Below are 144,179 nucleotides of genomic sequence, written 5' to 3'. Positions count from 1 at the left end.
CGGAACTTAAGTTCAAATTGGAGAACGGGAGAGGTGGAGAGTGAGAAAAAAAAAGACAAAAATTATAGTAAAATGTGCTATGTCAAAAGGTGAACAAATACAACTGTGGACAATCACCAGGAAAATGGGGGTAGGAGAAAACTGAGGACGTGGCAATTTCATAGAGAGAAGGCCTAACGTGAAGATGACATTTGATCAAAAGTTCTAGAAGGTGAGGAGGTAGGTCCTAGAGTATTCCAAGACTATTCCGAGGATAAGGAGCAGCAAGTCCAAGAGTAGGGATGTGCTTAGGGTGGGCAAGGACTGCAAGAAGGTCAGTGTGGTGAGGGGCGTGGACTGAGGAGGCGGGGGAGAAAGGGCAGGCAGAGAGGCCCCGGGGTGCAGTGCTTCAAGCCGGGTTGTATCAGTTGGGTGACCAGATAATTTGCTGTCCACACTCAGCCACTTTTGAGAGTGAAAAAAAAAAAAACCACTAAAAAAAATTACATATTTTAAAATATTTATTTATAAACTAAAAAAATAGGTAGACTTACAAAATAGTTTTACTCAAAAACTATTTTCAAAGGTAAAATTATTCCCCCCAAATAAAAGCAACATATTAATGTTTATGTGTGTGTATATATAACCATGTACACTAAAGCAAAATTTTCTTTAACGTTATATTAATTCTCTGTACATTAATATATAATCCAAATAGTTATTCTTTATGTATGCACATATATATACTTTAAACAGGTTCGTAGCTTCATCTGTCTCTACTATAGTGTCACTGTTACTTTTCTGAAGAATACATTTTTTTCAACAATATTTTAGTATTCTTTTTTTTGTAAAATTGCCTGTAATCATCTTGAAGGTTGAATAATGGTTATTTAATTTGAAGTTGTTGAAACTTCTCTGGGCAATATATTTTTAAAATCAACTTCACTGAGGTATAGTTTACATATGATGAAGGGCACTCATTTTAAGTGTACATTTCGGGAAACGGACTTGGCCCAGTGGTTAGGGCGACCGTCTACCACATGGGAGGTCCGCAGTTCAAACCCCGGGCCTCCTTGACCCGTGTGCAGCTGGCCCACGCGCAGTGCTGATGCGCGCAAGGAGTGCCCTGCCACACAGGGGTGTCCCCCGCATAGGGGAGCCCCACGTGCAAGGAGCGTGCCCCGTAAGGAGAGCCGCCCAGCACGAAAGAAGTGCAGCCTGCCCAAGAATGGCGCCGCACGCACGGAGAGCTGACAGAACAAGATGATGCAACAAAAAGAAACACAGATTCCTGTGCCGCTGATAACAACAGAAGCGGACAAAGAAGACACAGCAAATAGACACAGAGAACAGACAACCCGGCGGGGGGAGGGGAGAAGGGGAGAGAAATAAATAAATCTTTAAAAAAAAAATTAAGTGTACATTTCAATGAGTTTGGACAAATGAATCACCCCATGTAACCACCTCCACAATGAAGATATGGAATGATTCCTCACCTCGGAAAATTTCCTCATGCCTCTTCCCAGTCAATCCCCTCCCATCCTTAGTCTGGGAGACACTACCTGCTTTCTTCCACTATAGGTTAGATTTGTCTTTTCTTGGGCTTCACATAAATGAGATCATATAGTATACAGTCTTTTACTTCTGGTTCTGAGGCGCAGCATAATGTTTTTGTGATTCAGTACTTCCTTTTCATTGCTGTATAAAGTGCCTTTGTAGAAAGATGCTACACACAATTTACTTATCCAATCACCTACAACTTCTGTTTTTACTGGTAGAACATAGCAGCTTGTTTGCCCAGAATTATCAATTATTATGCATCTCAACCAATTTCAAGTGCATTTCTACTCCACAGGTTTCTTAATTTAGCAGTGGCATTATTTTCATCATGACACCATGCTTCACCAAAATTTGTATTTGGAATATACACACACATAAATGTACATACACATATATATTTTTAGTCAGTTTTATTGTGGTATAATTTAAATTCAGTAAAATTTATCCTTTCCCTATGATATTTGATAAATACCATGTAATGCCCACCACAATTCAGATATGGAATATTTTTATCTCTCTACAAGTTCTGGTACCCCATTGTAATAAATACCTTCCCTCCACACCACACTCTTGACACCAGTGATCCGAATTCTATTCCTAAAATTTAGCCTTTTCCAGGATGTCATATAAATAAAATCATCTATCATATAGCCTGTTTTTTTTAAAAACTGACTGAAGGTGTCTTCCCTTTTTTCCCCCAAGATTTATTTTATTTATTTCTCTCCCCTTCCTCCCCCATTGTCTGCTATCTATGTCCATCTGCTGTGTGTTCTTCTGCATCTGCTTGCATTATCTGGGGGCACTGGGAAACTGCATCTCTTTTTTGTTGCATCATCTTGCTGCTTCAGCTCTCCATGTGTGCGGCACCACTCCTGGGTGGGTTGTGCTTTCTTCACATGGGGCGACTCTCCTTGTAAGGCACACACCATGTGCATGGGGCACTCCTACATGGGGGCACCCCTGCGTGGCACAGCACTCCTTGCGCAGGGCAGCACTGCGCATGGGCCAGCTTACCACATGGGTTGGGAGGCCCTGGGGATTGAACCCTGGACCCTCCATATGGTAGGTGGACACTCTATCACTTGAGCCATGTCTGCTTCCCTCATCTAGCCTTTTGTGGCTGCCTCTTTTTATTTAGTATAATGTTTTTGAGAGTAATTCATGTTGTATCAGTAATTTGCTTCTTTATATTGCTGAGAAGTATTCCATTGTATTCATAGTGCTTTTTGTTCATTTGCTGGTTGATGAACATTTATTTGGGTTATTTCCACCTTTGGGAAAGTATAAATAAAACTGCTATAACCATTCATGCAGAGGTGTTTGTATGGACATAAGTTTTTATTTCTCTTGGGTAAACACCTAGAAATGGGGTTGCAAGATCGTACGTTAAAGGTATATTTAACATTACAAGAAACTGCCAAACTGTTTTCCAAAATGGTTGTACCATTTGTGTTCTCATCAGCAATGTGTGCGAGTCCTATTTGGTCTGTATCCTAGTTAGCATTCAACATTGTCAATTTGTTTTTTAAATTGTAGCCATCCTAATAGGTGTGTAATTGTGTTCCCTTGTGGTTTTAATTTGTTGCTCCCTAATGAATAATGGTATTGAGTATCTTTTCATGTACTTATTTGCCACGTTTAGTTCTTCTTGTGAGGTAAGTGTTTATATATACTTATGATATTAGTGCACCCAAACCAATTCTGATTTCATTTTTATTCTAAAGATTTCTTAATATATAGGATTATTGTTTTTACCATGAATCTACAAGTCACAAATATCTGTATTTTAATAATCATTGTGAAAATTATGTTTTCAATGTTGTGATTTTTTTAAACTGAATTTACAATAGCCATCACAGTAATGTTGGATGCTTCATCTTAGAATGACCTTCCAAAAACTTTATTTCTGTGAATTGGATGAAAAAAGGTTATTGAAACTGATTTTTTTTACTACTTTTTTTATTTTTTAGAAGATACTTTTATCTTTTACAGAGAATATATAGGGGACTCCCATATGCCCTGCTCCCCACACCTCCCACATTTCCCCACATCAGCAACATCTTTCATTAGGGTGGTACATTCACTGCAATTGACAAACACATTTTGGAGCATTGCCACTAAGCATGGCTTATAGTTTACATTGTAGTTTCCACTCTCTCCCATTCGACTCTAGGTTGTGGCCAGATACATAATGGCCTGTATCTGTCGTTGTAATGTCATTCTGGATAATTCCAAGTCCCAAAAAGTGCCCCCCATTACACCTGTTTTTCCCTCTCTCTAACCCCAGAACATCCATGGGTCACTGCCTCCACAACAGTGGTAGAAAATGATTTTCCACTTGAAGCATCTGATGACACTGACATAAATACAGGCAACATAAAACTGTCTGCAAAGCTTTCCTACTAATGGAGCCAGCACATGAACAGTTATGGCTCCACTTTCCATAAGCACACAAGAAAACTTTCCATTAAAAATGAGTGAAATTGACTGAAACTGTCATTTGGTCTGATGCGTAGTTATGCATCACAGAGTTATATGTAAATAAGCTTTCTACACCTGCACATGTTAAATTTTCGTCTTTGGGGACAGCCTTAATACTAATTGTCACCTTTGAAGTAGATGCCAATGCTTCTTTAACTGATTTGTGTCTTTTGATTTTTCGTTAGTCAATCATGTCCCTGCAGTTCCCATGATGGATGTAAATAGTGATAAACATGTGCAAGTTACACTTTCATCATCAACTTCCTTAAGAAATGGAAAACACTTATTTTTCCATTAATCATGCACTTTTACTTTTTGGTTAATTGCTGCCTAAAGGGTTTATTATCAAATAAAAATGCATTGCCAAACAAAAAGTATATATATATACATATTTGCATCATATAATAAATGATGAAACTATGATAGTAAATGCGTTCAGACTTCTCAGTATACTCTATGGAGGGAGGATCCTGAGAAGAGGAAGCTGATGGCATCCAGAGCCCTGGTTGACTGGTTGAAGAATCTGCTTTAAATGAATGAAGTTTCCACTTCTACTGAAACAAGAGGCAATAAGCAAAGGACGAGTGCAACTGCAGGCGAATTTGTAGGTGCAGTAGCAGGAAACTGTGAGTGCCAATCTGATGGCTTCCACTTTCACTTTGAAGTGAAAGATGAGTCATCTGTTGAGATGAGAGGGTAAAGCGATTGGAGGCTTGGAAGAGGGCGAGAAAAGCAACAAGATGTAGAAAAGAGGAATGAGTTAACTTGGGCTATTAGAAGGCTTTCCAGATAGTGTTGAGTTTCCATTTGGGGTTAGGTGTCATGAATGTATTGTGGCACTGAGCTATGTGATTGATGGATTATTCTCTGGCAAATATTTGGCAACTCTGGCACTGGTAGAGAAGGCACACAACAGACATGCTAAAATAAGGGTAGAAAACGTCTTCTGTCCAGAGCAAGAGAGTGAAACTCTTTACCAACCTTTGTTCAGGTCAGGAGTGAAGTTGATGGCGGGAACCTGAATTTGGATCCAGTCATCTGTTCTTGTTCACACCCACAATGAAACGAGCCGCTTGCGTCCTTCATTGTTGATGTTAAACAGAGGCTTTGCACCCTTTCCAGGGAACCGTTGAAACGGGTGCGGTCGAGGCTGCAGGGTCATGGGAACAGGAGACCAGGATTTGAATCTTGCTTGTGACACATATTGGTTTATGATCTTTGGCGAGTTATTTGATCTTTGTGTATCCAGAGTTTCTCTGATAGAATGAGGGAGGTGAACTGGAACTTACTGATCTAAACAGTCGGCTCTTTCAGGCCCAGGTAAACCTCGATGACTGCGCATCCTGTTAGCTTGTTCGTTTCCACAGGGCAGACAATGCTCCACCGTAGAGGAATAATGAATCTATTGTTTAAGAACAGGAGCTCTGGAGTTCAGACTCACGCCCCTGGGCTTTGAATCTGATCCAATCCCTTTCTTGCTTTGCAGACTTAAGCAAGTCAATGAATTTTTCTGAGCCTCAGATTTCTCACCAGTAAAACGGAGCTAAAAATAACTATTTTATATATTGTTATGAGCATGAAATGTCTGATGGTACTTGTACAGAGAAGAACCTTAATAATTTTTAGCTTAAAAAAGTTAAATGGGGGAGAGGATGTGGCTCAGGTGCTTAAGTGTCTGCTTCCCACACGGGTGGTCCCGGTTTGGTCCCTGGTAACCCCTAAAAATAAAGCAAAACAAAACAAAAAACGATAACAAGCAATCGAACGAGAAAAAAAAACAACACAAAACGATTTAGGGCAGTCCATACGGCTCAGTGGTTGAGTGCCGGCTTCTCACATATGAGGTCCTGGGTTCAATTCCCAGCCAGTACCTTAAAAAAAAAAAAAGTTAATAGGCCCCGCCTAGCGGCACCGGCCTGGGCGCCCAGCCTCATGGGCCCGGGGCGTCGTCTGCCGGCAGCGCCCTCTCCAGCCCCCCTCCTCCAGGCCCCTCCTCCAGGCCCCTCCTCCAGGCCCCTCCTCCAGGCCTCCTCTTCCAAAACCCCTCCTCCAGGCCCCCTCCTCCAGCCCCCCTCCTCCAGGCCCCTCCTTCTGACCCCCTCCTCCAGGCCCCTCCTCCAGGCCCCCTCCTCCAGGCCCCTCCTCCAGGCCCCCTCCTCCAGGCCCCTCCTCCATGCCCCTCCTCCAGGCCCCTCCTCCAGGCCCCCTCCTCCAGGCCCCTCCTCCAGGCCCCCTCCTCCAGCCCCCCTCCTCCAGGCCCCTCCTTCTGACCCCCTCCTCCTGGCTCCCTCCTCCAGGCCCCCTCCTCCAGGTCCCCTCCTGACCCCCTCCTCCTGGCTCCCTCCGCCAGGCCCCTCCTCCAGCCCCCCTCCTCCTGGCTCCCTCCTCCAGCCCCCCTCCTCCAGGCCCCCTCCTCCAGGTCCCCTCCTCCAGCCCCCCTCCTCCAGGCCCCTCCTCCAGGCCCCACCGCCAGGCCCCACCACCAGGCCCCTCCTCCAGGCCCCCTCCTCCAGGTCCTGGTACACTTTGGGGACCTGGCGGCCTTGGTCCTTCCCCGGAACCGTGGGGGGCGCCTCGGCAGGAGGCGTCAGCGCCACCACCATGGACAGCGCCGCAGCCCCGGCAAAAGAGTTCTGCGCTTCTGCGAAAGCCTGTTGCCATTAACAGGGAATGTCCTACAAGTAAGTGCCTTCCAGCCACACCAGTGAGCGTCTAACAACACTTCGAGACAGCTGACAACCCCAGTTCCCTCAGTCTCAAGCACTGTGGCAGAATCCGCAGCAGCGTCTAAAATTGACACGGGGGATCTCAAAATACGACTTCCCTCACCTTAAAGCCTGCACCCAAAACAAGTGTTTCAGGAAGCGCGCCCCAGAGGTCAGCGTTCACCAAGACCACAACCCGCGATAGTGCGATGACATCCGCTTCTTCATGGATAACAATCACACAAGTGTTGGTTCTAAGGAGAAGGAGGGCTCATCTTTTGGTGCTGGCAGCTTTGTCAGTGGTCTGGTATTAACACTGGGCCTTCTATCTTTTCCTTACATTGTATATAAAGTGTTTACTTCAAGAAGAGGCACGCAATATAGATCCATCCATGAACACAACGTCATCATGTAAGGAAATTCAAGGACCAAGGAAAGATTGATTGCAGCCCTATCTATTAATTTTGGTTTGTTATTAGTTTTTAAAAATTCTTTTCTTGAAAATGGAATAAACAAGCCATGTATATAATGCACGTGTATATAATGCATGCATCTAATGTACAATGTATTGTGCAAATAGGTAAAGATTCCTCATGATTACTAAAGATAACAAGGTTTGGTTTGTGTTTTTTAAAAAATGAATATTTGGAGTTTACAAACAGTTAATGCAGTGGTTATGTTCACTCTTAGCAAATACACAGAAGACAAGCAAGTCGTCTCCCATTTTTGTGTGGCCTTGGTCACATAGGGCCGTAACGGGAAGACATCATCACTGAAGGGCAGGGGCCATCTGGGTGTGCAAGTAAGGAGCTCATCACAGCACTCAGGATTTTGAGTATCTGTTGATCATGCAAAGAATTTCAGTCCTTTTCAGAGCTGGATTTTTCTTAATTACTAATGCCACACAGCAGAAATTATACAATTGAGTAAACCCAGGTTCTAAGTATAATTTTAGTTTAGGTGTCTCTTCAAAAAGCATCAACATGGGAAGCAGCTGTGGCTCAATCAGCTGGGCTCCCACCTACCATATGGGAGGCCCTGGGTTTGCGTCCCAGGGCCTCCTTGTGAAGGCAGGCTCGCCCGCATGCTGCGGAGAGCTGCCCAGGCCGCAAGTGCCACAGAGAGCCAACTCAGCAAGGTGATGCAACCAAAAGGGAGACAAGCAAAACAAAAAACAAAAAACAAAAAACAAAAAAACACAGAAGAGCGCAGCGATGGATGCAGAGAGCAGACAGCAAGCAAGCTGCAAGGGGGGGGAGGGGAAATAAATAAAATAACTACAGACCCAGAGAGCAGACAGCACGCAAAAAGCCACAAAGGGGGAGGGGGCTGGGAAATAAAAAAACAACAACAAATATCAACACTTGAAGTAGTTGGTTTAGAAGCATAACACACACCCCATCTCCCCTCTAAAAAAATCTTCTAATAAAACCAGAAACATTAACTGGGCTTTGGCCTGTTAGAGATTCATTAGAGCACTGGAGTTCCTATATTTTTCTTAACAACTTCTTTTGCACTTCCAGTGGTAGTTCATATAAAATTCTCCTTGACTTTTCTGAGTACAATTTCACTAAGTTGTGATGTTTGATGTGATCATGTTTTAAAAACTTAATTGTTGGTATTAAATAATCCTGGCGTTATAGGAGAAAGAACTCCTAGAAGTAGATTATTTGCTACTGTGAGAATGTTGTCACCATTGAAAATTGCTATTATGTCATATCCACTTCATTTTAATTTTATATTTAGGGAATATTTTTAAGAGTTGTAGACCAGCTTTCAAAATTTAGAAATGTCTTATGGAGTATAACCACACCTACCTTTAAAAAAAGGTCTTTATATGATTTCCAAAACAATGTTTAGAATTCCACATAGTTGAAACAATAGATGAAAGCTGCGTTTATCAAGCCAGGCATTATGGGGCTACTAAAGCCTCAGGATGAAAATGCTGCATTTTCATGCCATACCAATTTTCCTGGAAAGTTTTAGGAAAAGGGCATCTTTATCCTAAAATAAACAAAAATATATTTTATAATGAATTATTTTGAAGCGTTAAAACAAAATTTTAAGACAAGAAATTTCCCATTTCCTTATTTGGGTATTCTCCCAGACCACCCCTATTTCTCCTTTGCTAAAAAGGACGTACTTTCAGATCAACTGTTAATGGGGAGAAAAAGCACAATATTGTAGGAACACCAGTATTAACTAATGCATTTTGGAGTATTTTCAGTTTTACAGTTTATAAACCAGTACTCAAAACTCAGGGTCAAGGCTTGACAAAAGAGGTATTTGGTTGTACTATAAATACTAAGATAGTATTCTTATCTTAGATGGCCAAAATAAATCACTCTGATATCTAATCGTCCAAAATGAGTTAAGAAGTCCTAATGAACAGGCATCTACATTTAACTGAAATAAAATATAACTTGTGATCAGCTTTTGGTTTTCAGAGAATACCAGATGAAGAATTTTGATATCAAGAATCATTCTGGAAGCAGACTTTGCCCAATGGATAGGGCATCCGTCTACCACATGGGAGGTCCACGGTTCAAACCCCCGGCCCCCTTGACCCGTGTGGAGCTGGCCCATGCACAGTGCTGATGCGCGCAAGGAGTGCCATGCCACGCAGGAGTGTCCCCCGCATAGGGGAGCCCCACATGCAAGGAGTGCACCCCGTAAGGAGAGCCATTCAGTGCGAAAGAAAGTGCAGCCTACCCAAGAATGGCGCCACACACACGGAGAACTGACAAAACAAGATGACGCAACAAAAAGAAACACAGATTCCCGGTGCCACTGATAAGGATAGAAGCAGTCACAGAAGAACACACAGTGAATGAACACAGAGGGCAGACAACTGGGGGGGGGGGGGGGAGGGGAGAGAAATAAAGAAAAAATAAAAAACCTTAAAAAAAAAGAATCATTCTACTTGCACATTCTGACCATGGCAATGCATATGCATGATAAAAATTATGCAAAATATGGATGTGACAAGATATAAGTAACACATGCAGTGTGGAGGAAATTCAATGAAATACATATATTTAGAGTAGTTTGAAAAGAGATGTGGACTGATAGGTGAGTTGTATATGACTAACTTGGCCCTAAATTGGTTATTCAACCACTGCTTTCATTTCTTTGCAAAATACAGTTAAGGTATATATATATATTTTAAATTTTTATTGAATTATTCATACATGAGCACACATAAACAATAAGTGTATAGTAAAGATTGTGAACTTATTAAATAAACATACATAACATCACACAGGGGTCTCATACATTACCCCTCCACCAACTCTTTGCATTGGTGTGAAATATTTGTTACAAACTATGCTAGAACATCGTCAAAATATTACTACCAACTAGGTTCCTTATCTTACATTTGGTGTATTTTTCCCCAACCCATATTATTTTTTTTAATGTATTTTTGTTACAGATATTGTGAACTTGCAAAACAATTATATGGATGTGTAAATTTCCCATACAACTCCACACCCTGGTGGAACATTTGTTATAGATTATGAGACATATTTTACAGTGATGGGGGCCTTTTCAATTTAACTTGTTTTGTCTCCTGCATTTTTGATATTTCAATACTTCAAATCAGTCAGAACTTTGCAGATAGGCTTGAGATTTTTCTTGAATTCTTGTTTCTTTAGTGTTTTGAAGATGTAAAATCACTTTTTTAAAGAAGTAAATATCATTATTTGCCCTGAAATATTAATAGTTTACTCTGCTTTGGGTTCAAAATAATTTTAGTTACATCTTTGCTCTGTACATACGCAGTAGAATTTGTTCATTTTAAAAATCGGTACTTTATCAATGCAGTCAGTTTTTTGTTTTTGTTGTTTTTTTGAAAAAGGGAAATGATGATACAAAGCAATATTTCACTTTAGGACATGTTCCCTAAGTGTAGATTTATCTTCCTAATTATGTTTACCTAATTAGATGTTCAGATGTATTTACATTCTTTGAGAATGTTAACTACTTGAAGATAAAAGCAACCCAGAGGTATGTTTAAATATTAGGCAAAAGCCAATGCAGGATTTAAAAATTTCCTTGGATGACCTATAAGATGAAAATTCAAACACCAATAGATGAGAGTTGGCATTAAAAAAAAAAAAAGAACTAGATAGTAAATATTTTAGGATCTGTGGGCCATAGGGTCTCTGTCACAGCTGTTTGACTGCATGAAATCAGCCATAACTATGTAAATGAATGAGTGTGGCTATATTCCAGGAAAACTTGATCTAAGGACACTGAAATTTGAATTTAACATAATTTTCCTGTGTCACAAAATATTATTCTTCTTTTGATTTTTTCCCACAATTAAAAAATGGGGCCCATAGCTTGAAACTTTGGCACTAGATTATGGGAGGTTAGAAAAAGTGGCACCTCAGGGCTGAACTATCGCAGGACTGAATAGACTTGGGTTGGATTCCATTCTTCCTCTTTTCAGGGTGACCTTGTGAGGTGCACAGTCTGCACCTATACATGCGATGGTCCAGGAAAAATTGGAGGTTTTGTCAAATGATATGACAATGGGAAAAAAGCATGGGATTGAGGGTATTGGCAAAGAATGACTGAAGGGATGGCCACCGCAGTAAAGGGGGAAGGAGATGACAGACACCCAATCGAGGGGTTCAAGTGACATTAAGATTTTTTTTTAAATTTATTATTTATATCAATGTTATAAGTTACTCAATAAACACAAGATAATAGCTACAAAAATGATAAATCTGCTTTAGTCAGTGGTTACTCCTCATTCTTGAGGGGTTTGGGACAAGGATCTGCTCTGATTGCTTCAGGCTGAGAAGGGACATAGATATGGGGCAGAGGAAAGGAATTGCTTTGCCTGCAGCTGGAGATACTCCTTCCTTTTGGGCTGGGGCTGGTCCATCCTCATCGTTTTATCGTTGTCCAGGGCAGGCTGGAAGAACTGGAGAGTAGGAGTTGACCACTTATCTGCTGGGTTTCATGGCTCAACTGGCATATGAACCATCGGAAGATTTAAGTCTCTGAAATATACTTAACACTTTCATTGAAAATTATAGCATCAGATAAAAGGAGTAGAGAATCATAATTAGGGGTTTTATAAATGAGTATAACTATAGTATATTAGGGAAATGGATTTTCATATATTCCCAAATAGGGTCCACAGAGGAGATGTTGATTTCATGAGGCTGTGTGACTTGCCTAGGAGGTCTGGACATCCCTAGGGCCCTCAGGAGCACTTTTGTTTGAGGCTTTGTTTACTGTGGCAGTTTGTGAATTCTGGCTGAGATCTGCAAAAACGTAACCTCCAGAATAACCTCCCAAGTCACTTTAAGATCTCTTTACCATAAAAACTCCATTTTATTTAGTATTTCCCCCTTTGGGTCAAGGTCTTTCTTCAAATGCACTGTGAATAACATTTGGTAATAATCCCTTGGTGCCAGGAAGGCTCATCCTTGGGAGTCATGTCCTACATTGGGGGAAGGAACATTAAGTTTTGATGAGGTCAAGAAAATGACTTAGTAAGCGTGACTGAGGGAAGAGTTGGAAGGAAGATCGAAGTCCTAAGGTGGTATGTTTAAATTTAAGTTGTCAGAGTGAAGGAGTTCCAAGTGATACAAGTTGTAGTGTGTGGCTCATGCAGGGGTCAGAGTCTGTAATGAGAAGGGAGAATGACCAGGTGGTCAATAAGTAACAGTAATGATGAAACTTAGAGGCTGATACAGCTGACGACATGAACCATAAATGCACAGTGAGACTTAAAGTGTAATGAACTGAATACAGTTCAGGGAGAAAGGGAAGATCCATGGGGTGTTCTCACACCAGCCATGCTTGGCACTTCCCAGTCATCTCCCTTCCAAAATTTAGCCCCCAAATTTTGTTCCTATTCTCCACAGAACTTAGGCCTTTAAGATTCTTTTTCTTTCCTCCCAAAGAACTGCTCTGTTAAGGAAATAATAGTGAAGAAACTTAAAGCCTAAAACATGAGAGAGCAGAAAAGCTGGGGCTAAGTTAACAAATCTTACTTCATTTTACTCATACATATATATATTTTTTTGAGGTACCAGAGATTGAACCCAGGACCTCGTATATGGGAAGCTATATCCACTCCCCAATGAGAACTGGTTTTTTCATTTGTTTGTTTTTAGGAGGCACCAGGTATCAAACCTGGGACCTTGTATATGGGAAGCAGGTGCTCAACCACTTGAGTTACTTTCAGCTGCCTAATGGAAATGCCAGTTGAATATCTCAGAGGATTCTCAAGTTCAGCATGTCCAAAACAGAACTTAATTTCTTCTTGGCACACTCCTCCAGCAACTCCTAGGTTCCCTGTCTAAGCCTTTGCCTCCTCTTTTGAGTACTCTTGGTAGAAACTATTGCCAGCCCCTCCTGGAATCCTTTCATACTTTTTCTCCTGTGGTTCAGGCTTTCACCGTGTCTCACCTGGATTTTTTTTTCTTCTAATCCCCCCCCCTCCCGCCCCCGTTGTCTGCTCTCTGTATCCATTCACTGTGTGTTCTTCTGTATCTGTTGTATTCTCATTAGGCAGCTCCAAGAACCCATCCTGGGACCTTCTGGAGTACGAGAGAGGCAATCATTCTCTTGCTCCACCTCAGCTCCCTAGTTTGCTGTGTCTCATATTGTCTCTTCTCTGTGTCTCTTTTTTTCATTGCATCATCTTGCTGTGTTAGCTCTCAGTGTGGGCGGCACCATTCCTGGGTGGGCTGCACTCCTGTGCATGCAGCATTCCTTGCATGGGGGCCACTCCTTGCGCAGGGGAACCCCTGTGCAGGGCAACACTCCTTGCACACAGCAGCACTCCACGTGGGCCAGCTCACCACACGGGCCAGGAGGCCCTGGTTATAGAACCCTGGACCTCCTATATGGTAGGCGAAAGCTCTATCAGTTGAGCCACATCTGCTTCCCTCACCTGGATTATTATAATGTCCTTTAGTGGCCTCACTAGTGATCCCATCTTTATTTTTAAAGTTCATAGGTTGTTCATTATGATTTTTTTTGCATATTAATTTTTATTTTAAAAATATTGCTTAACATATCATCTACCTTGAGTACTGAATTTTGTTAAAATTTCTACCTAAGGCAAGTGTCTTGCTCACCTCACTCTTGCTTCAGCCCTGCTCCCTCCTTCTGGTCTTTTCTCTCTCAATCTGTCTTCCACTCAGCAAGGTCAGTGAACTGAAATGCATAAGTCATCATGCCACATTGCTATTTAAAATTATTCAGTGGATCTCCTTAGGTTTATTCAATAAGACTTCAACCAAATCAGTTTTCTTCTGTTCTCTGCTTACTGAGCCAGCCTCATTTCTAGTTTTCCTCCTCTTCCTCTACTCATCATCACCATCACTAACCACAGAATGAATAATACCTGCTCTTAGAACTTTACATGTATTCCCTTACCCTATCTGATAAGGCAACTTGATACTATTATTATCCCCATTTTTCAGCTGAAGACACTGAATTATAAAGTTCCTCAGTACCTCTCCTCTAGGTTTCTTTTAGGCTGTTCCACATTTTTCCATTGCCTGAAAGACTCTCGCATATCCTAATGTAGGTTACTTCCTGTGGTAGACCAAATAATGGCCCCCAAAGATGTCCACCTCTTAATCCCCCAAAATTGTTACTTTACATGGCCAAAGGGACTTTGCAGATGCAGTTAGGTTAAGGATCTTGAGATAGAGAGATTATCCTGGACTTTCTGGGTAGGCCTGATATAATCACCGAGGTCTATAAGAAGGAGGCGGGAGGGTCAGCACGAGACAGAAGTTGTGACAATGACAGGTACCAGTTCTGTAATGAATTCTCCCTTTGTTAATCAGCACACTAAAATTACATTGTGAAACTGGATATTACAAACAACCACAAAAAGAGGGAAAAAGAATAAGGTGCCTTGTGTCCCTGACTCATGTGATGACATTGCTAGAAGGGCGCCAGAAGCCAAGGAGGGTAGGTGGCTTCTCAAAGTTGGAAAAGGCAAAGAATGGACTTGCTCTTAGAACTTTCAGAAGGAATGTAGCAGGTAGCCGTGCCAATGCCTTGATTTTAGGTCATTGAGGCTGATTTTGGATTTCCAATCTCTAGAATTATAAGATCATAAATCTGTGTGGTTTTACATTACAGCAGCAATACAAAACTAATACACTTGGAAAACCTTCCCTGATACTTCCAAACTGGATTAATGCTACCCCTAAATGTTCCCACAACTCACCAGCCTTGCCCTTCTCACAGCGCTTACCTTGCTTCACAGCACGTCCTGATTATGAGCTTAATTCTACCACTAGGTCCTAGGTTCTTCAGAGAGGGATCATGCCGCTCTTTTGTATCCCCAGAGCATAACTTAAAAATTATACAACTGGAGCTGAATAAGTGTTTGTTGGGTGTATGAATAAATGAATGAATGTGACTTCTCAATCAAAGTGTGCTGAGATTACGTTTACACTAAATTCACGTGCAAAATAGTGACAATTACGTTTAAAATGCAACGAAGTTTGTTGTCCTATCAAGAAAAAAGAAAAAAGGCATAGAGTAGGACTTTTTCCTAAATGCCCCATGAACCTAGGTGGGATGCTGGGGTGGGGGAAATTTACTTCAGCAATAATGAGAAACCGCTTTTCCTCAGAGAAAAAAATGAAACAATAGAGCAAGCGAGGATGAAAGAACAAAAAAATGTTGAGGTTTAATAGTGGTTTCTACTTTTTTACATAGAAGGACACGTACTTAGAAATCACATGTGTGCCAGCCACAGAAGTTTGTAGTCACTGCAATGGTGAATTGAACGTGGCTCTGCTGGTCTTATTACTCTTGAATATAACTCACAGGTGAGTCAGGGACACATGACACTTTGTTTATTCCTCTTTTCCGTTTGTTGCAATCCTTTAAAATGTCCTGGTTCCACCATGTAATTTTAGTACACTGATTTTCAAAGGGAGAGGTCCTTACAGAATCCTAAGGAGCCATGGCAGAATCACCCGAGTTTCTCTCCCACCCTCTACATCAACCAACCCCATCTATGATTTTCCTAGTGTTTTATAACAAACTACCACAAGCTTGGCATCTTAAAACAATAGAATTGATTAAATTATGAGTTATTAGAACAGAAGAGTAAGTTAACAGAATTATGAGCTGACAATTCCGTAGGTCAGAAATCCTGTTTGAAGTGACTGGCCTCTCTGTTCAGGGTATCACAAGGCCAAAAGGTCTAAGTAAAGGTGGGTACTTGTCTGGGGGCTCTTGGGAAAAATCCACTTTCAAGCTCAGTCTTGTTAGAAAATTCAGTTCTTGTGATGGTAGGACTGGGCCCCATTTCGCTGCGGGCTGTCAGTTCTTGGGCCCTTTTCTCGTGGCCCCCTCAGGCAGTTCACAGCAAGAACATCTGCTTTCTTCAGGCCAGCTGGAGCACATACTCAGACTTCCTCTTCTGCAACCAGTCAGAGAAAACACTACTTCTAGATCAGGCCCACCTGGATAACCTTCCTGTTTTATGGTCAACTCTGCACTAAAATATAATTACAAGAGTAAACTCATCATTGTCACAGTCCCAGGAATTATCAGTGGTTGTACAACATGAGGGCAGAAAATCTTGGGAGCCGTCTTAGAATTCTGTCCACCATTCCACTAACTATGAAATTTCATCTGAATGGGGAAGGGGGGTATTTTGAAAACAAGCAATAAACCAAAACAAGCATTAGTTCTTACAACTGCGTGTGAATCTACAATTACCTGAAAACAGAACATTTAAAGAAAAATATACTCTTTTTGTGGGACATTAGATAGAGTTGTCACATGTCAGATATGTCACGTAGGAATTGGCTGTGATCTTTCCAGGAAAGAAGAGTGAACAGAGGCAGGAAAGAAGAGGAAGCTTGAGGAGTGAGGAGGATGTCTGGAATACCCTGAGTGGGGTATCTGAAAAGAGCTCAACAGAAGGTGAGCAAAAGCCTAGACAGGCTCTTCCTACACTGACTTGGCAGTTTTTAGATTTCACAGGATGTGTAAATTGGCTATTCATATTTCAGGACTTTTGCATTGTTTAGAAGATTAGAAATATCTGAAGTTTTTTCAAGGTTTTTAAAAAAATTTTCTGCAGAGAACCAAGTATTTTAAGCATGAATATTGTGACTTTTATAACCACTTAATAAAGAATGATAAAATACCAAAAAACCCCAGGGACCAGGGACCTATTTTCTTCTAGGCACTGTTTCTGTGATGCCGGTAACCACAATCAGGCAACCAGTAATCAATGCTTTCTTCTCTGTGGATAGGCTATACCCTGGGCAAGGTGAAAAGAAGTGAAATGACCCTTTGATTTGGTCAATTATGATTTCTGCTATAAAATTATTAAAAACAATCATTACATTTTAGCTTCTTACATAATGAAACATCTAAATGAAAGTACCATATTTCATGGTTAGCTTCAATTCCCCAAGGAAAAACTTTCCAGGTAAGCTCCAGGTGACATCCATCAGCTAGTCTTTTTTCTTACATCTTACTTGTTAAAACTTCTATGTTGTTACTCAAAGTCTGTAGTAATTAAGGTCTTTGACTAAGGTGTCCCAGCTTATTTTCCTCAAAATTAAAAATCTTCAGTAAACATCTTAAATTCTTGTTTCTAAATCTGAGTCAGAAAAACAAAAGATGGAGAAAGTTGTGAGTGGCAGGGACCCTTGGAACATTGGACTTCAGCATTTGCCATGTGATAGTCCCTCCTTCATCTGGAAAGAGATGAATTCAGTACACTGTTATGAGAAGTGCAAGGTGTCCCAAAACTAGGATAATTTCATTTATGAAAGACAGTTTTTAGAAAATATAACCAGATCTAGGGGGAAAAGTGTGAGCAGTGCTTTTGTCTTTGTATCTTACTCTGTCATGAGAATTTTTGCATGTATGTAACACTTCATCAGGGATGAAAAGAAGCCTACCTCTCGAGGCCCTATGGAAAAAAGAAAAAAGTTTTAATTGGTTATCATCTTACGTACCAAGAGTCAGGGAAGCCACTTTACAGAGAAGGTCATACCAATGGAGCCTGACCACGGATGAACTTCTTAAATGTTGAAATGATTAAGGCAAGAGACTTCACCTAGTGAGGGCTGATGACATGGAGAACTGAGACAACACTTCCCTCCCCAAGCGTTGAAAGCTATACCAGCAAGGCCGTCTTCCAGCCCACTCGACCCTCCACTTACAGAGAGCGATGCAAGTGGGCCCTAAAATTGACAGAGGAACCCCTCAGCCAACCCACACTGTTAGAATCAATAAACTGTCACTAAGTTTGAGGGTTGTTTGTTATTCAGAAATGGGCAACTAAAACACTGACTTTTTAAAAAAGATATGTATATATTTTTAAAGATTTATTTTTTTTAATTTCTCTTCCCTTCCCTCCCATTGTCTGCTCTCTGTGTCCATTTGCTGTGAGTTTTTCTGCATCAATTTGCATTATCAGGCGGCATTGGGAAACTGCGTCTCTTTTTTGTTGTGTCACCTTGCTGCGTCAGCTCTCTGTGTGTGCGGTGCCACTCCTGGGCGGGCTGTGTTTTTTTCACATGGGGCGGCTCTCCTTGCAGGGTGCACTCCTTGTGCGTGTGGCTCTCCTACGTGGGGGCGCCCCTGCATGGCACGGCATTCCTTGTGTGCAGCAGCACTGCGCATGGGCCAGCTCACCACATGGGTCAGGAGGCCCTGGGGATCGAACCCTGGACCCTCCATTTGGTAGGCGGACACTCTATCAGTTGAGCCACATCCATTTCCCTTAAAAAAGATATTAACAGCTTTATCGTTATTATTAATTTTTTAGGAGGTATTGGGGAATGACCTAGGACCTCATACTTGGGAAAGCAGATACTCAATGACTTGAGCTACATCCACTCCCTAAAACATTGATCTTTTGCTTCCACTCTTGACCCCCGCAAACTATTTTTAACACAATTCAGAGTAATCTTTTTGAAAGACAGTTCAATTCGTATCATTCCTCTGTTCAGACTTCTCCAGTTGGGCTTCAAGCCTGCTCAATGTGAAATAAAAATTCTTTATCAAGTAGCTATCCTCAATGGGGTGCTATGCAGTTGTAAAAAAATATAGGAACTGAGATGGAATGATTTCCAAGAATTATTGTGAAGTGAAAAAAGCAACTATAGTAGGCTACATTGGTGTAAGAAGTAAGAGGATATTATAAAATATATTTGCTGATCTATACAAGAAGAGACACAGGAAGGATCTATCAGAAAATAATGAAGTTGGTTACTTAAGAAGTAGAGGGGGAAGGACAAGGTGGAAGGGATATATGGGAGGGAGTGACACTTCTCTGACTATATGTTTTTGTGCAGTTTTACTTTTGAAATCATATTCTACATGTTTTAAAAAATATATCACTTTAATACCTTGGGAAGGGAGAAATAAAGACCTAAAACTGAAAAAAAATGGAAACAACTGAATCTAAAACTATCTCAAATGATAACATAACTACACTGAAAGAGAAAAAAAAGAACTACTACAATTAAGTAATATATACAGTATTTGACTATAAATTCTCAGTCTTAGGTGCAAGTTGGCAGAGGGAACTGCAGACAAATCTTGAACTCTTTTTCAGCAGGTTTATTTTTTGTGAAGTGATACAGGCTAAACACACCTGAATCCTGTGGAGCTGGAATGGAATTGGGGATATTGTGATGAAGTTAGGATTTCTAATATACATATATGCATGCATGTAAGTGTGTGTTCATCTATGTGTATTTTGTATATTTGTATGTATTTGTGTACATGCATGAATACGTTCATAAATGTTATCTCCTAGCTCTGTCCACCAAATGCTGACATCCCAGTAGCAGTGAATGCCCAGAGCATTCATGGTCACTAAACTATTTTCCACTGAAATGGCTACATGGAGAAATAACTGATCCTAAGGTTAGAACAGGGAAGGTATAAGATGGAACATCCTGTTACCCTAGAAAATAAGAAAATGCTCAAAAAATTGATGAGAGCATTCCTCACGGACACAGGAGCCAGACTGAAGGAGTTCACACTGGCCAAATTTTTAACAATTTGAACACCAAAATAATTAAGGACATAATGAATTGTAGACTAGTGAAGAGCATCAGAATCCTCAAGTCCATAAGATAATAAATAACTGAAAACAGTGGAAATGGGAGGAAAAGGAAGGTTCTTGTTAAAAGTAGAATGCTGAGTGCTGACTGGTAAATGTGGAGAGAGTCCTAGAATTGGGGAATCGTTTTGCAACCGCCATTGTTAAAATGATCCAGGCAAATCTAGGCTAATTTCTGATGGGGAGCAGGTTATATACATGGTCATATGACATCTCACTACAGATTGCTAGACAGAGAGAGAGACACCAAATTCATTCCTAAAATGTTCACAATGGGTAAGCTAGGTAAAGAGCATTTGAGTTCTAGGTGTTAGTTTTATCTGTGCAATATTTCTGGGAGTTTGACACTATTTCCAAATAAAAAGACATTCCTTTCCATGCCTACAAGGGTTAACATAATCTGGATCTTGCTAAATCTCTGACCTCACATCCTCCACTCTTTCCTGTCTTCAAGTCAACATGCACAAACTGGTCTCAATGGTCCTTGAAGACTCCAAGTACGTCCCTGCCTTGAGCCAATTGTTGGTCCCTCTGTCATGGACTTTGTTCTTGAAGATATCCACATGGCTTACTTCCCTGTATAAAATATCAAAGACACTCTGCTACCCTTCCTCTCCCACTCTCTATTCCTCTAATCCAGGATAAACTTGTTCCTTGATACTTATCATCATCTGACATACTACAGTTTCTTTATTTTCAGACTTACCCCATTAGACTCTAAGCTCCATGAGGGCAGGGACTTTGTTTTATTTAATGTTGTACTACCAGCACTTAGAACATAACCAAGAACTTCGTAGAAGCTCGGTATATACTTGCAGATTGACTGAGGAAACAGGTCTAGAAAAGTAGACTAAATTGAATATCTACTTTGGTCAGGTCCAAATACAGGATCCACTCTGCTGAGAAATGTACAATACTGCTGTGAAGAGTTTATAGTCTAACTGTGCTGAGAAGACAAAGACACTTGTGAAACAATTAGAGAACAGTATAGGTGAGTATGTTAACTATTTGTCTTAGTTTGCCTTTACCTGCTACCCAAAATATCACACAATGGGTTTGCTTAAACAACAGGAATTTATTGGCTCGCAGTTCTGGGGCTAGAAGTAGTCCAAAGTCAAGACATAGGCAAGGCTTGCTTTCTCCTGGAGTCTAGCATCCTGATGCCGGCAGCAGGTTCTCCTTGGGGCTCCTTTGTTTATATTTGAAGTCTGGTCTCATGGCAATATCCTCTCCTTGCTAGTTTCAGCTCTCTTTATAAGGCCTCCAGTAATCCAGGTTAAGACCCACCCTCATTCAATTGGACCCCACCTTAACTACAAGCATCTTCAGGAGGTCCCATTTATGATGGGTTTACACCTATAGGAGTGCAGGCGAAAATTAAGAACAAGTCTTTGGTGTGGTACATACTTCAATCTACCACACTATTACTATTAGTATAGTGATTTAGGAAGGAAAATATCAGAACAGGTTGGAATAGTTGGAGAAGGCTTCATGGAACTCAACATGTACAAAATTGCATGTGTTTTTCTTGACTTTCAGACTTCTCTTTTCCTAGTAACAGTGCCATCATTTCTCCTTTACTCTGTTTTGAAGTACAGGTATGTTTGCTTCCTCATCTTTATTTTTCTCCCCTATATTCAGTGTCTATATCCCAACAATTCTTCTTTCATAATTTCCTTTTCAACCCTCTGTTCTATTAACACTGTTACCACTGTCATGTTAATTGACCTGATAACTGAAGGATGGCAGTGATCCTTTGTTTTCTGTCCTTAGCAGGTCAATTTATCCTGAATCTTCATGTACCTGTCATTATAGTAAAATGTTGCTCTAATCGTGCTTCTTTCTACTGTAAAACCCTTAAATGACTTTCTTGGCCAACCCAATAATGTTCTTGTCCCGTAGCCTTATCTATTGAATCTCCTCCCTTTCATATTCTGGCTGCCATGTAATATTTCCAGGCATAACCTAACTTTCTCCCAAATCATTACTTTTCTCCAAAGAACCAACCCCAGTCAAATTAGCCTAGTCATTGTTTCTAGACTATGTTATGAGCAGTCTTCCTTTAACACGTTTGCTCAATCCTTTTCTTAGATGAATCCCCATTATCTTACCTTGGTAATCCAAAATGTCCAACTCAAATTCTACCTTCTAGGTGAGGCTTCTTCCTTGATTATTCCTAGGTTCTTCTTTGAACTCCTTTAGTATTTATTGTCCAAATCATTTTGTTAACACCCACTATATGGTCATTTATTACAGTTAATTTTTCATGTTAATTTTTTATCCATCCACCTAAATTGCAACCTTCTGGGGGTTAAGACCCTTATCTTTCCTTGTGTAATGTAAATTGTGTTCTCAGTGCTGCGCTAAGTCAGCAATAGGTTGCCTTGCCTCAAAGGGAAAGATGCAGAACTTTACAAAATAAAGGGACAGAGAGAGACACTCAAGAGAGGAGATAAAGATGAGACCAGGGGACTCCCAGCTTTTGGAACTGAGAGCCCCTACTCTAGTTTCCACCTCTTATTTATTGGAAACTACCAAGCAGCTGTTTGCTATCAGAACTGCAACATCATCTATAATAGGAACAACTGCAACATCTAACAACTGCAACATCTACAATAGAACAGGTGTAACATTTACAATAAGGAACAGGTAAGCCGGTCTCCCACAACACTCAGTATTTAACTGATGATAAAGGAGGGAGTAAGATTTGGGTAGACTTTGGGTATGTGGGGAGGGAAATGGCACTCTGAACTAGGGGAACAACCAGAGCAACAAGTGAGCAAGGACATGATTTGTTCCAGGGATAGCAAAGATAATGTTGGATAAAGCATGGATTTAATTCCCTAACAACAACAAGGTCAAAAACAGCACTTTGCAATTACATTTCCCCTTTCTTACTTAAGACCCAGCTGAGCTCATTTTTGACTCACGACCTTTGCACTTGTTGTGGAAAATATGAACACCGAAACAGAATTTTAAAATAAGACTTTGTTGTTCACAAGAACTTTGTAACAGGAAGGAAGGAGGGGGAGTATTCACCAACCATAGGCAAATTACTGCCACACTCGAGTTCCTTGACATGCACAAACATAGGCTCTATTTTATACCTAAGACCCCTTGTTAGAGTTGCTTTATGGTTAGCAGAGGAGGAAATGCCAGGAGGTTGGAGGAAGGTGGAGCCTAGAGTCAAAAATTAGCAAGAGTTCTTCGAAAGAGGAGCTGATTGCATACATTTGAAAAGGTTGCAAAGTTGGTTGAGTTAACCATAACGAACTACTATTTCGGTAAGAATTTCACTTTCTCTAACAACTGTCATACAGTGCGATTTTCATTTAACAAATTCATTTGTTGGACAAATATTTTGATTGTCCACTATGAGAGAGGCACTTTTTAGAGGAAATGTCAAGTGACCAAAATAGGCAAAACTCCCTGTCTTCATAGAACATACATTGGTGAGTGGGAACAGAGGAAGACAATAAGCAATAAGCAAATTATATATACTAAATTTGATTTAAAAAGGCAGAAATATATACCATGGGAATACTGACCAAAAGAAAGCAGATCTAGCTATCTTAATATAAATGAAATATACTTCCAGGCAGAAAATATTACCAGCAGGCCACATCATAAGGCTAAAATGTTCAACTCATCAGGCAAATATCATACTTTATATTTCTGTATGCTCTTAATAACAAAAATATAAAGCAAAAACACGGAAAGAACTATAATGAAAAATAGACAAACCCGAAGTCATCTTTATTAGACCACTTCTCCCTACATGTTTGCATTGCCCACTCCCTTCCTTTTTCCAGAAATCACCTCCTCAGCAAGTTATTTTCAGGATGTCCTATTTCAAATAGCATCCCCTGACATTCTTTCCACTATATATTTGCCTGAAGTTATAATAATCATTTACTTGTGTTGTAAATATCTTCTTCGCCAAAATACATTCCACCAGGACAGGAATATCATCCATCTTGTTCACCAGGAAATCCCTGGATCTCGGAACAGTTTCTGCCACATTAAAAAAAAAAGATGTTTGCTGAAGAAATGAATAAACAATAGTTTACAATTGTTGAATACTTCTGAGTGCTAGAAACTCTAAATGCATTATCTCAGTTCTCCCAGCAATTGTTTATTTTACAGTTGAGGAGGAAACTGAGGCTAGGCACTTAACCTCACACACTTAGTCGATGACAGAGGCAAGATTTGAATTCAGGAACCCAGTCTCCTTGCTAGCCCTTGGCATTCTGCAGGGCACGGAATCCACCACAGACTCTTAGACAGGGATCTAGCGTTTTATAATTTCAACATAAATGCTTTGAAAACGCTGCCGTGTGTAATGTGCTGTGTTAGGTGCCAAGGATGCAATGGTGAGCCAGAAGGACAGGGCCTGATGCCACCCGGCTTACAGCCTGCCAGTGCAGCTAGACATTAGATAGCTAACTCCATCACTAGTGTAGTTATAACTATTTTAGTATTCGAAGGGACAACGAGGCTACTTAGGAGGGTGTATAATAGGAGAGGCTGACTTGGTCTGTGGGTTAAGGGAAAGTTCGCTTGAGGAAGTGACATTTGAGCTGAAATCTGAAAGACAAGAAAGATGGAATTAGGTGAAGGCAGAAAGTGGGATGGGGTCCTGAGCACCCCAGACACGGGGCGGGGGGGAGGGGGGGGGGAGTAAAATATCTCGTGGCCGAGGAAGCTTTAAAATAATTGTTTATTACACGCATCTCTGAAAGACAAGGTGTTAAACCATCTATAATACAATTATGCCTAAGAAACTTAATAAATATGATCAAATATCCTGTCGATATTGATTAAGATTTTCCTGATGTTGCAGGAAAACAATTATAGTTGGTTTGCTAACATCAGGAGGCAATCTGGATTTATACGTGGCATTTGGTTGTACCGTCTCTTCACTCTTTAGAAATCTGTAATATTTTCCATCCTCATTTTTTCTGGTACTTTGTTTGTGGAAGAAACTGGATTATTTGTCCCGTAGAATTGCCCTTCCTTTGGATTCTCCCTTGCCTCCCTGCGGTGCTGAGGGCTTTCCGTCAAGCAGGCGACTGGGTCGGGAGGCTGGCCCAGGCTCAGGCTGGTCTGGCGGCAGGAGCCCCTCAGGGAGGCGGCAGGAGCCCCTCAGGGAGGCGCCGGAACCCCGAGGCGCACAGGCCCGGGCGCCTCTTCCCGTGGCGTCGCGGCCACCGGGGACGCTGCCCGGATCCAGGACTCGACTAGTGGTTTAGGATTGGTGCTGCTCTCACTTTATCTTCTTTTATTAGCTGGGAGGTATCTTTGGAGTAAAAGTTTCTCTCTTCACCTATTCCCTCAGGTCACCCTCAGATGCCATTCTCCCAGCAAAGGCAGGATAAACGCTCCATTCCTTCCCTTTACTTATTTCCGTTTCCTGGCATTCAAGGGATCACTGAGGTTTCTTATCTTTATTTCTGGTTGCCGGTATCACTATGAACTGTGGATTTTTACAATTTGAGAGGTTCCAGTTCACCGCCGTTCTTGACGTTCGGGACGCTCACACCGCGCCATCTCCCGCACCCGGGAGCCTCTTCCGCGGACTCGAGCCCCGGAAGTCTTTGGTAGCTTCCCGGTGCGCGGGTGTGACCCACTCCTCTCGCTCCAAACCGAGAGTCCGTCACTTCTCCAAGCACACATCTACCTTCCTTCCAGTGGGAAATGGTATTTAGAGTGGAGACCACAATTTAGGCAGAGGGGAGCTCCTTGCTTCTGATGGGTCACTATTTCTTGGCCGTGTCAGTAGACGGGGAAATTTTTTTAAAAAGAGAAAATAGATTTTAAATTCATACTGATATTTCTAATTCTAAATTAGCATTATGACATTTCTTTGATTTTTTTTTTTGTATTGTGCCCTTATCATGTATTTTTCCTTGTCATGAGTATCTTGGCCCTTGATGAAAGGAACCAATTATATATATATAAATTCAGATCTACAACACTGATATTATTACTAACAATATAATTGCTCTATAACAAGTTTAGGGTTTTGGATTTCTTTCCAGTTATTTTTGTTCTGAGGGTATCACCCACTAGGGATGTATAAATAATTTCCTGTTATAAAGGCGCTCTCTTTAATTCTTTTCTGTGGGGTTAATCTGCCATCTCTCAACATAAGTAGGTCTATTTATTTTTCTTATGAATAAACTTTTTTGTTTTATTTTGCTTTATAAGCATGTAGAACATTTACATAGTTCCAAAGTCAATCCTACAAAACAAATTACACCAAAAAAATCTAGCCTTATTCTCATCTCACACACTCAGTCTCTCTCTCCTTCTAGTTAACCATTTTATTTGTTTTTGTTTATTATTGAAAAATAATATAAGCAAATATAGTTCTCTATACTATTATTCCTCACCTTTATTAGATAAAAGGTAGTATGTTACATTTGCTTAGTAACACTTAAGCAGTATATATAGCCTAGCAAATAATTCATAGTGGTGTATAGATTTTCCTTTATTCCTTTTATAGCTGTGTATTATTCAAACATGCAACATAGTTTATTCAATTATTCTTTTGGTGGGAATATGTGTTGTTTCTAGTCTATGCTATTACAAAGGGTACTACCATGAATAGCTCTGTACATACAACTTTTGTACTTTTTGTTTGTTTCTTTGGGATAGGTTCTCAGATGAAGGATTACTGGGCCAAGGACAAATGCATATGTAATTGTACTAGATATTGCCAAATTTTGCTCCAGAAAGACTGCTTCATTTTGCATTCTCATCAGCAATGTGTGAGTATTGTATCAAACTTCTAGATTTCTGCGTATGTGATATATGAGGAAGGGCAATTCATTATGATTTTTTCCTTTATTTTTAAAGGAGTTTTAGATTACATAAATATTACATCAAAAATATAGGGGGATTCCTATGTACCCCACCACCTACCTCTCCTGCACTTGCCCCCATTAACAATACTTTCATTATTGTGTTGCATTTGCTACAATTGATGAAAACATCCTGAATAATTGGTACCAAGCATGGTCTATAGTTTATGTTTTACATTTTGCACCACACAATTTTACAGGAAAAATATATAGCGGCTTGCAACCATCATTGAAATTTCATGCAGAATGATTCCAAGGTCCCCCAAATGTCCCATGTTACACCTATTTTCACTCTCCCTCCTCTCAGAACCTCTAGTGACTACTGATTTTATATCAGTGTTACAAGTTCTTCCATTACTAGAATAATAATAGGTCTACTTTGGTTCATATTTGCATTCCCCCCTTATGGTTGTTTGTTCATCAATCTTGATGATTTGGGGATGGTGATGCCCACTCTGCTTCCAATTGAGAGGGGGCCATTATGATTTTAATTTGCATCTTTCTTACTATGGGAATCTTTTTATAGGGTGAAGAGCCATTTGGCTTTCTTTTTTGGTTAACTATGTGTTCCTATTTCTTGCCCTTTTTTCAAAAGGATTCCAGCTCTTTTAGAAGCTCTTTATTTATATATCAGGGAAATTAATTCTTTGTCTGTGGTTCTGTGGTATAAGTTCCAAGTATTATGAGTGAGAAACACATTCAATTTTCCCTTTTTCCAAATGACTATTCAGTTATTCCAACATCAGTTATTAAGAAATGGAATATGGTTTTCCTCCCTCCCTCCCTCCTTCCCTTCCTTCTTTCTTTTGCAGTTGAAAGAACAAGGTATTTGGAATAGACCTGGGGGAGAGGCATAAGAAATAAAACTGATAAATTAAGTAGGGGCCGTAACATAAAGGGTCCTATAGACTACATTAGAAATTTTGGTTTTTATCTTAATAGCAGCAGACAGACACTGAAGTGTCTTAAGCTGGGTAGTATGTGTCAGGGGATATTCGACAAAACCTCCCTTGGCAGGTAAGTGGTGAGGGGGCTGATTTCTTTGGTCAAATGGTGAGCAAGACATAGATTAGGTACTTGGGACCCCAGCCACAAAAGAGAGAAGTAGTGGCTCAGGTCCCAGGGTACTTAGCTGAATTTAGGCCTGGGATATTCATCAAGCCCCAACATATTTAGTATTAAGAGATGGGTAATTGACTTTTCTTGTTTCAATATGACTCCTGTAAGTATTGCTAATTAGGACTAAACTTTCAACTTTACCTCTTCTGAATTGCAGTAGCCTGTGGCATGTGTGGTACCTGGAATGTGTGAAACTACTCCCTCCCATAGGAAGCAACACAACCTATAGAAAATTTAGAAATCTTTCGTGTGGCTCCCCGGGAGAGAGTAGATGTGTCTCCTGTCAGGGTGGGCTGTATAGGGACACTAGCCATGGACTCAGGGCACTTTTGTTCTTCCCATCACCTGCAGTAATTTGCAACGACCTCAACTGTCAGCACTCCTTTGAAAAATACTAGTCTTCAGTGAGTTCAGCTGGGGAGCCCTGGAATCTTGTTCATTATGAATTTGCTAATATATCTAGCTCTGCTTTCCAAAGGATATTGGATACATTATTAGGCCATTCTTCTAAGCACAGGAAGGGATTGGAAGTTAACAAATGGGTTGGGAAATTATATGTCATTTTAATGAATTCAACTAATGTTACTGTTAGTGCCTCTGTGAAGATAATGGTCTATAAGCCTATAAAAACTCTAATTATTAGTGCCACCTAATTGGCAAAGGAAAAATGGTGTGCATAAGAAGAATTAGTGTTGGGTTAAAACTTTTAACCCCTGAACTGATATAATCAGACCTACTTCAGTGTATAGAACATCTTAAACTGAAATGGAACAGTCTGGGATTACATGATAAGGTAACACAAGGTGCAGAAGCCAGCATTTTATTTATTTTTATTTTTTTATTTATTTCTCTCCCTTTTTCCGCTCCCCCCTCCCCAGTTGTCTGCTCTCTGTGTCCATTCGCTATGTGTTCTTCTGTGACTGCTTCTAACCTTATCAGCGGCACAGGGAATCTGTGTTTCTTTTTGTTGCGTCATCTTGTTGCGTCAGCTCTCCGTGTGTGCGGCGCCACTCCTGGGCAGGCTGCACTTTCTTTCACACTGGGCAACTCTCCTTACGGAGCACACTCCTTGCGTGTGGGGCTCCCCTATGCGGGGGACACCCCTGAGTGGCTCGGCATTCCTGCTCACATCAGCACTGCGCATGGACCAGCTCCACACGGGTCAAGGAGGCCCGGGGTTTGAACCCTGGACCTCTCATGTGGTCGGCGGACACCCTATCTGTTGGGCCAAATCCTCTTCCCCAGTGTTTGATTTTAAACAAATCCAATAAGGCAAGATATGATAAAATTTAAAAACCACTTTTGACTTAATTCCTAGCTTCTGAAGATATGAACATTTTTATACTTCCTTATAAAAAGAGCATGTCTAATAAGAAAGGAAGCAGTCTCCCCCAATCTTTCACTAAAGATAACCCTAGAACATAGTGATGTAAAAAAATTTGCTATGGCCCAGTGGTTAGGGCTTCCGTCTACCATATGGGAGGTCCGCGGTTCAAACCCCGGGCCTCCTTGACCCGTGTGGAGCTGGCCATGCGCAGCGCTGATGCGTGCAAGGAGTGCCGTGCCACGCAAGGGTGTCCCCCGCGTGGGGAGCCCCACGCGCAAGGAGTGCGCCCTAAGGAGAGCCGCCCAGCGTGAAAAGAAAGAGCAGCCTGCCCAGGAATGGCGCCGCCCACACTTCCCGTGCCGCTGACAACAACAGAAGCGGACAAAGAAACAAGACACAGCGGATAGACACCAAGAACAGACAACTGCGGGGGGGGGGAGGGGGGGGATTAAATAAATAAATGAATCTTTAAAAAAAAAAAAAAAAAGATCATTCTGGCTGCTTCATGTTGAAAGGATCAGAGGGCAGCAAGAGCAGAAATGACATCAGCCGTTTTCCCGGTGGTAACTAATGGTGGCTTATGCCAGTGGAGATAGAAAGTAGCTGGATTTGAGAGATCTTTTAGAAGTTATAAACAATAGGACTTGGTGATTCATTGGGTATCGGAGATGAGAAAGCGGGAAGAATCCAGGAGAATTGCCACCTGTGCCTAGTGTCCCACAAAGGCCCTAAGCAGGCATAAATGGAAAACCTCTAGGCTTTGCAGTACAGGTACTTATAGCAGGAACTTGGTCCGGTGCTTGCAGACCTGGAACATGACACCAGACTAATGTGACTCACTGATGGCATTAATGGGTGCTGATAAAAAGCCATGCTCCCCCTCAGTAATCCTCTAGTCTGGAGAAATGTTTACTCAGCTCATCGTGGCCATTATATCCATTACCCTTCAGGCATGCCTTCATGAGAAGTAAGGGTACCAGTGGGCAGATGAGTCTACCTAGCTTCCTACTTTTCTAATTTTTACCCGTTACACAGCTGATTGGCTGTTTTAGAAGTAGTTCAAAGTGAAGTCTGTCATTGACATTGACCCTCCAGCTTAACCTGACTGTGGTCTACTCTCATGCACTGGGTTTCTGGTGTGAGTACCTATGTAAATAACTAGCATTGCTACTCTTTGAGATGGGAGTACAGTGGAGAGGACCATGTTTTGTTGTTGTTGTTATTGCTGCTGTAGTAGTTGTAGGGGAGGTAAAGAAAATAAGGCCAGATTTGGACACGTTGACTTCGAGGTCACTTTGATACTCTAAATGGAAATAAAAGTAGGCAGTTTTCTATATGGGTCAAGATCCCAGAAGAAAGTTCTGGGCTAAAGACACAGATTTGAGAGACATAAAGTCAACAGATGGAAACTGAAATTGGGGGCATGAATGAGATCACATAGGAGAGAGTATAGTTATATGGGAAGAGGGCCAAGAACTGAACCCTGAGGAAAACACACGTAATGGTTAAGGACAGTGAGAAGGCTGAGAAGACAAATGTGTATAGGAGAATAGGTACAAGAAGCCTGGTGTCTGAAAACCAAGAGGAAGAGTATTTCAAGAAGAATGTGGTTAACAATGTCAAATGCTAAGAACTGTGTAAAATGAAAACTGGTAACTGTCCACGGATTTAGCAACCAGAAGTTATCCACAGCCTTAGTGAAAGCTATTTTGGTAGATTGGTGGTGGTTAATGCTGGAAAGAAATAGTTTTAGGAGTGCCTGGGGGTGAGGAGATGGCAAGAAATGTAGACAAACCCTTGTGAAATTTAACCTTGAAGGGTTGGAGAAAGAGAAAAAGAAACATTTTAGGAAGCCAGGAAAGAAGAGAGAGCAAAGTATGAAGAGTATGTTACTTGTTGCTCAATTTAATTCCACAGGCATTTGATCAGTCACATGAAGGGTACAGAACAAGGAACTGAGAATTGAGAGTTAAGGAACGGTTTCTTTCCTCAAGGTGCCCAAAGTTTAATAGGGGACAGACAGGCAGAGAAATAATTATGAGTATGGAAAGGGCAATATTAGATGTATTCCATTTCATGGTACATGGAGGTGGGAGTGGAGAGTATGTTTATTAGGAAGGAGATCAGAGAAGACCTGGAAGTGACATTTGAACTGAGATATTAAGACTTCATAAGTGTTTGCTAGGATGACTATGATGTTTTAGCTTGCCACAACCTGTCAATGCAAAAATACAAAAAATAAGTTGGCTTTTATAATGGGAATTTATTAGGGTAAAATCTTACAGTTTCAAGGCTGTGGAAATGTCTGAATCAAGGCATCAAGAGATGCTGTCTCACTGAAGGTCAACTGCTGGCAGTTCTGGACTCCTGCCATGTAGCAATGCAAAATGGCAGCAGGCCCTTGCCTTCTGCTCCAGGCTCACTTTCTTCCTGAGCTCAGCTGTGGGAGATCAGGCGTATGGCTCGTCTCTCTGCTGCCTTCAGGATTCTCTCTCTTTCAGCCTTTTGCTTGTAGGTGATCCTGGAGTCCTCTCTCACATGGCAGGGTAAAATAATGGCTCTCTGTCTCTGTGTGTCTCTGCCATTTATACAGGACTTCAGCAAGAGGGCTGAGACCTACCCTAGGCCATGCCTCCCTGAAGTATTCCAATCAAAGGCTCCCAACTGAATCCAATCCAAAGGGTCCCGCACCCACAGGAATGGATTAACTCCAATAATATATCTTTCATGGGATTCGCAAAAAGCTTTAAACTTTCACATATGAGAAAAGCATTCCAGAATGGCAGAGGAAAAACTACATGTAGCCTTTAAAGAGCATGGAATCACATTGCCTGGACTTATATCTGCCTCCACTATCACCAGCTCCTTGACATTTGGTAAATAGCATGGCTTTGAAAAGCTTCAATTTCCTCATCCATAAAAATGAAGGCTGAAAATTCCTATTTCAAGGTGAGGCAGTTTAGCCAGAGAAATGAGAAGAGCCACAACATGGCTGACAGAAAACATGGCTGCAAGCCCTCCTGAGACCTTGCATTTAACTTTGAGATCCCAGATTCTCTTTCTGGGATGTCCCCTTGGCTCCAGATATTCCAAACAGCCCTCACTATTGGCTCCCACCATTGTTGGGGTAGCCAATAGCCACTGAGGCCTCTTCCCTTAGCATTAGCAAGGGGGAGGAATAATTACTAGTTTAAAAGGTAACCACACAAGGCAGAGCTCGTGCTCTCTGTCTAGAGGAGCCCGCACCAAATCTCAGTCTGTATTTCATCTTTCTCTCCCATTTCTCAGTGAGCTCTGTTCTTTTCCCCATTTCCCAATAAATTCTTTTTACTGGTCTAACTAAACTGATATGTTCTTAAATTCTTTTATGCAACACAGTCAAGAACCTAGAGGAATGCAACATCTCCCCATGTTCATTTGGCGATCCAGCCAGGTGAAAGGCAAGTGATACTCTCTGACCCCTGCCAGAGACTGATGAATTTTTAGGCCTGTCTGTGCACTCTCTTGGTTCCACCATTTTAAAGGGGTTCCTAGATAAGCTCCCACAGGACATAAATTCAGTCTGCCCAGACTTCTGGCTCCTTCTCCAGAGGTCATAGGGGCGAGTCCCCATGCCATGTAGATCCAAGGAAGTTCTGGGTGGCAGGGGAAATGGCCCTTGAGACCTGACTGGGCATGTGGCCTAAGCAGGAGTCCTCTGGGAGTTTACCAGGCCCTCTCTGTGAGATCAGAATGGCTATCACCCATTATATCATTTCCTTAGACAGCTAGTGAACGCCATCTAATTAAAAGTACCTTTGATCTTCCAAAAACTGCTGTCCTCATTGAGGGGTCTGTGAGATGCTTTAAGATGCCTTAGAAACTGAAAATGCATTTGTTAGTAAGGCATGAGCTCCACACTCAGCAGTGCGCTGAGGCTTTACTCCTTTTCCACCCTGGAGAGACCTGGAGATTGTGTGTGTGTGGGGGGGTCCCTGAGGGTGTTTGCTGACAAGGTAAAGGACAATTAGTCTCTAGTTTTTTTTTTTAGTGGGCTTACTGAAGCCCCTGGGAGCAGCTATGAGTAAGCTCACTCATAGCCAGCTCCTAAGAGCACTGCAAAGTAGGCAAAAGGAAGGTCCCTAGCCAGCCTTTTTCCTAGAGTCAGCCCAGCTTGGGTGTTCTGTCTGGGAACTGGACCCACGCACCGCCAAGACCTAAGGCTCTGGGGAAGCCCAGCGACAAAGCTCCTGGTCCCTGAAATGTGGGGAGAGGGAGCAGGGCTCCCCAATTTTGAGGATGCTGGCTCAGCGAGCAATCTGTTCAGGTCTACTGGTGGGATACCCCCAGACTAATGAACATGTTTTATCCTTGGCTAGGATAATGGGTGACTCTTAAATTGGGACAAGCTGCCTACTGATAAAGAGGCTAATCTTTTCCTGCTAATCTTTTCTTTGTCACATGGCAGTAGTATGGCCGTTAGCAGGCTCTATATGGGACCTTGAATTCCAGTTGAACCTGTGTGGAAGGGAAGGAGAGGACAGATAGATCTGAGGGCCAGAGACCATCTGGTCAGTCTCCTTAAAGCAGGAGTTCTTAACAAGGGTGTGTGGAACAAAAAAGGTTAAACCCTGCCTTAAAGGGATGTGGAAATGCATTTTATTTACTAAACCTCTCTGATGTAAGGAAACACCTCATGTGCCATCAATTACAATTAAAATATTCTTGGCTTTCCTAGCTCCCTGCCTATTTCCTTGTAACACTTCAGTCCTTCCAGTGAAAAAGGCTTGCAGGGTTTTTACCTGTTATGGGAAGAAACTAATGGGATGCAGCCCAATTCCTGTCTCGTCAGTGGCAAGGCTTCCCTGGACCCCTTGGCTCAGTACTTAGCAGCTGCCAAGGGAAATTCCTGGAAGAGCTAAACTGGGCGGTCCTGCATGAAGTTTCTGCAGTGGACAGACACTGGGAGCTTTGCATCCAGGTGATTCTAAAATCAAGCCTTTCCCTAAACTAAGCTAAATGTGTAAAATTCTCTCTTCTGTTTTAATCTGTGCTTGCTTTAACTTTGTTAATCTGCTCATGCCTAGGAATTTGTAAATCAGATTTGGGGTTTGCCTATTACAAATTGGATAACAGTGAAAGGTAACCTAAAAATGAGTCTTTAAATGTCAGTACCATGTTGCAATTGAATTTGATGTATAATTCACAAGTGGAATTCATTCAAATACAGGAAAAGCAGAACTACTTAGCAAAGTTGTTACTAATAAAATTGTTTTAGTTGCTTAGTTTATAAATGGAAGTACCCAAATTGTTTTAAAGTGGAAACTTACTGGAAATTGTAACTAAGAATTAAGATATTATAAAGCCCCAGGATAATTTAAAAATTACTATAACTGGGTGGATTTAGCCTAGACTTCAGCCTTTGTAATGGTAATCCTCAACTAATTTTACCTTTGTTTAAGGCTACTTCAGTTCTAGCTTGTGCTTGCTATAGTAAAGGTGATTATAAACTAAACTTACCTTTGATTATGGTTATTTTGTGACTAGCTTCACCTCAACCTTAGACTTCAGCTATTGTGATAATTATAAACTGCGTTTGCCTTTGTTTATGGTAACTTCAGGTCTAGCCTCACCCCTTGCCTTTGCTTATGGTTATTTCATGACAATTTCTGCCCCTATGGCTCAGGGGAAAGCAAACCTGAGACCCCCTGTCTCCTGTCCTTCCATTGTATTAGTGACCCTGCTTCCTTTCTTCACTCCAGGTGTTTGCTGCCTGGTAGAATTCTGAAACCTCAGGGTTAAACGTTGGATGTCCACTCTTGCAGTCCATCAGCCGAGGACTGGAGAGTGGGGGCTTCCCTCTAGAGTGCCGATGTTCCTAAAAGCAGCAATTCACCAGAGAAACCAGTTTTCTTGAGGCTTCAATGACCTCAGAGAGGATACACTGAAATTAGAGTTTCTCATCCAAAGTCTGTCAAAGTCAAAATGCAAAATAAGTCAAGTTCTGAACTAAAGAAAAATTGTATTTTAAAGCACCGGGGACCATTTGGTTATAAGCTAATAATGAAGTGGAACAAAATTCTTGTGCAAACTGCATGGTCACTGTGAAAATTAGAATAATTACAAATAGCCCTTAAAGAAATCTTTTGTATGTTATTTTATAGTTCAATTTATTTTGTAAAAGAATGAAAGTTAAGAAACATCAGTGAGTTGTGTGTTTTGTCTAACTCTCTTTGTGTCTGCCTATTTGCTCAGAGTATATCTTCATACATCAGGATGGTAATACCAAATTAACAAACAAAAATTCTTAAGAGTGCTATTCAAATTGTTAAAAATTAAATATGCTTATATATGTGAATGAATATTCCTAGAGCCCAAATTAAGCTAAACAGGATGGAAAGATCATATAAAAATCTGAATATAGAAACCATTGGGAAAAAGAAAAAGATATTCCTGAGCTCTTTAACATTCCTAGCCTTCTCTTTGCTAGAGCTCTGAGGGAGGGGCAAGGTGTGGCAGATTGAAATTTTATCTTCTAGACTGGAGAATTAAGAATCATTTTACCCTGTATTTCCCCAATTTAAACCTTTTACCTGCCTTAAAATAAGTGGTTAATTATCTTATTACTAAATTTCAGTAAGTAAAGGAAAAGTCCTTGAAAGCTATGGAAAGATCTTTTCTAAATTATAATTAAAACAAATTTAAAAATTGTAATATATTCAGAACCTAGCAGTCAGTATGTTTTTGTGTTCAGCTTTAAAATTTTATTAAAGAAAAGAGATTTTAGCCCCCTGTAAAGGAAGGAAAAAGAATATTCACTGCATAAACTGTAATAGTTCCTATTTTATTTAGCTTGGGTGTAATCTCCCTAGGTTTATAGGATACCAATTAAATAAATTAACATTATATGTATTAAATCTTTAAGATGATAAAAGTTGTAAGTTCATGTTTAATGAAATTAAGTTAAAGAATGTAGATCTGGGAAGCAGATTTGGCTCAACTGATAGTGTCCGCCTACCACATGGGAGGTCCAGGGTTCAAACCCAGGGCCTCCTGACCCGTGTGGTGAGCTGACCCATGAGCAGTGTTGCTGCGCGCAAGGAGTGCCGTGCCATGCAGGGGTGTCGTAGAGGTGCCCCATGCGCAAGGAGTGTGCCCTGCAAGGAGAGTGGACCCACGCAACAAAAGTGCAGCCTGCCCAGGAGTATCACTGCACACATGGAGAGCTGACACACCAAGATGACATAACAAAAAGAGACACAGATTCCCAGTGCCACTGACAAGAATGCAAGTGGACACAGAAGAACACACAGCGAATGGACACAGAGAGCAGACATTGGGGAGGGGGTGTGTGATAAAAAATAAATTAAAATCTTAAAAAAGAAAAAGAATGTAGATCTACCCTCTGTTAAATGGATTAAGTTAATGTCATTGGTTGGTAATCATAAATTAATAACCTTATTTGAATGTGAGGTAATTAGTCCATGTGGTTATGGTTAACTATAAGAAGTTAACTATAAGAAATATCTTCTAAATTGAAGTATTTAAATGGCTAATTCTGGAAAGCCATTTATTAGAAACCTAAATTGGTATTAATAACAAAAAGAAATTTCATAAGGTATCTTGTCAGAGGCCACCTCAGTCTGCATATTAAAGTGGAGGTAAGGAAAGATAATCTTGATTCCATTGAGAATCTTCAGTTTTCTGAATGATTGAGAAAGTAGTTTCTCCTGTACTGCTAAAGTAAAGTACCTGTTAATTAACGTTACTATGGTGAAGGTATAGAAGTAAAAAATGAAGTACTAAAATAGTTAAGTTCATTCAATATGTTATAAACTGCATTGGAAGTGTTTAGAAAGTGTATAAAAATCAAAAGAGATAAATTTCAGCATCATCAAACTCTTTTGTACATTCAAACCAGGCATTCAATACACTGCATTTTGCCTCTCCATTTGAGTTACTGGCTAGGTTGGTCACTGTATTAGTCAGCCAAAAGGAGTGCTAAGGTGCTGATGCAAGATACCAGAAATTGGTTGTTTTTTATAAAGGGTATTTATTTGGGGTAGGAGTTTACAGATACCAGGCCATAAAGCATAAGTTACTTTCCTCACCAAAGTCTATTTGGAGCAAGATGGCTGCTGACTACTGCGATGGTTCAGGTTTCCTGGGTTCCTTCGTTCCTGGTGCTTGCTTTTCTCTGGGTTCAATGTTCCTTTTTTCCTGGGGATGGCTTCTCTTTCCTCTGTGAGCTTACTTCTCGGGGCTCCAGTTTAACTCTTTAGCATCAAACTCCAACATCAAAACTCCAACATCAGAAACTCTCAACTCGGTTCTTTGCCATGCCTTTTATCTGTGAGTCCCCACTGTTTAGTGGGTGGGGACACAACGCCCTAATCATAACTCAATCATGCCCAGGTACAGATCAGATTACAAGCGTAATTCAGTATTTCTTTTTGGAATTCATCAATAATATCAAACTGCTACAGTCACTGACTCTTAAGACAATAAAAGTATCTACTACATCTCTGAATATGCTCCTGAAATGGATGGAGAGTGGGTTGCAGTTTCTGACTCTTGCTGCAGCCAGTGATGGCTTGATATGACCAGATGTACAATGGACACTGCCTCCAGACTGGCTCTGTTCCATAGTGCCAAAGGGCGCTATGCACCAGGCTGGTGAAATACTGGAGCCTACCATCCTAGCTTCTCTCTAGGGTCAATGGTGCTGCAGCATGCTAGCTGTCCGAGGGGCATATCAAGAGCAAGGATTACCAGAGCCATGTAAGTAGAACACAATTGGCATTATGGTCTGCTCCCACGGAGAGATGACATGTATGGTATTACAAACCTGAAGCTTAGATCTATTAATTGCAGCTCAAAGAGGAACTTGTGCATTGATTAGTATTAAATACTATACCTTTATGCCTGATGAATATGATATCTTTTCTATTCTAGATTATATGCAGAGGGATATTAAACTTGTTAAAAGTCCTGGTAAACTTAATTCATTTTGAGTTGTTAATGAACATGTCTATAAGATAAAGGAATGGCTGTCTTAAGTACTGTCTTTATTTTGCTTGCCTATGCTTGTCTTGTTGTTGCCTGACTGTCTTTGTGAGTTTATACCTAGGGCAGTACCTTTCTTCGTACTTCTTCTAGCTGTTCTAAGCATAACCACTGCTGTGGAAAATGGGGTTAGCAATTTATACCCAAACCCAGCAGGTTTACCACAATCTCTCCCTAGAGTTAACCAACAGCATAAAATAACTCAAGGAAGAATGCTGTTTCCCATCAACTTTGGGAGGATGCAGCCTCTGAAGTCACCCGGCTTTTCTCACTCTGATGATCCAGTATGTCATGGCTGGCCCCCTTTTTGGGCCCACTTACCACCACCTTCTTTATCCTTTTAGTGGGGCCACGTATCTTCATAATTCTAAGTTTATTTCTTCCAGAATCAACACCTTCCAGAACAAGATATTAGTCATGCAAGGATTTCTGCCAGTTCCAACCAGTGTCAGACCCATCTTTCCTTGACCTCAATAGAACAGCCAGAGAGGTTTATGCGCTGTCAGGCAGGGACTACTGCCCTAACCAGTTGGAAGTTACTACAGAAGAATGACCATTGCCCCTTAGTACCCCCTTAAGAATAAGGGCATGAACTCTCTGAGGGGGGAGATGAGGCAGGTTAGCCAGGGAAAGGAGAAGATGAGCCACAATATGGCGGATAGACAACATGGCCGACAGACAACATGGCTGCAAACCCTGCTGAGACCTTGAGTTTAACCTTGAGGTCCCAGTTTCTCTTTCCAGGACCTCCCCTTGGCCCTGGATATTCCAAACGGTCCTCACCACCATTGGTGGGGTACCAGTAACAGTTGGGGCCTCTCCCTTAGCATTAGCAAGGGGGAGGAATAACTTCACGGTGACCACACAAGGCAGAGCCTGCTCTCTCTGCCTAGAGGAGCCCACACCAAATCTTGGTGTGTATTTCTATCTTTCACTCCCATTTCTCAGCAAGCTCTGTTCTTTCCCCCATTTCCCAATAAAGTCTGTTTACTGGCCTAACTAAACTGGCATGTTTTAAAATTATTTTATGTAACACAGCCAAGAACCTAGAGGAATCCAACACTTTCCTGTCTTCAATAGGATTTTATGGAGGCCCAAGGGATAATTAATGTAAAACAGTGAATGCAGTAGCTAGCACACAGCAAATGCTCAATACATGCTAACCATTATTATTTATTGTAGGATCTAAAATGCAGAGTGGCAGGGTATGAAGCTAAAGAAGTAATTAGGAGTCAGATCATAATGGTAGATTTTGTCAGGAAAGTCAGCAGTGTTCCCGGCTCTAATTAAAATAAACTAGTACAATTACAGGGAAACAGTTAAACTGAAATCAGGCTTAATTGTACTAAAAAAAAAAGTCTTCAGGAAGCATCTTAATTATAATCTCCTGTTGATGGAAGCCTTGAAGCCTAAGGCCACAGGAATATATAAAAGCCTTACTGTTTCCTAATTAGGAGGCTAAGATTATTGACCTCTAATTGTACAATTTGCAAATATTTCATATATTATAATATCTTGTAAATAAGATGCATTATTTTCCATTAAAGTTGTTGCTAAACTTGTTTTCTAATATTTTTCATTAGTTTCTGTATTTTTAAATAAATGAACATTTCAGTGAAATGAAGTAACATGGTAATTCTATGATTTCATAGAGAGGAAAAAAAGCTATTTTTAACCTTATTACCAAAACAAAACAAAGTACACCAGAATTAACTGATCACATAGTGTAGAAGACCTACACATAGTGTAGCCAGATCTCACAAAAAGCTGCAGATGATCTAAGGAAATTACCATCCGAACTGTGACCACTCTCCTTTGTCATAGTTTGAATGTGTAAAGGTCTCTTTATTCCCAAAGGTCAGCGATTTAACTTTTAGATTTTTATTTTGAGAAAGCTGTTTCTCTATGGGAGTATTTCTGAAGTTGAAAAGATGATCCTGATATCATCATTTAGGAATTTTCCATTCCGGATGAATCCAGTGGTACACATTCTCTACATGAGTTGTTAATGCTTTTGTATTTAATATGGAGTGTTTTTGATGTTTGGCATGGAATGACTTCTGATACGTCCTACGTGTGCGCCTTAAATTTCCTGCGGACCCATTTTCAGCACGTTCATGTTCATATAACTCAGTCCATTCTCCAGGATGGTGAATTGTCATCGGGTCCCTTTCTCGTAGCTGACTTAGGGCTGCAGGCCTTGAAGTCCTGCCAGGAGCGCAGGTCTTATTTCAAAGCTTCCAGAATGCTTCCTAGGCGCGCCAAACGACCAGGAGCGCAGGGGACACTGAGGCAGCGGCTCTGAGTTTCAAAGATGTTGGATTTGTTCGTTTCTTTGTTTGCTTGTATTGCGCAGAACCCAGAGTTACACCATCTGTGACCCAGTACACGTGTCTGAATGAATGGAAACGTTCACGAAACCACACACGATCCACCCCCGAGACGCTCCTGAGATTTCTCACTGGATTTCACCTAAAACAAAAACCATGCGCACCCGCAACTGCACTCTTGACAGAAAGCTGGTAATTTGTTTCCACGAACCACTGACGAGTCGTGAAAGTCCGACTGAAACACAAGTCTGTCAGCTCCCGCCTGTCAGTCCTTCCGACGCGTAGCGGTTTCCCGAGGCCTGGGGCTGCGGGCCTCCCGGGATGCGGCGGACGACTCGGCACTCGACCCTCCGCCCTGCCCTCCCGGGTCTCCCCGCCCCGCCCCGCCCCGCCCCCTTTTCTTTCCTCGGCGAATTCCATTCCACCCCAGCGAAGTGGGCAGAGCGCCGAGCGATCGATGGCCTTTCCACGCCCCGAGCGCCGCCATTTTTGGGGGAGGAGAAACACACGCGGGAGCCGTGGTGGTTCCGCGGGATGTTGCCCGGGTTCGGCTGCTCTTTCCAGGACCGTGGGACAGGGGTGGAGGGACCCACCCTGGCTGTCCCTCCGGCTGCCCCTCGGGAATGAGACCTCCGCGCCTGCGCGAGACGGCCCCCCTTCGCCGAGAGTGAGTGGCGCGGCCCGGCGCCCGCGCGCGCACCCTCCGCGCGCCGCCCGCTGTCAGTTAGCCCGCGCGCCCTCGGCGGCGCGCGCCGCGGCCGCGCGCTCCCGCCCCGCCCCCGCCCGGCCGGGCGCTGGGCGCAGACTCGCTTGTTTTGTTGCCGCAGGAGCCCTCGGAGAGGCCGAGACGATGCCCGGGAAGCTGAAGGTGAAGATCGTGGCCGGGCGCCATTTGCCAGTGATGGACCGAGCTAGCGACCTGACGGATGCCTTCGTGGAGGTTGGTGCCGGCTCCTGCCCCTGCAGCCCCGGGCAGCGCCAGCCCCCGGCCCGTGCCCCCTGGGTGCGTTCAGCGCCCCCCGAGGGCCGGCCCCCAAGTCGGCGGCCCCCGCGGCGGGTGCGCGGTTGCAGGCGCCCGCGGCACGCCCAGCGGCGCGGGAGGCTGTCACCCAGCCCTGCACGCCGGGCTGACCTGGGTCAGGACTCGGAACACGCCACCTGCCAGGCGGGAGATCCCGGGGCGCCACTGCGCGGCGACGCCCCCGCGCACACGGGTGATGGAGAGCTGGTGCGAGTGTGGACCCGGCGGTTCACGCGCGCCGGGGGAGCCGCTCTTGCGAGTAGCGTTTTCTGAATCATCGGTGTTAAGTTTTACAACACAGCGGTAACACTCTGGGCTCTGGCGTGGACTGGTAGGTCTAGTGAGCTGTTGCAGACTCATTTATTACCTTGAGGTCGGAAGTCAATTAAGTGCCTTGGTTGAATTGTAAAATTGCTTTTTCAGTCTAATGACTGGTTTAAAATCATGATAATTAGTCCAGGCCTAGGGCTGGGAAAGTAATAAGCCAGAGTTTCAAAGAAGCCAAGTGAAAATCGGAATAAAAATTGACAGGCTGAGCCAGAGCAGTAGAGCAGTATTCATTTGGACTATTACTGTTTAGAGTTGCTAGATGAATGAAACTATACAGCTTGACTTCCTCTCAACAGAAAATATTCCCTCAAGGTTCTCTAACTGAAGCACTGTGGTTCCACACCAGACACTGTCCTGGTAATTCTTAATCCCAGCTTCATTTTCATTTGATAAACAGTTGCTGATGTGCACTTGGGCCAGATGTTAGGCAATGAGGATACACAGATAACCAAAGCATAGCCCTTGTGTTCAGGTATTTCGGAGACTGCCACACACAGAGCTTGCTTTAATAACTAATAAGAAACATGTATTGAGTCTCTTTACTGCCAGGAACGTGCTAAGTACTTTTTAATCCTTAGCCCTTAGAACAGGCCTGTGACAGAAGTATTGTTATTGCCAATATTACAAAGAGGAAACTTGAGGCCTAGGGAGCTTAAATGATTTGTCCAAGGTTACTTAGCTTGTTAGACTCCATAGCCTATCGGTCAGTTCTCTGAACCACTGTGCTAATACTGCCTCTCTGGACAAGGTGACAGGTGTTGCCATAGAATATGGAAACTTGACTCTGTCTCTGGAGGTCCAGGAAAGCTTCCTGTGAAAGAGACATTTGAGCTGGGCCTGGAAGGACATTCAGGATTTTATCAGGCAGAGCGAGCATCAGAGGCAAAGGCACACAGGGTATATACGGTATATTCGTGGAATTTTCTCGGTTTGTTATGTGTCAGCAGTAAAGAGGCATATTTGGGGAGTGGAGGTTGTAGGAGATGAGGCTAGAAGGGAAGGTTGGAATCAAACTTCAATTTGTGTACTAAAGAATATTACCTTTATTTTATAAGCAGATGTAGGCCCACAGAGCTTCTTAAAAGAAAGAAAAGACCATGTCAGCAGTATTTTGTTTCTCTGTGGGATGACCCTGCTGGTGATGTGGTTGATGGATTGGACACATGAGAAATGAGGCAGGCAGGTCAGTTAACAAGACTGTAAAATTGTCGCGGCGGTATGTGCATGTTGAGCCTTGGCAATGGGAAAGGACTGGAGGAGAAAGATTTGAATGGCATTAAATTGTCAGGCCTTGGTAACTAAGTGAAATTTGCTGGTGAAAGTGGGCAGATTCCAGGGTGACTCATTAACTGCCTCTTTCAACAAATACTCAGTGTCTGCTAGGCCAGGGCCTGTGCTGGGCACTTGTCTGGCTGTTGATTGTACAATGGTGAGCAAAACAAACTTGATTCCTGCCTTTATGGAATGTATGTTTTGGTGGAGAGAGAAATATTTAAAGAGTCAATAAATGGTTAAATATATATATAGTTACAAATTGTGATGGGTGTCATGAAAGAAAAAAATAGCGAGAGAATAACAGGGAGCATTTACTTTGGGGTGAGTGGTCAGGGGCGGCCTCTGAGGAAGTGCGGGTCAAGCAAACATCTGCAGGACGGGAAGGAGCAGCTGTGATTGTGTGGTTGTGAGGCGGGTAGCAGTGGGGCAGGAGAGAGGCTGGAGGAGACTAGGGTCTCAGGGAGAGGGGAGGTCCTGAGGAGATTTATTCCGTTTTGGGAAGTGAAGAAAGCCGTGTTTGCATTGTAGTGAGTGAGTGAGTGGCCTGAGAGAAGGTTGGGAAGATGTGGGGGACCAGATCCTGCGGGGCCCTAGAGGCCATCATTACTAGTTGGCATTTTATTCCAAATACAGTGGGACGCAATTGTGAAGAAGAACACTTCCATTTCTATGTGGAGAAAGGACTGAAGAGGGGAAAGAGCAGACGCAGGCAGCCAATTGGGAGGTTCTGTATTATTAGTTCAAGTAAGAGATGGCCTGGGCCAGGTCATGGTTTTGGTAGTAGAGAGAAAAGGATGGATTCCAGCTGTGCTTTGAAGATAGACTTTAGAGGATTAGTTGATAGATTGCAGTAGGGGAGGAGGGAAAGGGAGATGAAAAGATAGTTGCTGAGGGCAGGGAGAGGGAAGAAGAGATGTGATGTGGGGGTATTTTCGGGACTTGGAGTTGTCCTGAATGATATTGCAGGGACAGATGCAGGACATCGTATGTCCTGCCATGGCCCACTCAGTGTAATGGGGGAGAGTGTAAACTAGGTGTAAACTACCATACATGTGGTACAGCAGTGCTCCAAAATGTATTCACCAAATGCAGTGAATGTGCCATGGTGATCAAAGAGGTTGTTGATGTGGGAGGAGTGGGGTGAAGGGGTGGGAGGTATATGGGAACCTCTTATATTTTTTGAATATAGCATTTTTAAAAAAAAGTAAAAGAGATCGTAAAATCAAAAAGAAAAAAAAAAAAGATGACCCCTATTTTTCTGGAGTCATTGGGGTCATTTCTGAAACTCCCCTGATGTGAGGGTGAGAGGGGTAGAGGGATGATAGAGTTAGATTGGGGAGGGTGTGTGTGGAGAATCAAGATCCACTGGGCACCTTAGGTTTGAGATGTCTTTAGGACCTATAATTGGAGTTGTCCAGGAGGCAGCTGGATTTGTGACTCTGATGTTCTTTTCACCCCTGTGAGGCCCAGTGCCCTCTTCTGTGTAATAGTATTTTGTAATTCACCTTTTACTATTCTGGTATGATATTCAGAGATAATATAATCTGTATACTCACAATTTAGAAAAATCAATATAATGTAACTATAATACGACAGAGAAATCAAAGTACTTATAGCAATAAGTATTTCAATATGGATGTACTTGGTCTCAGTTATAATGGGAGATATTATGAAATAATCAGATAAGTCAATATTTATTGAGTCTTTGTGTATATTTGGGACTTTACTGAACCCTGGGAATATGGCAATAAATGAACCAAAAATTCCTTCAGTCATGGACCTTATATTTTAGGGGGATGGAGTTCATAAAGAAGATAATTAAGCAAAAGATACAGAATGTAGATAGTGAGAAGTACCCCAAGTGGAGAAAAGTAAAGCGGAGAAGGGCAATGGGGAGTACCTCGCTGTGCATATAAAATAGTATCTCAGATACCATAGCCGTCTTTCGGATTGGCTCTCTTATGTTTCCAAAATGGTTAATTCATGATAACATTGTAAACTAAACAAGCAGAAGTGACCCTAGATTTACATGATGACTGTATTTCTTGACAGTTATGCATATTAAAACCCCATAAAATTATTTTAACTGAGTTAACGTCTAAGTAACATTTTCCTTTATTTTTTCTTTTTTTCTTACCTGCTTGATTCTCTGTTGGGGCATCTGAAAGTAATGACACGGAACAGGTCCTCATTGTTGCAGTTGTCTCTTGGATGGCTGGACATCTAGTATCTCTAGCCCTTCCTCACTAAATGCCGTTAGTATTCCCCTCATAAACACCCCTAGACATTTCTAAAGCTCCCTTAGGAGTTGCTTCTGTCCCTTTTGCAAACCTCTGACTTACGGGGAGAGAGAGGAGGGATGGATCTTTGAGGAAACTTGAGATTAAGAGGTCTGTTAGAGGAGGAGTACACAGGGAAGGGAACAGAGATTGTCAGCCATTGGGTGAGAGAAAAATTGGGAAGGTAATAATATCTCAGAAGGCAAGAAAGGAGTGTTTCTAGATAGAGGAAACCTTCAACTGTCAAATGGCACTGAGAGGCCAGGTAAGCAGGCAGAGAAGCCATTGGATTGGCTAACAGGGAGGTTGTTCCTGCCCCTGACTGGAGGAGTGGCGAGGACGGAAGCCCATACTGTAGGGAGTTAAAGAAGTTTAAAGTATGTGAATCGCGAGAAGTAGAAACAGGAACAGGCAGCTGTTTCCAGAAATAACAGCTATGAAGGGAAGAGGAGAAATAGTCTGGTATTTGGGAAGTATTTAGCTCTTAGTACTTAAAAAAAAGAAGATACTAGAACATACTTATGTACTAATAGGAATAATCTGTCAGAAAGGGACAAATTAATGCAGGAAAAAGGGGTTAATGAGGGATTACAGTATGACAGAGGGCGAAATTGTAGGGTATAGAGTGCAGGTTCTACATAAGCTCCTGGGAGAGGGAGATGATGAAGCTTAGCAAGTCAGGAGACACCTTTGTGTTGGGCTAAAGGATGGTAAAATTTAGATAGATAGAGCGGAAAAAGGGGTATTTTTAGGTGAATAGGACAAACTTGGTTAAAGCAAAAGGAGAGAACATGAGTTTAAAGGTTGGGCTCTTATTGAATGGAAGTAGGAAATAGGTTTAAGCTAGGTAAGAGGTTACATATTAACCCAAGAGCAGAAAAGAACAAAGAGAAATTTGAACAGTAGAGCCCCTCTTTTTTAAAAAAATTTTTTAAATTTTTTATTTTTTTCTTCTTTATTTTCTTTTAAAATTTACATTAAAAAAATGTGAGGTCCCCGTATACCTCCCACTCCCCCTACTGCACTCCTTGCACATCAACAACCTCTTCCATCATCGTGACACATTCACTGCACCTGGTGAATACATTTTGGAGCACTGCTGCACCACATGGACAGTGATCTACATTGAAGTCCACAGTCTCCCCCATTCCACCCAGTGGGCCATGGCAGGACACACAATGTTCAGCATCTGTCCCTGCAGTACCACCCAGGACAACTCCAAATCCTGAAAATGTGCCCACATCATCTCTCTTCTTCCTTCTCCCTACCATCAGCAGCTACTGTGACCACTTTCTCCACATCAGTGCTACAATTTCTTCCCTTACTAATCACCATAGTTCCCCAGCAGAACACCAGTAAGTCTACTCTAATCCATACTCTGTTCCTCCATCCTGTGGACCCTGGGATGGTCATGTCCCCTCCACCTCTATATCGAGAGGGGGGCTTAGATTCCACATGGATGATGGATGCAATTCTCCTGCTGGCAGCTGTAGACACTCTTGCAGAGCCCCTCTTAACCACCTGCCCTGCGGCTCGCTGCAGTCACTAGTGCTCTGCACTGTCCTTCAGGCTTTTCCTCTGATGCCGCCTCTGCCGTCACACTGCCCCCACGGGCCTGCGGCTGCTCTTCCCAGGCTTTAACAAGGGCAGTTATCTCTGTCCCCAAACCTTGTAAGCCAACTGTCTTTGTTGTAATTTATTTCAACATTGTACACATGGGTGAAGTGAGTGTGAAAATTAATAGTGCCATGTGAAGACTTAATGCTGTTACTGACAGTTGCTCTCAAATTAGTTGAAGAAAATATTGTAAAAAATCTAGCATTCTATGCTCATATTTCTTCATACTTTTTTTTTCAAAGATTTTATTTATTTCTCCCCAGCGCCCCTGGCCCCGGTTGTCTGTTCTCTGTCTATTTGCTGCGTCATCTTCTTTGTCTGCTTCTGTTGTTGTCAGTGGCACGGGAATCTGTGTTTCTTTTTGTTGCATCATCTTGCTGTGTCAGCTCTCCGTGTGTGTGGCGCCATTCCTGGGCAGGCTGCACTTTCTTTCGTGCTGGGTGGCTCTCCTTATGGGGCGCACTCCTCGCACGTGGGGCTCCCCTGTGTAGGGGACACCCCTGCGTGGCACGGCACTCCTTGCGCGCATCAGCACTGTGCACGGGCCATCTCCACACGGGTCAAGGAGGCCTTGGGTTTGAACCGCGGACCTCCCATGTGGTAGACAGATGCCCTAACCACTGGGCCAAGTCCGCTTCCCTTCATACATGTTTTTAAGTTCTCCTGCCACATTAAAGAAAGCCAACCCAGAAATCACAGATGGTACATTCTGCTTGTAGTATATGCCCCCCCAATATGATGGGGAACTCTAAACATTGGACCCTAACTCAAAGAAGAGGTCTTCACTTTACATTAAAAGACCAAGGAATGAACGTTTTTATGTTTTATCTGAAGTGTTTATGGTTTTGATAATTTCTCCTGATTGTCTTCTTTATCTGAGTTACTTGATTAGCTGATCGGTACTGGTTCCAGTTGCTTTGATTAAGAGTATTGCTACTGCATAGACGTGAGGCATTCAGGGACCCAGAGAAGGCCGAGTAGCATTTATAGATTATTGCTGCAGGAATCTCTGGGACGAATGATGGAGGCCTTTACAAGGAACGCGTCGGTTGAAGTATATCCATATTAACGTGCGTTTTTATGCTGTTTGGCTGAATAGCGTTGCCGGTTTATCCAGAAGTCTTTGAAAGGCTAGGGAGAGGAGAGGAAATTAATAGCTGATGAATACTGTCTCTACATGCATTTTCTCATGTAATGTTCACAGCAAACCCCCTTTTCAGAGGAGAAAACAGCCTTAATTAAGTAGCAGGTTAAATAACTTTCTTAACGACAATTTAGCTAATATGTAGGAAAAAAATTATAGACATAAATGATAACATTTTGTCCTCAACCCCACACTGAAAGAATGCCATAGACATTGTTCTTTACCAGGAAAGTATATCTTGGAAGTCCTATATTGGTGTTTGGAGAGCTGTTTCATTCTTCTATTTAGCACTGCATCATTTAGCTTTACCATACTTCATTTACACAGATCCAAATTGATGAATATTTAGGTTGTTTCCAACCTAAATAGGTTATTTTGCTGCTGTAAGACCACTTATATATGTCATTGTGTGCCCCGTATGATAAATTCTAAGAAATGGAATTGCTGACTTCAAGGGGATAGGCAATTAAATTTTTCATATATATTGTCAGACTCTTCTCTGAAGAGATTGTTTTAATTTACACTACCACCAGTAGTGTGAGGATGATCAACAATTCTGTTTTCAAACTTTTTGATTTGTACTAACCTGATAAGTAAAAATGTAGCATTATCTTAGTATCAATGAAAGTGATCATCTTTTTATATATTTAAAAGCTATCTGTATTTCCATTAAAAAAATTGTGTGGTCATGCCCTTTGCCCATTTTTCTACTAGGTTTTTTATCTTTATTGCTTAGTAGATACTCTTTAGAAATTGGGGAAATTAGCTCTTTGTGACATATTTGGCAAATACTCTTTCTCAGTTTGTTATATATCTTTTGACTTTATCATAGCCTGTACCAGTCAGTAAGTTATTTTTACACAATTTTTAACAATTTCTGTCCTCTAATCAAACTGCTTAGCCACCAATGATTGTTACCATGCTTGATAATGCAAATTGAATGATAAAATAACTACAAAAATACATAGAAGAGAAAAAGGAATTATAGTTTTGGATACTCTGCTTTTAGAAAATACTCTGGATTGACTGAACTATAATGTGAGTAAGTTTTATAATATCAAATGCAGGATTGTAGATAAAAAAGGAAGTGAGATATTATACATTTCTCACCCAACCAGCATTACTATATATCTGCAGTAGCGCCCTGCTAGGTATTGGTGATAAAAAGGATAACCTTTAGTGAATTTTGAAGTTAGGAGAGAGATTTGATGGTGTGAACTGATGGAGTTAGTGGAAGAGCTTGAAGAGATCAAATTTAGGACAGGTGATGGAAGCAGTTGCCTAGCTGTTTTGTGCTTAAGCCTCCTGACCGTTTGTCCAGTCCAATTAGGTTTCGCACTCTCCATTCTCTGTCTAAAGTAAGTACCAGGGATTTAGTCTGCTTCTTTGTTTCTTATTTCCTTATTTTTGGATCTCCATGATTTAGTGCCTGACAAAATTGGCAAAGAAGTAGGATAGCCTTCCCATCTAACCCCTTTCATTGTCCCTGAAGATGGGCATATAAAACCCTTAAAGAATAATGGCTTATTACGGATCACTGTGTGTACCTAGAAAAGGGATTTAAAGATGTAACAAATACAGGCGAGTTAGAAAATACAAAGAAATACGACTGAGTTCTTATAATAATGGGCTGTAGTTCTGGGTACCCTTGCTGATGTCTGAAGAGAAAGGCCAGCTGGCCTTTTCACCTTCTGATTTTTTACTGTACTTCATTCATTTATTTACCGTCCCCCCCATGGCTCCTTTGTCTGTCTGCTAGTTGTTTGCTCATCTTCAAAATATATCAGGAGCCGAATCCAGGACCTTCCATGTGGGAGACAAGTGCCCAAGCACTTGAGCCACTTCCATTTCCTGCTGGTTGTGTTGTCTGCTCATTGTGTCATCTGCTTGTTGCAGTGGTTGTGGCATCTGCTCTTTGCGGTGTCTGCTCCTTATGGCATCTGATGGTTGCAGTGTCTTGCTGATATTTGCCTGCTGATTTTATTTTTTCCTGGTGCCACACCCCCCAGACTTCCTTCTTCTGAGCCCATGTTTAGTAAAGACCATACTGATTCCTCCATGCTGACATAAAGATCTATTTTTAAGTTCCTTGTAGAGCTAGTCAAAGCAAAACAGTGGATAATACCGGGACCCATCTGTACCTCCTTTTCTCTTTTCTCAGGGGATAGTGTGTTTTTCCCCCTCCATGGTTAATCCTATTTCTTGGCTGACATTAAAGTTTAGTTTTAGGGGAGCAGATGTAGCTCAGTGGTTGAGTGCCTGCTTTCCATGTACAAGGTCCTGGGTTCAATTCTTAGTTTTATTTATGTTTTTGATATTTATGTTTGAATTATCTCATTTGTTTTTTAGGTAAAATTTGGTAACACCACCTTTAAAACTGATGTGTATCACAAGTCACTCAATCCTCAGTGGAACTCTGAATGGTTTAAATTTGAGGTAAGTTTTTAAATGGGTCAGCATTTTCTGAGTGTATATGGGCTGATGACCCTTTTTCCTGGGAGTGATATGAGTACCTATTGTTTAAGGTATAGTAGTTTTCTTACCTCATAAAGACGTTTTCTTTTCTGCTTAATTTAGAATATTGAGTTTTAAAAAATGACGTTGTAGTTAAAATATAGTATGTGAATATGATAAAAATAGACTCTCCTGTGTGTCTTCTTATTCTTATTCATATAATTTTCTCTGGCTTTTACCTTATACCAAAAATCACTTAGGAACAAGATACAGATTTTTAAAAAACTGTTTCCAAAATGCTATAATGTATTTTTGAAAAAGGCTCATTACTGTCCACGTGTCTATTGTCATTTCAAAACTACATTAGTAAGGTAAAAATGTGGAATAAAAAGTCAGAGAAAGCAAGAGAGTTATTGTTTACATGATTTCACCTCAAATTAGAATTACAAAGTGCATTTTAAGTGCTCTAGGAAAATATTTGAATGCTTATGCCTTTTTCTTTTCTCTGTAACCTAGAAATGGTTGATAAAAAAATTGTTTTGGTCGATTACATTGCTCCTGAAATGGAGGGAGGAGGCAAGCTTTATGTGTTAGAGTAGTTTTCATAATTTTAGGAAATTTATGTCTAAGTAAATGGAAATTTCATTTTGTTGACACTGGTAATTTTTAATGGTCCAATGAAGTCAAACAGCTTTAAAAATGAACATATCTGTACTTTTTGAAATAAAGCCTTTTTATAATATTAATATTAATAAGCTTTAGGAACTAAAGTTACCAGCCATTTCCCTTAAAATTTAGTAAGTTACTAAATAATAATAGTATGTATTTTGGTGTGAAAAAATGTGCTTGAACTTTGTGTTTATAGTTAACATGGTTAGATACTTTCCTTCAACCCTGTTTATCGGTTTTAAATTGCAGTCAGATATGTATGCCATGAACACTCACATAGATGGCCTAAGCAAAATGGATACTTAGTTTTTTTCTCATGTGAAAGAGGTGTTAAGCCTGGCAGTGTAAGAAAGCAGGAAATGATTTGCCACCCGGGACCATTCTGTCTTTCTTCTCCATCATTCACAGCCCAGGGCTTCTGTATTCAATGTCACTTTAGGCTGTAAGCTACCAGCTGGTGCTCTAGGCCAGAAAAAGGAGCTGGAGTGAATGGAAGTGGGGGGAGGTTGAAAATAGCATACCTTGAGCTTAGCAAGCCCTCTTTAAGAAGTTACCCCCACCTTGCCTAGCTTTATGTAATAATTTATGCTTATATCTCCATTAGTTGGAAGGGAGGCTAGGAAGTGCAGTCTTTTAGCTGGGCATGTTGCTGTCCAGTTAAAACTTTTAAATCTTTAAAAAATTTCTGAAGTCTTAATTTTTGGTATTTCATAATTTGAAATGGGCTCAATTTAATCTGTTAAATATCCTTAATTCATTACAATTTCTTCCTAAATGTAGGCAAATTATTTATATGGTTAACTGTCAATATATTTATCAAGAACTATTCCAGTCACTTTGTTGGCATAGAGCCCTATGATATCAGGGAAAGATTTGTTGGTGTCACATGAGCGAAATGATGGTACTTGTACTTAAATAAGCTGTTGAATAAATATACACCAATGGTATTATCAATGGATTTAGAAATTGGAGGAAGGTCTTTGGAGGAATGGCTAATGGCTTGGTTTATGACTCCTTTTTATTAAATTAGATGTGGTAGAGAGAATGATGTTGGATGACAATTCAAAATGGGTGGGGATTCAAAGGTTCCTTTAACCTTTAATTATGAAAAATTTCAAACATGCACAGATAGTGAGATTAGTATAATGAACTTCTGATTAGCACCCTCTTTTATTTTTTCAAAAATAACTCCTCTTTTTTTTTTTAACCTCAAAATCATCTTTATTTCAGTTCATAAATGTCTTAGTTTAATAGGCTAATCTACTTTGTTCTTATTCTCACAATACATAGGTTATTTAGTACATTAGATATTAAAACTGGCATATGGTTTTGGGGTGACCTGAAAATTTGCATTTCTAGCCAATTCCCATGATTTTGCCTTTGAGGCTGGAATTCTTTGATTTACTCAGTTTTTTAAAAAGCCAAACATGGAGATATGTGTGCCAATTTTCAAACCCTCCATGATCATCTTCAAGATAGTGTAGCATCCACTTTCCCACCTCGTATTTCAGTGTCAAGGCTTTGCTCCTCTTCTTTCCTCAAATCTGAGGTATTTTGGAATCCTTTTGAGAATTCTGTGAAACAAAGGTACAAAGTGTAAATGTAATTCACCAATAGCTTAAAAACAAGACAAAGTGCACTTCTCTTGGACACGTGGTAAACTGACCCTGGATCTAGACTGGGATGCTCAAGAAAACTGTTTCCTGCGTGCTTTGTCTCCTCAGTCATTGTCCATAAGACTCAGGGAAGCTGTAGGAATATGCAGGTGCAGGCTCAAGAGCCCGGCTTCATCTCCAATGCTGTGGAATGGGACTGTGCATCACTGGCTGAGCCCTGTGCTCCCCTGTGCCACTGGACAGAGCCCGGGGAGCGTGACCTCCTGGGGTATCCACGCTGGAAAATAACCCATCTTTTTATTTCACTTCTTGATACATGCACATCCTACCAAAACACGTAACCTTTGGATGAAGCTTTAGATTATGTACCTGTTAAATGGAAAATACAGGGGATTCCCATATATCCCCCCCCCTTTTCCCATTAACAACATCTTTCATTAGTGTGGTACATTGGACGAACACATATTGAAGCGTTACTAAGCCTGGTTTATAGTTTACATTATGTTTTACACTTTGTACTGCACAATTTTATGAGTTTTTAAAAAATGTAAATATAAAAATGACCTGTATCCATCATTGCAATGTCATGCAGGACAATTCCAATGTCCCCAAAATGCCTCGTTAAACCTATTATCATTACCCACCTTTAACAGTTGTCTAAAGTCTGCTGTTTTTGAGGTACCGGGACCAGGGATTGAACCCAGGACCTTGTATATGGGAAGCTGGCACTCAACTACTGAGCCACATTGGCCCCCCTGAGTTGGTTTTTTCATTTGCTTGTTTTCTGCTTTTTAGGAGGCACTGGGAACTGAACCCAGGACCTCCCATGTGGGAAGCAAGCAGCTACTTGAGCCATATCTGCTCCCTGTTAAATTCTGTTGTTTTTGTTTTACCTGTTACTCCACTCTCTCTTGATTTTTTTTCAGGAATATTTTACGGCAAATGCAAGATATTAGGTAATTTCAGTCATAGATTCTTAAACTCTTTTGTTTTGGGGAGTTGTTACAAACTTCAAATCACATTATCATACCAGTGATACCAACAATAATTCCTTAATGTAGAGTACTTAAGCACTCAAAATATATTCCCCAAATAATCTTCATAAAATGGATTGTTAGCCTAAAATCAACAAGAAATTAAATAATAGAGAGAAAGCATAATGCTTTATATTTAAGTTTAAAAAATTAAAGTATAGTGATTGCAGAGATATCACTTGACCAAAGTATATGTAAGAAAGATAGAGGGAAGTGGATGTGGCTCGAGCAATTGGGCTGCCATCTACTGTGTGGGAGGACTGGGTTTGTTCCCCGGGGCCTCCTGGGAAAGGCATGCTCCTGTGACAAGGAACCTCTCTCCCATGTTGGAGGTCCCCGGCATTGAATCCTGGTGAAACCTAGAGAGAAAACAAGAAGAGAAGATAGAAAGAAACAGACACAGAAAATCACACAGTGAATGGACATAGACAGCAAAACAGCAGGGTGGGGGAAGGGGAAGGAAAAAAAAGCACTTAGAAAAAGAAGAAAGATTTTAGTTTCCACAAACTCAGTTTAAAATTAACGATATGTTATATCATAGAGTTCATTTAAAAAATATAAATATTTTAATCCTAGGAAATAGTCATCCTTTTGTCTATTCTAGGTACTACATTTTTTTTATTTTTTGCTTCAGTGTTTGTTCATTTTTTTAACAAATCAATTTTATTGGTCCATATTAATGAAGCATAAATCCATCCAAAGTGTACAATCAGTGGTATTTGGTGTAATCACATATTTGTGTATTTATCACTTCCTTCATTCTTAGAGCAGTTTTATTATTCTACTACTAATAATAAACAACCAAACAAAACTCACCCCTCAGTCTCTCTCTGCTTCCCCTGCTTTACATAGCTGCTATTCTTTTTCCTTTTCTCTAGTACATTTGAATTTCTGTTTGGTCGAAACAGTCTTATATATGCAATATCACCCATATTCATGTTTTACATGAGGTTTTACTATCTTATACAGTCCCATATTGCAGCTTTTTAGCTGCTACATTTTAAGATGGGTCTGGCAAACCTGGGAATTATGTGATACCTAGAGGATGGCAGTCAAAATGTGAACATGTCCTCTCTGAGGGAGAGATACTTTTTTGCCTTGTTCTTGACTGTTTGACATAGTACCTGGTACATGGCAGGCACTGGTAATGAGCCAGTTAAAGAAGGCAAGAGTTAGACGTTCATTTCAGGACGAAGGATGTGCTGGAGGTTTTAATCCGCAAACATAAGTTGTTTTTTCCTTTTTAAAAAAAAATTTTTTTTAAATTAATAGATCATAAGGAATGTTACATTAAAAAACATAAGAAAACAAAAAACATAAGAGGTTCCCATATAACCCACTCCCCACACCCCACCACATCATTTTTGTAAATTGTATTTTTTTTAAGATATATACATCATAAAAAAAATGTTCCACTAAAAAATATAAGAGGTTCCTGTATACCCCTCACCCTTCACCCCACTTCTCCCACTCCAACAACCTCCCTCATCATTGTGGCACCCTCATCGCACTCAGTGAACACATTTTGGGGCACTATTGCACTACACAGATAATAGTTTACCCTGTAGTTTGCACTCTCCCCCAGTACATTCAGTGGGTTATGGCAGGATATATAAAGTCCAGGATCTGACCCTGCAGTATCATTAAGGTAACTTAAGATCCCAAAAATGTCCCCACATCACATCTCTTCTACCCTCTCCCTGCCCTCAGCAACTACTGTGGTCACTTTCTCTTCCTCGATGCTAAAATTTCTATTACTTGTCACAATAGTTTTATAGGAGAATATCAGTAAGTCCACTCTAGTCCATATTTTATTCCTCTGTTCTGTGGACTCTGGGATGGCAATGTCCCCTCCACCTCTAGATCAAGAGGGGCTTAGATTCCACATGGATGATGGATGCAATTCCTCTGCTTGCAGTTGTAGGCATTCTCGGTTCCCTGGTGTGGTGGTCAACCATCTTCACCTCCCTGTTAGCTGACCTGGGTAAGACCAACGAACCAGAGAATAGGAGTCGCCACTCTGCTGAGGCTCAGGGCCCAGCTGGCACACAGTCCAGAGATTCAAGTCTCCTGAGCATGGACCATCCCTAGTGCCAACCAAAGTTTCAGTAAAAGTGACAGAAGAGGCATGTGTAGAAAAGTCACATCTGAGTCCAGCTCTGTCACACTCAGGAGCACAAATTCCAAAGGAGGGCCCTCTGACATGGCACAGAACTCCAAATCCATCTGGCATGATTATATACCTGTGGACCTCCTTAGCCTTTAGGAGAACCAGTACCTAGGGTTGTATCTATTTTGGCTTTTTCGGGGGTCCTGCTGAGGTGTACATAAGCGCGACACCTCTGATGACCTCCCAACTCTTTTTGGAAGACTCTTAGCCATATCAACTCATTTGTCTTTGCCATTTACCCCTTTTATTCAAGGTCAAAGAGCAGTTTTTAACACTTGATCCAACATGTAGACTGAGATTGTTTTTTCTTACAGGTGATATGTTAGTTCTGCTTATGGTTTTATTGTCTGAAAATGCCCTTAGAAATGTTGGTGGCATTGTGGTTCCTGGCATCCTTACTGCCTTAGTTAACTAATAGGTGCTGTGACAACATTCCTTCGACACTTGCCAGCTATAATGTAGAAAGTAGGACAACATAGGCTCGTTGTAGAAAAAGGAGTTAAAACCCTACCTTTGTATTTTGAGGTATACCATACTTTCTTTTTTCCTTTAGAAATGTATTACCTGGTGTGAAAAAGTAGTTACAGCCTTCGTTGGTGTCAGTCACTCTACCTATTTGCTTAAAACAAATCTGTAAGATTTTTCCCCCTCCAGGAGTCATTTTTTTTTTCCATTTGATAATGTATATACAGTTGTGATAATTATTATTTTTAAGTGGTAAGATTTAACTTGAAAGTATACTTTTAGGTGGACGATGAAGATTTACAAGATGAACCTCTACAGATCACAGTTCTAGACCATGATACTTACAGTGCAAATGATGCCATTGGTAAAGTGTACATTGATATTGATCCTTTACTCTATAGTGAAGCCGCAACTGTCATCTCAGGATGGTTTCCAATTTATGACACTATACATGGTAAGGAAGAATAATTTAAGAAAATAAATCATAGTCTTTTAAATTTATCATTAAAGACTGTACTATATTTTGTTTTTTAAAAATACATGTCTTTGAAAGTTGCCTTTTTAAAATAGGCGTGTAATAGTAAAGTACTGTTAGTGGAACCATTACTTCTCTTGACCTAATTTCAACACAGTACTCAGATGTCATTTGCCATTTTTAGTCTCATTTTCTTACTAGTGTATAACGGAGTTTTTTCCAGAGGTTGTGTAATGTATGGTATCATCATACACTGCATGCAGAGGAGATGTGAAACTCTGTGTTCTTTTAAGTTAAACATGAAAGAGATTTCCAAAAATGTAATTAGAGCCACTCATCACTAAATTTTCTCTGTTTTGAAAATGTTATTTTTATGAAATATTTATGTTAACATGTAATGGGTTTTTTATTTCTGTAACTGAAGTAATATTTTTTTAAATGCTTAATTTTAATTTCCAGTATGGTAAATGTTGATACATATAACCCATAAAAATAAAAGCTCTTTGAAGTCTTTAACTTATTATATTCATTGAAATGGATAAAACTTTTGTTTTAAATCAGATTCTTACATTTTTTGGTAAGTACATAGACTCTGGAATCATAAAGATCTGACTTTAAGTCCTGCCTTTGGCACTTACTGTTTGATGCTATACAAATCATTTAACTTTTATGAAACTTTAATTTCTTCCTCTGTAAAAGGGGAATGATAGTTATCCAAAAATTACCAGGATGGGTTGATCTGAGCATCATGAAATACTACATGTAAAGAATTCAGGACATCATCTCTAAGTGCTCATCAAATGTTATTATCACCTTTGTCGGCGTTATCACCTCTAATTTAAGTGGGGCTCCTTCACAGTCTTTGTTCAAATAAATAGAGACTTGTGGTAAAAATGAAAATTATTCAGTTTTTCATACACATATGTTGTCCCTCAGATTGAAGATCTCAGGGTACAAATTTAGCATTACTATTATGATGGATACATTATTTTACAATCATTAATTGGACTTATTTACTTGGATATTTAATCATACATTATTTTCCTAAGATAGAAACTTGCTTTTCTGTTTTGAATTCATAGGTATCCGTGGGGAAATCAATGTAGTTGTCAAAGTAGACCTCTTCAATGATTTAAATCGATTTAGGCAGTCGTCATGTGGAGTCAAATTCTTTTGCAGTAAGTAAATATATTTTATTACTCATTTAACAGGAAACTTAATAATTGTTAAATATGGGAAATCAATATTTCAGAAGGCTAATGGAAAAGCACTTATACTTTGATTTTAATGCCAAAGAGAAAATTGTTAATTTTCCAGAAGCTTTTACTGTCCAAGGACCGTTTACCTGACGTGAGAGTAATTGGTATTTGATTTTTGGATATTTTACTATGGGACACTGAAAGGCTTTTATAAGGAGGGAATTCTGAAAACTCCATGAAATTGGGTCTGAATTGGTCAGATCTGAGCAACTCAGCTGGTCTGGGTTTTTTCAACGCCCCGAGGTAGTTGAGTATGTAGATTCAGAACTTTGAGGTCAATTTTAAAAACCTGGGGTTGAGGAGTAGCTGCTTAGACTAGGTGAACAGTCCCTTCATAGCCAGAGATATCCTAAATGCCTATTGTAATAGACTATGTTGGCATAGATGTTCTCAGGTTCTCCTCTTTTTGAATCTGATTAGATTTTATTTAAATCCAGCAACATTTGGTGTCCTGTATATTGAATGAGGCTATAATACAGTTACTATTGAACCACCTGGCCATGTAGCCATGGATTATTAAAAACTGCAGGACTTTTGTGACTTCTCAGGCCATGTCAAAAAGGAAATCATTTTGAATTTTGAGGCTGCATTATGTGATGTACAGAAGATCTTTTGCAAAAGGCTTTAAATAATCAAAGATGTTCGTTATTACTTTTTGCCTTCTACTTATTTATGTGATAATCATCCAGCTCACTTTGATTTAATTTTTAAACTTCGTATTGAATCCTATTTAAGATTGCCTGACTGTTTCCTAAATTATAAAAATCCAATTTATATTTACTATGCTTACATGATTATTTCTAAGAATAAAATGGATCTTAGAAGATTATTTGAGGGGAAGTATTATTGTTATAATTACTTTGAGATTATCACAGTAAAACATGTTCCTGTATTATATAGCTTATAGGTAAGAATTTAGGTGTACTTTTTTAAAAATTTGAATTTAACCTTATGATAAACAACAGCATAATAGATAATTTGTTTTAACAGCAACAAATATTCCAAAGTGTTATAGAGCTGTAATAATTCATGGATTTGTAGAAGAACTTGTGGTAAATGAAGACCCAGAATATCAATGGATTGATCGAATTCGCACACCAAGGGCATCAAATGAAGCCAGACAGAGGCTCATTTCTTTAATGTCAGGTATTTAAAAAACAAACTTCATTCTTAATTGACTTAATACCCTTAAACATTTTATTAATGTTTAATTGATTTCATTTTAATTTCAAGGGAAGCCTGATGTAGCTCAAGTGGTTAAACACCTGTTTTCCATGTATGACATCCTGGGTTCAATCCTGTATACCTCCAAAAAAAAAAAAAGTCTAATTTTAATTTCAGTTTCAATTTTTTTTTTTTGCGGCAACATTTCCCTGTGTTTTTTTGTGGAAGTGTTTCCTAATGTATGTTAATACATCTTGAATAGAGGACATTAGTTTAATATGTTTGCGAAATGAACCTTTTTTTTTCTTGGTAATGCAAAATACACACACACACACATATATACTATATTAAAGTTTCTTGAATGATCCTACAGCCAATCAACTTGTTTAAATTTGTTTAACCTAGTGTTTCTTGATCTTAATTTAGTATAGTATGCTTTTCAATTGTGCATATAGAAAGCACCTAATAAGTATTGTTAGATTAATGAAGCATCTAGCAGACCACCATTTTGTCAAATACCAGTTTGGGAAATATGTATTTTGAAATTACAATGGAGAGATATGTGTAGAGCATAATATTTATCATCTCAAGGAAGTGACTCAATTGATACTATAATTAATATAAGGGGCATCTGAGAACTAAGATTTTCATTTGTAATACTTTTTTCTTTATGGTATTTTAAGTAATATTTTTTGTGATAGTTTTATTTCTTGTGATACGTTTAATTTTTATTTAATATTAAAGTTCTGGGGATTCCTTTATTAATAAGGTTTGCTTCATTTTTAACTGTTTTTCTTCTCTCCATGTTTTTTTTTTTTTTTGGTGAAGATTTATTAATTTATTTAATCCCCCACCCCAGTTGTCTGTTCTCTGTGTCTCTTTGCTGAGTCTTGTTTCTTTGTCCGCTTCTGTTGTTGTTAGCTGCACGAGAAGTGTGGGCGGCACCATTCCTGGGCAGGCTGCACTTTCTTTCGCGCTGGGCGGCTCTCCTTACGGGGCGCACTCCTTGCGCGTGGGGCTCCCCTACGCGGGGACATCCCTGCATGGCAGGGCATTCCTTGCGCACATCAGCACTGCGCATGGGCCAGCTCCACACGGGTCAGGGAGGCCCAGGGTTGAACCGTGGACCTCCCATGTGGTACACGGACGCCCTGACCACTGGGCCAAGTCCGTTTCCCCTCTCCATGTTTTTAAAAAATACTTTTATATTTCATCATCTTTATTTATATCAATCTGTTTCATTTAATTAAGCAATGCAAGTTAGTGTGTAGCATAGTTTTTTTTTTTTTAGTTATGCCAGTAATTTATTCAGGTAGATAGTGAGAGAAATGGGAGAAAATAACAGAAAATAACAGAGCAGTGGTCCCAGGTAGTGAGGAAGGGGATGAAAAGGGATGAAGAGGGCTAATTTAAAAGCTACAATTCCCCATTATAGATTATAAGTTCCCAGGGTTACATGGCAGAGGAAAAATGGCGACAGTGGCATATAGAGGGCAGGACAGGTCCACAGGCAAAAGAGTAAGGCAAGAGATTCCATAGTTTTTATATAAAGTGTGTAAAAAGTTCCTAGAGAAATAGAGAAATATGAATGAATTTTTATATTCAAAAATTTATATTTTAAATTTTTATGTTTATGTTAGTGAAATTAGTAATTTAAAAACCTTCAGAATATCCATGTCAAATTAATTGTTAATTTTGTTAATTTTTAAAGTGAAATATTAAATGGACAAAAATTACAGCAAGATAAACATTGCCTTCTATAGTCTTCAATAGTGATAGTTTTTTGTTTTATATAAAAATAATTATGAAACATCTTATACTCTATCCTTTTTTTTTTTTAAAGATTTTATTTATTTATTTATTTCTCTCCCCTTTCCCTGCCCCCCATTGTCTGCTTTCTATGTCCATTCACTTTGTGTTCTTCTCTGTCTGCTTGTATTCTAATTGGGTGGTTCTGGGAAATGATCCTGGACCTTCCAGCGTGGGAAAGAGGACATCATTCTCTTATGCCACCTCACTTCCCTGGTCCGCTACGTCTCTTATTATCTCTCCTCTCTGTCTCTTTTTGTTGCGTCATCTTGCTGCGCCAGCTCTGCATGTGGGCCAGCACTCCGGCACTGGGCATACTCCTTACAGGCCAGCACTTTGTGCAGGCAGGCACTCTGCGTGGGCCAGCACTCCTGTGTGGGGCAGCACTCATGCATGGGCCAGCACTCTGTGTGGGCCAGCTCACCACACAGCCAGCTTACCTTCACCAGGAGACCCTGCGCATTGAACCCTGGACCCCCTAGTTGGTAGACAGGAGCCCAGTTGCTTGAGCCACATCTGCTTCCCTGGTCTACCCTTTTTTCTATCAGTTTGTGTGTATGTATTTGATAGTTCCTGCTAGGGTTTATGGAAGCTACTAAAGAACCATACAAGTCAGAGTTCCTTAAAAGTCCCTTTAAAAATCTAGAATAACAAGTTAGGATACATACTCTAGAAAGAAGATTTTTAAATGTTTCCAGTGTTTCTTATTTCACATATTTTCAGACTACTTCTTTGGCTCTTAATGGGGAAAAGTAAGCACTTGTCTAGGAGAGAAAAAGACAAGGAGTATTGTTTAATTTTTGGGTGAAACATGAAAAATGACATTTGGGCTAATTCAGTTTGTTTATTCTAGGCATCTGATTTGCACAGCTAAATGAAGTAATTTTTTTTGTGTGGTAATGTATGGTGGTTTGCCTTCTCTGATAACATGTCAGCTTTTTACATATCTAATAAGTGGGTATAGCATATAGGCAGACAGGTCACACAATTGGAAATTATAAAGAGTTTGGAAGATACTCTTTGTTTCCTCCAGGTATGTGATTAAGTCTTTGATTTTAGCTCTTTCTTTTTTGCTGTAAGCACTGAGAGCTATAAATTTCCCTCTCAATACTGTCTTTGCTGTATCCCATGGGTTTTGATATGTTGTGTTCTTGTTTTCATTTGTCTTGAGATATTTGCTTTCTCTTGCAGTTTCTTCTTTGACCAACTGATTACTTGAGTGTTTTTAATCTTTTGTCTTCACTGTCCCTACCTCTTTCCTTGCCACTCTTACCCCATTATTCATTATTTTTCTTTGAAGAACTTGTTTGCCACCTAAAATGTATATGCACATACTACACACATACACATCAGAAAACAAATAAGCAACCATATTATTTTATATTTTAAAAATATGTGTATTTGTATTATATCTACATATAGTATAGTTTCTAAGTAATAAAAATGCATTATATTGTATTTCTATTATGATGGTACAATTATGTAATATTTATATTAATCTGTTTATTGTTTTGTTTCTCCCACCAGTATGTAAACTCCACTAGGTTTGGGACTTTACCTTTCTTCTTCACCCCTGTATCTCTAGCACTTAGAAGAAAGGAAAAAGGCTGGGTACTTAGTCCATACCAAAATTTGTTTGGTAAAAGAATTATTCTTGAAGGACCCTTAATTGCCACATATGTAAAATACAACTACCCATATCTTACCTCCCTGAAAGGAGGCGGCTGGAGCAGATCATCTTTTAGGGCCTCTTCAAATTCTAAAAATCTGTATTTTTGAACTGTTTTCTATTACTACCATATCCTAGTTTATAGGTGTAATGCAGAGATATAAAGCTGAATGAGTATTCTTTCTTTTTTGTAGGTGAACTGCAGAGGAAGATTGGCTTGAAAGTACTAGAAATGAGAGGAAATGCAGTTGTTGGGTACTTACAGTGTTTTGATCTGGAGGGCGAGTCTGGGTTAGTGGTACGAGCCATAGGAACAGCGTGTACTCTGGATAAATTAAGTAGCCCAGCAGCATTCCTTCCTGCATGTAATTCCCCATCCAAAGAAATGAAGGAGTAAGTATGAATCAATGAATTATTCTTGTGGAGGGAGCTTTTTATCTTTTACCTACATATGTCCATTGAATTTGAAACATTTCAGTAGGGTTGCCCAATATAATTTTTTTTCTGTGGTAATTGTCTTATCACAGACGATTGCCAAAATGTGAAACTTAAAAATATTAGAAATCCCTGATATTTTATTTGCACAGTCTAATATGAAAATCAAACTTGGTAATTAAAATCAAATGTATTCTAGAACTAGAAACACATAAATAAATATTTATGCATTGTGTGTAATTTTACTTATTTTCTGGGGAATGCCTAAACTCCTATATCTCATAATCTAGTAATGCTTATTATTGGCAACATAGTTTAGAAAAAAGGAAATATTGACTTGTATAGAAATCTCAAACTGAGATGTCCATAGCACCCAGGCAGTTTAAATAAAGAAAAGATTTGGGTGTAATTCATTAGGGAATATTGGAGACTGTCTAAAGCAGATGTTGGCAGACTTTTTCTGCACAAGGGCCAGAAAGTGAATATTTTAGACATGCAAGCCATATGGTCTCTGATGCCATTTTGAACTCTGTCATTTTGTAGTATAAAATTAGCCATAGACAACTTGTAAATAAATAGGTGTAGCTGTGCTGCAATTAAACTTAATTTACAGAAAAAATAATAAGAAGTTAGTTGCTAACCCCTAGACTATAGATTTATGTATGGTTTTAAAACTATGTGTGACCCAACAAAACATATCTGTTGGCTTGCCAAGTATCTAGGGCATTGAATCTTATGAGGAGGGTAGTGGGATTGTCACCAGGGATTTTTGCTGTCAGAATGATTTGGTTGGGGGTGGGGATGGCTTTTAAAAGATGGAGACTGGAAATGCCAGTTATCCTACATAGCATGGGACAATCCTGCACAGTGAAGCCTCGTTCCATCCTGAATCCCAATAATTTGTTCTAGACGAAAATGTCTGGGACAACTGATCTAGAGATTCTTGTAGATTGGGGGTTGGTAAACTTTTTCTGTAAAGGGCCAGGCAGTATATTAGGTAGTTTAGGCTTTGCTGACACAACTACTCAACTCTGTTCTTGTAGTGCAAAAGCATCCATAGACTTATGCAAACAAGTGAGTGTGATTGTGTTGCAGTTAAAACTTTATTTACCAAAACAGGTCACAGGATGATTTGGCCTGTGGCGTGTAGTTTGTTGGGCCCTGTTCTAGATCATCAGGTAGTCAAAATTCTGTAGTCATCTCCCAGTTCTGCAGTAGTCAGGAGAGGTTGAAGAGAAAGGCTTCATAATCTTTTTTTTTTTTTAATGAAATTTTCTTCTTTATCTTAAGCTTATTATGTTTCCTTTCCTGTCTGCTGGCTTTTAATCATTTGGATTAAATTTTAGTCATGAGAGGGAACACGATTACATGTATTGCCTAATTTTATTTGGAGATAAAATGTTGAGAGAAAAAAAATAGTTTTAAATACATTGCAGCTGGGATTAGCTTTATATCCCATTTAAATTATATGCTAGAGATGAACTGCCTGCTGCTCCTGGGAAGGTTAGATTGCAGGCGTAACTTTTTGAGGGATTCAGATCTTTTATTTTCTCCTTCCATGACACATTTAAGTAAAGATCTGGGTCTTTCCTTTCCCTGTCACCCTCCAGCCAGCCTGAATTGTGTGAAGGAGCCTGGCTCTCCAGCTGTGATGTCTGACGAGCTCCTCTTCACACTACTTTATTCAGTGGAGAGAGAAAGCTCAATCACCTTCTGGTGTTTTAGAATGACCTATGGATAGCAGGAACATTTTGCATGCATTCATGAAGAGCTCCATTAATGTAAATCTTATTGTGCAGGTTTTCTCCTTTTCTAGTTTTGTTGGAATCATTTACTTTAAATGTCAGAACATTTACACCAGGAAGAATTTAAGTTGCCCTATCATGGTTTTCTAAAAGGCCTCTCTTCCTACTACCTGAGTCTTTTTATTAAAAAACAAAACAAAAAAACCTCAGTACTCAGGCTGCTGACTTCTTTATAATTTTGGTAATGAATCAATGTGGGTGCTATTCCAAAACTTACTTTACAGTTCAGTGATTATGACTGTTCTGGTACTTAATTCATAACATTGCTGATTCTAGACAGGAGTTTGATTAAATATTGTTTGTATCATATTCCTGCCTGAATGTATTTAGTATTAGAAGTACTATAGGGGGTGTACTATAAGGCCACCTTTCATGCAAGGAGGCTAGTAGAATTAGAATCCCAGGGGTACATTATCATGGTGCTCAGTGTATTTGAATTTTGATTGATGTCATAATTTGAACATTTTATGATGTTCGTTTTGTTTTACCTTTTTTAGCAGTATGTTCTATGTAATATATTTGGTAAGTTTATCCTTACCCTTTTTTTTTTTTTTTTTTTTGAGGTACTGGGACCGGGAATTGAACCTGGGACCTTGTATATGAGAAGCTGGTGCTCAACCACTGAGCTATATCAGCTCCCCTATTTAATAAGCTCAATTTTTACATTTAAATGTTTAGTGTAATGCACAATATAAATCCCTTTGGTGTTTCCAATCTTGATGGTAGAAAGTGCTTTTAAATGTGACTTATCCCTTTTCTACCTTAAAAAAAAGTACTCTCTAAGACACTTTAGCTGTGATTTCTCTGTATTTGCTCCTATTTACAGCTCCGATTCTTAGACTTTTTAGCCCATTGCTCACTTTAGCAGAGCAGTAAAAAACAAAAATAACACCTCACGACATTGGTGAGATATTTGGTTTTTATCAATTATACTAAATATGTTTTGTTTTTACTAGTAACAAATAAAAAACATTTGTCCTATTTTAAAATCAGAAACTAGCCTGGAGACCCCATGAAAGACCATTAAGGCCAAATAGTGATCATTCACGGTTGAACTATGGCAAATCATGGTTGTGGGCGTGTTCCCTGGGCAGGCAGTGGTACAGTAGTTGAAAAGAAAAGCAGGCCAAGAAAGTTGGGCTCTTGGCCTTATTTTAATTTGATTTCTGAAAAAATGGGGATATAATAGTTATTCAGTGTGTACTCACATATGGTTCTTTCTTCCCATTGTGTATAAGTGAAGGCACTACACAGTGAAATAATTGCTAATGTGAAGTCCAGGATTCTTATTTATGTAATAAAACTTTCTGCCCCATCCGACATAAGAAGCCCTTTTTAGCAAAATTTCTTTTTGAAAATTTTAAATGTTATGTATGAATATATATCCATTTATATCTGCTCTGTGTATACCTATATACATAGATGTGGTCTAGTGCAGGATATAATTTGTATTTTTAAAAAATTTCAATTCAGAATGTAGTTTAAATAATATATTCTGCAGGAGAGATTGACAAAATCTTTTACATTACTTTATATATTATATTCTGAGGAGCAGTATCCCCTTGCTTTGTTTTATTCCTAGCATAACCTGGTTTTAAACTATATGCTAGGTATGCTGAAATACTGGACTGTGTTTATCTACTTATTTCCATTCAGTTCACTGCATTTCTCTATGCTGTCATTTTTTCATATTCTTAAATACCCCAATCATGAGATTGCAGACAGAAACAGCTAAGTAGAATTTCTTTATAGAAAAAATATAATTATATCAAGAATTACTCCTGCCTGAGTCTTAAGGAAATATAAGAACTTTATGTTTGACTTTTCACTTTAATGGGAGTTCCCCCCTTAAACATTCTTTAGTAACTGCTACGGTGATTAAAGTAGTAACAAACATTTGAAACAACTTAAAATCCAAATCGTAGGTTTTATTCTTGCTTAATTCCCTCTACTCTTCTGCTTGCTATTTTTCTTACCCACAGTCCTAATTTATTAATCTAATCCTTTAAAACTGTATCTTAACAAATTAATATTTAGGTCTTTTTAAAATTTCAACTTGTTATTTGCATGCTAGGGTCTAAAAAATAGGTTCTCTCCCCTAACTAAAGCTCCTTGAAACGATTTTAACGTAACTTTGCAATCTGTTGTATGCATTGTTTTCTTTTCTTCCACTTTGATCACAAACTCCCTCAGGTCTGCGCTGGTCCACCCTCCAAGCCACGGATGCCGCTCGACTCACAACAGTCCAATTCACACTGCTCCTGGCTCCCGACTTACTCAGAACTTCTCTGTGTCTGTTCCCACTCTCATCTATACTGGTACGAGACTGCTCAGGCTCCAGAGCTGGGGAGAGGCAGGCCATGGCAGAGTGGCGCAGAGGCAGGCAGGAAGGTAGCGGAGGCGGCTGGCATGAGTCGGCTTTGCCCTTCCCTCGGAGGAGTCCAGCTGCAGTGGAGAACTCCTGTGTTTAGCTGCCACAGGGGCTCTAACTCTGTGGAGGTGAAAGTATTCTTCCAGTTTCCAAAGTCTCTTCCATAGATCTTCTAAGAACCCTATCTTATGTATTTGTACTATGAATTTTTAGGTGAATCCTAAATGTAAGTATTTTTGTAATCTCTGCATTTGCTTAGAAATAAAATTGATGATTGGGTGCTAGATGGAATACCTGCCAAAGCTTTCCATTTATTTTCTTTATGTACAAAACCTGATACAGTAAGGTCTAGTTCATTCTGTGGAAGAGAGCTTTTGGAAAACAGGTAAGCAATTATTCCACATCAGATGCAGTATTTCTGTTTAGCTATATTCATTTTCTTCTCTGCTGGGTTTTTAGCTGTGGCACTCTTGATGCTAGAGGATAAGGAAACATACTTTTTTTCTTTTGAAGATACCTGTGTGTGCAAATATAAATACAACATTATTTACACACACCATTTGCAGTCATCCTTTTTTCTTTTAAAACTTAAAAGAGCACTGTTTATTTGAAAATATTTTCAGTCATATATTCTTTTTATTTCTCTTTTTAATATTTTTTTTTACTCCCTTAGTCTGTCATTTCATGCTTTTTTGCTTTTTATGTGGCTTATTAACTGTTTCAATGCAGACAATATTTATCTGAAGAATGATGAATGGTTGAACAGCAGTTGGTTTTCTTTGGCCTCCGTCCCAGCTCCACGTTAAGAAATGACCACTGGCCCTGCCCCAGCACTGTCCTGGTGTCCGGATCATGCTGCCATTCGTCACGTCCTTCGGCACATGATTACTTAATATTTCTCCACCTTCTTCTGGCAGGATTCCCTTCAATGAAGATCCCAATCCCAATACTCATTCATCAGGACCCTCAACCCCTCTGAAAAACCAAACTTATTCCTTTTCACCTTCCAAGTCCTACAGTCGACAGTCCTCTTCTTCTGACACAGATTTGAGTTTGACACCCAAAACTGGTAAGGTGCCTCAACCCACCGTTTTTTTTTCCTTCTTTCTTTTTTTTTCAAATTTGTTTCTGTTTCTTACTAGCTTTCCATCCAAACCTTTTCTCCTGTTTTTGGCATTTACGTTAAAAGAAAATGTGACTACTGATCATTTTCAGTTACTATATTAAAATATGAAAATTTTGTGTAGTTAGAAATTATCTTGCTCAGAGATCTACATTTTATTGATTTAACCATGGTGTAGATATCAAGTCTAGAGTTTATTTTTGTGTGTAGACATTTTTCCTTTAATGCTTAAATTCGGAATCACATTATCTTGAAGCATTTGAATACAGTGTAACTCCAGTAGCTTGCAATCAAACATGAAAGCATTTCTGAATTCATTGTCTCTGCCTATTTCTGAATTGACTTCTAAAATTTTATTATGAAAAAAATCTTAACTGAAATGTCTATGTTGAAGACATCTAATTATTAACTTTTTGTTGTTTAAAATATTTGGTTTTGCTAGTCTTACCCTGTAGGTTAGAAATCAGCAATTTTACTTATTCTTGAATATTTCTCAATTTATAAAATTAAAAATTTCCCTCTCCTTTTTGATGGTTAATCTCTTTCTGGATTTCTGTAAATATGTTTTATGATAAAAAGTTTGTACAAAATCAGATTAGCTCTATACTCCTTAAAATAGAATTGCATTTAAACCATTAAGTTGTGATTGTTAAGAAAAATAAAAAAGCTTAAAAAATTCAAAGTCAGTGGTTTCCAGTTTCTGCAAATAGTATTTTCATCTGGCAATTTCCCCACCAGACTTACTAAAACCTTTTGTATAGATCTTCTTTGTTTGTGGTATTTTTAATTTGTTGTCTTTAATAACCTTATTTTTGTGTTTAGAAAATAAATTTATAAAATGACCCCTGATATTTTGGAAAACAATGAAAAGAAATCTCAATCTGAATTTGGTGGTACTTCTAAAGTAAAGAAAGGGCATTAAAAAAACAGATTGTACCTTTAATTTCTTTTTTATAAGTATAGTTATAAAGAAAATGATTTATGAATAGCTATTTCTTTGAAAATATCATTCATGTATTATATGAATGATATAATAACGGATGCCTTAGAATATGGCATAATCTTAATCATATTTATGTCTTAAAAATTGAACCATTCCAATTGTAGTGAAATTTTGTGTGTTTATGTGTTTTAAATAAAGAAGGAAACTCCAGCTTTAAAATTCATGACAAAAAAAGAAAAGTTAGTATAGTATTTGAAGAGTAAGCGTTCTTAGAAATATTTTTGAGATTTTGTTTCACTGATGGTTTATGTGTATGTTCCAGGTCATTCTTCCATACTCTTATTTTTCTTTACAACTCCCCAGATAAAGTTTTGAAATTATTATTTTTTGTAGGATTTTCTTTTCTTTATTAGAGAAGTTGTGGACTTTTGGAACAATCATGCATAAAAATACAGTGTTACACCACCACTACCACCACCTCGCATTGGTGTGGAACTGCTGTTACAGTTGATGATAGCATATTTTTATAATCGTACTAATAATGGAAGTCCATGGTTTAAGTTAGGGTTCCCTGTTGTGTAATGTAGCTCCATGGATTTAAAAAAAATTTTTTTTTCTGTTAACCATATTTACAATCTAGCATTTCCCCTTTCAATCATGTTTAGATATATATTTCAGTGCTGTCAGTTGTGTTCACAATGTTGTGCTTTTTTTTAAAATTCACCAAAAAGGCTAAGCCAAAGATTGACTTAACCAAACTTCTCTTCCCTCAGCTTTCTAATAAATTATCGATTGTATTATCAATTAAAACTTTTTGCATTTTATCTTCTAGCTCCCAAAGTTTTAGTTTTTAAACCTGCTTTTATTTTTTCATTCACTATTTGTTCTCATGTCTTTCTGTATTTATAAGTTGTCTCTAAGTAAAGTTTGTTTTGCCTATAGTTATTCCCTGCTTCAATGGCATATTTATAAAATAGTTGCAATTTTGAGTCCCTTTACCTTATCATGAATCTCCGGGAAGAGCATTCCAATTTCTCATGGAGATTTAAAATGGCAAAATTATGATTGTTCTAAAATTTCTAAAACCTTAATCCAGCATATACTTCATAATTCTCTTCCTTTTGCTTTACTGCATGCAAAATCAAGTATCTTGAGAAATAGTGGAAATAAGATAAGTAAATGAATTATAATTGATTCATTGTAAGTAACTAAGGGAGCCAAAAGTAGAATAAAGGTAATAAAGCTTAGACTGGGTAAACTGTTTTTTCTCTTGGAAGGTAAAGTTACCACCTGTTTTTCTGGTAGGTCTCATTTTATTTATTGATTTATTTCTGTAGACTAATTTTTATCATTTTAAAAGACTATTTTCATGTCTTTTTCTAAGTACTCAATTAGTAGGGATGGAATTTTAGAATGCTAATGTTAGAATATTGAATTGACATCTGGCTCAAGCTACTTTTTACTTTTTTAAACTGGTCTTTACTACATACAGTTTTTGTGATCCAGAAGCTATTTAACCCCTTAGTATATTTAAATCTCTTTAAATGCAAACTGATTTCACAATTAAAAATTTTAGAGGAAAAGGAAGGCATTAAAATATTAATACATTTCAAGAGCTGAACAGAAAAAGTTAGTATTTTATTTGAAATTAATAAAGCAACTGTCTAATGTGATAGTGTTTATTTTTAGTCAATGAAAATACTCATAAATGAAATACTTTAGTCAGTACATTTGAAGTACTGTACCTACCACTTTAAATAAGTGTTTATATATCCATATCAATAGATTTCTGGCTTTAAAGATTTGTAACTGGTACATAATTAGTCTTAATTCTTAAGCAAAAAGTCAGGTAATTTAAGTATTTTGAAGTCATTCAAAAGTATTATAAGTACATAAAATCCTAAATTAATGATTTAGAAAGTTTTAATGGGTGCACAGTTTGTGAAGGTTTTGTTAAGTTTTAGACTGTGTCTTTTATTTAAGTTATGTTGGATAGACGGTCTTGCTAATGACTCTTCATATGCTACAATAATTTGTCTATACATTGGAAAATCCATTTTTACTGTTATGTTTTGCTTCCTCATTGTTTTCCTTATCCTGCATTTTCTGATCCTCTTCTAAATCTGCTTCTTTTCTCTGCTACTTTCCTCCACAGCACCTCACTCACAGGGGACTAGGATTTACCTGTGTCCCAGATCTCCCTCTCTCTCTTGGGGTTCCCTCCATCTTAAAAAGTCCTGTCTCCTCCTCTCGGAGTCTAGCCTAACCCCTCATCATTCTAGCCTTGTCAGCCCAGTTCTGAGGAAAAGTGTTTCTTTCAGTGAAGAGCTATTCCTGGCTGCTTCTGGTAGGATCAAATTACATCAGCTTTTTAATCCCTGTATTTTAAATCATCTTTGAAAACAGTTATTTCATATTATAAGTAGAATTATTGGGTATTTTACACAGGATGCACTTCTATTATTTTCCTACTGGCAGATAAAGTTAACCAATTAGAATGATCATGAGGACATATTGAGTATTACTTAAGGGATACTTTGTCTAATAAATAATGTTCTGCTAAAATTATTTTGTATATTTTAAAAAGTTTAAATGTCTAAAGACGTAGATCTGGATATATCCAATAATTATTAGGCACTCATTATTAGAGTTTCTGTTTTAGATGCTCTCCTTTTCTTCCCTTCATACACCTCCATTTACATTGGACCTGTACCATCATGTTGCTAAACCATATGGTTACATTAGTAGATTACTCTGTTTGAATCAGTTTAAGTCTCATTTTGATGATATTCTTTCATTATTCATTTTTTTCCTCTCCATTGCATATATTATCAAATTATTCTGCTAAATTTTCTGATATTTAATTTATCTCTACAAATTTACATTTTATTTTGTGGCTTTCAATATGCTTCATTTAAAGACTTTAAAGTTTTATTTCTATGTTTAGTATTGTATAGTCTCTAAAAATTATGTTTAGGTTACTATAAGAAAAAGAAATTTTTTATTTAAAAATACACAGATAGGGACTATACACATGCTAACCTTTGTTTCCTTATCCAAGAACAGCTAAAAATATAAAGGTAAATCAGCTCTTTTAAAAATGATTCTAGTAAATCTGACTTTATCTTCAGCTCTGAAAAGAGTGAGATTGAACCATTAGCTCCAATTTGTAAGCACTGGCTTCTCACCTGTCCCTTGCTTTCTAAAATTCTTTGACCGTAGTTGATATTAGAACTATCGCAAGGATAATATAAGGTAGGGAAAGAAATTTAAAATTAAGCTTTAAAAATATCTACCTAAGAGCTTGAGAAATACAATTCATCCATAACTATGTACATTTGTGATGTCTTTTACATGTTCTTAATTTTTAGTTTTTAAAAACTTTTGTTGATTTTTCTGAATGAGCATTGGAAAGTATGAATATCAATACTGTGCTACCATGATGTGTTTAGAAATGGAAAGTTAACAGAAAATAGATTTGACTGTATTTAAAAATTACCTGAAATTCATGCTTTTTAGAGAATTTTGGAGTATTTTAAGTGAGCACAATCAATGCTTAGCCTATTTACTTTTAAACATTTAACATTTCTCATTTCTTTTAGTGCTCTTAAAAAATATTAGCATAATAAATATATTTATTTTGGTTATTTTTTATTAGAAGAATCAACTTTTATAAATTGAATGTTATATGAAAATTCATCAGCTTAACAATTTTATTACAATGTTTAGAACAAATTAAGTCTAAAACTAGCTGTGGCTGGTAGGGCTTTGACCTCTTGCTTCTAGAGAAATTTTGTGTAAAACCGTGAGAGAAATTGGTGCTTTAGTTGCCAATTCAAAGTTTAAAGTGCTTGGATCATTTTAACATATTTTGAATCATGATATTGTAAAATTGAAAACAGCTAAACTTTCTGTTTCTATAGTTGTTTTGTTTTGGTTGTTATTTATGTACTGATGTTCTATAGGAATGGGAAGTGGTAGTGCTGGAAAAGAAGGGGGGCCATTTAAAGCTCTTTTAAGACAACAGACACAATCAGCATTGGAACAGAGGGTAAGCTTCACATGACATTCTTTATTATACTGTTAATATGAATTTATTATGCTTCCATGTACTTTTTTAACTTATTTTCATTAAACCATTTTAGTCATATATCTGTTAATATTGTGCTTTCATTTACAAAACATATTTAAAGTATCAAAATAATTTCTTTATAAAGAATTACTTCTGATTTGGAATAATTGTATAACTATTTTTGTTTGTCTTATATTTTATAAGAAATATTCTATTTGGAAATATTCATTGAATGCTGAAGCCATTTCTAATTTTACATTAACATTATAGAGAAAGACGTAGACATTTTTGTAGGAAAAATATCTCTGTTGTATTTTATTATATTAAAATTAACTCTTTAGTATTTTAGCAGTTGTTTATTGAGATTGGCCAATCTCTTAGGTATCAGAAATGCAGATTCCATATTTCTACCAATTAACGTAAATATTGTTTTTCAGCAAACTGATACATCTATTTTAATTATTATGTTTAATGTTTAGCTAAGCTTGTTGAGTAGGAAAATGAAAAGTTACAGTTTTTAGATGATTTTTCTCTTTTCATTTTTTTTTTTATATAAACTTCATTGCTAAGGGAGGATCGCCTCATAGGTTCTGTAGAAGGCGGGTATGTTTCTGTACATGTGTGAGAGCCTATTTCTTGTACTGAAAGCTTTTCTAGTTTTAGTCTTGATTATTTAAGTTGTATTTAAGCTTTTAACAGATGTTGCCAGCTTTTTAATTTCATAATGCAAAGTTTTTTGTTTTTCTTTTCATTTAGTAGCTCTTGTGAGGCTCATGTTCTTTTTTTTTACATAACTAATACTGTGCATGATTTCATATGTCATGTCAGTTATTTTAGACATAGTTCATAGCTTTTGTTCTGCTTAATTTGGAAGCTATAAGCATTACAGATTTTCAAATTTCATATTCTGTATTCTAGCATTTTTTGGGGAAAAAAACTGAAACCCCATTATAACAAGTACCTGTAAAAGCAAATTCCTTTTCTCTGTGTTGGCTCTTGAGAATAGTATTTTTCAGATCCTTTAATTATAAACAATACAGCATTTTTTCCCCTGTGCTCTTTATGTGCTGTATCTTTGAAGGCACTGTTTGCTTTTAGACAGGGGTGGAAAGAGCAGAGCTAAGCTAAGTAGATTGATGAGACTTCAGCCATACCCAGCTATGAGCCTGTAGTTACATACCAGCTGCTCTCACACTTTCAGGCGTACCAATTACTGCCACCAGAAAGCCCACCTAAGTATCCATTGAAACCACATACAGAGAAACACCAAAAACAGGGAGGAGAAAAGGAGAGCAGAGGAAAGATGTGTGCTTCTACTTCTCATTTTCATAGGCCAAATGCTCATATCTCCTCTCCCTATTTTTATATTTTCTACAGACAGATTGGCTTTCTTTTTTCCTCTCTAGTCCCTCACAGTAGGACTCCGGGTTCTTGTAATAAAATTGCCATTTGATTCACACTAACAGGAAAACTTGGGTTGCCACAAAGTTTGATATAGGGGGATTTTCCTGTATACTATGCCTGTCACTTTACTCTCTGTACCAAGTCTTTTTAAATGCATTCTACCTTAAAGGTAGGAAATGTTAATTGATGAAAATTGTTTTGGATTTAGCTTGGATAAAATTATGTTTTCAAATGTGCCTTTAAATATTCTTAAAATTGTGGGCACATTAACACATTGGACATGCATTATTAGATAACCTTGGGGGTAAATAGACTTTGAAGGTGTGGAGAATTATAGTTTTCATTTCAAATTTGGTAAAACTGAGTTGTCATTATATCTACATTACCTAATCTTGTATGGGACAACTTCTCTACCCTGCTTACACAGTAAGCAGAGAAAATATTGTTATCTTTTCACACGCTTTCCCATTCACCTATGACTGCCTTTAGTAGGGCTTCTGTTTGGGGGAATTTGAAACTCATAAATATGAAGAATTCTCCCTGTATGTGTTCAGATATACACCTTGACTCTGTTAACTTGAACATTAGCCTATCCCTTTACCGCAGATGCATTCACATCATGTTTTTTAAATATGTATTTTAATACTATTTTTTTTACCCCTTGCTGTACCACCCCTAATAAATTATAGGCTTTTTCCCTTGAGAAAAGAAACACTTTAATTTGTTTATCATCTTTTATTGAATGGGTTTTCAAGTAGCAGTTTTCAAAAATAAAAGTGTTATTCTTTTCTCTCAATAAAGCATTAAAATAAGTTGAATAGATCTTGGTAATAGGTGCCTGGTTATTGGGAGATGAGAAATGGAGATAAAAATTTTATTTGGATTTCAGCTTCCACATATGGACTATTTGACGTAAAACAAATAGATTTTTCAGTGAGTGTTCTTTCACCCTTAAGCAAAAAGCAGTTACTTTTTAGACTTTGGGATGTATATTTTTCTTCAGTAAAGAAACCTTTTTAATGTAGTTTAACCTAGTATTTTCCAATACATTTTACCACGGAACCCTCCTTTTAAAATACTTCTTAATGAGAAACACACTTTGGTAAAGACTTATATAAAACAAGTGCTTTTAGTAAATTATGATCTTCTTGGAAGTAGGGGTAAAACTGTACAATAAATTATTGTAGGAATCAACATGAAGTTTTTTATCTAGAAAGTTTACTCTTGTCTCTTGGTATAATAAAAAGTATTTAATTTTTGAAAATGAATTAATTAAATAACTTCTAAGAAAAATCTCCTCCTTAAATCTCTTTTTAAAAGATATACTCCCAATTTTATACTTTATAAAAAGTTTACTCCCATATTCTTTTTAAAGAGTATCCCACTTAAAAAGTATATTCCTATAGTGTTCTGATGATTTTTCAATTAGCCTATCTTTGAGCACATACTACTAAATATTTTTATGCCAAAAATATTTTTTACAATACATTTGACTTGGTTTATGTCAAAGCATCAATTTGTAAAGTCCATCTATGTTCCACATGCCAAGATACTTTAAATATAAGGGCTTTCCAGAGAAAATGTCTTCTATAGTTCCTGAAATTTGTATCGAGGCTTTGAAAGCAGGGTGGGCTGGTTTTAAGGAAGCTTCCCTTTTCAATGGAAGAGGATCTATAAATTCCTCAGATATAATAAATAGACTAGATTAAAGTCAACTCCTTATTAATTCATTGTTTTAACCAGAAATGGTAAGGAAGCCAGATGATAAGATTTGTAAGATTTGTTGCTCAGAGTCTAGAGATAGAAGGTCCTCTTGACCTCAGTTTCCGCACCTGAAACATGGAGATAATACGTACCTCACCTCCCTTTTAGGGTTATGGGAAAGATTATAAAATGTAGTTTTAAAAGACTTCACACAGGACCTGGCACATATAAGAATTCAGTAGAAGTCAGTGGTGATGGTGGTAGAGGTGATAGTAGGTACTTAATAGTGAGCTGTAGATAGCAGCAACTGCTCTTCCAGTAGGAGAATTATCTGAAGATGTAGTTTTGATTAAGTAACAATGACATTTCATTGACGGTAGGTTAAAGTCTTTGTTTAAAAGGGAATTGGGGGAAGCAGACTTGGCCCAGTGGTTAGGGCGTCCGTCTACCACATGGGAGGTCGGTGGTTCAAACTGCCAGCCTCCTTGACCCGTGTGCAGCTGGCCCATGCGCAGTGCTGATGCACGCAAGGAGTGCCCTGCCATGCAGGGGCGTCCCCCACAAAGGGGAGCCCCACGCGCAAGGAGTGCGCCCCATTAGGAGAGCCGCCCAGCGCGAAAGAAAGTGCATCCTGCCGGGGAATGGCGCCGCACACAGGGAGAGCTGACATAGAAAGATGACCCAAGAAAAAGAAACACAGATTCCTGAGCCGCTGATGACAACAGAAGCAGACAAAGAAGAACACACAACAAATAGACACAGAGAAGACACAACTGGGGTGGTGGGGAGAGGAAGGGGAGAGATAAATAAATAAATAAAAGGGAATTGGCATGTTCATTAGGTGAAGTGGGAACATGTAGGGCACAGTTTACGTTGGCAGAGGGAGCCTTCGCCTCTGGCAACTTCTCCCCTGCTTGTTTCTGCTAAGACCAGCTCGAGCATGATGCTTTTCCTCTCGCTCCTTTCTCCCTACCCTCAGATTTGGAGAAAATGAGTAAAAGAATCCTGAATAGAGAAATCATTTTTTCATACTTAGATTTTAGAATCATGCATGTGAATGTTTTCCAAGATGTGAATTTACCTAATTTCTTAGTTTTGGAAGGAAGTAATATACTCTATTTAGCTTACTAAAGCTTTCAGTGTGTCTTTCCTCAATACGTAAAAGATTTAAGTACAGAGATTACATGTAAAGTGCCCTTCACTCCCTGGGGCTATCACATGCCTCAGATGGTATGAGAAAATATTTCAATGTATCTAAAATTGAAAAAAACAAACTGAGAGCCCTAACTTAGGAAAAATACTTAAATTTCTCATAGGATAAACTTATCTATACATTTTTAAAGTAAAAGATACTTTGAAGAATTCAGGTATAGTAGAATTTTGACTGGACATTTTAATAAAATATTTAAGTGGCATCTTTCTCTCCCCTTCCCTCCCTGCTGCCTTCCAGTCAGCTGGGCCAAACCCCACCACTGGCACAGGCATAAACTGTTTTCTTCCCCTTTTCATACAGGGCCTAGGAATTTCTTTCCCTTATTAATTCAAAGATTGCTTCTAAATTCCAACTGAATTTACTTTTAAATATGTATGTTTGTATATATGTGTATATATACATCACACACATTTCTGTATATAGCCATACATATATCTATTTAGATATATATGAATAGATGTGTATGTGTATATATATAAATATATATATATATATATATATAAAATAACTGTGCCTCCCGAGGTTACTTAGATGTGCAGGACTGTTTGCCCTTGTGCTAAGTGATTCAAGGTGCTCTGGTTTGTGAATTCTGCTATTGTGAGTTTGTGTTCTCCATGCTCCTAAGCAGCTTGCCTTGCTGCTTAATGTGCTTGTCTCTGGTAGTTCTTGTCTCCCTCTGTCTCTCCCAGCTTGTATTTGCTGCATATAATCTGCTCTAGTCCAGAAAATCAAATAGTAGATTTTAGAATTAAATGTTCATAAAATTATATGTAAATATATCATGTTTTAATATCGCTTATGGGGATCTCCTGTGAGTTAAGGGCATGAGCTTTAGTACTTGGAATTCTAGCAGTTCTTTTGACTGTTGAGAGGCCCTGTTTTGCTTCTTTTACAGTACTCAGTTATGTTCTAAATAACTCAGTGAGGACTTGCATTAATCTTACAGCTACAAAAGTCAGATACTAAGTTTTCCCTACTTACATCCAATTTGTATAATATGGGAGACCTCTCCATTGGGCAACCAAAGGAGCTCTTCTTTCTTCCTAGGTGCTGTTTCAGTAAATGTCTTATCTCACCTTTCTCATTTCTCTCTTATACAGTTCTCCTTATTCCTAAATTGACAGGTTTGATGTTCTTAAGAGTAAACGAGAAATTAAAGCTTGGAAGAGCTTGTGGAATTTTAGCTCCCATCTACACCCTCTCCCCTTTTCTTAATATTCATTCATTTACTTGCATTTGCTCTGCCACCCTTGTTGGTGGAGTAACGAGAGTAAATGAATTCACACAGCTGTTCTTTACCCACTGCGACTTGATACTAGTGTCTGTTACCCCACACTCTTCATTCTCTCCTTGCCCCTCTCGGCCCCCATTCTTTTAGCTCTATTGCCCCAGGCTTTGGAGTCCTACCTGTAGATGAGAATTGGTGTGCAGTGAGGGAGTCTACCCTAGGGAGCAGGAGGTATTAGGTAGAGTGATATCAGCAGGCGAGTGAGAGGGCGGAAGACGTGTTCCACATGTCTCAGATCGGAACTCAGAAAACGGGTTTCCTCGTTGAAAACTGGTTAAGGTGTTGGATTCTGTGTCATGCTCACCGGGGAGCATGGATTTGGTGCTCTGAGCAGCCGAGGAAACATAATTGCAAAACGTGTAATGTACAGTGGACAGTCTTCTTTCAAGGGATGTGTGTGTTTTCTTGTGACAGGCTTTTGAACCAGCAGCTTTTAATGCTTTGCCCACGGTCGTTCTCTCCACCAGGAGTTTCCGTTTTTCACGCTGACGGCGTTTCCCCCTGGGTTTCTCGTGCACGCCGGGGGTGTTGTGAGCGCCCGCTCCGTGAAGCTTTTGGATCGCATCCACAATCCCGGTACGTCCTCACAAAGCTTCACCTGTTCGTCTCCTTAGGATGTGGTTAGGAAAACTGATGGTTACGGTGCTGTTTTAAGACAAACTTACATGAAGAGAAATTAAAAGGAAAGTGTGAACTTGCACACATTGCTTTCAAATATTTGCTGTAATTTTAATTAAAAGTAGCCAAACTGCGTAGAAGTATGTTTTAATTTTCTATGAAAAAAGAAAAACTAAAACTAGTTTCATTTTTTGCCAAGTTATCACTTTGAGGTAATCATTAATTTTTGAATCTGCTAATTTCTTTGACCCAAGCAGATAAAAAAAATTATGCAGTTTGATTGTGATGGCCATTACCTTAAGATGTTAATCCTTTTCACTAGCAATTACTCTCCATAGATGGAATAATTTACTTATTCCTAAAGAGTATCTTTTAAACATGTACTGAAAACATTGTCTAGAGATCTTAAAAATTAAAAAGAAAAACAACTGTGTCCGGTTCCTTAATTTCCTCTGTGTAGCTATTTGTTTTATGTAAGTGAACCAATAAGAAGAGTAACTCATTTCTTTAAAACATGGAGCTGTGATTATAGAAGATAGACATCAAAGTCCCAGGAATTGGATTAGAAATGATCTGGTGATTTTTCTAAATCTAAAATTAGCATAATGAATGATAGGGATTTTCCACGTGGAGTGTATTCTTGAATTCCTCATTGACTGAATGCCCGGTCACTTGTTCAAACTACTTACTTTGATGATATACCTTAGACTTGAGACCGTATTTGCACTCTTATTTGGCATTTACACATACATATTTTTGAAAATTAAAAATTATCACTTCCAATAACCTTTTCCTGAAGCTTGTATTAACAACTTTAAAAGGAATAAAATGGAGCTTGTATTAACTTTAAAAGGAATAAAATGGAGAACATCCCAGATAGTGATTTAAACATACAGAACATTGCTGTTGTTTTTTTTAAATTATTTTATTCTGTCTGTGACCTGTGTTTTGATGGCCTCTGAGTTAATAATTCAGAGAAGTCAAAGTTCTTCAGAGAAGACTGGAGTTCTTTTGAACACATATAAACTTTCGAATTGGACAGTAGGAATCTGAGGGAGATTTTATAAAATGAGTATTAGCCAGGATTATTTAACTCCAAAGCTTAGCAGATACAACTTTTTTAAGCATCAGTTTTCTCTTTTTCTTCTTTAGTTTATTCATTCTTTTTCCTGTGCCTTATTTTCTGGGCAATTTAAGATCTTTTCTTCATTGTAGTGTTTGTATATTTTTCAGTAATTAAAGGCAAATTCCGACTGATGCTTCCTTAGTGTATTGATGTCTTGAAGACTATGCCAAGTTCCAACTCTTTGTTTAGGAACTTGAATAATTTGGAAAATGTTAGGAAATACTGACTTTAGATACCTCACATTAACGGGATGATTTCTGTTTCTATGGATTACTGACTAAAATATTTTGATGTATGGTATCTACTGGTTTAATAGCTCCAAAAGTGGTTTCAGGAATACATTCATTTTTTGGTAGTGTCTTCTGCTAACTGAAAGCAATTTGATTTTATTTTGTTGCTTCCCTGTACTTGGAGAAAGTGCAGAGTCTGGGAGAACAAATGAAGGCTAATTAAATTTAGATGGAAAGCTATGCTTAAAATATCATTACTTTTTACCAAAAAAAACCTGCTTTCTGGGGTTTATCATCCTTGCCAGTTCATTCTAGCTGTGTGACAGTATAAGAATTCAGGCCCAGGGAAAAAAACAGGAATCCTTATCACAGAATATGTTTTGTGTATTATAATTACCAGCTCACACAGCCTCTTCTTCCTTCCCATTCAGAGTATCTTTTCAATTCACACGTAGATTCTCAGACACTAATGAATTATTTTCTAAAAGTTATGGGCATATATATATATATATACATGATTTAAAGGGTATATGAATTATATTTTTATTTTGTTTTACTTTTAATTAAATGCAAATCCTAAAATAATATTTTGATTTAAAATATCTAATTATTTGGATTATATGTATGCATTATGCACTAAAATTTTTGCTCAAGGAAATTTTATTAATCTCCAGGACCCTTAATAATTATGGAAAAAAATGTTTTTTTGAAAAAAAAAAGCTGAATGTTAAAACAAAACATGAAAGCTTTGAATTAGCATTTTCCATAGTAACGATGTATTAACTTTGTGACATTGAGGTATTCTGCGAGAAACTGGTGATGGATTGAGATGCATGTGCTAAAGCTAAAAATGCTGTGTTTAAACTCTCAAATCAGCCTTCCAGCTATTTTTTAACTAGTGATTATGGGGAAATTTTTATTTCATATTCAGTATAGAAGAAAAATCTTATTTTAAAACCACTGCCACCTGTTAACTCTATGGATTATTATTATTATGGAGGTATGTTTTTAGAACAGCCTCCTTTGTTTAAGTAAACAGGTGCATACAGCAAGGGAACGAATGGGGTGGTATAACAACTCAAGATAATGATCTTAAATCATGAGATTTCAGTTAATGTTAGATGACTATAGCATGCCCCTTCTTCCCTATTTCTAATTTTTATTAACTCTGCTATCTGTGTTTTTCCAGTTCCTGTCAAGTGGTATTGTCAATTGTGTTCTTGTTTGTAGTGTTTTTTTGTTTGTTTGTTTTATTCCTACTATTCTGTACCTAAAACTGATCTACTGATTTGCTGTTTTGAACTCAGCCTTTGTCGGAATTATGGGTAACACAAGATCTTACAAACTGCTAGACTGGAATAGTTTCAATTCAGGTATTTTAATGGTCATTCAGTACTACATATGCTGACAAAAATTATGGCAGCTCAGTGAAGTATTTAGACATGCTCTAGATTAAATAGGTTTAATTGCAATTTAGTTATACAAATATATTCTACAATACATAGGTTATAATATTGTAATTTCCATGGAAATGCTGATATAAAAATATGTTAAGTAATCAAAACCATACAGATAGCATAAATTGTGATTGATTCTGTTAGATGATTATTATCAGAATGATAATTTTTAATTATTTGTATTACATTTTGGGCATTTTCCCACATCAGGTAAATGGCACAGGCATTAAGTTTAAGCAAATATTTGTTAAATATATTATAAATATTAAATGGCTAGTCTGATAACCTTGAAATAAAGCACATTTAAACTTCATATTGAAGTTTGAATTTAATATATTTAGTGTTCTATATAATACAATAAATTTATAACTTAACATTTTTATTCTAGAAGCATTCTATACCTTGATAACTAAGAGCAGATTTGGGGGAGACTAAAAGTTTTCATAAGTTTCCTTTCTTCCTTCCCTCTTCTACATGAAAATATAATTTTTCTTTTTAGGTGGTTTTCCATTTGAGTAGTTTGTAGCTTTTAAAGATACTAAACCAAAGGAGAAAAATTTACAGCTGATGATGTGGTTTAGAGTCAAAACCACTTAATTTTACTTTCTGATAAAAGTATATTCTCTTAATATAAATATCTGAATTTTGTATTACCTATTTTTTGATGAAATTAAATAGAACCATTTGATTCAGTATCAGAAGCTAGTACTTTGCCTAAATAACTTTTTCAGGTCTTTGGTTGGAAAGTATTTGTTTATAGAAAAAAGAGAAAATTTAAAAAAACCAAAGGGGCTCATTATTTTAGATAATATCCCATAATCTTTTCAATATTGTAAACTTTTTTCTGTTCATAGGAGTTCAAGATGCAATTCTGCTGTAAGTAATGCATGTTTGACTATGAGTGACTTATGTTCATCATACAGATTTACCTAAATTCAGTCTAAGAAACAATCTGATCTGATCCAAACTTTGCAGATCTAGACTGACATCCACTGGTAAATCTTTAGGGAAGTTCCTTTGTTCCCTACCCAAGTTTTTGCCAACATTGCAAAAACTTGGTTAGAATTTAAATTCTCATTTTTTAATGTAATGCATTATAATTGATTTTTAGTGGGAAATTAAGAATATACCCTGCTGGATTCATTTATTTTGAAAAATAAGAATGTATTTTCAAAACATGAGCAGATTGGCCTAGTGGGAAGAGAAAAAGACTAATTATATTGGAAGAGGACATTGAGATCAGATTGGTCATTGATAACTTAAGGAACAGAAATGTTGTCAAGGCAAAGATGTTTAGGTTTAGATGTGTGTTAGTTGTGTGAAAGAACAGTTTTGAAAAGTAGGAAAGGCAAAAGCAAAATGTTATAGACATAATAAGGTCATTGTCCTATGTAAGCAGATTTACAGAACTTGGCAAGGGGAAACATGGTTGAGGGAGCAGTATATCTTGCCATCATTTAAACTAAAGTCAGGTAGTAAATTTATGAAGAAAAAGATGGATATACTTTAAAGGATGACACTGTCGTTTTGCTCTCATAGTTGTATGCTTTTGACCGAGGTATTCATATCTGTGATAATGTACATTTCAGATATAGGCTGGTTCTGATATAGTCTAGGAAAATTAATTGGATCATTCTGAAAAAATGTGATATATTTAGTAAAGATATCCAAATTATTTTTGTATCCTTATCTGTAATTTGGGAATATTTAGTCCCTGCTTTTCTATATTACCATAGAAAATCACAAATTAACCACATTAGTAAGAAAAATAATTGTTGATAGAGTTTTCATTAATGCTAGAAATTGTTCATCCATGTTTTATTTACTCGTGTTAAGATTCACAGTTTCCTAATAGCTTTCCAAGAGAAAAGAAAAAGAAAACACTACCATATTAAACACACTTCTTAATTGTTACATATTTGTATTTCAGAAACCTTGAAATGTGGAAAGAAAATCATATTATACCACATAGTAATGTATCATAAAAGTGGTATATCACCGAAACATTTATTATAACTTACTTTGTACCATGCACAGTGTTTGATCCTGGGCATGCAAAAGTGACCATCCTTGCCTTCATGAGCTCTTACTCGGGGAGGCTGACAGACATGTCAGTGGTTTGCTGTGTCTTGTGGGGTGGTAAAAGACAGTGTTAAAGAGAAAGGCGGGATTAACTTTATGTGGCAGGGAAATTTATAGAGGTGGTAATTCTTGATCTAGGTTTTGAAGGATATATGGAAAACATGGATTTATATTTCAGACAATGTATGTGGCTCATGTTACTACTCCGCCCTTCAACATGAGAATGTAATTTTTCTTGAATGTGATTCTGAAAGGGCCTGCATTTGCAAAAATAATATCCCAGCCATACTTACTCATCAATGTTTACAGTTACTTCATACTTAAAAAGTTGTATGCAACCCAGTACAAAATGTCTTGGTTAGTTTGACTTCCTTTTTTCTGTCCCCTCTTCTCCTGTTTTGCTGTCTTAGTTTGTGTTAACTGTAGTGAAAGAAAATTTTTTTCATAGAGCAGGAAGAAGGGAAATCAACATCTGAGGACTTGTTTTTTTTAAATGACCTCTTTGTTTCTGGCCTGGTGACTGACGTTAGGAAGGCTAGGTGAAGCTGGCTGCCAGGAGGAGGATGCAGCACTTAGAGATCTGGTGTGTGGCATGCCAGTAACAGTGAGTGCATAGGGAGCAGATGGGGCCGCGGGCAGGTGTGCCTTAGATCCCCGACCACAGCCCACAGCGTGAGGAGTGAGGACAAGAGAAAGGGGACAGGGAGGAGCTGACACAGCAGGCCAGGTCAGGTAAGTGATGCTTTTGCGCTAGGGTTTGGTGACGACAGATGAGGTCCTAGGCACTCTCCTAAGTTATTTACAGTTACTAAGTCATTTAGTCCTCAGAACTGAGCTGAGGTTGGCACCATTCCCATTTTGTTAATGAGCAAAGTGTAGCCTAACAGTTTGCCCAAGATGAAGTAGATAGAAAGTGCACCCCAGTGTTAACCTGAGGACTGGCTTTAGGGCCTACACTCTTAACCAGAAATTCAAGAAACGCTTCGCATGTAAAATCAGCAGGACTTCGCAATTCGTAGTAAAATGTAGAGAGAGAGACAGGCTCTTGGCAGATTCCAGCAGAAGAGGAAGGAGTGATCATGGTTGTTTCCTATATGGCAAGCTGCAATCCCAGTGTGTGCTGGACTCCTAGTCTTTGGATACTCAAGTTTATTTGAAAGTTGAACTGTAAAAAATATTTTAAGAGTAAGTTTTAATACTTGTGGCTCATTATTTCTCAAATGGCTATTATCTTTTTTTTTTCTCCCCTGACTTTACCACTGAAGGTATTTCTGAAAAGCTCACACAAAATTTTTTATTCACTTATTTACTTAGGGTGGTTGAGGAAAGTTTGTTATTCTTTCTCTCTATATGGGATGCATGGTTTCAGCAAGTGGCAAGAGATATACAAGGTGGTTGTATAATATGGTTTGGAAAGTACTGGTACTCTTGAATATATTAAAATTGTTAAAACACACACACAAAAATACTAGTGCAAAAAGTACTAGTACAAAAACTCAGTATTTTTAAGAGTGTCTTAAGTCATAAATTAGTAAAATGAATTATTTAAAACTGTATAAGTTATCTTTTGTTTTTGAGAAACCTTAACAAGAAAATTGGTCTTATTTTTGAGCAAAAATTATAGTAAAGATCTAGGGAAAAAGTGCCATTACCTTGAAAAATAATTTTAACAAAATGTGAGTAAGTTGAGTATAAGAAAATATTTTTAGAATGTACATGTCAGTCTGTTCAACCAAATCAATTTTTTTTTTTTTTTTACTTTTGTTTGATGGATTTTGTGGAGTGCCTACCCTGGGGCACTGTGTTGGGGACTGGAGACATTGGTGATGGGTGCCATCCTGTTCACATACTCAGTTGGGCTGTTTCCTCCACGGCTCTGCTCTGTGTGTGCATGCTTGTGTGCATTCATTAAGTGGAGTTAAGCTCTCTTGGAACTTGAATTCCACTGCTGATCTCAGCAGTTATTCTTTTCACTATATCTGAGAGATACTCATGAACAGATGTGTAAACTAAGCCTTTGAACAGATGTGCAAACTAAGCAAGTTTTGATTTTTAGTATATTAAATAAGTTTTTCAGGAAGTAGATCTATGGAGTTCAAGAAAGTATAAATATAGCACCATATGTGAGCTTTTCTTTATTACCATTAATATTAGAGCAATGAAATTCCTTAATTAGGGAGTAGGGTACTTATCTGACTTTTTTTACTGATAGTAAAGATATTCTAGTTTGGTCCAACATGGGTTGTGTCCCAGCGCTGCCATCCTAACATCCGCGATCACTGCGTCCCGATGTTTGCTCTATATCAGCTGTGTCACTCCTGCTGGTAGGACTCTTCTTCTGTGGTCTGGTACTGAATCCACACCCAGCGTGAGGTTGTGTATGCCCTTGGTTCCTGAATTCTCTAATTTCTGTTTCATTAGGGGACATTTATCTCCTGCAAAAGGTTGTTCTGGGTTGGAATTGTTCTTTCAGCTATTTGAGAATGTAGCTTTTCATGCTGTCCATTAACATGATAGATTATCCCTGTTTTACAAATTTTATTTGCTCCAACCTTATACTTTATCTCTTGTTCATTTAAAAATTAGGTTTAATAGCTATCCATTTCCTTCTTTCTTTCAACCAGATTAAAAGATTATTCTCAAGGGTAGAGTTATTCTCTCCCAGAGCTATGGAAAATAGAACTAATTTTAACAGCTGAGGTATTTACAAATGTGTGATTACCTAAGATTTCAAAGGGGTAAAGTTTAGTAAAGGTGTATTATATTGAGGAGTTCACTTATTTGCTTTCTGAGATGTAAACTATTACTGTCATTTTAGGGTTCTTTATCAGTTTCTCCTGTGGAAACAAGGTAAAATGTTAAAAAGATGGCAAGATATCAAGCTATGGCCATGCTCTGGAAAGTAACAGCAGTAAAAATCAATTAACTGTGATGTCAACAGAGTGTTTAGATTTGGGTCCTGGAAGAGGCACCAGAAAGGTGTGATCTAGAGCTCAGTTCACCCCTACAATTAGACGATTGTATTAAAAGATTTGCGATATTATCTATGAAGAGTTTTGACCCATTGAAGAAAGAGGCATAAAGTAGGATGAAGTATAACCTGAAAAATAATTAAATTTTAATTTATCTTAAAACACCTTTTTATAATTATAAATAACTAGATGTTTGGGAGAAGCATGATATTTAAAAATAAAGGGGTTGTTTTTCTTAACATCTCTGAAATGTTTATTAAACATAATCTCACATCTCAGCTGTATTACTTTTCAAATGACTGAATTGTATCCAGTTTCATGTATACCATATATAGTTGCCGTAATTTTTTAAGCCTTTTTTGTAAGTGTGATAGATCCTTGATTTTGTACTTTGGTAGGGTAAATAAAACAATTCAAATTCATTAGTTTATTTCTTTATAAAAATTTAGCCAGCAGTTCTTAAGCATTAAAAATTTCCATCGTAAGGATTTTATTTGTAATGTTAGGCTGAATCATAATTACTACTTTAATATTCCCTGGCTTATCCTCTGCCATGAGTTTAATATAGTCTTTGAGGACTTTAACTTTTCTATAATATTAAATAAATTGATTTATCTTAACTTTAATTAGGCAACTCCTAAATTTAATCGCTAAAGAATTCACCCTTTGGCTTCCCGCTTACAGTTTTAGATAATTATTGTTAATACGATCACTAGCTCGTAAGTGCTCCCTATTGTATGCTTGCCTTGCTTCACCTGGAGGCTAGGGCCATTCCTTTCTGTAACCATTTCAGTGAGCTGCCATAGTTTTCAGTCTGTACTGCCACCTGGTCCGAGCATGCGCCAAAGTATCCACTGTTTCCGGCTCTTGTCTGCTGAATCTGCTTTGCATACCCTTTGTTCTTTGAGCTTTTGCTTTAGCCACAAACCAAATTTAAGGGATTCTTTGAAGTGTGGACATATACCATTTGCTTCCTTGGCTCCCATGTTATGTAGCTCTTCAGCTTTTATTAAACTTATTAATACCTTGTTGGAAACAACAGTGGCATCCCATGTGCAACTGTGTGGCTCATGTGTTAAAATAAAGGCTGCTTGTGAGTTTGCAGAAGATTATGAATGCTACACTTGGCTGCATTCGGTTTTTTGTTTTTTGAAATCAGCCACTTATTTCATAGTGTATGGTGTAATTATCTGATTATTTTATATGTTATCCCAAGGTAAGTTTGATATAAATAAACTTTGTATCTATGTGGTTGCACATGTATCAGTAATTATTATTACGTACTTTTCTGTTTGGACGTGCTGGCTATTTCTCAGTAAATAAAAATTTAACTTCAAATAAGGAGCTTCCTCCATTTTTCATTATTTTAAAAATAATGCTGTACATTACTTCCTGTAAATTTCATTTTAAAAATAGAAAATTTAAGCTACCATATATTATATGTGGTATACAGGCAAACCTAATATAAGAAATCCATTCCCATTAAAACTTGTATACAATTATTTTCCGTAGCTAATATTTTAAACTTCCAGAATGGTTTAAAAAGTAAATAGCAGGTTCTGCTAGTGTGTTTAAGAAAACTTAGGTTTTTATTTCACACAGTGCTTCAAGAAAATAATTATTTTCTAAACTGAGATGTATTTCCAATTTCTTTGTATCTCTTCATAGAATCATAATTAATTTGCTAGATTAGACAGCTTCTTGAATAATGGTTTGTCTTATGATATAAAAATTCCCTTTTAAGAAAAGATGATGGATATTCAAAAATTAGCCCACAAACATGTCTCAGAAGAAAAAAAAGCATGCATTTTAGCATGTATCTGTGCTGTTATGTATGTATTTCCTTTTGGAATATGATGAAATCTTAACACAGGAGTATATGAGCAGAATATGACCACCTCATTGTCTCACACATTTTAAAAATTCAAAATAGTGATTGGTACCACCATAGTGTAGTCTTTTCTATTTCTCTTCCTTCTTTCTTTATTTCATCTCATACGCTGACCTTTCCCCCAGTTTTCTGGAATCTACATATCTTTCTTACCTTCTGAAAGAAAGGTTTAGAGAAGCGCTGTCTTACATCCAAAACTTTAAATCAAGAACTGCCCGTCATCATTTGTAGTTCTGGCTCTCCTATCCTCATTTCTCCCTTTTGCAAATCTCCTCCTGGGAGAAAACAGAGTCACATCATATTACTATGAGCCATTACAAGCCTCTTAACCGTTCCTTACTTTGCTGTTGTCAGTATTTTAATAGTGAATATGATTCTACTTATTTGGAAAAACATTTTGAATATTGGATATATACAGCAATTCAAAAATAGAAGGTGGATTATTTCATTTTCAGTTTTAATAGTGCCTTTTATGTAGAAAATTTGCAGTAAGAGCATAGCCATCTGTTTAGAGTCAGTTGCATTTTTTCCTGTCTCATATTGATCCCTAATGGGAGTTGCCACAAAAAGAAACAAATCACAATACACTTACTATAGACTCTTTCCGATTTTAACATCTTTGCACATAAAAAGTTACTGTAGTCTGCAGCTGCTGTTCACCAATAATTTGCAGCTAAATGGAAGTGATTAGAAACTATGTGTAGCAGATTTTCCATTTATCATGCTCCATTGCAAACAATATTGGACTCCCCACTATGGTAATAAAATACAATTCAGTGATTAAAATCAATTTTCTTAATTACACAGTGATAAAGGGAGTTTATAGTGTCCTGAAATTTGTTCTTATATACATTAACCAAATTATTCGTATTACTCTTTTAAATGTGTTTCCTTTTTTGTTTGTTTGTTTGTTTGTTCGTTCTTTGTTTTTGATTGGCTAGCCCTTCTTTTAGAAGGATGTCTACAGATGGCTTTCCCTCTTTTAACAGTGACAAATCTTTGCTTTTGAAAGAAGCCAGAATATACTGGATTATAAAAAAAAATAGGTCTCAGGAAATTTCAGAGTAAAATTAAATTTGTCAGTAGAACACATAAGGTATTCCCTCAGTGAGATGAGACATAGGATAACCTCTTAGTTTAAGATTAGAAACTGGAAAATCTAGGTCTGTATTTTAAGTTGTATCTAATAAGATACATTCCTACAGGTGTCCCTTACAGTAATAAAGCAAATAGAACTGGGTGGTTTGTTTTCCAGCAGTCAAGTTTAAAATGTTAAATATTATGCTTTTTAAGAAGTAGCATTATAAGATGTGAAGTTTTAAAATCTGTTATAGAACAATACTTCTTTACCCCCCCCAGAATATGTTTATTTTAAATATTTCTTGTTCAGTTAGACAATGTGCTATTGAGTAGTGAACTGATTCAAAATTTATTTTTCAGATGAACCAGAAACTCGAGATGCATGGTGGGCAGAAATCAGACAAGAAATAAAATCACATGCAAAAGCGTTAGGCTGTCATGCTGTAGTGGGCTACAGTGAATCTACTAGCATCTGGTAAATGATAACAACTTGATTTTCTAGGTTTACACCTGGATTTAAACTTATACCCACTTTGCAGATTGTCATTGGATAGGCGAAAAGCTTTGTGCAAGTACAGAGAAAAGAAGGATAATAAAGTGGTTACAGGCATAGGCTTTGGAGTCTATCGTATCAAGGTTCAACTGCTATCTTGCCATTTAATCACTGAAACCTTGAAAAAGTGATTCAGCTCCTGAGCCTCAATTTATACGTTATAATGGAGCTTATACCACATATCAAATATGATCATTGAGGGATTTAAATGGGAATGTAATACTGGCACACAGCAAGTGTTAACTCTAGGCCTACTTTACTCCATTTTATGCTTCTGCTAGCTCTTCCCACTGGGACCCTTGGAATCCCTGGTCTGTTGTGAATGAACTGCTGTGTGTTTTTAAAGTTGGTCTGTAAGCGCATTGTGCCTCCTCTCACTAACTATAATGTAATTCTCTCCTGCTAGTAAACCATCCCTCTTAAGCCTGCCAACTTAGGAAGGAGCTGCCATATTCCTGGTTCTCAATCTCTTTCTCCTTCTTCATTTGAACAACCTCTCGTCTAAAGCCCTTGTCATTCCATGGTTGAGAGTTACCCACTTCCAACCTATTATTTGTTTCTTTAGTACTTCTCGGCCATCTCCTCCAGTAATGCATGACTTTCCCCTTTCTAAGAGTCTGGCATTATAGTTTTCACTCTCAAGTTCACTTGACTTTGAGTTTTATTTTGGATGTCATCACTGCTCAAAATGCTTCCATTTTAAAAAATACGAAACTATGAAATTTCACTCTCACCTCACAACTTAGTATGTTTCCATGCATTCCATTTACTCATTCACACTTAGATTGTCCTTATGCTTATCCTAACTAAGAGATTTTCCAGTTTATCATCAGGTTCAGTATTCACTTGCTGTTCTGCCATCTTTGAGCCCTACTTTCAGCCCCTTCAGAAATTTAATTGATACCACTTTGGAAACCCTTCGGCCTTCTGCTGTCTTATTTTTCCATCTTCTATTATTAGGTAATTCTTATTACCCAGTTTCTCTGCTCTTATGATGATCATTATTGTTAGGGAAAATCATTTAACTGTCCTAAACGTGGGCATTATAGTGCCATCCTATCTAATAATAATCATCTGTGGGCCCTTTGTTTTCCTTTGCAGACCATTTATTATACTCTCAAAATGTTCTGGTCCCATAGGAGCTGCTCCGCTTTTGTTACTAACTTAATTATACTTTTACTGCCTTTTTTTTTTTTAACCCTAGTAGATGGCCTTTGCCTCATTCATTGATTCAGTGTCATGTACTTTCAGGTCCTAGGGATATTGTTTTAAAAGACATAGTTCTTACCATCAGATTCACATTCTTCTGGAGAATTATGAAAAATTTAATGAATTTTATGATTGAGGTATCCCAAGATACTCTGAATTCCAGAGGGTTGGAGGTCAGCAGGAGCATTGGAATGAAGTGTCATTGAAATAAGTGATCCTTGAACAGAGTCTTGGAGGATGTGTAGGGATTGTATAAATGAAGAAAAGAGAGCACATTACAGGATGAAGGAGTAGCATGTGTGAAGAAGGCCAGAGCTGTCCAATTAGCATGGCTGTAGATGAGTACACAGTAATGAGTCCATTTAGTTTATGTAGATGTTTGAATTGATCTCATGCAAGCACCTTAATTTCTTTTTCTAGACCCCCCATAAAAGCTTTGTTTTTAAATCCTATCTCTTTTACCTGTTCTGACTCACCTTACCTACCATTATCAGATGAAACGTGAAATGCATCTCTACTCTTGTAACTCCTTCCTTCAGATGCCTTTGATGCTCCATGTTACTCGGCGAAATAAGTGTTGATTCCTTTTGACATCCTCAGTGCCCACTGGTATCTGGGCGTTCTCCACGCATAGTTCAATGACCATTTTTTCCTGTCTTTTTCTTAGGCTTCTCTTCCAATTACCCCTCTTTCTAGCATTTACTCCCCAGGCTGTTACTTTTTTCAATTTTTTGGGGTGTTCTCATTCAATTGTTTTGTTGATTGTTTAAGTTTTTAGTTTTCAAATTGAGTGATACGTAATAAAGAGTTCTGTTTTAAAGAATTATTTTGGAAGTCAGTTTTCTCCCATATGTATAATGATGTAGTTTAAGCTCCTTTTAGTACATTTTGAATATTATATTGTTTTTGATGCCTTTATATAATTAAGTTTAAATTAAGCTATAGTAATATAGAAATTTACTTAGTTGCACTTTTAGAATGCTTTTAATAAAGTTTCATATTCTTTTAAAAGTACTTTAATAAAATTGAATGGATTATTCTTGGATTTAACTGTGTTATTTGTTACTGCTTATATTCTGAAACATTCCGGTTTCTTAGCCTTGCCATATTTTAAAGAGAGCTGTTGTCATTATATTACACTTTTTAGTTCTTGATAATTTTAAGTAATAAAGAATTCTTGTCCTCTCCATTTAAAGAAAGTTACACTACTTAAATTTTCTATCCGAGGTTTAGGAAGTCATCTTATATTATTATTTGGTATTTGATAGAGTCTAACTTGAGTTTAAACTGTCACCTCTGACATTTAACTTTTTCCAAAGTTAAACTGCCTGAAAACGTTAACTTGTTTGGTGTTTTTGTTTCTGTTGTAGTGAAGAGGTCTGTATTTTATCGGCATCCGGCACGGCAGCAGTTCTGAACCCTAGGTTTCTACAGGATGGCGCCGTGGAGGGCTGTTTGGAACAGAGGTTGTCCTGCAGCCTGGCTGCTTTTCCATAGGGGTGGGGAAGGGAGAGGCTGGCTTTTCCCCCTCAGTGCCAGGATGGATCTTCCCCGTGGAAGGGAAGGGTGGGTTACAGCGGTCCAGCGGGTAATCAGGACTGAGCACTTCACCCGGTTTTAAGGAACCAGAGAACAAAGACGTGTTGCATTCTGCACTTTCTTACGTCATTGTTTCTAGTAGCTTGAATGAGGTGACATGTAGGCTACCAATTGGGGAATTTATAAAGCATATGTTTTTGGTTTTGTCACAATTGAGAAATAATTTCTTTATTAGATTTTTCTCTTCCTCTCCTTTCCCTTTGTCTCTGAACCCCCCTCAACAGGAAAAGGTCATGAGACAGCTTTTAAAAAGAAAATTCTTAATTTGCAAAACAGCAAAAGCTGTTCTGTACCTAGGTTGTATATAAAATCTTCATGGAAATTGAAGTATAAATTTAATATATGTGAAAATAAAAGTATTAGGTAATATGAGCTTACTATTTGGTTTATTTAAATATTGGTCCCTTTAAACTTTTAGCTTCCATAAATGTCAAAAAATGTTTTTCATGAACAGATGAAAATTATCAAATATATATAGAGAAAACTATTAGTTTGTTACCATAGTCTACCTGGACAATATAAATCTTAATTATCCCTTATTTAACAGTGTTCTCATTTGCCTTTTTTTTCTGTGTTGCTATATTAAGTGTATTATTATGAAAAACTGAATACAATATTCTGTATCTCGTCAAATTTAGTATAAATTCATAAGTCTCTATATAACAAAGAAAGATAGCTCTGATAGTCACACCAAATACCTTGGTCATTTTCTTCTTTTGTCAGTGTTAATATGGATTTTGACCATTATATATTCTAGAGCCTTGAATATATCGTAAATAGGAAAGGAAAGTTAGGAAAATTTGAAGTATACTAAATGGTTGGAATGTTGTATTAAGAAACCCGCTTTGCCACTGAATTCTCTCTCCCAGTGCTGCAATATAATTCTCACACATATCAGTGGATTTAATTCTTAAGGAGATAGAAAAGCCTAATTTTAACAAATTAATCTTTTCTACTCAGTGTGGTTGTTTCTGTTTTGTGGCTTGAATATATACGGTGAATTCTTTTATATGGCAGTCAGTTAAAACAGATGCTATATTTAGTTGTAAAGAGAAAAACTTCCTTTTTTTTCCTCTACTTTGAGGTGATTAGTTAAATTTGCTCCAGTTTTCATCCTTTTGTGTCCCCTAGCAACACATGGGCTTTGGAAACAAAATGGACTTCAAATCTGGGGATGGCTATCATTTAGCTATCATTTTTTAGTCTTTACGACAACAACAACAACAACAAGAACCTTTCTAGGCCAATTTTATTTTTCTAATTTTATGGAGGAGGCTTTAAGAGGTTAAATAACTTGCTCAGGGTCACACAACTGAACTCAGATGTGCCTGACTTCCCTGTCATTTCTGATATACCAGAATAACATCTCAACCTAAAATAAGAATATCTGGGAGTAATTTAATGTGATTTACAGAGTTAGTATGAAAATTCAGTGAAATTATAGAGAGATACAAAGAATCTACAGAAAGCCTGTCTCGTAGATGGTGCAGTATGAGTTTCCATTCTACTTTTTTTTGTCAGCTTGCCAGGATTCAACTTAAAGCATTGCTTTAGATTTAGGGAGAATCGAGAACCCCTGTCTTTCCAGAGCCTTCCCTCGAATATGTGGCTGGGTGAAAGTCTGGAGTTTTCTCTGTAGCCTCTGTCTTTATTCTTATTATCCCAATTTCCTCAAATTTAGTGAATAAGAATTTTAAAAAGCTAGTAAAACCCTTTATTCAGTCAAAATAAATCCATAAACAGTATATTATAACACAAAGTTTATAATGAATAGGTGCTTATGGGTGGTTCGCTTGTGGCTTATGTAGGATCTGTATGTTGTTTATGAAGCATACAAGTTTTTTGGTTTTCCAGAACTGTTAAAACAGTGACTGGAAATTAGAGATCTTAGAGTATACTTATTTTTGACTTGTTTTTCTTTTTAAGTAGTTTTTTTTTTATATTAAAGTTTTTTTCCCTCCAGTTATTAGGCTGTCTTGTTTTTAAAAATATTTTCTTAGGAAGTTTTTATGTGATTAAATATGTTTTGAATTTGTCAACCAGTAGGAAAATGTCACCTTTTTTATTCAACTATTTGTTTCTATGCTGTATCCTTTTACTAGTGTTTATGCAAATGTTTGGAACTTTCATGTAGAACAGATACTGGGATAATAGTGGTTTTTCTCAGACAGTAAGTAATGAAACGTGAATTGGTGCAAAATTCATGTATAATCCTTTACTCTTGTAGGAAAGCGTCTGGTTCTAATTTCATAGTCATTTGAAATTCTTTTTAGTCACAGTGGTATTCTTATAGCTTACTGTGGTAGGACTTTTGAAATAGCTTATATACCAAGTGCTATAGATGTGATATGTCTTTGGGAAAAAAAATGCGTAGAGTTTCCAGAATGCCTTATATTTTTTCTTAATGTGTTTATAGGTTAGAAGAAAACTTGCCTGCAGGCTGTGGGTTTTGCCATATACCATATGATGAACTGAATATGCCATTTCCGGCTCATCTCACATATTGCTATAACTGCAGGAAGCAAAAAGTTCCTGATGTTCTTTTTACAACTATAGACCTCCCAACAGATGCAACAGTTATTGGAAAAGGTTGTCTTATTCAAGCAAGGTATGTTTGTGTAAATAGGATTTGGTTTCTCAGAGAAAGTATGGGGTATAGAGTCAAATAGACTTAAATTCAAATACCTGCTCTGCTGTTGCCTGCCTGTGTAATCCTGGGCAAGCCATCCTAGCTGAACTTTGTATTTTATCCTAAATAAAATTGAGAGGAAATATACCTTCTTTATAAAATTCTCATAGGTTTATGTGCAAAAGTATTTTTAAAAGTTTTAAATTCTGAACAGATGTTGTTATAGGGATTGTGAATTAACCTGCTGCAGGCTAGGGATGTGACTATGTTAATGACATTAATTATGTTTCAGAATTTGAAAACTGACCATTTCCTTTAAAAGAACAGTGCCATATGATTTTTCTTTTACTGCATCTTTTAGTTGAGTTCCTTTTTTTTTTTTTTACAAATTTCTTTTTTTTAAAAATTAATTTATTTATTTCTCCCTCCTCACCGCCCCCCCCACCTCGGTTGTCTGTTCTCTGTGTCTGTTTGCTGCGTCGTCTTTGTCCGCTTTTGTTGTTGTCAGTGGCACGCGAATCTGTGCTTCTTTTTGTTGTGTCATCTTGTGTCAGCTCTGTGTGTGTGTGGTGCCATTCCTGGGCAGGCTGCACTTTCTTTTGCCCTGGGCGGCTCTCCTTACTGGAGGCACTCCTTGCGTGTGGGGCTCCCCTACGCGGGGGACACCGCTGTGTGACAGGGCACTCCTTGCGCGCATCAGCTCTGCGCATGAGTCAGGAAGGCCCGGGGTTTGAGTTCCTTTTAAAGTGCACTCCACATGGAGTTCCTTTTAAAGTGCACGGGAGTAAGAAATGTGAAGTTGTGGCAGGCATACGGGATATGCTGAACCTGTCTAGATCGGCAACAACTGCCAGGTTACCAAATCCTTTGGGCACTTCTGCCCTCATCTTTTTTGACATCTCAGCAGTAGTCAATACAGTTGATCATTTTCTTCTTGAAGCTCCTTTGACTTCACAAGGTCACATCTTTTGCTTTTCCTACCTTTGTGTATAGTCTTCAGCCTCCTTGTTGACTCCTCATTCTTGATCCTTGAAAGCCTTCTATCTGGACCCCTTCTCGAAGCTCTCTTCCTAGCTGAATCATCAACCCCATAGTTCAATACACTACCTATATGTCTGTGACTCCCAATTTTATAATGCCTGTCCAGAACTTTCTTCTGGGAACCAGACCCATCTACCTGTTTACCTCACATGCACATATTAATGTGCTATACTTGTCCCAAATTTAACTTCTGGTTTTATCCACTTCTTCTCTATTTAAATATTTTAATAAACTTTTTCTATCCATTTTGTCATGCTGAATCTTGTATTCTTTGATGTTCTCTTCTTTCCCAACCTCCCCAACTCAGATTCATTAACAAAGTTCTGTTGAGTTTTCTTCAAAATACATTTCCCATAGTTTTCTTTTAATTACATTTCCTGAATTTCCCATCTTATTCCTCTTTCATCTTAGACCTTCCATCTTGGATTATTTTCCTTCAGCCTGAGGTATATCCTTTACTATTTCTTTTCTTTTCCTCATCTGGCTGCAATGTCATCTTTACAGTGCATTGCGTTGCTGTGCAGGGGCCTGAGCCTCACCGTGCAGATCTAGGATGCCATTTTTCTTTTTTTTGAAATACCAGGAGGTCCCAGGAATTGAACCTGGGTCTTCCATATGGTAAACGGGAGCTCAATTGGTTGAATCACAGCCACTTCCCTACTATTTCTTTTAGTGGGTGTGCTGGTAGTGAACTGTTTCGTTTTTCTGAAAATTGTGTTTATTTTTATCTTGTAAAGGTTATGACACATTGAAGATAACATTCCACTGCCTTCTGACTTTAATCGCTACTGTTGAGAAGTAATCTACTAATCTTACTCTTGTTCCTTTGAGGATGACCTGTCTTTTGTTTTCTCAGTCTGTGTGAGAGCTCTTCTGTTTGTCTCTAATTTTCTGCACTATGAGTGCGTAATTACAGATTTCTCTTTATTCTAATTGGTATACATTGGGCTTCTTGAATCTTCCATCTGTTTTGGAAAACTCATAGATAGATAGAAACTATTCTGTAATTTCTCTGTTCTTTGACCTTGGGACTCCAATTAGAAATATGTTATACTTATTGTCTCCTCTGTGACTGTTACTCCCTTATTTATATTTTCTTTTTTGTCTCTTTTTGCTATATGTTGGATAATTTCTTATCTATTTTCTAATTTTTTAATTCTCTCTTTAGATGTCTCTAATATAGTTATTGAGTCTCATCATTGGTGTTTTTAATTATTGTTAACCTGTTGTTAACTTCTGGAAGTTTTCTTTTGTTCTTTGTTAAATCCAGTATCACTTCTTACAGTCCTTGACTGTTTCTAAAATTTGACTATTTCTGTAATTGATCATTTTAATGTCTGAAATCTCTTTGATGTCTGTTGTTTCTGCTGGTTATTGTTCATGCTGTCTTGTTTCCTTTGTGCTGGTCAGGGTACTTGGAAATTATTTATAGGAACAATTTGAAGCACAAAATGACAGTATCTTCCAGGAAGACTTGCACTTGCTTTTGCCAGGTTCCTGAACATTGCCAGTGCATGATCACATAGAGCCAAGGTTAAGGCATGAGATTCCTTAAAATAACAGGTGGTTTGAACCCAGGCTGCAGTTATTTGGAAGGGCTGGTCTGCTTCTGCTGCATCCTCATCTTTAGGGTATAGGCTTTTGGAGCCTCGACTTCTCGTAGGGACATTTTGTGCAGTCCTTGGGCCTTGGTGTTTTCCTCACTCATTCCTGTGAAGTTTTAAAGCAGACATTCATATTTATTAGACATTTGAATGACTTCGGGGCAAAATAGTTTTTATGTTTAAGTTTCAGTTTTCAATTCTGGCCAGTTATTTACTGTTGTGTCGGCTTTGTGATGTTTTTTTCTGCCTTTTAAACTTTTTAGTTTGAATTAACTATAGGTCCACAGGAAGTTGCAAAAATACCTTTCATCCAGATCTTAGTCAATTTTCACAATCTTTAAAATTTTCGTTCTTTTTCTGTGCGTGTGTGTATGTGTGTACAGTTCCGGGCAGTTTGATCTCAGGTCTAGATTCTGATAACCACCACCACCATCAAGACCCACAACTGCTCCACCGCACAGACGAGCTGCCTTGAGCTTCCTTTCTTATATTATAGCCCCCATTCCCCACCGCTCAGTCCTGTAATGCTCTTAGATTTTAAAAATGAGTAACATATCTGATTTGTTTTGTTTTGTTTTTTTGTTTTAGATAGGAGGGGATTAGTCTCCTTCAGCTGTTCTCAGCTTGTGGTTCCTGGACCAGCAGTATCAACATCCTCTGGGAACTTGTAGAAATGCATATTCTCAGGCCCCACCGTGGGGCCTAGTAATCTGCTTTTTAACAAGCTCTCCAGGTGATTCTGATGCATGCTAAAGTTTGAGAATCACTAGCCTAAATAGCCTAGCTTTCCAGGTCTAGAAACTGGAAATCCCATGTTCTGTTCTTCATCTTCACCACTTCCTCTTCAGTCCAGGCTCTCTTTGTCTCTCACCTAAATGCTTGCACCCACCTCCTGTTGTCGTCCCTACATGAACTCTGCCATCTTCACTCCCTTCTCTGGTGTCAAAGTGTCCTAAAATATAAATTGGAGCACATTACTCCTTAAAGCCTCCTGGGATTCCCAGTGGGGGTAGAATAAAATCAAAACTCTTGCCGTGACCTGTCAGGCCTTCCTGACATGCTCATGCCTTTGCTTAACTCTGTACCCTCACTTGCATGACTCTCACCTGGCTTACCCACGTTAGCTATAGTAGTCTCCTTTTGGTTCTTCTAATATTCCAGCTCTGTTCCTTAAATGCTCATTTTCCAACTCTCCAACTCCGTCACATCCTTTAGCTCTCAGCTCAGGTATCATCAGCACCTCTGCAAGACCTTCTCTAGTTAGTCCCACTCCCCGTACTGGCTGAATTAAAAAAGCAGCTTAACATTTTTTTTCTGTTATCCTTCCATTGTATGTTCACATGCAGTTATGGAACTTAGGATTTTAAAGTGCATTTTCTAGTATCCATTTCACTTCTAGAGATTTTTACATTTTTCAATTTTGTTTATTTAAATATGACTTTTAGCAAAAGGTTATACAATGACCAAAAATATTAGAAAAGATTATTGGTATAACTTAATAAGACCATTTGAAACAAGTACATGTTTTAATATGTTAACACCTTTAGAAAGTTTTAAATATTGGACATTTTGTTAAGATACTACCAAGAATACTGTCCATTGACTACATTCTTTTCCTTAACAGGTTATGTCGCTTAAAAAAGAAAGCACAGGCCGAAGCAAATGCTACAGCTATCAGTAATCTGTTGCCATTTATGGAATATGAAGTTCATACTCAACTAATGAATAAACTCAAACTCAAGGGAATGAATGCTTTGTTTGGCCTGAGAATTCAGATCACAGTGGGTGAAAACATGTTGATGGGCTTAGCAGTAAGTTTTGTTTTGCTTTGTGATTTCTGTGGTGTAGGTTTTGGTTTATGTGGTTCAAAGTATCTTTTAAAAAGACTTATCTAGAGAAATTGGCATCAGGACCTTTAAGGGTTGGGGACATTTTCAAAAGCAAGAATTCTGGTCATGGGCTTTCAAGTATTTTAAGGGCTCTGACCATTCCCTCAGTAGTCAGATTTCCAAGAATGAACATGTGTAGCTTGTGTAGTAAGTTGGCCACCATTATTCTAGAGTTTACCTTTTTTTTTTTTTTTAAAGTTTTATTTTTTATTTATTCCTCCCCTTCCCCCCCCCAGTTGTCTGCTCTCTGTGTCCATTCACTGTGTGTTCTTCTGTGACTGCTTCTATCCTTATCAGCAGCACCAGGAATCTGTGTTTCTTCTTGTTGAGTCATCTTGTTGCGTCAGCTCTCCATGTGTGCTGCGCCATTCCTGGGCAGGCTGTACTTTCTTTTGTGCTGGGCGGCTCTCCTTACGGGCACGCTCCTTGCACGTGGGGCTCCCCTATGTGGGGGACACCCCTGCGTGGCTGGGCACTTCTTGTGCGCATCAGCACTGAGCATGGGCCAGCTCCACGTGGGTCAAGGAGGCCCGGGGTTTGAACCGTGGACCTCCCATGTGGTAGGCGGATGCCCTATCTGTTAGGCCAAGTCAGCTTCTCTTATTGTTTATATATATTGCTACAACAGGCATTCTCCATCTCAGCACTGTTGACGTTTTGGGCTAAGTGACTGTCATGGGGCACTGGCATTTTATCATAGCATGTTTTGCAGAATCTCTGGCCTCTACCTCCTAGATGCTGGTAGTACTCACCCAGTTGTGACAACCACAGTGTCTCCAGATTTTGTCTAGTGTCCCTTGGAGGGAAAAATCAGCCCTGGATGAGAACCACTGTGCTCAAATAATCTTTTGTTTTAATGAAGAAAATAAATTAAAGCATGTGAGACTGCCACTGTTAAATTAAAAGCAAATTACCTTCTCATTCATGAAAATTTTTTTTAAACTTTTTTCTTCTTTTGGTAAGCTTTTTAAAAAATGTAATTTACTTTATTTTTGCCTTCATAAGATAAAAATTTTGCAAGTAGTCTCAGGTAAGGAGTGTAATAAAATAAGGCCCCCTGTCATCCCTGCCCCTCACCTCCACAGGATCCTTCCCAGAGGCAAGCAGATACTGTTTGCAGCGATGTTTTGTGAGCCCTTCCAGAGATGTCCTGTGCATGTGCCCGCCAGTGCTCAGCATCCTCTTCTGGCTGTACAAAGGCGACGTTCCTAAATAAGGACTGCTATTCTTTAGTTTGGTTTTTGGTTTTGTTTTTTTCTGATTATTTCCCCTGTATTTTTTCCCTTTTATTTTACAAGTCGGCCACGGGTGTGTATTTAGCAGCTTTGCCAATGCCTGGGGGTATTCAGATTGCTGGAAAGACTCCTAACGATGGCTCATATGAGCAGCATATATCTCATATGCAAAAGAAGATAAATGACACAATTGCTAAGAACAAGGAGTTATACGAAATCAATCCTCCAGTAAGTAAAATAAATCTCTAATGTGTATACATCAGTCGTTTGGATATATATATTTTTTTTAGGTTATCTTATTTTGGACATAAAAGGTGCTTTTTCACTATCTAGATTAGGTTAAAGACTCATTCTCTCATCAGCCTGTTTTATTCTTAGTGACTCTTATCACAGCATGTGTGTGTATGTGTATGTATACACAAACTCTCTCACACAAACACATTTTTGTTTTTTGTCTGTTTCCTGTTTCTCTGAAAAGAATGTAAGTTCCATCAGGGCTGTATTTTTAATACCTTAGTATCCTTTCAGTACATACTTGAATGATTACATGAGGAGTTTGAAATACTCATTTTCAGTGTAAAAAAAGATTGCTTATCTATGATAAAAATGTGAAGGAATACAGTTTTTCAGTTTCAACACCAGTCATTTCTGTAGTCACTCATCTCACCAAGTTTGCGATAGATATCATAATGCCTCCCTTGCAGAAGCTGTAGAACCTTAGCCTGAATCAAAGGAAAGATGTTTTGGAGTTAGAATGAAGCTATTTGTCTTTAATGACATACTTTCCCAACAGCAAAGTGTTTTAGATAACATTATTGCTTTTATTTTATTGTGTGTATGTGTGTGTGTATATATATATCATTTAATTTGTCTGGTCTTCTGGAAAAGTGCATCTGATTTTTAGTCACAGACTTATAGCTTTCATCATATTATTTGAGCAAAAAGTTGTTAAACTGGGGCAAGTTTTAAGGACATAACCTAGAGGTGCCCTTTTCAGTGTGGTAGCCACTGGCCACATGTGGCATTTTTGTCTGAATTGAGATGTGCTGTAAATATAAATACACACTGGATTTTGAAAACAGTATAAAAAAGGATATCTCCTAAATAAGGTTTTATATTGCTTATACATTTGAAATTTAATATTTTTGATATATTGAGTTAAATAAAATATTTTATGAAAATTTATTTCATCTGTTTCTTTTTGCTTTATTAAATGTGGCTACTAGAAAATTTAAAATTATGTATGTGGTTATATTTTATTTCTGTTGAACAGTGCTGATCTAGGCTTTGTTAAATTTAATGAAGATATTGATGTGTCAATTCTTTTTTTTTTCAAAGATTTGTTTCCCTCTCCCCCCTCTCCCCCCGTTGTCTGCTCTCTGTGTCCATTCACTGTGTTCTTCTGTGACCACTTCTGTCCTTATCAGTGGCACCGGGAATCTGTGTTTCTTTTTGTTGCGTCATCTTGTTGTGTCAACTCTCCGTGTGTGCAGTGCCATTATTGGGCAGGCTGTACTTTCTGTTGCCCTGGGCGGCTCTCCTTACAGGACGCACTCCTTGTGTGTTGCTCTCCTACACTGGGGACACCCCTGCGTGGCACGGCACTCCTTGTGTGCATCAGCACTGCGCATGGGCCAGCTCCACACGGGTCAAGGAGGCCCGGGGTTTGAACCGCGGACCTCCCATGTGGTATGCGGATGCCCTAACCACTGGGCCAAGGCTGCTTCCCAGTGTGTCAATTCTTAATACTTGAAAAATAGCCTCTGTAAAATCCTTCAGTACACTTTCCTATTTGTTGTTTATGGTACTTTATATTTCTTCTATAATTATACTTTGATATTTGAACACCTACTAATACCTTGTATGCCCTTTGAGGAGAATGATTTGTAAAAGTCTGTGTTAGGACTCCATTTATCTTCATTTATCAATTTTACTTAAATGAGCTGAATTCTTTTTTACTTAATTGTGTTTACTACCTCTGTAAATCCATCCTGACCTCCCACTGGGACAACTGTCCCTCTTGCAGGGTGGTCCTTTTGTGCCTGTATGTCCTTCTACACTTAGTTTTTTGTTTTTATTACACTTAGTTTTCTTTTTCTTTTTTTTTCCTCTTTCTTTACAACATTGGCCACTTGAAGACATATTTAAGAATATAAATTAAGCAGGTTCCTTTATCATTCAATAAATATTTATATTTATTGCTGTGCTTTTACTGTGTGTCACAGTGTACATTTCAGAGGAGGGAGTAAATCTGTTAAGATTTTAAAATGTCAGCATATATGGATTTCCTGTGTTAAGATGATTGGGTATTTCCACAAATGAACATAGCAATTTATGGATCTTTTAATACGTCTTTCCCTATTTCAGATACTGATTCCATTACAGTGTTTTGGCATAAATTTAGCAGATTTTGCTTGGGAAAGTTGGTGTACAAGATTAACTTCCAGACCACTACATGCATTACAGTTTTGTCCTTTCAACTTTGTAAAGCATTGTATGCCCACCCTGAAAATGTGGATCAGAATGTCTCTTCTTTTAGGAAAATAACCCCAGGTGAAGTCACACTATTGTTTGATCGTTTGCCTCAACACGCTTAAAAATATTTCTTAATGCAGAGGTGTAATACAACTCATTTAAATTTTATGGAGATACTTCATTCAACCAAAGATGTCAGACTATGGTACAAAACTTCAGAGTAAGCGTATCCATGATGAGACTTCCTTATGAATCAGAGACATCAAATACCAAAGTTAGGTTTATTAATCCATGGTGTAGTGAATAGAGGCCTAACAGCATTTTAAACTTCTCTGAAATTATTAAAAGAAGTGTGATTTCCAGTGGGAAGAAAATTGCATGAAGAGGCAAAAGAGCTGGCCTACATGTTTCCTCACTAATTTTCAAACCCAGGAAAAACTACTTTACTTCTGAATGGTAGCTCTTTCTCATTTGTAGTCAGTATAATATCCACCCTGCAAAATTTATTTGGAGCCGTTAGTTTGGAGTGCAAATGAACTAGATGGATATGAAAGTACTCTAGATCATTCTGTTATACAACTGTGTGGTGGTACTCTTTTATGTAAGGTATACACTAAGAAGGAACATTTAAAGCTTTCTGTTTGAAAACCTTTCACATGTAACTTCTTTGTTTTGTTTATTGTTACTACACCAGTATAGCCTCTGCCTGGCATTGGTGCTCTCCCAGTACTCCTTTGGCCAACAGAGACTTAGAACTTCTGGGCAACTCTGATCTTTAGTTGTATGATAGTGAAGAGCTAACCCTCATGGGATTGACCTTAAAAAGATCATGACTGCAGCGACCTAAGTTTATTTAGCTTAACAAGTCCCATAGCAAATATAAACATTTATATGTGTACAAACACGTGCACACACATACGTATTTCATATGCCACATTTAACTCTGTGGAGCTTGGAAAAAATTACCAGTGAATAATAAGATAGAAGAGATCAGAATCCTATTTGGGGACATACATTTTTAAATCTTTATAGTGTATTAGGACTTCTAAATTCCTGGTGAAAAGTACATAGCACAGAGTGCTGGCTTCTGGCCTGGAAGGACGGCTGATTCCCTGCTCACTGTAGTGTGCGCTCTCTGTACAAGATGTCAGGGGAATGTCTGTAACGCTGCATCAGTTCCTGGATTAGGGTATTCATGGTGCTATTACAGGTAAGAGGAAATACCCTCTGTAAAAAGCTACTTAAAGATAGACTTCTGAATATATTTTACAGACATGTTTTTTCTCTTGCACGGTGCTGTCCATTAATAGAAAAATTTAAAACCAAGTTGAAAAAGATAATCTTTTATAATAATTTAAGATCTGAAAGAATTACATTTCTTTTAGGAGATATCTGAAGAGGTTCTAGGATCACCCATACCAGAGCCTAGGCAACGCTCAAGACTCTTCAGATCTCAGTCAGAAAGCTCCGATGAAGTGACAGAATTGGACCTTTCACATGGGAAAAAGGATGCTTTTGTTTTGGAGGTAATATTGTACTGGAAGATAATGCATTTTTGCAATCAGATCCTGAATTGCATGTGATCATTTTACATCACTGTAACTTATAAATATAAAAGATATAGTTTTATTAGGAAATCACAATATGCTTGAAAATATCAGAATGTGTTATACTTTTTGTGCAACAACAGATGACTGATATAATGTAGTTAGTTCAGGAAAATTATTCCAGATAATATGTGAGTTGAAATAAAATTTAAAAATAGAAAATCCTTGTAGCTATTTTTATAAACTTGAGTAAATTTAATTAAGAAATTTAAGTGCTGTAATTGTTACCTGCTTTATATGTTACAGCATGTTGCTATGCTTACAGCATTTACATGTAATATGTGAAAAAAAAACAAAAACCAAGGGCTGTGAATTCTGAGTGGTGGTGTCTTACTACTCTCAGAAGGTGTGGTTGAACTATCATGATAAATGTGCACTCAGAACATTTTAGTAACTGTGCTAGAGATAAAGGAGGTACATGTAATGTGTTTATGAGCCCCCTTCCTCACAAATCTGCCTCTTGCCCCCAGTAAAATGATTAACCATGAAGAGATAGGAGATCTTTCTTTGACACTGAAGAAATGGAACATAAACGATGATGCTTGAAAAGCCTGTGGTAGGATGTCAGTTGACAGAAAAAACATCCGATGCTGGAATGGCAGTAAAGCAGGAAGGTGGAGGTGGAACAGAGCTGGGCTAAGGCTGGAGGCTTGAGTGGGAGCAGGGCGAGTGAAGGAGATCGTGCGGCAGGCATGGGATGGGTGAGAGGCAAGGCCTTTGCTGAGGGAGAGTGTCATTCTGCATAAAACCCAAACTGTATAGTTTCTTGCCTTTCCACCTACATTTCTCTATAGTCTGAGAATAGAAAAAATGAGGCGTGGTAAAAGAATCTATCAGGTCAAGGGGTACAGGGTCCCAGGGTGTATTGGAGTGTAGTCAATAACCAACCCATAGCAGCTTCAGACCCAGTAAATGACATTTTCAGGTGGTCCTTGGAAGGCTTAACACACTCTGAGGTGATTTTAAGCATTACCCAAAGCTTCCAAAACACTGATCTAGCGTATTATTCATACATCTGACCCCGAGATCCAGCCGAGCAGGGAGGCACACGAGAACAAAAGAGGCCAGCGGAAGGGGCTGGGGGCTGATGGCAAGGGGCAAACTGGGTAAGAGACCAGGTGAAGTGATAGGATGTGGGTAGGGGATGCTTGAGACTGGGAGTGAAAGTGACGTGTGAAGTCCCAAGGGTGATGTGAGGACCAAGTGAGAGGGTCTGTGGGTCGGGGCTCGCACACCAGATGCTCAGATGAATGCCAGTCTACGTCCAGGGGATATTTTCGTTATTATTCACAGTGGTGTATTGTGGTACAGGAAAAAGTGTGTGCGCTCATGTCTTTCAGATCTGCTTTTCAATTTATTCATACCTAATTCTGTTGTAGAGCTGTTTGAATATAGTCAAAAGATCTGGTTGATTTTTATTGCACTTGATTAATTTAAACAAGTTGGGTAAAGACTACAAGTCTTTTGAAGCTTGCTTTCATAAGAGTATGAGAAAAGAGGTGTATTTTATTAACTTGATGCACTTTATATATAAAATAGTTCATGAATTTCTGGATATTAGAAAAACATTTTCAAGTTATATATTTTTTCCTTTTGTTATACTTATATATTTTAATTTAGGGAAAATGACTGCTTTTTCTTGACTCTTATGCTTTCTATTAATAAAAAATTAATTTTTAAAAATTTGAAATGAGTCTTCATTTGCTACCTTTCTAATGGTGAAATCTTTTTATTTTCAGATTGATGACACGGATGCCATGGAAGATGTACATTCTCTACTTACTGATGTTCCTCCACCTTCAGGTGAACAGAAAAAAATTCTGATTTACTTTTGAGATGACACTACTTTGCATATCTGTGTATCAGTTTATCATTATTATAGTATTAAATTTATTTTATTGTTTTTACCATGGTGTTAACATCCTGTTATGTACTTTGCTGCTTCAAGGCTGAAAACACATAGTTTTAAAATGTTTATGTTAGATCGTAGGTAGAACTAATTTTTAATCCTTTTATTTTTATTTTTTTGTTATGATGCTTTAAAGTATCCTAACTGTATAGAGTTTTCGAGAAAAAGAATGAGAAGATCTTATATTATATTAAAGACTACATATAATAACTGAGAAATGTTATTCTTTAACACCAAAATAAATGAAATTTTGTCATATATTCTAATTTATTTTGACAGGCTTTTATAGTTGCAATACAGAAATTATGCCTGGTATAAATAATTGGACTTCCGAAATACAGGTAAACCTTTTATTCTTAATCTTAAGCAAATACCACATAAATGATTTTAGTGAAGTCCATTTGTTCCATTGATAGTAGTCCTAAGGTATGTTTTCTTTTCACCCTCCTTATTACAACTGAAATGCTGTCCTTTTTCTTACCACATTTGCTAGGTTGTTCATGATTTGGCAGTTTTTATTTAGTTAAAGATAATAAAATGACATGTTTCTCTCCCTAATTTAGATGTTCACATCAGTGAGAGTCATCAGATTAAGCAGCCTTAACCTGACTAACCAAGCTCTTAATAAGAACTTCAATGATCTCTGTGAAAATTTGCTCAAGGTAGGAGCAATCTTCTGACTACATTTTAGTTAAATCTCCTAAGAATCAAAAAGTTTTACAAACAAAGTTTATATATTTTCTGGAAAACCTTGCATAGTTTTTACTTAAATATTCTTAAGTAACTGTGAGCAGGTGAAATGCTAAAGTTGTCTTCCCCTTAATAATAGCACACTATAACAAATATAGTTGGAAGTTATTTCATAGCTTTAAACTTCATTGAAATCTATTGCATTTTTGTAACTTTTGAAAATATTCTTTCTCAAATTATTTTTTACTTCTCATTGAGAAATACAACTGAATTCTTATTGTCTGCTTAAATATTAAAAATGTGTTTTTAATATAAGAATAGGCAAAATAGAAATGGATAACTTTGCTTAAATCTTTTTAGCTTTCCAATGGCCATAATATGATATGTGTTCAAAAATCAGTTGCTACAAATTTTTAAATGGAAAATTAACAGAAGTGACATTGGTAATATTTTCTGTTTGGTAGAGCCTGTATTTTAAACTCCGGTCTATGATTCCTTGCTGCCTTTGCCATGTAAATTTTACAGTATCTCTGCCTGAAGATGAATTAATTCAGGTAATTAAGATTCAGTGTGTTATTAGAGAAGACTTCTGAAGATCTGTTTTTATATTACAGTTTTGCCACAGTTAACTTAAGTACCAGCTGTACTTAAACATTCTTAAGCATATGTTAGCTCATAGCAGACTTTGTGTGTTTTTTTGTCTGATCTTAGTCATCTAGAATTATACATGTGGTCCAGTATATATACAGTAGGGTTTGTACTTATGTGGGACTTCTCCAGACCCTGTCTTTCTAGGTAAGGTTCTTGAACTCTTTCTGAAATATCTAGGTATACTTGTTGGACTTAGTAGTAGTCTGAGTGCTTGAGATTAGATATATTTCTTGTTGAGGATATTAATCAGGAAAGGCAAATTAGCAAATTGATATAGGTTGTTCCATTGTTCTGAAAAAGATTTGTAAGATACTTATTTTGGCAATGCTTATTGTTGCTATTCATAATCTTTCTCTGATTCTAGGTTACAGTCACAGCAGTTGCAATAACTTTTGACAAAAATCAGGCTTTACAAACCACAAAAACACATGTTGAAAAGTCGTTCCAAAGAGGTAAACTCTGAGTGGATGGAAAGTGCATTTAATGTTTGCCTATGTTATAATTTAATGATTAAACTATAGGTGATAGGTAGATTAAGTAAATGATTGTTTCTTGAAGAGATACTACCACTTTCTGGTCATCATTATCAAAAAAACTGTGGATAAGTATATGGCTGATTTGGTATTTTTCACCCGTGGCTAAGGGACAGGCTAGATAACATGCTAATTCAGCAGTCATCCGGGGTTCCTTCCTGTCACCTGTGGGGAGGGTCCAAGGATTTGTGAGCCCACCATGTAGCGAGCAAGACATGCGCCCGTGCGCTGCTCTCAGGAAAGGTCCAGAGCACGCAGCAGAGTCTCAGATGTCCCTGAATATAGTTAAGACTAGGAAATGCCATTTTTAAATATATTCCAAAGAAATTCAAATTATCAGATACCTATTATAAGTTCTGGGAAAAAAATCAGGGGAGGTAGATACTATACTTTAGTCTAAATGACTTTCTGCCTAATGAAATATTCACAATTAGGTTTTAGTGTAAAATTTTTAAAGTTGGTTACATTCTACCATTGATCAGATTTCAGCATCGAATTAATATCAAATAGCTAAATGTATTAAAAGATTACATAAATTCATAAATTTATCAAAGAAGATAATAATTGACTTAAGTTTCAGGGAACTGATAAGGTAGAAAGAGTTGAGTGCCTTTTATTTGCAAGGTACTGTGCTAAGTGATATACAGGAATCTTTTAAAATCTTACAATAGTTTTGGAAGGGAAGGATACACCACCGTCAACAGCATACAGATGAAGGGCACAAATAGGAGAGAACAAGAAGAAAATATCAGAATAAATTAGAAAAAAATGTTCATGTGTGTACCTGTGTATGTATGTTGCTGTCACAGATTCGTAATTTTAAAAAAATAATAGGTCATTAGTAAAGAACTTGTGTTTTTCTTGCCTTTCAAGCCTCTACAGACAATGAAGAACTTTTGCAGTTTCCACTGGAGCTCTGTTCAGATGCATTTCCTTCTCATCCTTTTCCACCGGCTAAAGGTTGGTTAAGTAAGGGACATGCAAATACAAATCCTAGTTTCTTTTACTTGCTTCTTTATTGTAGGGAATCTTACTTAACCTTGAGATGAAGATTTATTTGTTCATTCCCGCATTGTGTGTTTCTTCATGCTCATAAAGAGAAGGTAATGTTCTTCCTTCTATTTTAAGTTCTTAAGTAATTTTTGTAAGTTATTAAGGTAATTTTTATGATATTCCATTCTCATACCTTAAGTGTATTAATTTTATTTTCAGAGGTTTGGATTTCTTAAAGTAACTAGTCATACATAGTGTATTTGGTGTTTATATTACATTTGGTATATTTTTTCCCAAGAATAATTGAATTCTTAAATTTTTGGATTTTCATAGGCAATAAAATGTTTGCTTTTTTCAGAAGATATATGCAGAGGTTTTAGGGGGATGTGATTCAGAAAGGAATGAGCTTCCTGACTTTTCAGGAATAATAATAATAGCCTCAGCTATTATTGAGGAACATTGTTATGTACTTATTAGCTGTTGCTGTTTTTCTGAATGTAAAATGACTGCCCCTTGTAATTTAATAGCAGTAACTCCTTTGATCTGTTAATCTTTGGAGAAAAATGAAAGGTACTTTTTCCATTTCTTTTCTGATTTCAGTGCAGTTTTAAAAATAATAGTCTTCAGAATTATTACACCTTATTGTCCTTAGATTATATATACAATAAATGTAGTTTGTGTTTTTTCCTAAATTTTTTATTCTGAGAAATGTTGCATTTGTTATTTAAAAACAAATTAGCTTTCCTAAGTTTTGGATTTTGCTAATTATTTTATTTGATGGCAATTATGAAGAGAATATACTTTTTTTGTCATTCACATTGTATATATGCCTATAGAGACTTTACTAATTTAGTGCAAGTCCTGTCTTTGTAGATAAAGTGATCTCTTCTCATATTCTAAACATGAAAATTGAGCTACTTTGAGGCTCTGGGCTTTCTAACCTAGAGAAGGGCATGTGGTGGAGCCAGCAGGCCTGGGGCCTCTTCCTGGTTCTCCTGGTGAGGGCTGAGAACTTGGGCAGATTGCTATACCTCTTTAATCCTCAGTTCCTTATCTGAAACCGGAAGGGGTAGAGATTCTCTCCAGCCTTTCAAATTAGGAGTCCTTGGGCTTCTACAATTTATAGTTCTTCAATTATTAGCTTTTTCATTTTATACAAAAAAGTCACTTAAAAGCCAAATCAATGCCCAAGGCCAGACTGACCTTCTGTAGTTAAATTCAGTTTTTCCAAATAGCTTCTAATCAGTTAAACCAGTAAGTTTTAATTCTCCTCAGAGCCCTAGGGTTCTCTAGAGGTGTCTCCTGGAGCTGCAGGAGGGGCAGGCAGGGCAGCGAGCAGGGAGGCCTGTCCCTCCTGCCCCCAATCTGAAAAGCAGCTTTGATTCAGTGGACTTTCCTATATGCTCTTCTTTTGTATATCAGTTTTCTGTATGTGAGTTTGTCTGAAGTTAAGGTTTCTAAAAAGTTGAAAACCATTAAATCAAATCATGCCACGTTTGTATCATGTTTGTCGTCATCATCATCATCTAATACTAATATGTATGAAACTTATACCAAGTGCTTAGCTATAAAGCCTACGTGCCTTTTTCTTAACTATTATGTTTTTAAATCATCATCAGTAAACACTAAGATATTTTATCTCTTTTTGTAAATAGTTTTGTAGCTTTATAAATTGTGGAATATGTTGCATGCTTATTTATCGTCTTTGCTTCCTTAAGTCCTTTCAGGAGGACATGGGCTATACTAAATACGTTTTCAAGTTATCTCAAAGCATTTTGGAAGATTTGAGGGTAAGATGGGTTTCAAAAAAATCTGTGAAGAATGTAATTGAGTGAGAACACATGAATGTAGCAATTGAGTGCTGTAAAATGAAGGAAGACTGAATAGAGAATGTCTGGAAAAAGTAAAGCAAACTGCTTGTTTTTCTTAGATGGAACCAAAAGTGGCTTAAAAGTAGTCAAGTACTAATTCTGATAAGTAAATATATAGTTTTATAGTTTTATTAAGTCAGTCGGCTAAACTGTAGAGCTTTCTCTTTGTTTTTAATTAAAAAAGCTTTGAATTCAAGTTTATTTTTCAGGTCTTTATCACAAATAGGATAATATATTAAAATCTTTTAAGTTGACAGGGAAGAATAGCTTTAAGAGTTAAGCATAGTATGTTTACCAATAATTCCATCTTTTCACTTGTAGATAAACCTTTCCTTATTATTTTGTGTTATTTAAAATGGGTGAAAGTCATGTGAAGAAAAGATGCTCCAGTCACATGTGTTTACCGTGTAGAGTAAGCCTAGGCCTGAATTGTCCATCCATGTTCATTTTTTCCTTCCGTTTTTGTTATATCTAATTTTGTTTCTCCAGGTAACAAAATAGTTTGATGTATGTCGCAAATTTGTGGTTGACTTGGTGTTACTTTGCTAGTTATCTTGATTTTTCAGATTTGAAATATTAAAGTGCTGAGCCTAAATCATGTTTTAAAGGACATTATCCTTGAAGGTCATCAGAATTCTTTCATGAATGCTATGAGGAACTTAGATGATATGGTATCAACATATATTATTTATTTTCATGTGAGGCACTGCATTTCTGAATGAAAAAAGATGGCGAGAGCAAATTTTTTACATCACTTTCATAGTGTTTTTCCTTATTAGCTATAGCTCAATTTTTCTCTGAAGCTGTTTTCAAGAGACTTAAAATTTATTTATATGGATGTATATACATATATAAATACAATACAATACAATACAAATACAATAAAACAAATACAATAAAACAAATACAATACAATAAAATGTATTTTATACATTTTACAATACAATAAATACAATACAATACAAATACAAATACAATATGATTTCTTTTCCCTTTAACATAAGAAAAAAATATTTTTTTAAAGTCACCATTAAATGATAACCCTATTATCTCCAAAATAAACTAACCTAGAAAGTTAGCAAGGCAAACAGAACATACAGTTTTACTACTCTTAATGGGTTCTAGCAATTTTTAGCAAGTCCTATGCCTGGGGTGTAGGAACAGGTAACTAACCCAGGTTAGAAGCAGTTTAGTGAAAATGAGCATACTGATAAAAATAAGGACAAACTGTGCAAGGATTCTTCCTCCCTCAATTATATAATACAATATACAATAAAATACAATACAATATTTTACAAATACAATAAAACAAATACAATAAAATAACAAATACAATAAATACAATACAAATACAATAAATACAAATACAATAAAACAAATACAATAAAAATGAGGAATGTGAGTGAAGGTAATTAGAATTCTTTGTCTTTGTACTATTTTTGCAACTTTTTTGTAAGCCTGAAAACATTTTTTTTTAAGTAAGATTTTACTCAATAGTCTGGGGTTAATCTCAGAATTTTATACATGTTAATTGTTATAAAAGTTTAACATATTACTTTAGATAAATGTCTAAAGACTAAATGTTGTGATGGTAGATACCATATTGTAGAGTCTAAGAAATTATATTAGGAGAATGCAGGTGAATCATACACTGGTTAAAATATATCTTAAATGCTTTATAAATTTAATCCATAATGGAGTTCACATTAAAAATACTTATAGTCTAAAGCTTTACAAAGATTTTAATTAGGCCAAATTATAATTAGAGTGAAATTGTATAGGAGAGATTTTTTTGGTATCACTTTCTTCCTTCCTGCTTGTATTATCCTTACACTGAGGCGATTTCCTCGTGTTCAGTGGCAAAAGCTGTAGGCTAGAAGGTCTTGTCTCTTCCTCAAGCAGCTGATGATGGCAGCTGTGTGAGAGGCAGCCAGTGTGACAAACAAGGTCAAAACCTGGACTTCAGTGTGAAAGAAAGCAAGTAGACCATTAGCCTTCCTATGCTGTTCTCCATAGCTGGCAGTTTATTTATCTCATTTAGTCTTATGAGAGTTCCTTTTACTTTTCTTAGTAATCAATTTTGATTTTAAAGGATAGTTTAATTTTTTAATTAACTGACTTGCATCACATTATTTTAAACTAGCAATTTGAAATAGAAATCTAAAAACTATAAAAGTTAGCTTTTACTTTTCCTGCCAGTTAGTGGTCCTGAATTCTGACAAATATCTGTTATTCTTTATACTAACTAAAAGTATCTACATATATTAACAGTCTGTTACATGTTTGTTTTCTCTATTTTTAAAAATTTATTTTGTCACTATGACCAAATCACAGCAACAGTAAAAAATGGTAAATTTCTCTGTATTATTGGATGACCCAAAAAATTAGAAGCAAGGAAAGAGATCATGGGGAGAAGGAGAATGAGAAATAGAAAAATAGGAATATAAGAGAGGAAATTGTGTGAGAAGGTAATCAAGGAATGAAAGGAAGGAAGGAGGAAAGAGCATATACATATATAAATATACATATTTATATATGACAGCGCCTTGTCACTAAGCTTCCTCAAGCTTGCTTGGGGACTTGACACCAGAATCATGAGAAGAAGGATGAGGAGGTGAGGTGAATGGAGATGGAGGCAGGCAACATGGGAAGGGGACTGAAGAAAGTCAAGTGTTTTAGACCACTGTATGCTGTTAGATGAGAGCTTAAAATAACCAGCAGAGGCTAATTGTCTTTGTCATCGAGTGTCTATATTACATGTGTTTTGCACTTGAGTTTTTCCCCTGTGGACTGTGAAGCTATTTTTATCTTTTTCTGTGCCTTAATAATTTATAACTACAATATGACAATTGCATTATCCGTCCCCTGGTAATTGAATGTCATACGGATAAAGTTTATACTGAATGTTTATATACATTAATTAAGCTAGCTAAAGAGACATAGCCACATAATCCATTGTAGATGGATGGAAATGCCTGCCCGAAGGAATATAAAGCCAAACTTTGATTATAATAACTTAAATTTGAGAAAGTTTAAATAGGAAAATAAGGCATAAGTTGTAAATACTCCAGATAACATATATTTTACTCTGTCCAAGGGTCTTTTCAGAATCTGCAAGAATTTTTTCAGGGTTAAGTGACTTTCTTAAGATATCCAATTAAGATCGTATAGAATATTTTTTAATTAATCAGAACAAAGATAATCTGTAAATTCTGATAGTGTAAAGTAAATAGAAGGGTTAATGATCAGTGAACTCTATTACAACTAATCAATACCTTTGTCATGAGTTATGAAAAATTATTTACAAAGGTGGAAAAACCTCAAACCTTAAGATGCACTGGAGATTATATAATTGAGGGAGGAAGAATCCTTGCACAGTTTGTCCTTATTTTTATCAGTATGCTCATTTTCACTAAACTGCTTCTAACCTGGGTTACTCACCTGTTGCTACACCCCAGGCATAGGACTTGCTAAAAATTGCTAGAACCCATTAAGAGTAGTATAACTGTATGTTCTGTTTGCCTCGCTAACTTTCTAGGTTAGTTTATTTTGGAGATAATAGGGTTATCATTTAATGGTGACTTTAAAAAAATATTTTTTTCTTATGTTAAAGGGAAAAGAAATCATAGCAGAGAAGCAGCTGCTGTGTACCTTGATTGAGACTCCTTGCAGCTAGAATGGGGATCTAACATATGAAGTGTTTGTCTCAAACTCTTTCAGGTAGATAGACAAACTGCCCACAGCTGAGCAGTACGTCCCAGTGGTCTACCAGTGAATAGTCTTAGTTTTGGCCTGGAGAGTCTGTGTTCTTTTATTTATTTCTTTTTAACCAGAATACCAGTTTGCAGTGAGTGAGACTGCTTACCTCTAAATAGTATCTTTCTTTTTTGAAAAGCGTATTACATAGGAAGCCAGACTATAATCAGAAGGTTGTTGGGTGAGCCTGTAATTGGAGTCTGAGGCCATAAGATATTTGAGTTCTTCAAACCAGTTTGGGATGCTGATGTTTCTCTGCAACCAGGACGGGCACAGCTTTTCTCTGGGAAAAAATTGAGATCATATAAACATGTTAAAAGAGTAAGCTGATCTCCTTAAGTGAAATTTCTTTATAGCACTTGAAACTTTTTCTCCCTCAACATTTCCTCCAAAGATGTTTCTAACTTAACAAAATGTTTATTTTTCCAGATTTTAATTAATATGCATTCATATTTGAGGCAAGGGAATACATATTTTTTTCCCTTCCTCTTTTTCCCTCTCTCCTACCTTTTGTATACTACAAAAAGCATATAATTTAGTATAAAATAACACTCCTTTCGCCCTTCAATTCCTGTCCCCCGAGGAAACTAGTCTTGACAGTTTATCCCGTCTTTGCAGAGATACTCTATCCTTTTTCTTAAATGTAAGTATTTTACAGAGTGTTGTGCATGTTGTTTTCTCATGTAGTATCACCAAGAGATGGGAACAGGTTCTTTTACACATCTAAGCTCTTTCCATGATAATTTGCTGTTAAGTCATAGAAAATTGCTACTGTGGAATTCCACATCACTCAAATAATATTGAGGTATAGAGGAGAACTTTGTTTTAATGATTTTCAGGGTGTTTTAGCCATTGCCTGCCCGCCCACACATTTTTCTTAACAGCACAGAATTCCTCACGCCAGCTCTATTTTCTGTAATTGCACACTCACTGAGTCTGCCCCGTGTAGGACGCGAGGCCCTGATGACCTCCTGGGCTACGCAGCCAGTTGCTGTCCCAGCCTCTGCCTGGGTCTGCTTCTGTGCTGAGCGGTCCTAGACACCTGGTAGCCAGTGAGAGACAGGTCTGGTCTTCCAGTAGCTTTCCTGTCCAGAGCCCCTCTAGATCCTGAGTCACAACTCCCCCGTCAAGATCTGCATCCATGACTGTGACGGTCTGGGCATCCCATGCCATGGCGCCCTACAGGCATTTTGAGGACCCCACCTCGCCACCACTTGGATTGACCAGCTCTGACCAGGAGTGTCAGGCACTGCCTGCTCTCCAGTGTTAGCTTGTAGTCACTTGCATTATGTAAATGAGGAGGGGAGCACCTCCAATGTACCCAGTTAGCAGAAACATTCTGTATAAAGGGTACTTTTGAAAAGTTTAACTTTAATTAATTTAAGAATGTTCCTAGAAGATAATCATATTATGTAGAAACAAAAATATGTATGCAGTTAGTTTTTAACTTTTTGAAAAACTGGCTGACTCAAGTTATTCTCAGTGGCTTTTGTTATTTATAACTTGGCATCAGTGTTCTTCGAGGTACAAAATTCTTCAGATATTCATATATGCTAGAGTAGGTAGAGACTGCACATAGATAGAAAGTAGATTCTGAAGGTTTTTATGGTGCTGTTTAAATTTGATACCTTAAATATTTATAATGAACATATAAAGTCAGGGAAAATTCTGGATGTTACTTTCATGAGGTTACTGGAAAGAGAATGGATTCTAGTTTAGAAATCCTAGTTATTTTCATGGAAAGCCACCCTTTTTTTATTTCCACCAAGTCTTTATACCACCAGAGGGAGCGTCTGGTTGGAAAGTCCTTGAATGAAGAGGGTGTTGGTGGTTGGAGGCGAAAGGGAGGGTCATGGTTAGCAACAGCTCGTGTTCATGTGGGAGAGATGGGTCATTATCGCCTCTGGGAGTTGTTATACTACCAGCCCTTCCCCCTACGCACATATCCCTGTCATGTTTCATGTTATATTTTTCTTCCCCAACACACTGACCCCTTTCTCTACCCAGTTGTCTAATACTCTGCTTTCATCCTACTAACATTTGTTATCGTATTTATGTTTTCTCGACTATAAAGTTTCTAAAACTCTTTTTGTATTTTAGCTTTCCTTGTCATGTATTTATTAACTGAACTAGTTTTCATGTATAGATAGAAACTTCATTTCAAATGTAAGCATTTCCGTTTGGTTTGCTTTTATAATCAAGCCACAGAATTTTCTTCCTCTTCTTCTGGTTCATGGAAGGTATTAACAAACAGCAAAGAAGAGATTCTGGCTTGTACTTAGCATTCAAGCTAATGTTGTTCATATTGTCTTATTAGAAAACCTGGAGAGTGCAAGTTGTAACTCAGGTATACCAGCTGCACAGAGAGGTGAGTTTGTTTAATTAAGCAAATAGTCACCAATGGTATGAAATTCTAGGTCAGTGGCACATATAATTACAGAATTGAGGAAGTACACTGAACAATGGAATAGACTTCAAAATCTGCTTTATAGCAGTTAGAATGTATATAAAAATTAAGCTAAAATTTCAAGTTTTTCGTTAACATTTTAATAGCTCCCCAGTTCTTTAAAATAAAATTTTAAATCCTTAACATGTTTTTAACTTTGCAGTAGTAAAGTATTCTTTTTAAAATGGGGACTTTCTAGGCTCTTATCTGCCCCTTCAACCCAGACCCTCTCCACCCACCCTGTTGTCAGAGGATTTGATGCCAAAATAAGACACAGAAAAAAAAACAAAAAGAATGACCTTTGACTTCCCTATTTTTAATGGTGAAAAAACACTTTCATGAAAGATAAGTCAATTGGTGATTTTTTAAAGTTGTGTTCCTTAACATCGGATTCTTGTTATTTTTATTTTAGAGGAAAAATAGAGAAGGAAATTATTTACAGATTTTAGATTATAAATTAAAGTGCCAAGATGGAAACAACTAAAAACATTGTGAAGTAAAAGCAATTGGAAGTAAAGTTAGCTTAAAGTTCAGTATATGGTCCTTTTACTGATATTTATGTTAGACCCCAGTCATACTTTTCCCAAGAGGCAGATCACATGCAATTATGACATCACCACAAAATCTCAGCCAGCCACTTGAAAACTTGGTTTTGGACAAATCAGTGTCTAAAAGCTTGACCCTTTACTATCTCTGTTATCTGACTTGAAGAGGACCATTTTTCTAAGTTACAGTTAAATTGCATCATCAGAAGGAGTGTTATGACGAGCAAAACACATCATCCATATTTTTTCTTTGTTTTTTTCTTTTGTTTTCTGTCTGTGTTTTCAGCAACGTCAGTTGATTACAGTTCCTTTGCAGACAGATGCAGCAGCTGGATAGAGCTCATTAAACTGAAAGCTCAGACCATAAGGCGCGGATCAATTAAGACAAGTAGGCGGATGTTTCTACCACATTATGATGCTGATCTGAGAAGCATACCCCTTACCCCTCATTGCGAAGGCTAGACTTTAATGCCCAGTAATAACATTACCAATCAATCATGTGTTAGAGTGTGAAAGCTGCAGACGCTAGTGGTCATTTAGCAAAAGTTATTGAAGGGCCTGTAGACTTGTTAATTTTAACTGTAGAATTGTGTTTTCAAATTTTACTTCTTGCAAAGGTATTCTTAGGAGATTGCAAATAGATCCTCTACCCTACTAGATGGAAGGGAATTAGCAGCTCTCTTTTGGAAGGGGTGCTCTGCCAGGACCCCAGGTACCGTCAGGATAGGGCATCTGCCAGTTTGCTTTGTGATTTCTGGAGGACTAAGAGAAGTATTTCTAGAGAGAAAGTAGTTAATTATTCTCTTAAGGCTAGAGTCAGGCTTGCTACTGATAGGTTCTTTATCTCTACTCCATGGGTTTTGGTAGACGTTGAGGTGAAATGTATTTGAGTGAAATAAAGTACATTAAAAGGGAAGGAAGTATGTTTTAGAGGAAAGAGCACAGAATCTGGAACCAGCCTCATCTACATTTGTATCCCAGAAGTGCCATTTTCATAGCTGTGAAGCCTTGGGCAAGTCATTTAGTATCTCTGAGCCTCAGTTTCCTCCAGCCTACAATGGGGTTACTACTACTTAACTTACTGGGCTATCACAAGGATTAGGGGTATGTAGACTGGCTTATCGCACTCACTACTAAATGATAGCTATTAGTATTTATGTGACTTCACAAACAATCAACTGTCAGTCAGCCAAGGTCATTTGTTAAGTTTTTAAAATTATGAGTTTATTTTATTAAAAACATTTGGCGGGGGGCGGGGGGAACCTATTATTACAACTAGTTGATATAAGGTTTATCTACAAGTTGACAATGATGAAATTGTCTGAAAAAGATGGAAAAAACTGCACTGGGAAATATAACAACTTTCACACTCTCCTTTTAATAATTTGTTCCTACAGCAGATAATTTTTAATGCTCTGCCGCTTTTTCTTTTTCTCCACTTTATAACTGATCATTGTGTGTGTAGCTACACTGCATTGACATTTTCTTTTGCAGGAATGCCATTTTTCTTCCAAAAGAATTTCATTCCAGCATATCCTCTTATGTTTTTCTCTCTCTTTCTTTTTTAGTTGCATGCAGTGCATGATAATTTCTTTCCTTTCATGACATGGCTTAGCCTCACAGAGAGCTGAATGTTGTCACCACTTATTTGGAAACCTTAGGGAACAGTTGAACTACCAGCCCCTGATCTGATGCTTCCTTTTCTTTCTCTAATCATAGCTGTGACAGTGGAAAAACCAGGTCCCGTGGGGGAAGGAAATTCCCGGAATCGTTCTGCTCCATCTTGTGCAAATTCTACAGTTGGAGTTGTTAAGATGACACCTCTTTCTTTCATTCCTGGAGCCAAAATAACTAAATATCTTGGGATAATTAACATGTTTTTTATTCGAGAAACCACTTCTCTTCGTGAGGTAAGGTTATAGAAGTTATTTCAAATGTTTTCGTGAATTTTCTCAGATTGAAGATATTAGTAACAATTGCTATATTTTACCAAAATTAACTTACTGTCTGTATATTTCAGTGACTTAGGAGGATTGATTCTAGACTAGACTCAACAAATTTCACATTCCAGGTTATAACGGCTAGTGGAGTTTTAAGAGTTGTGTTAGGTTAAAACTCACTTATTGCTAGAAATTCCAGATCCTTAGCATATGGTAAATAAGGCAAATTTATCCAAGTTTGATTAGAGATTTAAAACAGCCCTGTGAAAGAGCACCTTAGTTTTCATAGTAGATTTTTGTTGTTTTAAGGGCTCACATTTATAAATTGTAGGGGACTCTATTACAAGTATGTGGATAGAAGGATATTTTGTATAATTTTGTTCTGTTGTTTCTTCCTTCTGAAAAGGAGTGAAGCTGCTCATTTTCTCCCAGTCTTTGCAGTATTGTGTGAGAATGCCATTTCTTCAAATTCCCATTTCACACTGGGTATCATTAAACATTAATTGTTTTTTAAGTAACAGTGGTTATACTGTTGTACCTCATGTGGTCAAAGTGAAGAACCAGAGCCAGCCTCTTAGACGTTCACAACACAAGAATTTAAACTCAAGAAGAAGAAAAGTTATATTATGTCTTATTTTATGGGACAGGGTTCCTGAGCAAATTAATATTGTGAATAGAGAATTGTTTGAATTACTGAAGTGTGAAACCCAATAAACTCAAAATTTACTTTTAGCAGTTGTTTTTTTTCTTTCAGTTTGTGTTAAAAAACAATTTATTCATTATAAAGATCCCTTACCTTTGCTTTTTTCCGCTGTTGTTTCATTAGCAGTGCTTCTACACTTTCTGGGAAATAAGAGCCTGCATACCTAAATGCTATTTTTTTTTTTTTGTAAGATACTTACTGCATGCTATTTTTAAAACGTCATGCTCACTGTCCTGCACCCAGTACTGTTGCCTGGCACAGAGGAGACATTAACCAATGACTTCTGACAGATTATTTATGAATCAGGATGGATATTTCCTTTAAGATAAATTAGATTTTAATCATATATCTAATTATATTGAGATGGAAAAATAATCTTTCTTAACATATTCTCAAAAACTTTTTAATATACAAGTAAAACTTGATACTTCTAAGTTCACTTAAATTTGACAAAAACGGTTGGGCATGTGAAGCTGATAAAGACTGGTGAATTAACCTTTTGTAATTACTCTTAATTGCATGCGATTATTGCACTATTTTGAATCCATAAAATTTTATTTCCTAAAATGCCTTCTTTACCACTTAAATCCCTGTCTTCCAAAATTGGCGTCATGGTAGATTTCCTTCAACAGAGACTTGTGATTTTGGCTGTGTATCACAATATCCCAAATTCAGTCATACCTGGTGAGTCATTTGCTTACTCCTGTAATTTTTTAAAAAATTACCTCTCTGTAGTCTCCATTATTCTGCTGTCAGAATTTCTTGATTTAATATACGAAAAGAGAACTGGCAACAGTAAAAGAAAACTGTGTACTGAGCTGGAGGCAAGCTGAAACAACTCACTCAGTCCTCTAATTACAAAAAGGGATACCTTCACAAAACTATATGCAGGGTCCTCTGGCTTTTCAGAAAAATGTGGTTTCTAACATTGCATTCTGTTTTCCGGTTAACTTCTAGTATAAAGTGGAAAATTCCTCTCTAAAGTGTAAATAACCTCCAGTGGATTTTGAGGAAAAGTTTGGTCAAAAAATGTTTTAAGGTATTGGCTCGGCTTTGGTTTCTGTTTTTTGTTTTGTAGTTTTGTTCTGGGATACTGGAAAAAGTTACCTGACTTGGAATTAAAAGACCTGGGTATCCTTTCCTAACTCATATGCATTCAGGGCAGTTGCTGTGCTAGGTTGTTAGCATGTAGTTGTGAGTGAAACAGATGCAGTCCCTGACCTCATGGAGTTTACAGTCTAACAGCAAGGAGGGTATTAAACATATAACTGTGTAACAAATGTGTAATTACTTGTGATAGGAACTAATATGAAGAAATAGTACAGAGGGCCTTTTTTTTTTAAGGATTTATTTATTTATTTATTTCTCTCCCCTTTCCCCCCTGCCCCAGTTGTCTGTTCTCTGTGTCTATTTGCTGCGTCGTCTTCTTTGTCCGCTTCTGTTGTCAGCAGCACGGGAATCTGTGTTTCTTTTTGTTGTGTCATCTTGCTGTGTCAGCTCTCCGTGTGTGTGGCGCCATTCCTGGGCAGGCTGCACTTTCTTTCGCGCTGGGCAACTCTCCTTACTCCTTGTGCGTGGGGCTCCGCTACACGGGGGACACCCCTGCGTGGCAGGGCACTCCTTGCGCACATCAGCCCTGCGCATGGGCCAGCTCCACACAGATCAAGGAGGCCCGGGGTTTGAACTGCGGACCTCCCATGTGGTAGACGGACGCCCTAACCACTGGGCCAAGTCTGCTTCCCCAGAGGGGCTTAATTTAGATTTTATGCTCAAGTTAGGTTATCTCTGAAGAAGTTACATTTAAACTGGGACCTGAAGGTTGAGTATGGGTCATCCTGGTAGAAAGCTGGGTGAGGAGCTTGACAGGCTGTGGGGAAGTTCTTGATGCATTTGAGCAGCTGGGAAAAGGCACTTGTGACTGGAAAACAGCATATGAAGAGCCTGGGAAATAGGTTGGCGGGGCCAGGTGACCCCACACCCCTTAAACTGTAGACTGTATGAAGGAACCTGGGTTTTATTTCATGCGTTGGGAAACCTTTGAAGGATTTCAAGTAGGGTAGTCACACAGTTAGATTTGCTTTTTTCCCCAAAGATCATTCTGGTTGCTCTGTGGAGAGTATGTTAGAGCAGGGGTGGAAGTTCAGCATTATTTAGGAATTCCAAAAATAGATATTGGGTTATGTCTGTCAGGGGGTCTGTACCTGGGCGTGATTAAATTATGATTAGGGCTTTGACTGGGCCATGTCAGTAGGACATTTGAGAAAACCACACGGTAGAGAAGAGAGTGTGAGTTTGGATCCTGAAGCCCAGGAAGTAAACACACAGGAGAAGCAGGTACGTGAGAAAAGAGAGAAGGTACTGGTAGACACGGCAGAGGCCCCGGGAAGAGAGACGAGCAGTTTGCCTTGAGTTTACAGCTGACTTGTGGAGACAACAGGAGAAAAGGGCTGTGGGATGGAGATACTCACACACACTTGGGAGTTGGAGGTGCACAGATGGTATTTAAAGCTAAAGAATGGATAAGATTGCCTGAAAGAGAGTGTAGGGGGTGTGGAGGATAGAGGGTCTGGGAAGGGCCCCTCTTTACCTTGTCTCACACCAAAGTAACCACCTGCTCCTCCTCCAGCCTCCCCGGTCTCAAGGAATGGTACTCCCACCGCCCTGCTGCAGATCCCTGACAAATGCTCTCCTTCCCCCCTCACATCCAGGCCATCAGCATGGCTTATTGATTTTTTACAGAATCTGTCACCACACCACCTGTGTTTCCTCATCTGGAGGCAGCGGCTACCGGAGGTTCTGAGGAAGAAGGAAAAATAGGTGTAATATGGGGGCATTTTTGTGACATTGGAATTGTCCTGAATGGCATTGCAATGACAGATACAGGCCATTACATATCTTGTCATAGCTTATGAAATGGTGCGGGAGAGAGTTTAAAGTATAGTGTTTACTATAATCCACACTTAGTGGCAGTGCTCCAATATGTGTTCATCAATTGTAAGGAATGTACCACGCCGATGGAGGATGTTGTTAATGTGGAAAAGTGTGGGAGGGGAAAGGCGGGGTATATGAGAATCCCCTACATTTTTTATGTAATATTTATGTAATCCTAAGGATCTTGAAAAAAAAATAATAAAAAAGTATATCAAAAAAAAAAAGAGAGGGGCCCAGACCCCTCCGTGGGGCTCTGGCACAGTGTGGAGACGAGGTGGCAGTTCAGGAGTTGAGTGGAGTGGTCAGGAGAGGAGGACAGCAGCATGCGGCAATGCATGCAGCAGGGACGGCGTGGCCAAGGAGGAGCGGTCACGCAGGCTGAACGCTGCTGGCATTCAGACGAGGGCTGGACAGTGGTCTGGCATGGATGGACCTTGGCCAGAATATGTGGATGGAGGGGGGGCGGGGTGGGTGGATGGGAGCCTGGCGGCAGTGGGCGGTGTTGGGGTGCAGGCAGTGTGTGCGGCAGCTGTCGCTTCTCCTCGTTCGTGTGACTGGCGAGGGGAACGCTGGTGGAGGGAGGCGTTGGAGGGGGGGAGCGATGTCAACCCTTGCTTGGCCATTTACTTATCAGCTAAGTGACCGGGGCCAATTACAAATTCTCTGAGCCTCAGTTTTGTCATCTGTAAAGTGAGGATGCTAATCTCTATCACAGAGACATGTGTTCAGTAAAGGTTTGTTCTCTTCTTCAGGTTTTCTCATTTAGTTAACAAGTAAATTGTCCCCATTATGAAAGAAATGAATTAAGATACTTAGGGTGTTTCAGTGTGTGTTTCTTGACGTTTTGTGTCCATTCATGTACGCACTTACGCAGGATGACTTTCTCGTGCCTCGTTATTTAGGAAGGAGGCGTCAGTGGTTTTCTCCATGCTTTCATTGCTGAAGTGTTTGCAATGGTGAGAGCTCACGTTGCTGCCCTGGGAGGGAATGCTGTCGTCTCCTACATCATGAAGCAGTGTGTCTTCATGGAGAACCCAAACAAAAACCAGGTGAGAGGCTCTTAAACGCTCCGATGGGGGAAACCTGAGAATTTCATTACCATGACCCCTGAAAAAGAGAATTGCTCTTAAGAGCGCTTTGATTTTATACACCTAAAAGTTGCTTTGGTGAATTTACGCATTCCTGTGGTCAGACAGCACTCGGCAGCTGTTCGCACAACCTTGGTGACTAGTAGTTACTCTGAACTACTTCTGAAACCCTGCTCCTGAGCTCCTGTTTCCAGCAGCTTCTCTGTGGGCCTTTGTGGTACAGTCACAGCTGAGGATGCTACAGATACCTCACCCCAGCCTTCACCAGCTGGCAGGGCCTGGACCAATTCTAACTAACTGCCACGGTGGTGAAGAGCACACTGTGATGGAGCCACTGCTTGCTTGTTTCTAATAAGTAGTAATCGGGGAGGGGACACTGTTGTGTAGGTTAAATTTTGGAAGAAATTTCTTTTATCGGTTTTGAGTTAATAAGTCATTTAAAATTATTAAAGATTTAATCTAAGGTTCAATAACTATATTAATAATATGAGATATCATAAAGGCAGTGATTCCCAATCTCATGGCATGCTTTGAAATATTATTTATGTGGAGCTGCTTGTGCTTGGAGGTACCTGGCTCGTGGGGCTCTCCTGAGAGCAGAGGTGTCACTATCTTAGCAAACCTTGGCAGATATGGAGCTTCAGAGGCTCTGATATAGGCTGTTCCTGCTACTTGAGCAGGAGTAAGAATGAATAGATGTATGCATATATGTGTGTATTGTGGCCTCAGTTTTCTACCTGGCTAATTGCAACCAAATGCAAGTCATTTAAATTCTTAGTGTCTCTGTTTTGCATTGATAAAACTGTTTTGTAAATTAAGTAATTGTCACAAGTATACCACACCAATGGAAGATGTTAGTGACACTAAGATGCTGTCATAAATTTGTAAGCAATTTGAAAAGACAGCTTTCCTTTGACCCATTTTATTTTATATATTTTGGTTGCTCAACATACAGTTAAATGTTGAAGAAAAATAGTAATGCCATTAAAAATTAGGAGAGAACTTTCTAGTAAATTTTGGCAGTAGGAAAGGCAAGTTAGAGAAAGGGCTTATGAAACATCCTGGGAGGATGTCTGGTAGGCAGGTGGGGCATATGTAGAGCTTTGTGAAACGTCTAGACTAAAGCGCTGGATTTGAGAGTCACTGATGCAACTTGGAGTCCAGGAGATATGTAGAATGGGCTGAGGGGCACATGAAGGAGAGGACAGAGTTAGAAAGGTAGAGTCAGAGAGGTAGAGGAGCACCAGGAGAGAGGCAGAGGATGGCTCAGCCCTGCTCGTTTGGGAGTGTGACTAGAGGACAGGCCAGGGAAGCATTCCTGGGCCAGCAGCATTTGCTATACAAATTTGATACAATCTGGTCACAAAGAGAGCACCTGTCATATCATCTCTCAGTACTTGAAATTAACCTTGTTCAACTGGACACTTATTTGTAATAATTTTATTCTGAATAATAAAAATTTTTTTCAGTACTTAATCCTTGTTATAAGTCTTTTTGCTTATATATTTTTATATTTGGAATTGTGATGTGTAGTTTGGTTTTTCTGGGTGTTTGATTTTTATACAGATTTACTCACTAACGTAACAAGCACATTGACAATTGCCTCAAACTCAACAGATCCAAAACAGAACATAGCTCTGTACCTCGGTTTCCTCATCTGTAAAGCCAAGAAAATAATTGGGGAGATCATGAGTTAATATATGTAAAGTGCTTAGTGCCTGGTGAGTAAGTCTCAAATAAATTGCATTATTATCATTTAAATGTTTAATGACTTCTTTTTTTACAGGATAAGGCACATGTCTCTTAATCTGCCATATAAGGTTGTCCACAACTTGCCTTTTTTCTACCTCTACAGACTTCTTTCTTGCCTTCTACCTCTCCCAACATAAACAGATGCTGTGCTCCAGATATATTGAATTATGTGTAATTTTCCAAATGAGCTATGCTTTTTCTCATTCTAGCAGCTGTGAAGTGTTGTCATTATTACATCCATTTTGTAAGTGAGAAAACTGAGGCTCATAGTACGTAAGTGCTTGATACAGGCTATATATTTAATAATGGGGAGCTAGAATACAACCCAGATTTCACTGTTATAAAATGTTTGAGTCTTCCTACCGCCACACTCTCCCTCCACGCACAATACAGGACAGCTGTCAAGTACAGATCCGCACATGTGCCACACATTGGGCTCCATCCCTTTTGTCACTTAGCTTTTTCCCAGTTTTGTTTTAGTGTGATATCTTGTATACCCCCCAAAATGTACAGAGAATAGCTTGCCATGCGCTCTTATACCCGCCACGCACCGTAAGAAATGAAATATTAAAAGAACTGGTAGAAGCCTCCGTGGACCCATGTCCTCCCACCAAGCAAGCTGTCCCCCTTGTTTTGTTGTTTATATTTCTATGCATAGCTTATATTTAAAAATTTACATTGGTGTATAAATATACTACTGTTTTGCATTTAAAATATTTAATGTATTTCTAATAGTATATTAATTCAAGATTGACATTGATTGAAAATTCAAAAAAGCATAAAAGAGTATAAAATGCTTCTCTGTGTCTTGAGTCTTAGCCAGTTTCCCTCCCCACAGGCAACTAAAGTTTTCTTGCTTTTTAAAAATGTTTCTTATAGAGCTATACCTACTCCGGAATATGTAACATGCCATAGATATTTTAGGTACATACAAGCAAATTTATATATACACAGATATATTTTTAAATCTCCCTTTTTACATAAATGGTAGCATTACTGTACATGCTACTCTATAAATTGCTCTGCTACCTAATTCTTCTAAGAGATCATTCCATTTCCGGGCATAAAGAGCATCCTTATTTTTTTTTTAAAACCACATAATGTTCCATGGTATGGATGAACCAAAATTAATTTCACTAATTTTCTTATGATGAATGTTTAGATTGTTTCCAGTCATCACTGGCCCGTATGTACAGTGCTGCAAGAACCTCTTAAGATATAACCAGTTGGCACAGTGGAAGTACATCTGTAGGAAAAGTTCCTTGAAGTACAGTTGTTAGGTCAAAGGCTATTCATCTTTGTAAATTTCATAGATATTGCCAAGATGTCCCTCTTTTGATTAGTTTGCACATTTTTAAACTTAATATAATTACTAAAATTGTTTCATATTATATGTAACATTCTCCAGCTTGTGTTTATTCATTCATCGTGTCTATTATGAGATTTATCCATACTGATAGAGCTTTAGGTCGTTTATTTTCACATAGTATAAGTTGTAAACTTATAAAACAAACATGCATATCATCCTATAAGGCTCCCATACATCACCCTACCACCACCACCTTGCAGTGTTGTGAAACAATTGTTACAAACTTTGAAAGAGCATCGTCAAAACATTACTGCTAACTATAGCCAATAGCTTATATTTGGTGTATTTCCCCCCGCAACCCACCTAGTTAATGACACCCTGTATTAGTATTATACACTTGTTATAGTTCATGAGAGAATACTCTCATATTTGTTCTGTTAACTTTCTCCACAGGATTCACTGTGTTATACAGCTCCATGCTTTGAACAGTCCATTGAAGTACAACTAAGTGGTTTTCGTATTCATCACAGAATTGTGCTCTCATCACCTCAGTCAATTTTAGAACATTTTTATTACTCCAAAGGAAAAATCCCATACCCCCTTAAATCCTTCTATTGTTGTCCCTTAGAATTTATATAATATCATCTTTGCCATTGCTGCAAAAATATTAGACTTTGACTGTAAATTATAAGTTATATTAGTTGTAATTTTCCCATGTATCACCATGTGCTTAACACTTTGTAAAGGAAAAACGTTGTTACAGTATTAACCACAGTCTTCATCCACCACCAAAATCACTATGTTATGCACTCCCTGCATTATTCTCTAGCATCCTTTCAATTGAAATATTACATCCACAGACTACCCCTTTTAGCTACAATCACATTTATAAATCAGCTGTGTTAGTTATACTCACTATATTCCCATCAACTCATTTACTATAAACCTTATTAAAAATTCTACATACATTAAGCATTTAGTTTTTTAAAAGTAGGTTTCGATCACAGAAAAGTTACATAAAAAATATAAGGGATTCCCTTATATCCCACCCTCTCCTCTCTCACATTTTCCCCTATTAATGGCATGTTTAGTTAGTGTGGTACTTTTGTTAAGATTGATTAACAAATACTGAAACATTGCTACTAACCATGGTCTGTAGTTTACATTATGATTTTCACTTTGTGCTGCACAATTTTATAGTTTTTGACAAAATGTATAATGGCCTGTATTCATCACTGTAATGTCATGCAGAACAATTCCAATGTTCCAAAAATGTCCCATGTTTTACCAGTTCTTCCCTTTCCCTTCCCTCAGAACCTCTGGTGGCCACTGCCTTTATATCAGTGTTACAAATTCTGCCATTGCTATAATAATAATAAGTTTATTTTAGTCCATAGTTCATTCCCCCTCATAAAATCTTGAGGATTTGGGGATGATGATGCCCACTCTGTTTCAGATTGAGAGGGGGCTTAGATCCCATGGCACAGATTGATGTAAATGTCTTGCTTGCCATTGTAGACACTCTGTTTTTTGGGATGGGCATTGTCCATCATCATCCTTTTGATAGTTATCCTGGGTGAGTCTGATGAACTGGAGGTACGTGTTACAACTCTGCTGAGATTCAGGGCTCAATCAGCATATGAACAAACTGAAGATTTAAGTCTCTGGGACATATATTTAGTGGGTATAGTGCTTATTACAGGTTAAAATAAAAGGCAGAAGAACCATGTGTAGGGAAATTATAAATGAGTCTGACTGGTACATTGGGGAGATAGGTTATCGTATATTCCAAGGAAAGACCCCTTGACAGGATGCCAATTTCCTAGGGTTGTCTGCCCTACCTATAGTGTCCAGATGTCTCTAGAGCCCTTAGGAGTACCCCTGTTTGAGGCTCCATTTACTGGAGCAGTCAGTGAGATTCTCCTGAGACATGCGTAAGTGTAACTTCTGGAATAACCTCCCAACTCACTTTGAAATCTCTTAGTCATAAAAACTCATTTGTATTTAATATTTACCCCTTTTGGTCAAGTCTTTTTCCAAATGCTTCACTAGTTGGTGTTTGGTAATACCAGGCAGGCTAATCCCCGGGAGTCATGTCCCACATTGGGGGTGGGGAGAGGCAGTGAGTTTATATGCTGAGTTTGGCTTAGAGAGAGGCCACAATACAGCAACAAGGATGTTCAGGATGTAACTCCTAGGCAATATATATTACTAGGCCCAGTTTCAATTTTACAAGAATAAGGAAGTATGTTATTTTAATTTGTGTATCTCTGATTATTGGGGACTTAACCTTTTTTTTCCCATACACTCATGGGCTTTATGAGTTCTTTTATGAGTTGCCTTCTTATCCTTCGCTCATTTTTTTCTGTTGGGTGGTTTGTCTATTTCCTACTGATTTGTAAACCTACACTTTTTTACCTATACAGCCCTGCCATTTTTAAGAGAAGCATTTGCACACAGTATCGAATTTGCAACTGACCGTGTTCTCTTGTTCTTATAGGCACAGTGTCTTATAAATGTAAGTGGTGATGCAGTGGTTTTTGTTCGTGAATCTGAATTAGAAGTGGTACCAAGTCAACAACCTCCTGCCAACTGCCAGCCTGCATGTACTGGAGAAGTTACCACCTGAAGTAAATTAGAGGGAAAGAGCTCAACTAAATGAAAATCATCTGTCTACATTTCCTCCTTAATTATCTTCCCAGGCTTGAAAAAAATTGAACTTTGAGATAATTAAGAAATAATTGCTACATTATGAAGAGATTTGTTTTTTCTGGAATCTCTGGGAGGCATGAGAAGTTTCTAATCTGTACCTTTTGTTTGCCTAGTCTAGACAGACAGGTCCCATGGAATGCTGACCCTTCAGTAGGTTTTAGATAAACTTCTCAGAGAACCTGGCATAGCAAAGATGGTAGCTATTTGTAACTTATGTTGATTTTAATAAAATCATAATTTAAGAGTATCAAGAAACTAGGATAGCTACCCTAGTGTTATTTAGAAAAATTAAGCAAGGAATTTACAGATTGTTAGTGAATAAATAGTCTGATTTGAGCAGGGTGTGAAGAAAACAGAGAAAAAAGTTTGCAGAAAATTACCTTGTGGTTTCTTAATGTGTTTTGTTTTGATGAGGAATTTGGTAACAACTGAAGGGAAAAGTGCTTTAGTATCTTTTAGAAAGACATTAAAGTTCTCCACCTTGTATCTGTAATATGTCCTAACTACTGTAAAAGAAAAAGTAATTTATCAAGAGTCAGTGTATTTTCATTGTAAGTTTTAATAATATCTCTAAGGCTTGAGGGGGTAGGACAAAAAATTACTGATAAAGTTTCGTAACTGGTCAAATTTCAGTTAGTATTCAGTTTGTCTATAAAAGGCCTGGCTTCAACTGAGGAAGAAAAGGTCAGTGAATCTTATTGAAATTGTTAAAATACAGTTGATCTAGTAGAAAAATGAAATGATTTTCCTTAACTTTATTGTACTCCTACCACATAAACAGAATTTTAGTACTATTTTAGGGATTTTTGGTGGTAAGTTGGACTGTATTTGATAGAGAATTTGGAATTATAACTTGAATGTAAATATGCTGCAAAATGTTGAATGTATACATAGAAATACTTTTTCTGTCAATGCCAAATATTCATTGTAAATGAACCTTTAAAATCACATTCCTCCTTTGCACAATAAAATTTCTTTATAAGATTTTATGATTTTGTTCTTCCAGGATAACAAGATGTCCTAAAGATTAGGAATCATTTCCTTGTTATCACAGGTGTCAGTAGTTTGCTGTATTTTGTTTATAATTTTATTTTTTAAATAAAAGGTTTATAAAGATAAGCTGGAATATTCTTAAATCTTTTTTTTTGTCTCATTGATGTAGTACTGTCAGTTGTCTGAATCACTTTCCATCTAATTATCTTCATTTATTCCTTAGTCAACAAACATCTGTTGATCACCCTATTTTAATTTTAGGCATATATAAATTTAACTGTGCTGCTTTCATTTTCTTTGGGTAGATTGGTGTTCGTTCAACAACTACTTATTGAATGACTGCTAGATCCCAGGGCACTGTTTTAAGCAATGAACAAAACATAAATTCCTGCCTTCAGTGGTGCTTATATTTTGTGGCTGTACAAGTGAATGATTTGTAAAATGTAGTATGCAATACTGTCATAATAGCTAATATTTATCAAATGCTTAGTCTTTGCCAGGCACTCTTTTAAGTATATTTTTGCATTAATCTGTTAAACCTTTACAGATACCCTTTGAGGTAGACATTGTTAAGTGCCATTTTACCATTTTATATTGAGGACACTGAGGAGTAGAGAGTTTATGTGATGCAGTAAGTAGTGGCATCAGGATTCCAGTCCAGGCAATCTGCTTCTAAAAACTACACTATTAGGTGAGAAAATGTGAGTGTGAGTTGGGGTGAGGGCCGTGTCCCCCAAAGGAAATGATACTTAAACTCAGTCTTGAAAATTAGGCAGTTCATGGGAATTGACTATTTGGTCAAAATTTTATTCATCCATCCATCTGCTTGTCCATCCATTCATCCGTTTTACACATAGTATTTTCCAGAGACTTTTCTAGGTAGGGGAGTAATATAACTATCACTAATTAAGAACCTGTTTGGCATGCTATCCTGTGCACATACATTAAGGCTAATATTTAAAATACCTGTTTAAGCAATTTAAACAAGCTAGATGGTCTTATTCCCCTTTTAGTACACTTAACTTGAGGTCCAAGCTTCCAGAAAAGCTGGAGTCTCCCTAACTATTCAGACTTGCTGCTCATCTGCTCACGTGGGCTAAGATTCCTTAGAATCACAATCCACCCAGGCCAGGATCGGCCTAGTGTGTATTCCTTCAGAAACAAGATCATGTTTAGAGGGCGTGCTGGGGCTCGGTCTCCGGGCAGTGCTGAGGCAGGTTCCCTTACGTCCTTCGTTGCTGCTCCCGAGGTGACCCGGGTGGTTTTCCCAATATTGTCATTAATCTGCTGCACTTACTGCCCCGCTTCCTCCACCTCCCCTTCTTCCATACCCTTTGAATCCTCCCATCTCCTGCTCTGGTCCTGAATTTGAACATGCCAAGGATTCAAGTGAACTTGTAGCTAAAATCTATTGGAAAATCTGTATTCTGTTCTTTCTAGAATTCTGCAGTATTGGGGAGTTGAAAAAAGTTTTGTAGGCATGCACATCATTTTTCTTAAATGCGCAAATGGGATCAGACAAGATTTTTAAGTAGAGAAGTGTTTTCCCCCTATTGCCTGGCTCTCTCTCCTTCCCCAACACACTCCTCCCAATCTAGGTTAATAACCTAGTATCTTCATATATCTCTTAGATCTATGATATTGAGGTATAATTTCTAGTTAAAATCCCATCTAGGGAAGTGGATATGGCTCAAGTGACAGAGCTTCCACCTACCATATGGGAGGATGTGGGTTCAATCCCTGGGGCCTCCTGGTGAAAAAGGAAGAGAAAGTGTGCCCGCACGAGTGCCTGCGTGGTAATCCAGTGCCTGTAGGCAAGTGAGTCATGCAGCAAGATGCTGATGCATCAAAAGAGAGACAAGGGGAGAGTCAAGGGGAAGCACGGCAAAAATCAGGAACTGAGATGGCACAGTTGACAGGGAATCTCTCCACATCAGGGGTCTCTAGGATCGAATCCTGGTGACTCCTAGAGAAGAGAAAATGAGAAGACAACACAGCAAAAACCAGGGCAGGAGTTGGGGAAGGGGGAAAATAAACCTTAAAAAAAATCCCATCTATTTTAGGTATACAGTTGGAGGAGTTTTGGCAAATATATACAGTCATGTAATCAAGAAATTGAACTTATAAAGTATTTCCATACCCCAAGAAAGGGCTAACTCGTGCCCTTTGCCATCAGGCCACCCCTTCTTCCATCGCAGTGGGGCTGTGCGGTGCTTACTCCCGTGCCTGCCACCTTTCACTGAGCATTTGCTTGCCCAATGCATCCAGGGACAGTCTGTTTGGGCTATTAGGAACAAAGCTGCGGTTCATTAGAGTTTGTATTTTTCTGTGTAAACAGAAAATTCTGTTGAATGGGGTTGACTTTTGTCAATACATAATCTATCGTGTGTGAGGCAAAATTTCCCCTTAGTTTGTTGTCCATGTTGTTTATAGTAGCTTTTACTGATATCAAAACTTGAGATTTTACTATAGACAACCTTCTCTCGTCTGATTTGTAGATTCCCTTAGTTAACAATGATCTCTCCTCACACCTTAATTCTTTGGCTGCCTTTAAGTTTCATTAAACTTTACACATCCTGAATTGCTCTCATGTGGGTGGCTCCCCACCACACTTGCTGTCCTTCACTTTTTCTTATTTCAGGAATGCCTCACTTCTGACCCAGTTTCACCTGAGGCAGAAACCTTGGGGGTACAAAGCTGTTTCCGCTACACCACCCCGCCTCACGGAACAGCCTGTGTGAAAATGGGGAAGCAAAAAAATGTATGTGGTATGGAAGCAACACATTTCTTTATGAACACATTTGTAGTTAATATCTTTTTTCAGGAGAGGGAGTTTCAGTATTTTGATGCTCTGATCTACACTTTTCCTCAGAAAAAAAGAAAATTTTGCACACGACTTTGGGATGTCTGTTGACCTCAGGTTAAATCTAGAATAGAGTGAATAAAAGAGAATGAGGATCCAGGTTGAAGGCCGTTAGGAAAGGTGGGACAAATGCCATCCTAAAATATTTGGCTTTTCCCCAGTAGGAAATCCATGGCCTTTTTAAAGTTTAGATTTTCGAAACAATCTATCTAGGATAGGCAGAAAAATGGCATCCCACCCCCACCCCCAAAGATGTGCGTATCCAGTCCCCAGAGCCTGTGACTGTCACTGTATGTGGGACCTTGTAGATGTGATCAAGGCTAAGGCCTCGAGATGGGGAAATTACCCTGGATGATCTGGGTGGGTCCTCGTCACACGAATCCTTAAAAGTGGAAGGGTGCGGCAGAGGAGTAGGTCAGAGAGAGGCCGTGGAGAACCCGACCTGCCCCTGACGGCTTTCAAAATGGGCGCGGGCAGCCACCAAGTCACACGGGCAGCTTCTAAAAGCTGGGAGCAGCTCCCAGTCAGGAAACGGGATCTCAGCCCTGCAACCGCCAGGGCCCGCATCCCAGCAAGAACCCAAACGAGTAAGAAAACGGATCTTCTAGAAAGGGACAGAGCCTGGCCAACACCCTGAGTTTTGCCTGGTGAGGCCCATGACAGACTGTTGTTTGAGCCGTTAAGTTTGTGGTAATTTGTTATGGGAGCATCAGAAAACGAATACACTCTGTCTAACTATGGAGTATACGAAGTATAAAGTCACCGTATCAATGTGCTACTTGTGGTAACGTCTAATGCAAAGCACTTCAGGGGACAAGTTCAGTCACATCTGAACTTTTGTTTGTCTCCATCTCTTATTTTTCCAATAAAATGTGGTACACCCTCTTGCCTCGTTAGCAGAAAGTCCGGAATCTCTCCCCTTTGAGTTTGTCTCCATTTTTGGAATTGCCCAAGAACTCAAGGGCTCAGCAAGGCCCAGGGGGCTGTGCCGCAGCCAGGCCGACGGAGAGGGCCATCCCTGGCGCACGGTAGCAGTTGCTTCTCGCTGCCACACGGGGCTGCTGTGGGAGTGGCTTCCACGCAGTCGAAGGCGAAGACGCTGGGCTCCTCCAGCCGTCACGACCCCTGCGCAGGCTTCCAGGGTCTTCTAGGCAGGTCATCTTGATTTCTTCGGGGCCTAGTGCTCAAGCCTCTCAGTTCTCATTCCCAGCTGCCTACCGAAGGGCCAGGCTGCCCCAGGGCTCCAGGTCACAGCTGGTTCCAGGCCTGCCACTCCCCAGCCCCGTCCTCAAGTCCTTCCCGGGCCCTTGCCCTCCCTTCCTCTAGGCGGATTCCCAGATATTCATACTCACTCTCCTCAAGGGAGCTTGGCAATAGGAAGATCATCTTTTTCATTAAAAGTAACATTTTAGGAAGTAATTCCATTTCTAAAAGTGTATGATGTAGTAAAATGTATTAATCATGTCTTTAAAGTACCGTTTAACAACACCTCTCCTGCCATAAAGTCCAACTTCATTAAGATAGTTTGTGGTGGGAAGTGGACTTGGCCCAGTGGTTAGGGCGTCCGTCTACCACATGGGAGGTCCGCGGTTCAAACCTCGGGCCTCCTTGACCCGTGTGGAGCTGGCCCATGCGCAGTGCTGATGCGGGCAAGGAGTGCCCTGCCACGCAGGGGTGTCCCCCGTGTAGGGGAGCCCCACCCACAAGGAGTGCGCCCGGTAAGGAGAGCCACCCAGCGGGAAAGAAAGTGCAGCCTGCCCAGGAATGGCGCCACACACACGGAGAGCTGACACAGCAAGATGATGCAACAAAAAGAAACACAGATTCGTGTGCTGCTGACAACAACAGAAGCAGACAAAGAAGAAGACGCAGCAAATGGACAAAGAGAACAGACAACTGGGGGGAGGGGTTGGGGGAAGGGTTGGGGGAAGGGGAGAGAAATAAAATAAATAAATAAATCTTTAAAAAAAAGATATTTTGTGGTATACTATTTTTACATGCAAAAAATGTACTCTTTTTGAGCATACAATTCTATAAATTTTGAAAAATACATACAGTTGTGTAAGCACCACTACAATCAAGAAACAGAACATTTCCTTTACCCCAAAATGTTTCTTCATGCCCCTTTGTAACTAATTTCCTCTGTCAATTCACCATCTCTGGTAACTACCGATCTGTTTCCTGTTGTCATAGTTTTGCCTTTTCAGGAATATCATATAGATGCAATCGTACAGAATATAATCTTTTGAGGTTGTCTTCTACATTGTGCATCACTTCCTGCATTATGTATCACTTAACAATGCATTTGAGATTCACCTATGTTGCAGCATGTATCAGTAGCTCATTCCTTTTTTCTTGCTGAGTTGTATTCTATTGTATGGATGTACCACAATTTGTTTATCTATTCACCAGTTAATGTACATTAAGTTTTTTCCAGTGTTTGGAAATCATTAATAAAACCCTACAAACATTCATGTACAGGTCTTTGTGTGAAGAAAAATTTCATTTCTCTTGGGTAAATGCCTAAGAGAGACATTGTTGGGCCACACGGTAAATAATACGAAACTGACAGTTTTTTCTAAAATGGCTGTACTATTTTTCATCCCCACTAGCAATATATGGGACTTCCCATTGTTTTGCAACCTCATCAACACTTGGTATTGTCCATTTAAAAAAAAGTTTTAAGCCATTCTCATAGGTAAATGGCATTGTGCTTTTAATTTGCATTTTCCTAATGATCAATAATGTAGTTGAGGATCTTTTCATGTGCTCATTTTTTGTCCATATTTTCCTCTTTGGTGAAATGTCTGTTCCAATCATTTACCCATTTTATTTTTGAGGGTTTTTTTACTAATGGAGTTGTAAGAATTCTTTATATTTTCTGAACACCAGATATTTTTTGTGATTTTTTAAAGATATAACTTACATTTTCTCTCAGTCTGTGGCTTTTGAGGATCAGAATGTTATAATTTGATGAAATCCAATCCATCTTTTTTTTTTTTTAACTTCGTAGTTTATGCTGTTTATGTCCAATTTAAGAAATTTTTTGCTAACCTAAAGTCACAAAGATTTTCTAGAAATTTTATACTCTTTGGTTTTGCATTTAGGTACATGGTCATTGCATGTTACGTTTTGTATGTGGGGTTAGGTATAAGTAAGTGTTCTTCTTACAGGGAGGGAGACACATGGATGCCCAATTTGTTGAACAATTTGTTGAAAAACAAACTTTTTCCCATTGTATTGACTTGGCTTCTTTGTAAAAAATTAACCACGTATATATGGGTCTATTTTGGGACTATTTCTTGAGTTCCACTGATATATGTGTCTATCCCTTTTCCACACTGTATCTTTATGGAAAATCTTGAAATTATGCAATATGGGTTCTCCAACTTTGTACAAAAAAAAAAAAGTGATTTTTGGCTATAATAGTTCCTTTGTATTTTCCATATATATTTTAGAATAAACTTGTTAATTTAAAAAAACCTGCTGGCATTTTTTGTTGAACCTATAGATCAGCTTAAGAGCATTAACAGTTTAGCACTATTGATTCTTCTAATTCATAGAAGTGGTATTTTTGTTTATAATATTAAGGTCTTCTTTGCTTTCTCTTTCATCAATGTTTTGTAATTTTCAATACACAAATCTTCCAAGTATTTTTTTGTTTTATACCTAGGTATTTTATGTTTTTGGTGTTATTGTAAATGGTACTCTTCCGTTTTAGTTTTAATTTTAATATCCAGTTTTTCATTTTTAGTTGTTACAAAAATAGTTGATTTTGAAATATCTATCTTGTATCCTGCAGCCTTGATTTAGTATCTTTTCTGTAGACTCTTTGGGGTTTTCTGTATAGACAGTCATCTGTGAATGGAGATTGTTTCATTTCTTCCTTCCCATTCTGGATGACTTTTAATTTCTTTTTCTTTTTTCCCATTAAATAGACATTATTAATAATTACCTCATTAATTACCAAATACTTTGTAGAGTAGCAAGAGTGGACATCCTAGCCTTGCCCAGTTCTTACGAGGAAGGCATTCAGTCTTTCAACCATTAGGTATGATGTTATCTGTGGGTTTTTCCAAGATGTTCTCTAACAGATTGAGGTGGCTCCCTTTAATTCCTGGCTTGTTAAAAGTTGTAATAATGCATGTTTGTTGAATTTTGTTTAATGCTTACTCTGCATATATTGAGATGCTCATATAGATTTTCTTTTTTAGTTTGCTGATATGATGATTTACACTTACTGATTTTCAAATGCTGAACAAAATGTCCCTCCTCTTCTATTTTACTGGAAGAGTTTGTCTTTAATTGATACTATTTATTTCATAAAATGTGGGGATAGAATTTGCTAGTAAAGCCATCTAAACCTTGAGTTTTCTTTGTTGGAAGGTTTATAAGTACAAATTAATTTCATTAATAGGTACCATGTAGAACTATTCAGGTTGTCGTTTTATTCTTGAATAAGCTTTGGTAGATTGTGTCTTTTAAGAAATCTGTTCATTGTTGAATTTGTTACAGAGTTGTCCACAATATCCCCTTACTATCTTCCTTACTACCGTTTTTAATATCTGTGGGGTCTATAGTGAGATGTCCTCTTTTATTCCTGGTATTGGTAATTTGGGGCTTCTCTGTTTTAATCCATAAGTCTGGCTAAACTCATTTATTGACCTTTTCAAAGAACCAACTTCATTTTGTTTTTGTTTTTCTTTTTTGTTTTTTTAAATAACTTTTAGTGTATTTAAAAAATTTTTTTATAAAGGTATTTAGGTTACTTAAATGTTACATAAAACTATAGGTGATTCCCATATGCCTCACTCTCTACACCTCCCACATTTTCCCACATTAACAACATCTTTCATTAGTGTGGTACATTCATTACAATTGAACACATTTTGGAGCATTGTGACTAAGCATGGATTATAGTTTACACTGCAGTTTACACTCTCTCCCGCACAATTTTGTAGGTTATGGCAATATATGTAATAGCCTATAACTATTGTAATACTATTCAGCACAATTCCCAAGTCCCCAAAATGCCCCCAAACCTCTTTTTCCCTCTTCCTGCCCTCAGAACCTCCAGGGGCCACTGACTCCATCGATGATATAATTTCTTCCATTTCTAGAATCACAATAGTCTATAGTAGAATTCCAGTAAGTCAAGTCTAATCAATCATTCATTCCCCAAACCTGAGGATTCTGGGATTGTGATGTCCACTGCACCTCCAATTGAGAGGGTACTTCAATTCCATAGGACAGACAAATGGGACTATCTTGCTTACAGTTGTAAACTCTCTCAATTCCTTGGGATGATCGTTGTCCATCATCACCTCCCTGTTAGTTCTCCTGTGTGAGTTCAATGAACTGGAGAGTAGGTGTGACAACTCTTTTGAGATTCAGGTCCCAGCTGGCATGTGGACAGCCCAAAGATTTTAGTCACTTGGGCATACACTTATTAATCCTAGTACTAATTATAGGTTCAAATAGAAGGGTCAGAAGAGCCCCATTTAGGGAAATCACAACTGAGTCCAACTGTCACACAGGGGAGCATAAATTCCAAAGTAGGGCCCACTGGCAAGGCATCAAACTCCTGAGCTATCTGTCCTGACTATAGTATCTGGATGTTTCTGGAGTCCCAAGAGCCCCACTATTTGAGGTAGTATTTACTTTGGCAGTCAATGAGTTCCTGCTGAAACATGCACAAGCATAACATCTAGAATGACCTCCTGACTCACTTTGGAGTCTCTTAAGTCATGTAAACTCATTTGTCTTTATCTTTTCCACCTTTTGGTTAAGGTCTTTTTCCAGTTGCATTGCTAGTTGGTTCTTGGTGGTAATCCCTTGGTGCCAGGGAGGCTCATCCCCAGTAGTCATGTCCCATGCTAGGAGGAAGGTAATGCATTTATACACTGATTTTGGCTTAGAGAGAGGCCACATTTGAGCAACAAAGGGGGCCTCAGGAGGTAACTCTTGGGCAACCCATAATACTAGTCTAAGTTTCAGTTTCAAGAGTAAAAAAGAGCCAACTTTTAATTTCAATGATATCTCTATTGTTTTTTCCTCTGTTTTCAATTGTATTTATTTCTGCTCTTGTTTTTATTACTTCCTTTCTCATAGTTAGTTTTGGTTTAATTTGCTCTTATTTTTCTAGTTTCTTAAGGTAGAAATTTAGATCACTGAATTCAAGTCTTTCTTCTTTTCCAGGATAAGCTTTTAACGTTATACATTTCTATCTATGCACTGCTTTAACTGGATCCTTCAATTTTGATATGCTGTGTTTTAGTTTTCATTGAATTAAAAATATTTCATAATTTCCATTTCCTCTTTGGCCCATGGATTATTTAAAAGTGTGTTGGTTAATTTCCAAATATTTGTGGATTTGTCAGATAATATTTCTTTTTTTTTTTAAATTTTATTTATTTATTTATTTCCCCTTCCCCCTCACCCCCCTAACCTGGTTGTCTGTTCTCTGTGTCTATTTGTTGCATGTTCTTCTTTGTTCACTTCTGCTGTTGTCAGTGGCACAGGAATCTGTGTTTCTTTTTTTGTTGCGTAATATTGTTGTGTCAGCTCTCCGTGTGGGTGGCACCATTCTTGGGTAGGCTGCACTTTCTTTTGCACTGGGCAGCTCTCCTTATGGGGCACACTCCTTGTGCGTGGGGCTCCCCTATGCGGGGGACACCCCTGCGTGGCATGGCACTCCTTGCACACATCAGCACTGTGCATAGGCCAGCTCTACACGGGTCAAGGAGGCCCGGGGTTTGAACCTTGGACCTCCCATGTGGTAGATGGAGGCCCTACCCACTGGGCCAAGTCCGTTTCCCAGATAATATTTCTTTTGCTTTTATTTTCATTTCTTCAAATAACATACATTTTATGATTTCAGCTCTTTTTGAATGTTTTCAAAATGACTTATATGATCTCATTTTTATTGGTTTCTGTTTTTTATAAAAATATCTATCTATCTATCTATCTATCTATCTATCTATCTATCTATCTATCTATCTATCTTTATCCACCCACCATCCAAATGGTTCCCTTGTCTGTCTGCTCATTGTCTGCTTATCTTCTTTAGGAGGCACTGGGAATTGAACCTGGGAACTCCCATGTGGGAGGTGAGTGCTCAACCACTTGAGCCACTTCCACTCCCTGCTGGTTGCAGCATCTGCTCATTGTGACTTCTGCTGGTTGCAGTGTCTACTGGTTGTGGCAGTTGTGGCATCTGCTCTTTGAAGCATCTGGTCTTTGTGGCGACTGCTCTTTATGGCATCTGTTGGTTGAAGTGTCTACTGGTTGTGGCATCTGCTTGGTTGCAGAGTCTGCTTCCTTGTGGCGTCTTCTTGGTTGCAGTATCTGCTTGGTTGTGGTATCTGCTCATTGCAGTGTCTGCAGAGTCTGCTTGTTTTGACATCTGCAGAGTCTCTTAGTTGTAGTGTCTTGCTGATTGTGGCATCTGCTTGTTGTGGTGTCTGCTCATTGTGGCATCTGCTTGTCTTCTTTAGGAGGCACTGGGAACTGAACCTAGGATCTCCAATGTGGGACATGGGTGCCCAATTGTTTGAGCCACATCTGCTCCTGATTTTAACTTCTTTAAATTTATTGAAATTTATCTTATGACCCAGAACATGATCTATTTTATTGGATTTTTCATGTGCATTTGAAGAAATGTCTGTACTATTGTTGGATGGAATTGTTTATAAATGTCAGTGAGGTCAAATGTGTTGATAGCGTTAAGTCTTCTATTCCCTTATTACTTTTTTGACAATTTGCTCTATCGATTACTGTTATAGGTTGAACTATGTCCCCCAAAGATATGAAGTCCTAACCCACAGCGTAAACTTGTTTGGTAATAAGGTTATTGCAGATGGAATGAGTTAA

General features: G+C 38.1%; 1 protein-coding gene and 1 non-coding gene across 32 annotated transcripts; one reads left to right on the top strand and one right to left on the bottom strand.

The window, feature by feature from the left end:
* Positions 1-40,952: 40,952 nt before the first annotated feature.
* On the top strand, positions 40,953-133,570 carry C2CD5 (C2 calcium dependent domain containing 5). 31 transcript variants are annotated; one of them, XM_058282883.2, is made up of 30 exons: positions 41,000-41,184; positions 41,345-41,457; positions 50,533-50,619; positions 56,874-57,045; positions 58,149-58,244; positions 59,316-59,471; positions 63,162-63,360; positions 68,496-68,647; positions 71,800-71,991; positions 73,610-73,695; positions 74,287-74,319; positions 79,793-79,901; positions 82,607-82,672; positions 91,142-91,256; positions 93,914-94,009; positions 96,559-96,750; positions 101,041-101,227; positions 102,604-102,768; positions 106,401-106,541; positions 108,362-108,425; positions 108,811-108,872; positions 109,095-109,193; positions 109,686-109,775; positions 110,237-110,324; positions 111,279-111,365; positions 119,343-119,393; positions 120,303-120,404; positions 121,736-121,926; positions 126,493-126,639; positions 132,240-133,570. In XM_058282883.2, exons 2-30 carry the CDS (start codon positions 41,368-41,370, stop codon positions 132,366-132,368), a joined length of 3,444 nt encoding a protein of 1,147 aa, XP_058138866.1. In that variant the 5' UTR covers positions 41,000-41,184; positions 41,345-41,367; the 3' UTR covers positions 132,369-133,570. The 31 variants fall into 31 exon arrangements, with proteins under 31 accessions (XP_004448708.1, XP_004448709.1, XP_058138878.1 ...); XM_004448647.5 differs by lacking the exon at positions 82,607-82,672 and having other exon boundaries at positions 40,993-41,184; XM_058282888.2 differs by lacking the exons at positions 68,496-68,647; positions 71,800-71,991 and adding an exon at positions 67,401-67,525 and having other exon boundaries at positions 40,993-41,184; positions 120,333-120,404.
* On the bottom strand, positions 53,001-53,203 carry LOC111766986 (small nucleolar RNA SNORA73 family). Its single transcript, XR_002798897.1, has one exon. It is a non-coding gene; the product is annotated as a small nucleolar RNA SNORA73 family (small nucleolar RNA).
* Positions 133,571-144,179: the final 10,609 nt, after the last annotated feature.

The sequence above is a fragment of the Dasypus novemcinctus genome, chromosome 20 (assembly GCF_030445035.2).
Source record: "Dasypus novemcinctus isolate mDasNov1 chromosome 20, mDasNov1.1.hap2, whole genome shotgun sequence".
NCBI classification, from domain to species: domain Eukaryota; kingdom Metazoa; phylum Chordata; class Mammalia; order Cingulata; family Dasypodidae; genus Dasypus; species Dasypus novemcinctus.
This window is presented reverse-complemented; position numbering and strand designations above follow the sequence as displayed.

Bases quoted from the DNA above. Each gene is read 5' to 3' on its own strand.
- C2CD5 (XM_058282883.2), top strand. From the start codon at position 41,368: ATGCCCGGGAAGCTGAAGGTGAAGATCGTGGCCGGGCGCCATTTGCCA. The intron at 58,245-59,315 runs GTAAGTAAATAT...TTGTTTTAACAG, and splicing joins TGGAGTCAAATTCTTTTGCA to CAACAAATATTCCAAAGTGT. The intron at 68,648-71,799 runs GTAAGGTGCCTC...TTTCCTCCACAG, and splicing joins GAGTTTGACACCCAAAACTG to CACCTCACTCACAGGGGACT.